We start from the raw sequence: 144,179 nt of genomic DNA on the forward strand, positions 1-144,179 counted from the left end.
ATAACTTTGGTGCCGGTTGATGAATCTTTGCGAAATTTCAAAACGAATGGCCAGCTCCGTTCCGCTCCTTTCCTGAAAGTTTTGGGGTGATTCGTCAAGCAGGGGCCAAGAAAAAAGGGGGTCCCAAAAAGTGTTTCCCCATGCAATTTCCCATAAGACCTTTAGCCACAGCTACAGCCCGAACTGCTGAAAGGAACTACGCCAAATTTGGCAGAGATGTAGTCCTTAGTTCAGACTCGTGCCTTTTTCTTAAATGTTGTAAATCTGTCCAGTAGTTCCTGAGAAAAATTACAGTTCAAAGCATTTATGTATATCTTTGGACGCGGTGGATCCACTGACTGTGAGCGCACCATGGCCACACCATAAGGACACCCTTCTGATCACGCGCTGAATGCTAATTGGCTGTCAAAAGGTTGTCAACATTCGAAACCAGGAACTGTTGGCAGCCATTTTGTGCCTCTGTAGAAGCTAGGCTGAAGAAGTTAGTGGAACAAGTGTGCGGAACGTAGAATGGGGGCAGGGTAGAAATATCCTGATCCTCTAGATCTGTTTAGGGGACCCCAGGGCTCAAATTATATATATTTTTTTTTAAACCCGGCAGGTGTTTCCCAACAGGGCTTCTTTTATAATTAACCCCCGGGGTGGCAAATCCCAGGGGCAAATAAAAAAAAAATGTATGGGGGGCCCAGAGGGGCCCCCTAGCCCCGGGGACCGCCCCCCCTGCTCTCTCTTTCAAAAAACAAACCAAGTTTGCCTGGGGGGGCGGAAGCCGCGAGACTCCCCATCCTCTCATAGCAAACAGCAGTGTACCAGGGGTGGGCACTTCAGGACACTGCCTGAGTCGGACCTGGGGGGTTACGGTCACCAGGGCCCTCAAGGGCTCCAGGTGGGGGACCACGCAGCCTCTTTTCCACAATACAGAAAGCCCCGGGGTGCTGGTCCCCGGGTCTTGGGGGGGTCATTAAGGCCCCCCACCTCTAATTTTGCAGGGGGGGCCTTGGAGCCCCACCCCAACCATTTATTTTATAGCCCAGAGGGGAGGCTCTCACTCTTGCATAGCAAACAGCAATGGTGAAAAAAATGGGAAAAGAACGTAGTAGAGGGGAGGGTAGGAACACTATTAACTTTGTACAGTGGTCACAAGGCGGTGGACAGGGATTGTGAAGGTAAAAATTGTTTTTATATGTTTTAGGGGCCATTTATATAATTGCAGTGGAGTGTACAAATCACGGCGGAAAAATGACAGTGTCTTGCAGAGTTTTTTTTATCAAGTTTGCGGGTGGGATACTTCCCAGGAGCAGTATTTACTTATAATGCGGTGTTTACTTTTCTGATGGGGAGGTGTGGATGTGCAGCAAAAAGTTCAGTCTAGGTTTGAAACAGTTTTTATTTAGCAAATTCAAATAAACTTTCTTCAGAAACTGACGCTGTATATATGAAAGGGGTGACAAATAAAAATGGAATTTCATAAAATATCAGTTAAGCGTGGCCATTCTCTCCTTTTTTCTGCTATAGTTTGTAAAAGTGTTGCCCCATATTCTTGATAATGTAAGAGGGCATCAGTTACTTTTAGATACAGTAGAATAGAAGTGCTACAACAAACACTCCTGCACTATATTGTCTGAGGTCAGGAGAACAAGTAAAAACGGTTAAATACAAGTGACTTCATATTACATAGAACTGTATGCATTATTATTTTTCAAATTTGTATTTTGTATAATTCAGGAAAGTTTTTTTGTAGTGCTTAGATGTCGTACACTGTTTCGCTAACAAATCACATACTCAATAATATATAGGATAGTACTATTATAATATGCAGTACTGGTCCTATATATTCTTTAGGGAGAAGGTGAATAGAAAACGTAACTGAGAAGAATACAAATTAGATGTAGGGGTTATCAAATATTTAAAGTAACAAAGTATGTATGAACGCTATATTTTTTATTCTGCAATTTTGTAAAATATGCTCACTGAAAAAAATATCTGATCAAGTACGTTCTAATGTTTCGTAAGCTGTATTACAGATGGCGCTGAAAAATCTCCTATTCCTCTTCTGTAACAATAGAACAATCTGTTACAATATAACGAATGATACCATTGTTACAGTAAAAAGAAAAGGAAAATAAAGTTATCTATTTAACAGAAGATCCTTAACAAAATACTTTCGAACGGTAATTATTTTCTGAGCTTCTTTTCTCCAGGAGGTCGAAAAGTTTGATCTTCGTGGCGACGGGTCATAAACTTCTCTGAGATCTTGATTGTGAAAATTATATTATATATATATTCACATTATATGATCAAAAGGGGGGAACAGACTAAAAACCAGAAGCTGGTGACGTTGCTCAAATATCTTTACTCTTTGTGTCGACGGGTCGTGAACTCCACTGAGATCCGCATAACTGTTAATATTATAATATACATATTAACAGTATATGACCTCTAGGGGAAAACACACTAACAACTGGAAGTTGGTGATGTTGATTGCAAATGTTTAGGGTTTGCGCCGACGGTTCACCAACACCTCTGAAGCGAAGTACAGTGTCAACATTATAATATAGAAAGTCACAATATATAAGCTGAAAGGAGCCAAAAAAGGAGCAATGTTTGTTGTAATCTATCTGTTTCTGAAAACAAGCTGCTGACGTTACAGAGAAAAAGGGAAAAACATGCAATAACACTTTTTTCTAGATATAAATGTTTAAATATTGACAAATATCGACAAATTATAACTATCTACTATGCCATAATGAAACAACTTACAACCATGGAATATGTTTTGTTGACGCAAAACAAGAATCTGATGCTAGAAAAGGGAACCTGCATCACCGATTGGCGATGCAGAAATAACTTGCGAAAACGAAACTACTCGCACAATAGGTGTGGTTTATATAGTTTTTGGTTGTTTAGCAGTCTATGGAAGGAAGAACCGGCTCCACCTATGTAGATGTTACGTTTTACAGTTTACACTTGCTCACGTTTTAACTATTTTACTTGTGCACGTGTTGGGAAAAGTTACAAACTGTGAAGCTGTAAAGGTTTCGATTTCCATAGTAACACATATAAGGTCCTTATTATCTACATACGTTGGAGAGTTTAAAAAGTGTTATTCCGTAAACTGTGTCCTTTGCATTCTCGTGAATAAAAACATCTAAATAGAAGACATGAAAAAATATTGTTTACAATAAAAGAAAAAAAACTTGTTAATATTTGTTATCACTATGCTGTTAAATTAAAAAAATGCCACCATTTGTAAAGCGTAAAGCTACCCCCATAAAAGTGTGCCATCGCTTAGGGCGTTGGGAAGATTAAGCAAGGTGTTACCTACAGTGAGATAGTGGTGGGCTAAGATGCTGATGGACTTTGGAATCGAACTGTGAACGCTGTTGTTCGAAGTCAGGTATTATAGGTGCTTCGTCATACTTTTACCACACTTACATGTTAATTACTGCTAATTAAGTTGAAAACATTCTTAAATTATAAGTAGGGCTCCTTGTTTTATGTTTTTACTGATTTTTACAGATAAATACAGACAGAAAAGTATTTTTTTTCCTCTCTGTATTTATTTTAATGTGTGGATAAATACGGAAAGTGGGTTATTTTTTGAGCAAATGTAGATGCTGTCAATGATGATTACTAGGCCAATAGGTCTGTGGTTCTAAAAGTAAAAGGGTAAAAACAATAAAAGACTTTTAGTAAAGAGCCTTAAAGAGCAATATATATGCTCGTATAAGAAAACTTGCACATTTTAATATGAAGGTTGTGTATAGTTTATCATCTAAGAGTGTTTACATGAGTGAAAACGGTCAGTCTTTCAGCCAGGAGTGCATATTATCAGTAAAATAAATGTTGGAATATACTAATTTCAGATTCATTTTTTTACAAAACCCTAAATATATATGGGTAAATACAGATACAATTATTTAAAAGAAATATAGATAAATTCAGATGGAAATGTTCAAAAAAATAAATACCATAAAACCAGGAGATATAATTATCAGTTATAAAACAATACTGCTATGTTTGTTTTTACTATAAAAAGTATACACATGTTTTTAAAATTTACTTAAAAAACACTATAGGTTTAAGGGATATTGTAGTTAGATATTGACATTTAAAAAACCTTTCAAATTCACTGAAAAAACCTTAGGTTTCAGGCAGGTTATAGTTAGAAATTATCATTTGAAAAACCTTAGAAATTCACTGAAAATGACATAGGTTTCAGGGGTGTTATAGTTAGCTCAACATTTCACTCATACAAAACCATTGAAATTCCTCCGTTATAGTTAGTTGTACTAACTGTAACTCTCGTACCCTCAATCCACTGATGATGATGTCATATATTACATCATTCATGACATGGTCATTGACATCATTAATGACATCACTGATGACATATCAAATGACATCACTGATGACATCATCCACGTGACAATCAGATACACCTCATCATACACTAGTATAACCTTTCATCTCTCACTGAAAAACTACAGAGTATCATATTTGAATCCATTGACACACCAATACATGTATCTAAAAACCTACTCAGTGATTTCTAGATCTACACACACATCTAATCAATTACCTTTAGATTCACTCATACATGCTGTCAATAATCAATAGAACACTATCAAAAATACTTATACACCTATATTGATATTGCACCCTAGCACATATACTATTCACTTATGCATTCATTCTACTAACTTTTGGAAATAATGTATCATATTTACATTTACTCAGCTACATACTTATACTAATAGCACTTCATTTATTCATATAGATAGTAACTGATACTTAGGGGCCCATTACATTGTCGGGCGGATTGCCTCCGCCAGGCTGGCGGTAGCCACCAACGGCCTGGCGGAGGCAATCCGCCCGACATCTACACTAGTTTTACCCCCGCCATATTAGTATGGCGGGGGGACCTCGGCGGACGGAAAGACCGTCTGCCGCTTTTCCGCCCCGGTCGCCTTGCGGCCGGGGCGGAAAAGGAATAATATGGTGGCGGTGTCTATCAGACACCGCCAGCCATATTATGATGTGCATTTTTCAATGCCTTTCCGTGGCGGCATGCAGAGAATACCTGCGGGGGCTCATTGCGGGCCCCCAGGGACTCCGGGGGTTGGGGGGTGCACATGGGGGGAACCTATGGTACCCCCCAGCAGTTCCAAGCACAGCATGGCAGGCACCGCGCGGTGCCTGCCATGCTGTGCATAGAAGTGCACAGCATGCTTTCCTGCCATTGTGGCGGGCGGTGCTGAGTGCACCGCCCGCCACAATAGTAGGAATGCGGGATGCGCCCGCCACTGTGGCGGGTGAATCCTAATGCTGGTGATGGGACCCCCGCCCTTACGGCGGCCGGTCCGTATTACCACAAGGATGGCGGGCGGGCAAAGTCCGCCCGCCATCCTAATGACCCCCTTAGTGTGTTATGAAATCACTATTACAATTATACAGTTATCTATACAGTCACTCATGCAATTAATGAGTTTTATGTATTGTTATTTATATACAACGACTGTCATATATACTGCCTTTTATTTTTTCTACAGTGTTGGACATGTACCATTGGGACATATATTTGTTCATCACCACACCCATGAAGATATTTTCTCACCCAAACAATTATTATAACATGTAGTCTTAACGCCATATACCTACTGAATTACCTATTAACATATCTTTGGGCAGTCACAGATACCCCACCGAACCACACACAGATTCACTCTCCCATACAAATAATCAGTTAACTAACCAATAACTAATATAGACTTTCACATAGCTAGTAACTAACTGGTGCAGCAGTTTACACAACAACTGACAAAATAATACAGATATTCACACAGTTTAGTCACTATCCAATATATTTAGTGAGACACTATAAATTAGTCAAGTAAACAGTCAATCGTACTGCTACTAAATCAACTCTCAAGATAGGAATATATTCACTGATTCTTAAATGCAGATTGCTATTTATATAATAATACATATTTAAATATCAAACCAAACCCCATTCACTGGATGATGTCATCAGTGATGTCATCAGTGATGTCATTTGATATGTAATCAGTGATGTCATCAGTGAGGTCACTGACCATGTCATGAATGATGTAACATGTGACATCATCACCATTGGTTTGCGGGCACGAGAGTTACAGTTAGTACAACTACTTATAACGGAGGAATATATATATGTTTATTATTAATATTCATATTAAGAATTTTATATTTGTTTTAAATAAATAGGATTATTTAAATATTTACTGTGTTTGAAGTGAAATACATCCTTTACTGTTGCTTAGACTGACGTGGAAATAGTACATTTAACACTTCCAAAGTCCAACACTTTCCCTATTGTTGCACAAACGGGAGTGGGAATAGTAAATCTTACTCCTACGAAGTCCAACAATTTCCTGACTGTTGCACAGACTAGAGAGGGAATAGTAAATCGTACCTCTCTGAAGTCCAACGCTTACCCTACTGTTGCACAGAGGGGACTGGGCATAGTAAATTTAACCCCTCCGAAGTCCAACTCTTTCCCTACTGTTGCACAGACTAAAGAGAGAATAGTAGAAAGTACCCCTCCAAAATCCAAAAATGTTCCTTCTTTTGCACAGACTGGGGATTTATATATTGAAATATTTAAGATTTACTATTTTAAACCATATAAATTATAAAACGATTATATTTTTGCATATTTTTTCAACAATATTAGTGTGAAACGATAGGTTGTTTAAAATATATTTGAGTACTTACCATTATATGTATAGGGAGATGATATTTTTGTAAACCATATTTTTGACACAATATTTTTGTTACACAATAGTGTTGTTATCAATATTGTATCAGTGATCCCCCCAAAAAATTCTTAAACTAATTTTACAACTCTTTCCACATTGTATGTTTACTGTACAGTGCAGCACACAGGCAAAGTCAGAAAAGAAAGGAGAAATAAAAAGAATTTCTCCTTGATAGCACCTATTTAAATGGGCATTACTTTTTGCAAAAACCCTGTCTATATTTATTAGTAGATAGGGTTTTGCATCAAAAATCATGGGTGGTTGCATGGGAACGCCCATGCACAACCCATGGAACGCCCCCTTTACACTAAGAGATGCAAAGCCGTGCTGACGAGCTCGGGACCCCGCACCTGCGTGCCTTTGTGTGGTACTATACCTGGTGATATTTGGCAGCACGCAGCAACCCCAGAAGATGGCCTAATCCCTGATGAAGAGGGGTAAATACCCTGAAACACCTGTACAGGGATGGCGAAGCCTTGAAGATACTCGAGAATTCGAAAGAAGATGCATCGCAGAAAACTGTACTACAATTACCATGGTCCTTAGGGGCGACCCCGCTGGTGTATAAGCAGTGTGCGACCCCATTTTCCTAATGCACAGCTTTGCGTTGCTATCAACTGAATTGCCAGAGCAAAACATGTTTTATGATGAAAAATAAATTGGGAAAAAAAGATTTTGCCTTATTTTTGTGACACAAACACGGCACAAAATCTTAGTAAATATGCCTCTCGATGAGGAGGAAGTATAGCTGGGGCACAGGTGATCTTTTATGTTCTTTATGAGGTTTTCTATTGACACAAATCTCTAATTAATTGATTAAGTCTATTGAGGTTCTGGCCATTTTATCTTTTTATGCATTGAAGAACAAAATATTTCAAACACTTTGATAAAAAAGTGGATGGGCTTCAGATAGGGATTGTTCAAAACCATATTCTCACCATAAAGGTTCTGACCAATAAAACTATTCAATTATTAATGAATATTATATGAATGCCCTCCTGATCCAATACACCACTTTTTCTTTATCCCAAGATAAGGCCATTTTCTTTTCTGTTCTTTTCAGTATAAAGCAGTCTTTGAAAAAAACATTAGCATACTTTGGCTGCCAATTCAGACCTACAAGCTTTAGAAATGCTTTTTGCCCATACCGATCAGTACCAGCGAAAGTGCCCATCAACAATGCTGTAGCAAAAACCTATAAAATATTATTTACCCTACCATGTAATGCCTCACAAGCACAAATAAGGATGGAATTTGGTATGAACAATCAACTATATGCCCGCCAAGGCCAAATATTAAAAGTTTGGAATCGAGTAAAAAATGATCAGGACAATCAATTGTCTATAGCTTTGTGGAGAGAGGTTAAAAACAACCAGAAACTGCAAGCGTGGAAATATCTAAACAACGCAAAAGAAGAATTTGGAATATCAGCAATCTGGGAAAACACTATAACGCAGGAAAGCTTTAAAAAAACAATCAATAAGCTGGTAACTCACCTATCGCTGCTTAAAGACAAAGCTTTGTTAGCAAAACGTAAGCATTCATGGCCAATCATAAATGGCTACAAAAAAAACAAGTACAAGCCTACCTCCATACGGCTTGGTCAGCCCAAAGTAAGCGAACATTTATAGGAGCACGCTTTGGTGTATGGCCAGGTTTGTGTCATCTCCCACCCTGGAAACTAAATGAGGGCAATATGTTATGCAGTCTTTGCAAGGGGGGAAAAGAAGACATTGTGCACTTGGTATGTTTGTGCCCTGCATTAGCCTCAGAAAGGAGACTAATCCTCAGGAGGTTGCTCAATGCCCGAAATATAAGAAGTTGTAGACAAGCAATAATGGCCGGTATAAATCCGAATGACCTACGAATGAATGTTGCTTTTGTAAACATTCTAAATGTGATTGCTAAAGGTCATAAGGAAAATTTCATTTAGTTTTATAATTTTTATTTCTTTTTTTTTTAAATAATTTTTAAGGACATTTACTATTTGTATGATGTATAAATGTGTATTGATGCTGATACTTTTTCTAAGGTCACACTTTTGTAAGATTTTAATTAATCGAACAAATAAAATAAACTTGTACACTCAAACTTGTACCAGCGAAAGGAAAGAAAAAGGTATTTTGCCAATGCTGTTCAACATCATCAAAGAAGGGAAAAAAAACAGTAATGCAAGCTTGTGCATATATTATCACACATTCAGGTTTATGACTCACGACGAGTTCATCTTTTTTTTTTTTTACCATTCCAAGGTGATAGATGTCAACCTTGGCCCAGCGAATTAAAAAAAGAAATGTGTGCACAAGAGCATTCTGAAATAGTAGCAGAATGGTATAAAATTACACATGCCGGACTCTCCAACAATGTTAAACAAGCATTTCAATGCAATAGGTCTCGCATTTACGCACATTTGAGCTATTGGTATTATAAATGACAATGCCTTTTATTTATGTTTTGGTTTTTATAACATAAATAAAAGGCATTGTCATTAACAACGCCAATTGCTTAAACGCGTCTAAATGCGAGACCTATTGCATTGCAAATGCTTGTTTAGTATGAGTGAGTGAGTGCCACCCTGTGGTGTGATCACATAATTGTTGGTATTGAAAAATAAGTGCAGGCACTGGCACAAATTAAGAACTGAACCAGCAATTGAGCTTGCTAGAGCCAAGACTCAAAGGGAAAGAAAAACAGTAAACTTGGAAAATAAATTCATAAAGCATGTTTCATATGTAAGAAAAGGGGACGCTCAGGGGCACATTAGATTTGGATTACACCACTGCGCCTTTTTAAAAATGAAGCAGGAAGGAATCTAACCCTTCTCATGTAGGGACCACAGGCAAAAGAAGTGTTTGACTTAGGCTGGAAGAACCTACTGTGGCCTCACCTGTGGGAAGGTGCCACAGCGTATAAAGCAATTCTTATGGAAATATTCAATACAATGCTTACATCCCAGATATGTCTCTCCCTTTCTGCGCTGCATAGTTGACAGCTATCTTTAGATGTATGGATCTTTCACTGGAGCTTTGATGTTTTACAGTGAGCGACCTTGCACCTGGAAGCCCTTTTTCTGGCTACTCCTGGCATGAACAGTTTATTAGAGCTCTCAAGCGCCTAGATGCCATTCTTTCTTGAAACACGATTTATCAGGGTAACTTTTGAAGGGACAGTAGGTGTGTTACTGCTCAAACCTGATGGAAAGGTATTTACTGGTGCATCTAAATAGTCACTTCCAATAGTAGTGAAACGTCACTCTTACCCTGCAACATGGTGCAGTTCTGTTGGTGATACATAACTTTCATTGTTAGCTTCATTTTATTACATATGTAGGGCTCCTTCTCCAATGTTTTGTACATTGACTAATACAATGCAAAAAACTGTGGAGCAATAGCATTGACGTTTAAGAAGGAAAGAAAGAAGAGAGATTGGTCTTTTAGGAGGGAACAGAGTGATTAAAGAGGCAGAGGCCTTATGCTTTCATGAGGAGAAGTAAAGCATAAGCTTTAGTGTGCCATTTAGTGCTGGCACCAAGTCACAGGAAAAAGACATGAAAATGATTTTACGTCGGTCATTGGGGAGGGCCCCAGCTCAAAAATGCTAATTTGCATTGAGCGCTGAAATTACTCCCACCGTTCTTGCTTGGGTGCATGGGAGGCGGTTCATCACTCAGCATTTATAAATCCCGCGGCTCGCCCATAAAAAGGTATCCTCCAGCAAGGCAGCAATGAACCCTGTTCACTGGACAGCAGAGTGAGGCCGGGTGAACGCTGGCATGGGCGCCCTGGGATCCAGCTTCAGGGAAGAATGGCAGGAAGACACTTCTCACCTCCGGGTCTGCTCCGTACCTTGCGCCTGGTCACGATAAGACCACAGCTTCCTGCCAGCTCCACGGCGGGGAATGGAAAGGGGGGGCTGCTCGGCCCCCTCACACGTATGGCGGGGCGCCGGCCTCCCCTTCCCCTTCCCCTGCATCCTCGGAGGTGGGGTGTGCACCTTCGCCGCGTCTTGATGATGCGGCAGGCGCGCCCCACCACCGATTGGTGCCGGCTCCCGCGTTTGACCCGGAAGCAACCTGACTGCTTTCGGGTCAAAGGGGGGGAACCCGGGGGGCGGACCAGTGGGAACTGGTCTGCCCCCATGCCTGCCAGTTGCTTAAAAGGCCGGGAGAGCGCGGGAGGCGCCCTCTTGCCCCCGCGCTCTACCGGCCCGCTCCGTGCCCCTCCAACAAGGGCCTGAATAATTTTTGTATTTATCTTTCAGATCGTGTTTTTTGACATGTTCGACCGGGAGACAATCGCGAAGCATTCGGCCTGCATTAGGTGACGCGCAAAGCGAGGAGCGAAGTCGTGCCCAACAGAGGCGGGAAATGCAGCTTTTGAACACAGGGCGCTGGCAGCGTGCAGCTGCATTTGAGTAAGGCAAGGGAGTGGGCGTAGCGGGGGTATAGCGGCAGGACATTACATGCCGTTTTTTGGGGGGGTTTTCGTGTCAACGAAATAGCTCAGTGCGAAAAGGCCGGGAGAGCGACTGAAGCGCTAAAGGTCCCTGGGGTCGTTCCTGTGTTGCGGCAGAGGCCTTTAAGGTGAAAGGAGCTAAGGGTGCAGGCCAAATATTGTTTTTTTTTGTAGTAACAAGGCTTGTGCACAACAGCTGGGGCAATAGTGAAAGGAGCGTCCAACCATTTTAATCTATTTTCTTATTTGATTGCTTGTCTGTCCATGCGAAACAGGGTCGGGCCTGGTTAGTATGTGGATGGGAGATCGCATGGGATTTTGAAAACACTTGTTTGGGGGACTGTCTTTAAAAGTACTGGAGCATACGCCTGTGCAATTGTTAATATAGGAGCAGGGTGAGGTTTGGGTAATTTGAATACTGAGCTGGCCCTGTACCTTGTGGTGAGAGACAAAGGTAGGGTTTTCAGTAACTAGGTCCATTTTCTTGCAAAAGAGGCAGTACTGTGTTCTAGCTTTCCTTTCATCGAAGACCATCATACGGGGCCATTGCGGACGGAGCTGACGGAGAAGGTCGCGGTGGACGGCGCTATCCGAGCACACGGGCAGGCCTGTATTTCACTGCTTCTGTCAGGCTGCCGGGCTAGAGTGCGCTCGCCCAAACACCCAGGCTAGCTGGTGTGTTGCGGTCACAGTTGCGTGGTGCTCACGGCCAGCCTGTGTGCCTCCAATGTTGTACAGGTACAAGGTCACATCCTGCTCATTGGTAGGGCATTGAGTTAGGATGTTCCCTGTCGCAAAGGAAAGGAGAATGTCTAGGGGCGTGGCGCGAAGCGTTCCCGCATGGAACTTATGCTGCAGGGCATGATGCGCAGGATGTCAGCCATGGACAGGAGACTGGGGAAAGTGGACCAGTTAGGCAAGAATGTAGCGGAGCTCAGTCAGAGGTTAGAAGATCAGGCAGGGCCTTCGGGGGAGACTCAAGTGAGTTATAGTGCCCCCGCAACCCAGGTGGGAACTGGAGGCTTTTCCAAAGCGGAGCAGGGCCAAGAGGGGTAATGGTCGGTTCCCCAGACCACGTGTTGTAGGGGGGTCACCTAGGATGGTCCCAGACAGAATGCCCACACCACCAGTAGCACCCATACCTACCCCATCTACCCCGATAAGTTTACCGGTGTCATCGGCTCCTGCCACACCACCGCAAGCCCCAATCATAACGCCCTTGGTGGTCCCACCGGTAATTCCAATGGCACCGGTGGTGAACCCGGCAACTACCCCGGTGCCCGACATGGGATCACCCACCCCAGTTAGTGCTCCCCCGGGGGTTGGGCAGTGCCCCCTGAGCTGGCAGCACAGATAGCGGCAGTACTCCCATGGCTGGGCATTGGGGGGTTGTTACCTTCCTCGGAAGATCCCTTCGCAGAGGCACAGAAAATGGTAGCAAAGATCTTGTTGGCCAGGGTTGGTGGCGGGGAGCCAAGCGCTCCTATTTCTCCTCAAGCAACAGGTTCAGGCAGCGACGCAGGAACGGACAAGAGTATTGAGCCAACGCGAGTTGCTGAAAGTGGTAAGGGGGTGGCATTGCCGCTACTAGGGGCAGGTACAATACCCTCCAGGAGAGAATACCTGGCTCAGCATGTTACACAAAGATTGAAAGAGTTGATTTGGACCGGCAAATATGTTAATATATATATGTAAATATGCTAGTTGATAACAGGGAAATGGAGTATGCTAGGACGCAGAAGAATTGGATGTTCCCTAGCGAATGGCGGGCCCAATTGGCAAAATTCAGGGTGGATGAAACATTGGTTAATTGGATAAGAGCCTTTTCTGTGCTTATGGCAATCACAGCCGAGCGTTCCCCAAATGTGCTTCCTGACATGGCATGTTACCAGAGTAGAATTACAACTTTCAGTGATCAGTATGGAGGGGATAAGTGGAAAGAATATGACATGGCATTTAGGAAAGCAAAAGAGTTTGACAAATCATTATCCTGGGACAGGGTTGACTCGATTTCATGGTATGGCCAATTTACAGGGGGGCAAACAGTGAGTGGGGGCCCAAGCGGCTACAAGGGTTACCCCGCCAAACCTCAGCAGCCCTTTTGGCCAGCGCAGGGGGGTGACGCGGCCGGTAAGGCCAAAGACAGTGGGGATCGAAAAGGGGTGTGTTGGGATTTTAACAAAGGTACATGCACCAGGGCAGCGGGTACTTGTAAGTTCAAGAACGCATGTTACATATGTGGCCTCTCTTCCCACCCAGAAACAACATGCCACTCAAAAGGTAACGCTTACGGAAACAGGGGAAGAAGGAAACAGGACTAGGAGGGAGGCCGGCGGGTCACTCACTCACACATTGACGTTATGGCTATGATTCCTTGGCTGAACAGGTACCCAGACCATGCCTCTGCAATGATGCTGCAGGAAGGTTTCTCACAAGGCTTCAGGATTCTAGTGTTAGGGTATACTGGAACATCAGAATGTAGGAACCAATTGTAAGTTAGGCACAACCCAGTAGTATTGGCAACAAAAATTGAAAAAGAACTGCGCCTGGGTAGAATAGCAGGTCCCTTTAATAACATTCCAGTACCCAATTTTGTCTGCTCACTCCTCGGGGTGGTCCCAAAGAAAGAAAAGGGTGAGTACAGACCATCGACGAAGAAATTTGTAGCGTTAAGTATGCGTCCTTTGACCAGGCAGTGGAGATGTTGAGGACTTTTGGGCCAGGGGCCCTGATGGCTAAATCAGATATTGAATCTGCTTTTCGGCTGCTGCCAGTGCATCCCCTAGATCAGGATCTGTTAGGTTTTTCTTTTCAAGGCAAATTCTATATGGACATGTGTATGCCCATGGGTTGCTCGGTTTCATGTGCCTACTTTGAAACATTCAGTTCCTTTTTGGAATGGGTTTTTAGACAATCAACGGGACACCGTCATGTCATGCACTACTTGGATGACTTTCTTTTTCTGGGCACGGCAGGCTTGCAGGAGTGTGCGTGGGCATTGCAGGAATTTAGCGTGCTCATGCGGGCTTTTGGGGTCCCACTAGCGCCTGGGAAAACGGTCGGGCCAGGAACATCCTTGGAATTTCTAGGCATAGAATTAGACTCAGAAGAAGGTTGTTTCAGGTTACCCAAGGAAAAAATCAGGGAATTCAGAGCAGCCCTACAACAATGTTTAGAAAAAGAGAAAGTGACGCTGCAGCAGCTACAACAGACTGTGGGTCAGCTGAATTTTGCACTAAGAGTAATACCCATGGCACGCCCTTTCTCCCGCTCAATCTCGCAGGCCATGACGGGCTTGCGGAAAAAACATCATCACACGAGACTGTCGGAAGAGGTTCGCCAGGACATGCGTATAAGGATGGCATTCCTGGAGGATTTCAATGGCAGGGTAGTGTGGTGCGGTCCCCCCACTACGTCGGCCGAGTTAGGTCTATGGACCGATTCTGCAGGCAGTGTAGGGTTTGGCACCATACTTGGGAACAAGTGGGTGGCACAGGAGTGGCCGGCTTGGTGGGAAGAAAGCGGATTGACAGCGAACATCGGTTTTCTGGAGCTATTTCCAATATGGGTTTCCTTAACAGTCTGGCCAGAATTTCTGTGTAATCAATCTGTGATCTTCTGGTCTGATAACATGACCGTAGTGGAATGTATCAATCAGCAGGCGGCACGTTGTAAATTCATACTCCGCCTCCTGAAAGAGATTGTGCTCAGGTGCATGAAATTGAATGTACAGTTTAGGGCCAAACACGTTCCAAGGGTTTTGAATAAAGCAGCTGGCGCACTCTCTTGCTTTAAGATGCAGGTATTCAGGGAACATCTACCAGCGGCAGAGGCAACACCGGCACACTTCCCAACCACTCTCTGGCAAATTTGTGTCCCCAGCTACAGAACCTCGTGGCAGCTAGCCTAGCCCCCAGGACCAGGACGGCTTACAAAGGGGCGTTTATGTCTTATTGCTCCTTTTTGGGTCAGGACTGGGCGGAGAAGTGGGATCAGGAGGGGTGCTTTACCCAGTACATGGACACATTGCATAATGAAGGGCGCTCAGCAGCCACAGCTAGCAGACACAAGGCGGGCATTTCTTACTTTGTGCAGCTAAAAGGGGCAAAGGATCCCACAAATAGTTTCATAGTGCGGAAGGCTCTGAGGGGGTGGCGGCGCCTGCAAACAACTACCACTGATTCCAGACAACCAATTGGTTTAGAGCGGCTTGCGGCATTATTGAATACCTTGTCTGACACTTGTAGCTCCTCATGGGAGGTACTATTATTCAGAGACGCCTTTTCGTTAGCCTTCTATGGGGCATTACGGGTAAGCGAACTGGTGGCTAGCAGCAAGCTGGACATACTAGGGGGTCTCCGGCGCAAACACACAAAGATAGTGGAGGATACGCTGTTGATTACCATACTTAAATCAAAAACAGACCAGGAGGCTCGGGCGATAGTTTGGTACTTCACCGGGCTTGGACCAATCCTTGCTGCCCTGTGTTACATGTTAAGTCCTTTCTCGTGCAATGAGTAGGCGTAACAGAGAAGACACTGTTAATGCATGTGGATGGTACCCCATTGACAAGGTTCCAGTTCGAAAGAGTTTTGGCAATGGCAATTAGCAATGCTGTTGAATCCGAAGGATTTTGAGACGCATTCTTTCAGAATAGGGGCGGCAACTGAAGCAACGGCGAGAGAGTTGCATGCCAGCAGTGTAAAGATGATTGGGAGATGGTCTTTTGACTGTTATAAACGTTATGTGCGGCTGCACATGTTGTAAGGTAACAAATAAGTTACGCTGACACCTGTCGTGTTGTTTGTTTATATTTCAGTTTCTCGGGCCTGTCACGCAGGACGCAAACTATCAACGGAACATCATCAGCAAGCATCCTCATCACGACAGACTCAAGAACACAGAATGAGACACAAGTAGTGTGGGTGGTTGGTCACTCGTAATTTAAGCACGCTAAACCTGTTTTCTTTTCAGGCGACTTTTGACAGAGGGCGGAACAGGGAAGTTTTAAGGTTTCCTTTCATGGTAGGGGGGGCTTTGCCTCAGCCAGTTTAGGGTGTTCTTTACAGAATTGCTGGACAGACACACCCCACCGCCCTCAGTGATTATTTTACACGTGGGGGGCAACGATTTGATTAAATTGGGCAGGAGGGTGCTAATGGAAGAGATAATTTCAGTATCGGGTTGGCTAGCAAAAATACGCCCAGGCTGCACCATAGTGTGGTCTCAGTTGAATCCTAGGCTGCAATGGAGGGGGGGATCTGTCAAGGCATTGAATCACTCGGTAAAGAGGATCAACAACAAAATAGAGAAGTTATTTTGATCGCCTCAATTGCAGAATATTCCACATGGGTGCATCTGGGGGGAACATTTTTACCTACAGGATGGGGTTCACCTGACTAGAGAGGGCAACGAATTACTGACAAAGAATATTTTGGCATGGCTGGGAGGTTTATCTAGGTAGGCATGACCTTTCAGAGTAGAAGGTTTGGGAGGGGGCCAGATAGTCGGTCAACTATGCTGGCCTGTGGTGGTAAGGTCATGATCAGTGAGCAGTCAATTTAAGGTCCTTAAGGGGCGTCACCATTCTTGAATGGGGTCGCCAGGGGAGGGGCAAATGGTCTCTCCTAGAACTCCAGGGGCCTGATATCCGGTTGGTTGGATGGGTGCGGGGGAGAGAGTCACAATTTCTTTGGACTGGTTAGCCACCCCGCACGTACACTATGACATCACTAAATGGCGCAGAGTGAAAGGGCCCCCCTTTTGATTAATGGAGTTCATGGAGCGTACGGGGTAACCGGGAGGGGGGGAAGTACCCTCCCGGTAAACGGGCCCTCTACGCATACACACTCATACGTGAGGGCGTAGCTAGGTAATAAGGATCTGACACCGGTTAGCGACCTTGCCGTAGGCCCAAAATGTTAGGTATGCAAAATTCATGCGTAGGATGTTAGATTCGGTTAGGAAACACACTGTATTAGACATTTGTTAAGGTTAGTCCTTTGATACCTGTCTACATTGTAAATCTAATGTCAGAATTTTGCATAATAAGGAATGTGTAAATATCGTTTTTAATTTCAACAATTTTTAATTTGTTTTCATGTTTTAATAAATACAGCCGGGGGTCGTGAGACCCCCTGCCTTCCAAAGAAAATTCCTCTCATGTCTAAGTGTTTTAAGGATTGATGATGTTGGTGTGCAAGACAGGGATGTGGTGGTCCGTAGTCCCAGACCATATGGAAAGGGGGGCGCTCGGCCCCATCGCACGTATGGTGGGGCGCCAGCCTCCCCTTCCCCTGCATCCTCGGTGGTGGGGCGTGTCCCTTTTCCGCGTCTTGATGACGCGGCAGGTGCGCCCTACCACCGATTGGTGCCGGCTCCTGCGTTTGACCCGGAAGCAACCTGATTACTTCCGGGTCAAAGGGGGGGAGCCCGGGGGGCGGACCAGTGGGAACTGGTCTTCCCCATGCCTGCCAGTTGCTTAAAAGGCCTGCAGAGCGCGGGAGGCGCCCTCTTGCCCCCGCGCTCTCCAGGCCCGCTCCGTGCCCCTCCAACAAGGGGCTGAATAATTTTCCCACCCACCATCCCCTGGAGCAGAAGCTAGGTTGTGTGTTGGTCAGTCTTACCGCTGTAAGTGTAATTTTCACTGTAAATATGGTTGGTGTTAATTTCTTCCTTAGTCCTTTTTCCCGTTTACAGGCTGTGTTATTGAACGCAAGCAATCTTGTGTATAGTATAGTGTGGTGTGCTGGTTTTCTTAGGCCTTTTTTCCTGTTCACAGGTCCCATAATTGTCGTATTTATTGTAGTTCTTGGTCAGGTGGTAAGGTCATGATCGGTGAGCAGTCAATTTAAGGTCCTTAAGGGGCGTCACCATTCTTGAATGGGGTCGCCAGGGGGAGGGGCCAATGGTCTCTCCTAGAACTCCAGGGGCCGGATATCCGCTTGGTTGGATGGGTGCGGGGGAGGGAGTTATGCTTTCTTTGGGCTGGTAAGCCACCTCGCACGTACACTATGACGTCACTAAACGGCGCAGAGTGAAAGGGCCCTGCTTTTGATTAATGGAGTTCATGGAGCGTACGGGGTAACCGGGAGGAGGGGGAAGTACCCTCCCGATAAACGGGCCTTCTGCGCATGCGCACTCATACGTGAGGGCGTAGCTAGGTAATAAGGATCTGACACTGGTTAGCGACCTTGCCGTAGGCCCAAAATGTTAGGTATGCAAAATTCATAAGTAGGATGTTGGATTCGGTTAAGAAACACTCTGTATTAGACATTTGTTAAGGTTAGCCCTTTTATATCTGTCTACATGGTAAATCTAATGTCAGAATTTTGCATAATAATGAATGTGTAAATATTGTTTTTTATTTCAACAATTTTTAATTTGTTTTCATATTTTAATAAATACGGCCGGGGGGTCGTGAGACCCCCTGCCTTCCGAAGAAAACTCCTCTCATGTCTAAGTGTTTTAAGGATTGATGATGTTGGTGCGCAAGACAGGGAGGGGGTGATCGGTAGTCCCAGACCATAGAGCTGCGCTAGATATAAAAGTTTCTCTCACTGTTTGTCTCCTTTGAATCCTTTAGGCCCACAAAGCTCTTTTGTGATCAGGGTCCCCTCACGCCGTGCCTCAGAAGCTGATAAAAGTGCGTCCGGAACACGCATGGTGTCTGAGGCTGTCTTTATAAGACTTTTTAAAGTAAACACTGGATGAACACTGAAATAACAAGCTGTCGCCAGTGCGCCAGTGCCAGATGCTTGTTTACATTGCACTTTCACTTCAATTAAAAAACAATCAGCCTGATTCATGAAGCTAAATTGCACTCGCAAAGGGCAAGATTCTCAGAATCTTGCCTTTTGCGAGTGCAATTTTGGCATTTGGGATTCACAATCCCAAATGCAAAATTCGCTAATTAAGAATTAGCAAATATGCGATGAGTAGCATTTAAGGAATCTCTATTAGAGATTCCTTAAATGCTATTCATGACACTTTTAAAAATTGCGAATTAGCAATTTTGGGCCGCTATTTACCGAGAGGTCAGACCTCTCGGTAAATAGCAAAAACATAGAAAAATGCTTTTAAAAGCATTTTTCTAAGTTGCATGTTGCACACACACATGTCCTTTGGACATGTGTGTGCGCAACACCTGTTCAAATGTGCATTTAAGGGGTGCTACAGGGTGTCCTTTGGACACCCCTGGCACCCTTAAATTCGCTATCTGATTTGCGAGTAGCAAATTGCTACTCGCAAATAAGGGATACTCCCCATTCATTCCTATGGGCCTTTTGGCCCATAGGAATGAATGGGGAGTTATTCCTTTTTTTGCGAGTAGCAAATTGCTACTCGCAAATAGAGAACATGTAGGAATCGCTATTGATTTAGCAATTCCTACATGAATGCCGTTTTGCGTGTCCTCAATAGCGAGTCGCTATGATTCGCTATTAGGGCCACGCAAAATGGCCCGTACATGAATCAGGCTGAATGTGCCTACACTGACTAATGAAGGAGAGAGGGTAATGCCGCAAGTAAACGATCCAGTCTGGATGGGCGGTCCCAAAAGGAGACAGAGCGGTAACTATGTGGGACCAAGAAGCCTCATTTTCAATCGGAAGCAAGGTTTTGCCATAGACGATGACACCAGCCAAAAATAGGGGTGGGGCTTCCACTTCACTTCTAAAACATACCCTATTACAATATGCCTCGTGGAGCAATCAGCGCATGCATGCTGCAACTCAGTGAAACCTAAAAAATATTTTTTACTTAATGATTAAGAACTGGGAGTGGTGGAGGAGGAGTGGATGGAAGAAATGAGTTGCGGAGCAACTAGGAGTAAAGGGATGGGATGAGAGTGGAGCAGCTTGAGGTCAGAAGTAATAAAATAGTGGGATTAAGGATGCAGTGGACAGGTTGGAGAGGGAGATGAGCTGGCAACATGGAGCCCACATGGGGAGTGGGTATTTGAAGAGGGAAGCAGCACATGAAGGTGAGTGCACAAAATCACATACACTTCTATGATTGCCTGAATATTATTAGTGGAAGGATAAACATCCTTCCATCATAAGGAGTGCAAAGAAGCTGTGCTCCAGGAGGGGGATAGGCACAAGGAGAGGAACTAAAGCCATTGAATAATTGACTAGAAAACGAACTAATGGCAATCAGTGGGCTGGACCAAATCCGACTGTAAGTATTGGAATTTTCCACTATATGTTTTAGCTAAAAGTTGTCCGATTTTGTGACCTAAAAGTATAAAATTTAAGTATTAGAGTGAGGATTAAAACATGTGTTTCAACAGCAGCCTTTCATTCTATCTATGGAACATTGGGAAATATTATCAACAAGAGTGAAATGTATTTTTTTCATACCAAAGGCTCCTTCAGATGTTTTGCTATTAATTCGTTTTTGTTTGTAATATCACTTAAGTACAAATAAGAGATGGAAGGAGGAATTAACTTCTGCTGTCCACTTAATTTTTCTTTCAGGATTTAGTGATCTGTTGATGGTAGTATCAAACTTCTGCCTCCTATTCCTTGCAACAAAGTTGTGTGGCACTCTTGAGCACCTAAATGAAGGTGGTTCTTGCTGGTGGCCTAAGGCAGCATGGGATTGGGATCTGTGCAATACTCCAACCTTCTCAGCTCTACACAGACTCCCACTCAAGTGATAAAGAAATGGACATGGTGAATAATGGTGCCAGTGAGGTTTGACTCTCCTTGCCTATCATATTGAAGCTCCAAGACTTCCAGCTTAACTGGACTAGGACAATTTTTCCCCAAATTCTGTGTCTCTGGTTTCTTTCGTGCTTTTCCCAAATGCCTCCTCCATTATGACAAAATGCTTTATGACTTGATAATCATTTTGCTATTTGTGTATAATTCTATATAAACCTGTTCTCCACCCTCACAATAGGTAGTGTGGATGATGTATGGACCAGCAAAAAGTTTTACAAAATTCTTTGACTCAGGCGTATTAAAATGATTACAACTCGTATAGCGCGTGAGGAAGTTTTACTAGCTAAGGCAAACTAGACTTTACAAATAATTAAGGATTGTGGCAGGGTTATCTGAACTTAAATTTCAAAACAATAGTATTAGCAACTTCATAAACCCTCCAAGAAGCCATATGTACCTTAAACAATTACCCCAGGGTCAGAAATGTATTTCTTATGGGTCACTAATATGCATGTATGGAACCTTTGAATACATTTCAAGACCGTTTTAGCAGTAAGAATGTTGAGTTATCTGAGAGGCAGATTCCATGATATTAACGCATCACAATGTCCTTCTGAATTACAATCCAACCAGACAAGCATACACACATTTACCATTGTTGGACTTGGCCCTTTTTGCAGGGTCATCCCTAAACTTTTTGCCTTCCTCCTTTATTTTCTAAGATCTGTTTTTGTTGGTTTTAAGACTCTGGGCACTTTACCACTGCTGATCAGTGCTAAAGTGGATAAGCTCTCCCTAAATTGGTGTATGGATTAGTGATTTCATGATTGGCTGATTTGGTTTACGTGTCAGACTCTAGTACAGTGCACTGAGTGTGCCCAGGGCTTGTAAACCAAATGCTGCTGGCGGGCTTGAAGGACTGGTTATGGCACCCACAGAAGCAGCTGTAAGAGGGTGTCTAAGGCTTGCCATTGCAGAGCCTGGGTGGAGGCTGGTACTGCCATGCTGACTGAGCAAGTGCACCCACTTGCCAGTCCTTAAACATTCCCTTTTCTTCATATCAGACACCCCTATGGTAGGCCCAAGGGCAGGGTGCATTGTAAGTATAAGGTAGGACAGGCCCTGATGTGTGTTGCATGTACTAATAGTGAATTACAAAACTTTTCATTTTTCACTAATAAAAGGCTACCTATTCTCCATAGGCCAGAATAGGCAGTTAGATTATTACATTTTATAATCCTAACTGACTCAGGGAACTAGGTAGAAACTCGAGTTTAGTATGCCTGAACTCAGAATGATAAAATACATCTTTTAGTGAAGTTGGTTTTCACATTCTGTGTTTGAAAATAAATACCACTTTTAGAAAGTAGGTATTTTCTTGTCTAACTATCCAAGCCTGCCTCTGCTAGGTTGTGTATTCCTTGTCTGGAGTTTGAATGACAGGGCTGGGGGATTCCAGGAGACAGGGTGAGTCAGCCCAGTAGTGAATATAAAGATTTGCATCTAGTTGGGAGAGAGGAGTTGCACCTGGGACCTGAATAGGGCTGTGCCTTCCCTCCACAATTCTGGCTCCACCTCCTGTGGTGCGTCTGATGTCTCTGCCCTGCACTGTGAAAGGATAGAAGGAGTTATGTAAACAGAGTGCTCCAGGACTGAGCAGAACTGGTTTGGACTAGGCAAAGGCCTCTCTGCCTTCAGAGACCAAAGAGAAACTGTGTATAAAAGAGGGGACCCAGAACCCAGAACTTTAGATCACATTTGGACAAGAAGAAGAAACCTTTGCTGAGGAGTGGAACCAGAGAGACTGAGGAGAAACTACCCCTAACCTGAAGTGCTGCTTGACAGATTGACCTACAGTGGTTGCCTGACTGCCAAAGAAAGGAGAAAGGAACTTTATGTGCTTTATTCAACTTGTAAAGGATCTCCAATGGCTTGGGAGAAGAGCTTGCCTCCTGCTGAAGTCTCCGGGACAACAGACTTCAACCATCAGCTCCCCAAGAGTTCTTTGGAAGTGCCTGCAGCTGTTTTGGGCCTTCTGAGGGACTGTGTGTCGCAAGGAGCTGGAAGCTCGACTCATGAAGAAGAAGCGTGTCGCCGTCGCAGCCACTGCCGTCGCATCACTGAACAAGGATGTCATCGCTGTAGCTGTCGCATTGCACAGCATCACAGGAAACGTCTTGCAACATCGAAGAAGCATGTCGCCATCGCAGCCACTGCCGTCGCATCACTGAGCAAGGGTGTCGCCGCTGTAGCTGGCGCATTGCACTGCAGAAGTGCCTCGCATCCACTGAGAAGCGTGCGGCCGTCGCAGCCGCTGTCATTGCATCACTGAACAAGGGTGTCGCTGCTGCAGTTGTCGCATCGAGCGGAAGCGTCTCACATCATCAGAGAAGAGTGTCACCGCCAAAGCCGCTTTCGTCGGATCGCTGAACAAGGGTGTCGCCGTGCAGCTGTCGCATCGAGTCGAGACATCTTACAACCTCGGAGGAGCGTGTCGCATCAAGAAGAAGACTCCATCTTTATTTCTTTACACCGGATCTTCAACGCATGACCATCCTTGCGTTTAAGGAACTACCGCATCACCATCCCTGCAACATTTTTGTTGTAGAAGCGTTACGCATCTTAAGGTACATTGACTCAAAGTGTTGCATTTTAAGATCTAAAGAAAACTAAGCTAATTCTACCATTTTAAGTACAGTATTGTGGATTTTTGTCGTTTGTGGTATTGTGTTAAATCTATATAAAAGAATACTTATTTTTAATATAAAACTTTGTGGTGTCCATCTGTAGTGTTGTCACTGGATTACTGTATGTGTTCACAAATTATTTACACACTGCCTCTGAGATAAGCCTGTCTGCTTGTGGCAAGCTACCAAGAGGGTGAGCAGGGGTTATTTTAGGAGTGTACCACCCTTACCCAGACTAGATGCAAGGGTTCCTATTTGTCACAGGTACCTACCTATGCCAACTAGAAACCCCCACATCTAACAACTGTATTCAGCACTTAAGTCATGGGCAGAGGCGTAACAAAAAGTAAGCCCCATGAGACACTAGTATTTCACACATATTCATAGGTTTTGGACTGAATGGAGGCATCTAAATTGTGAGTTACCCCCTGCAGGGCTGCATGTGCCTGCTTTATGCATCTGATCATATGGCGAAGTTTGATTATGATTAGTAAATGTATTAGGAGATATTGTTTTATTTAATAAATTCAATGTATGAGTGATTATATATGGCTCATACTTTTATTATTGTTTGTATTTCTATTGTCTTGTTTCCCTCCTACCTCAAATAAATTACTTTGATTAATAGACTGGGTTACACATTAGACATTTTGAGCACTCATGCTTAAATTAACAAACTGCACTTTTGCACAAACCTTTTTAATGGTCTTTCATGCTCAAATCAATTGCTCCTATCTCTGGTTTATCCTACCCACTTCACTTGGAAGGGCACAACAGAAAGAGAAGCTAAGGTAGGCAAACTAATGGATGTTTGTGCTGATGGCACTCGTAGTGCTGGTGCCAAACACTGCAGTCAAGATTCATGCTAAGATACCCCAGACTACATTTTGAATGCCCCCCACTCCTTGCTCTGAATTCCTGATTGTATCTGACACTCTGCTACAAATAGTTCTCCTAATACACACTTGCATAATATTGCTGACATCTAATTATTTTTCCCAACTCTTTTTTTATAGGAATTCTTCACATTCATTAGACAGATCGTGTCATCCATGGCACCTCTCAACCTCCCAACTTCCGCCCCCCCTCAACATAAGCATAATAGGAACATCAATCATCTAATCAGGTTTGTATATAGTAAGTGGAATAGGCTGTCCAGGCACCCCTAAAATTACTATGTTTTTGAATGCAGCCTATTGATGTGTAGACATGTTCCTCGACCTTGGTGCAATACTCTATACCATTAGTCCAAGCCATCACTGGAGGTTCCTGCTCAGCCCTTCAGTATCGGGATATATCCCTTTTGGGGAGGACGAGGCAGTGGCCTCCTGGAGTCTAACGCTTCTCCTGCCCCCTCCATCCATCAGTTCTAGTAGAATTGTTACGGGCTCTGGTATTACTGGCTTCTCCACCACCAAGGACAATATATTGCATATCTAATGCCAGTATCTTTGTACCATGGAGCATACCCAAAGGATGTGAAAGAAAGTCTCACTGCCCCCTGCATCTCAGACAGTGTGGATCCAGGCCAGCCTTCAATCTACTCAGTAGTGATGGGCTATAGTACATACATTGTAGATAGTTGAGTTGAATCAGTCTCAGTTTCATATTCCAGACCATAGAGGTGTTTCTCTAGTCAGCACGCAATGCCAATTAATTCACCAAAACACACAATGCCGGCAGATTATGGATGCCTCAGTCACTGGCAGAAGATGGGGACATTTAGATGATCCATCTAAAGGACTCAACACATTATGTTGCTCAAGGGCACAAATCTCAACAGCTATTGCAGGGTCTGCATGGGCCACAAATAGCCAGTGATTAATCAGGATGATGTGGTGCACCAAGTGGTACAATTGCATATCAGCATGCCCAGTACCTCATCATAAGGGCCTAGCATGCATTTACAAAATACGATCCGTGGTGTGCACCCTTTCCATAGAAATTTCAATATTGCTGTTTGCAAGGTCTAGAAGAATGTGGTTGATAGGGAATATGGGTAAATGTGGAGTATGTATAGCAAATGGGGGAGGGAGATAGTTTTGAACAGGGCTCCTCTACCCTCCACGTCTAGAGGCAGGAGTTCCCATGTGTCCGTGTCTCACTTTAGTCGGGCCACCAGGGGTACGATAATCATATCCCACACATTCTGTGTGGAGTGGGTTAGATACATGCCAAGATATTTAAAATACTGATCTGCCCATTGTAGAGTAGTGATCAGGCATATGCCATTCTGCACTCCATTTAATGGTATGTGTGTGGCTTTTTCTGCAGTACCAACAAAGTTGTGTGGAACATACTTAACACAAGTTGTCAACTGTAAAATGCACACAGAGTCACTCTTCAGTACAAATATTTATAATGTGTTCAATACCGCTACACACTTATGATGCATAAAAGGACTTGCGTTTTGTTATTATACCCATTAGCTGGGCACAGACTGTACAAAATTAGGTAGAAAAGTAATATGTTAGTTACACGCCACTATGTAAACTATAAAACAAACTAGTACACTCATTGGATGATGTCATCAGTGATGTCATCAATGATTTATTCAGTGATTTTAGAAAGGATGTCAGAACATGTCATGAGTAATGAAATATGTAAGTTTATATGAGGTGCATAGCGGGCGTAAGTTATTGTTTGCTCCACAAACTATAAAAATGGTTAATTATTGTGTTTTTTAGTTCAAAATGTTAATGTTCCCCTTGACATATTCACCTAACTATAAAGTCACCTCTACCTTTGTTTTTTCAGTGAATATATCTGTCTCTATCTATATCTATCTATCTATATCTATTGCTGTATCTATCTATATCTATATCTACATCTATATCGACATCTATCTATCTTGCTATCTATCTATCTATCTATCTATCAATCTATCTATCTATCTATCTATCTATCTATCTATCTATATATATATATATATATATATATATATATATATATATATATATGTCACGTGTCCTTGCTCGTGTGTCAGCCGAGGATTGATGGCGTGGCGTGGTGGCAGGAATACAAGTGCGGAAATATATATATATATATATATATATATATATATGTCACTTAAAACAACAAAAGCTACAGGGACCTTATAGTTATGACATAAAATTTAAAAAAAGGGATGTTATAGTTAGTCTCACATTTCAATGGTACAAAACCAGTGAAATTCAGTAATTATAGTTCCCTTAGATAACTTTAACTAAACCCCCTGCAATGCAATGCTTATGACCATACATATTATATCACTTGTGACATGGTCAGTGACATCACTGATTACATCTCCAATTACATCACTGATGACATCTTCCAGTGAGTGTAAGTATTTTGTAGGAGTTTACGATTGTTAAACATATATACTAACCTACTACAAAAGTTAAATTACTATGCTGGGTGCACAACTACTGAGTGATACTCAGTCAAACATATATTAATTGACTGGAGGTGTGACAGTATGTATCTTTGTGTGTTTGGGTGTGTGAGTGGAGGTATTCGTGAGTGAGTGGATGTGCCAGTGGTTGTATGGGTGAGTGAGTGGCAGTGTGAGTGGCTCATGGGTGGGTAAGTGGGTGTGTAGTGACTATGTGTGAGTGAATTGATGTCTGAATGGCTGTATGAGTGAGTGACTGGGTGTGTAAGTGGTGTATGGGTGAGTGAGTGGCTGTTTGAGTGGGTGTTTGGTTAAGTGAGTTGGTGTGTCAGTGGCTGTATTGGTGAGTGAGTGTCTGTGTGAATGGCTGTATGGGTGAGTAAGTGTACTGTGAGTTTTTGTATGGATATGTGAATGGGTATGCCAGTGGTTGTGTGGGTGTGTGAGTGCTTGTATGGGTGAGTGAATGGCTGTGATGAGAGGCTGTATGGGTGAGTGAGCGGGTATGCGAGTGACTGTGTAGGTAAATAAGGAGGTGAGGGAGTAGCTGTATGAGTTAGTGTGCTGATATGTAACTGGCTGTATTAGTGAGTGATTGGTTATATGACTGGCGATACAAGGGAGTTAGTGGGTTTGTGTGTACCTCTATGGAGGAGTGGCAGGTATGTGAGTACTGGTATGGGTCTGTAAATGGGTATGTAAATGGTTGTGTGGCTGTTTGAGTGGGCGTACAAAAAATTGAATGGGGGTGTGAGTGGTTTTGTGGATGATGTAATCAGTGATGTCACTGACCATGTCATGAGTGATGTAATATGTGAGGTCATAAGCAGTGCATTTGCTCAAGTAACTATAACTGCTGAATTTCACTGGTTTTGTACGAGTGAAACATGAGCGTAACTATAGCATTCCTGTAATCTTTTGACCAGCTCCTAGCAATCGCACTGTTAGGGTCTTACTGGAGGTGACAAGAGGGGTTCTTTGCCCACAGTGACACTCAGCATTCAAGAGGGCTTCATCCCCTAACTAGTAGCACCCCAGGAGGCACATGTTCAGAGTAGTGGAGAAAGGGTGCGGTGTTTCCAACCAGCTCACAGGTAATAGGACTGGTTCTTGGCCCCCAACGACCCTCAGCATCAAAGGGGACTTCATTCACCAACCAGTAGTGTGGTAGTGTGTCTGGAGGCATGTTTGCAGAGTGGTGGAAAAAATGGGCATGGTCTCAGAAGACCTCCCAGCACTACCACTGTGTGCAACTTACTGGAGGTAACAGAAGAGCTTGTGGCCTCCAAGGACCCTCACTGCCAAGGGGGCCTCATCCCTCAAACAGTAGTGCACAAGGAGGCTTGTTTGTAGAGTGGTGGAGAAAGAGAGCGTGTCCTCCGATGATCTCTCAGCAATTCCACTGTTTGGGACTTACTGGAGGTAACGGGAAGGAGGGCTTGTGGCCCCCTAGGACGCTCAACATCCAAAGGGACTTCATCCTCCAACTAGTAGTGTACTAGGAGGTGCTCTTGCAGAGTGATGGCGAAAGGGGGTGGGACCTCCAGTGACTCAATGGGCCGTTCAAAAAAAGATTTATTTTTAGGGAAAGGCGCTTGCATTGCCTCCCTTCACCAGGCCGATTTCAGCCCTGGGGAACCACATCCAGGCCTTTCAGCAACGGAGGAGAGGGGTCACGCAGCCCCCATTCATGGTTTGATTTCAGCCTCAGGAATCCCATCCTCGGGGCCGGCCTCTATTGTGAGTGTCCTGGTCCCACCCAGGGTACCACTCTGTTGGGAACCGCAGGGGGAACCACAAGACCCCAACATTCCCTGCTGGCTCCCAGTCTCCTGTGGGAGCCGGCATTGCTTTCACAGAGAGGGAGCTGCTGAACATGCAGCTCCCTCTCTGTGAACCCAATTTTGCTCTGTTTGCTGCAAGCATTTTTAATGCTCTCACTTGCTGGAAATGGAGTGTTTGTCATGACTAGGCAGGAGCAGCAAAGCTCCCTCCAAACAATAGCAAACAGCTATGTCCCAGGGGTGGGCACACCCTGAGTGTGGCGGTGCTCAGGGCCATGTATGGCTTCTTGTAGGGCCTGCACTCGGGGCTGTGACAGTCCCCATTGTTGTGAATGGCTGAGGCCACCCTCCAATGTAAAAAAATATATTTTGACCAGGGGTTCCCTGGGGCTTGCAATTACAAAATATACAAACCCGGGGAAGTGGTGGTCCCTGTGGCATGGGGGCTCTGCGAGGGCCCCCACATTTTTTTAGAGGAGCTCTGAAGAGATGGTGGTCCCAGGGTCTGCAGGGAAGGCTGTACGGGTCTCCCCCGCACAAATCTCTTAAATAGCCCTGTGGAGGAGGTTTTTCCTGGGGCTGCAGTGGGCCCATGCATCCCGCTGCATATTTTATAATCGACATCAGGGAGGTGTTGGTCCCCGGTGTTATATAGCCCTGTAAGGGGGGCCCCATGCACCCCTTCCTTTATTTTAACATGCCCCCCAGGATTTGGCCCACCCCCGGGCTTCCTGCGAAAGAAGTGCAACTCTTTTTAAAAAAAAAAAATTGCTGCAGACCCACCTGCAAATTTTCAACAAAAGTGACTACAAAAAAATGCTTTCAATCTCCGGATGGGCCCCTGTGGGATCCCCCACTACACCTCCAACTAGCCCACTGGGTACCTCCAGAAAGCATCACAGAGCTGCATTGCAGAGAGGTGTAAAAAGGGGCGTGGCCTCTGAACACCTCTCCCTGGGGGCTAGTTGGCCCCCAGGGACCCTCAAGATTGAAGAGGAATTAATTCCTCAACTTAAAATGCACCACAGGGCGCGTTTGCACAATGGTGAAGGAAGGGGGCGGGTTCTGAGGTAACATGTCTGCAAATACGCCCTGTGGTGCATTTTAAGTTGGGGAATTAATTCCTCTTTAATCCCGAGGTCCCCTGAGGGCCAACTAGCCCATCAGGTACCTCCAGTATGCGCCAGGGAGCTGCGTTGCAGAGAGGTGTTCAGAGGCCACACCCCTTTTTACAACACTGTGCAACGCAGTTCGGTGGCACTTACTGGAGGTACCTGGTGGGCTAATTAGCCCTAGCAGGTGCCTAGCATAGCAAACTACAGAGTCCCGGGGGTGGGCACCCTGGGACACTGCAAGAGCCAGCCCTGGGGGGTGGCAGTCCCCAGGGGTGTGCAGTCATAATATCGAGTCTTTTATTTCGACTGGACAGAATATCGAGTAAAAAATATAGAATGGACATAATATCGACTAGACATAATATAGACAACAAAAATATCGACTAGAGAAAATTAATATCGAATAGAATGGACATAATATCGAATCAAAAATATAGAATGGACATAATAACGACTAGACATAATATAGCCAACAAAAATATGGAATTTAAGGTAAGTTAATAATAATTTTTATTTTTTGTGTAATATAAGTCTGTAGCGGGTTGTGGGTTTATAGGGGAATAGGGTGGTAAGTAATTTAATTCTAATTAATTAAATATGTTAATTTATTTATTGATATTTATTTAGAATTAATTAATTAATTATTAATTGGTAATTAATTAAAATATAATTGGTAATTAATTATAATTGATTAATTGATACATATTTTAATTTTAGTAATTTATTTTCTGTAGCGGGTTGTGGGTTTATAGGGGAATAGGGTGGGAAGTAATTTAATCATAATTAATTAAATGTTTTAAATTATTTATTGATATTTATTTATAAATAATTGTTAATTATGTATTAATTGGTAATTAATTAACATATAATTGGTAATTAATTATAATTGATTAATTGATAAATATGTTAATTTTATTAAATTATTTTCTGTAGCGGGTTGTGGGTTTATAGGGGAATAGGGTGGGAAGTAATTTAATTATAATTAATTAAATATGTTAATTTATTTATTCTTAATTATTTGGAATACATTGTTAATTAAATAATAATTGGTAATTAATAAAAATATGATTGGTAAATAATTTTAATTGATTAATTGATAAATATGTTAATTTCATTCATTTATTTTCTGTAGCGGGTTGTGGGTTTATAGGGGAATAGGGTGGGAAATAATTTAATTCTCATTAATTAAATATGTCATTTAAATTATTGGTATTTATTTTCAATTAATTGTTAATTAATTTTTAATAGGTAATTAATTAAAATATAATTGGTAATTAAAATGTATTTATTAATTTTTAAATTGTAAATTAATTTATTGTTAATAGGTAATTAATTAGTATGAGTAGGCAATTTTTATAATTAAATAATTTTATTTTGTATTTATAAATAAATATTTAATATTTTTTATACACAAGTAAAATATTTTATTTATTTGTAATTGGTATTACTATTTATGTTATTTATATCTATTTGTGAAGTATTTACTTTCCCTATTATTGCACTCTCTGAAGTTGGAATAGTAATTTTAACCCCTACGCTATACAACACTTTCCCTACTGTTGCACCCACTGGAGTGGGTATGCAAAGTTTACAACGCAACTGTTACTATGCACTACCATTACAACGAAACTTTACAACGCAAATTTGTTTACAACGCATACATTTACAAAGCATGTTTTTACAACGCAGATACCTTTACAATGCATACCATTACAATGTAAGTATTGCTAAGTATATAATTATTTTTAAAATGTTGTATGTTTGGGTTTTTGGGTAAAGGGGTATTTTTAGGGTTCAGGGTCAGTTTTCAGTTTTTGGGGTAAAGGGGTATTTTTAGGGTTCAGGGTCAGTTTTCAGTTTTTGGGTAAAGGGGTATTTTTAGGGTTCAGGGTCAGTTTTCAGTTTTTGGGTAAAGGGGTATTTTTAGGGTTCAGGGTCAGTTTAGGGTTTTTGGGGTACAGGGGTACTTTGTAAAAATAAAGTAAAATTACATTTAAATTAAATTAATAAAATAAAATAAAATTAAATTAAATTATATTATAATATTTTAAATTAATTTATATTAAAAAAAATATTATATACTTACCAATACTTACGTTGTGATGGTATGCGTTGTAAAGGTATATGCGTTGTAAAATCTTGCGTTGTAAATGTATGAGTTGTAAAAGTTTTTGTGTTGTAAAAGTTTTGATGTAATGGTAGGTGTTGTAAAAGTATGCGTTGTAACGTCATACATCCCTGGAGTGGGAATAGTAATTTTAACCCCAACGCTATCCAGCGCTTTCCCTAGTGTTGCACCCACTGGAGTGGGAATAGTAAATTTTACCTCTACGCTATCCAACACTTTTGCTAATGTTGAACTCACTATAGTTGTTACAATCAATTTTAACCATTTTCTATGCTATGCTAAAAATGTTATATATGTTTATTTAATAATATGTTTTTTACCTACTGGCGGTCGCCAGTAGGTATATATAGTTAGGATTTTTTCTCTATGGGATTTTTGAAAATTCTATGTCTAATAACTTTGGCGTTTGTGGACGGAATTGGCTGAAATTCTGAGAAGCCCCTGAAAATTTGGGGGGGTTCGTCAAGGGGGGCCGAGAAAAAAGGGGGGTCCCAAAATGCGTTTTTCCCATGTTAATTTCCTTAGGGCGGTTGGCCTCACTTTTAGCCCGAACGGCTGAATGGATTTGCACGAAAATTGGCAAAATTGTAGGGACTGTTAGCCCGATGTGCCTTTGCTAGGTCTCAATATATGTGCTCCAGTGGATTTTGAGAAATTAACGTTCAAAAAAATATATAGATCTTTAAGCGCGCTCCGGGCAGCGCCCCGGTTCGCGTACCTGACGCGTAACGGAACTTCGCGAAGCGAAGCTGATTGGCTCTCCGGTGTATGTCATCATTCTAAACAGTCCGGAGCGGCCGCCATCTTGTCTCTCGGTAGGATCGAGAGACAAGAGGAGGCCAAAACAAAGGGGGAAATGACCATAAGGGGGCATAGTAGATCCTCCCTGACCCCCTAGGTTTGATGTGGAGGCTTTAAAAGGGCCCCACGGGGCAAAAAAATAAATAATTTTTTTTGTTTTTTTTGCGTGGGGAGCGCCCGGTACGTGCACCGGGAAGCGGTCTGGGGAGTGTACTATAAGGAAAAAAGAATGATAGACTATGATATTTTGAAATATTGTATGTTTATTGATTGTTCTTTTTTTATTTTTTTTTATTTAAGTAGCAGTATTTATGATTATTAAATATAAATTTATTTTTGGGATTGTGCACAGTATACTATAAGTCTGACTTTACATTATAATAATCAATTTGGTACTAGTTTATGAATTACATGTAAAAATGATTAAAGACTCAAACAATTTTTTAATATTAAATATAATTTTATTTTTCTGATTCTTTTTCAAAATTTAATAGAACGTCTAACATTTGACTGTCTGATATGTCTTCTTTTTGACTGAACATAACTTCCCACATTTGACCGTCCTCATATTGAAGTAAGAAATCCACAGATTCTACACATTGTAGAAGTTCATGGTCTCGTGATTCATCCATGAATTCCAAGTCAATGGGTTCAATGATTTCCTCATTGTTCATGTCTAGGACAATTTCAAAGGAAACGTTCTGTTCTCCTTCCATTTTTGTGCTGAAATTTGCATAAAAAATAAATATATCAGTAGAGATAGGGCACTGTTGGGTTTAAGTTCAGACAGGTACTTTTGAGGCGTGAAGTAGTACTATTAAAAAGTGCCTGTGAAAAAGCCTAAGTTAATTCATAATTATACCACAGAAACCTAAATCAATCCATAATTATAATAAACAAGCCTTTCTCAATGTCTAACTCTTACAGAGGGATAGTATATACCTATCTGAAAATGTTTTCAAATTTATAAAATAACATCTTACCTTTTAAAAACAAGTTTAAGTTGTGAGTGAAAATGATCTTGCAATGTAGTTCAGGAAGTAGTAGTCAAAATGGCTGTGTTTCTCTCTCTTTCTTTATATATATTCAGGTACATAACCAATCAAATGTCAGGTAAAAAAAGTAGAAAATGAAAGTAACATTTTAATTGGTTGTCAATTCCAACACTTCAGATGTGTTTTGTGAAGTAATTTACCTCAGGGTATTTAGAGAGGTCTACAGGCTAAATGGTTAAATGGAATTCCAATCAAATTTGTGAAAATGGTAGGGATTGGTATGTAGTATGAGCTAATCTATATTTGGTGAGTGTCTCCAGTCGTTTTTCTGTAAATTACTTTCCCACCTTTTTTAATTGAGCGCTTCCCAGTGCGCTCCCCGGTACGCGAACCGGCAGCGTTACGGGAGTCCTCCATTTTGTGTTTCCGTAGAATTGAGATACAAGATGGAGGGCAAATAATGTTCAGAATGGGTAGAAGGGGGCACGGTAGACGTATCCTGACCCCCTAGGTTTTCTGAGGGTGGCTGAGGAGGCCCATATGTGCGAAAAAACCCCATTTTTTTTCAAATTTTCGCGCGGTTAGCGTCCGGTGCGCGTACCGGGTAGCGCTCCGGAAAGCGTAAATTGTGAAAATTAGTTTAAAAAGTTACATTTAAAATTTGTTTATGGTGATCATAGTTAGGGTAGCTCTGAGAAGAGCTTTTGGGTCTGTGGTAGATTTAGGTACTTATAAGTAGGTACCAATACATAGTCTTAAATTCAGGATGAAAACTCTGTTCCCCTCATCTGAGAAGTGAACTCCATCTCCTCTGTAGATATCTTGCATGTAGTAACGCAAGTTATTGTTGTACATGGAGCCCATTCCATGGTCTCTCATGTAAGATGAAACAGACTTATTTACATGCTTCCTCGATTTCTCAATTTGTGGACAAAATTGGTTCGACCACCTCCATTTCTGTCTTTGGCATATATTTGAATATACCAAGGCAGTTTGAGGAAAAAGTGCCATCAATTGGTCAAAGGTGTCCTTTAAAAGCATTTCCAGACCTACCCCAGTCAAAGTGCCCAAGTCATTTCCTCCACAGTGCACAATTAACAGGTCAGGTTTTGGCAAATGCAAAAAGGTTTTCACCAATGGTATCAATTGGTGACATCTTAATCCTCTGTGGCCAATCCACTTGATTTCCACATTTTGTAAATTGAGGTTAGGTAAATTTCTGTTATCGGCATACCTTTGAGCCCAGTAGATGTAACTATGTCCAACAATCCAGACAGAAAACATGGTGAGAGAAGGTTCTGCTGCAGTCAGATGAAGTGTGGCAATGAAATGGCAGTTGAAAAAATAAGAGTTTATAATGAAAAAACTGTGGAGTTTCTGTGTTAATGAAGCAGTAGCAGTGATTGGTGGATTTTGATTGCTGAAAACAGAAAGTTAGGGTGCAAGGATGAGTTCTTTGAAAGATGTAATTTGAATGGTCAAGAAAAAATTATTTTATGAAAGATTGCACTGGATATGCAGGTGTACTGAAAGTTCAGAGTTCAATTGAAACATTGTTGTGTGAACTTGCAAACATCAGAGGTCTTTCAGGAGGTGGTTGCTATGGAAAAAAAGGCAGAAAGGGCAGAGGGGGAAGGGTGTTGATTTGAAAAAAGTGAGGGAAGAGTTTTGATTGGGTGACATGAGAGATATGTGTGACGAATTACAGCATTTCTGTGCCATTGTTGGTTGCAGCCTCTGGAGTGCATACCTTTTGCTCTGCTAAAGACAAATTGGTGCGTGTCTGAGACTGTTTTGAAACTCATAAAGTATTTGCTAAGGTGAGAAAAGATTCATTTAATTTATATAGAGAATAGTATGCTTTAGGGAGAAAATTATGAAGAAAGTTGTGTATTTAAAATGTTGCTTTGTGTCAAGTGTTTTACAAATAGATTTTGTTTCTTTGAGTTACATAGCCATGTTAAAAGTGACGCAAAAATGGTGCAAGGGTCTTAAAAAAATGCTTTCATGTGTCTTAGGGCATTTTAACTCACTTCCCCATGAATGTGGTTGAATAATTGCTTTACATGATGTGTTTAAAAACGTTTTTTGAAATCAATTAGGTTTCTTGATATGTACTGCTAGAGTTTCATAGGTTGCTTGGGGCATATTTACAAGGCTTTTGAATTCCTTTGATGTAATTTTTCCCATTTTAATTTAAGACATTTCCTTGTGGTGCAAGGTCCTTGTAAATACGCCCCCATGTGTGCTTGGCAAATTTAGATTTTGATTCTTTGAGTTACATAGCCATGTTAAAAGTAACGCAAAAATGGTGCAAGGGCCTTAAAAAACGCTTTCATGTGTCTTAGGGCATTTTAAGTCACTTCCCGATGAATGTAGGTATATAATTGGTTTACATGATGTGTTTAAAAACGTTTTTTGAAATCAATTAGATTTCTTGATATGTACTGCTAGGGTTTCATAGGTTACTTGGGGTATATTTAAAAGGCATTTGAGTCCCTTTGATGTTATTTTTCCCATTTTAATTAAAGACATTTCCCCGTGGTGGAAGGTCCTTGTAAATACGCCCCCATGTGTGCTTGGCAAATTTAGATTTTCATTCATTGAGTTACATAGCCATGTTAAAAGTGACGCAAAAATGGTGCAAGGGCCTTAAAAAACGCTTTCATGTGTCTTAGAGCATTTTAAGTCACTTCCCCATGAATGTAGGTATATCATTGCTTTACATCATTTGTTTAAAAACGTTTTTGAAATCAATTAGGTTTCTTGATATGTACTGCTAGAGTTTCATAGGTTGCTTGGGGCATATTTACAAGGCCTTTGAGTCCCTTTGATGTTATTTTTCCCATTTTAATTTAAGACATTTCCCCGTGGTGCAAGGTCCTTGTAAATACGCCCCCATCTGTGCTTGGCAAATTTAGATTTTGATTCTTTGAGTTACATAGCCATGTTCCATACAGTGCTCACTTTCTGCGTAGTCTTTGATATGCTAGACTCCATCTGCACAATGAGATATCTAAGCAAAGGAAACACAGGTGATGTGATTGTGAAATGAGCAAAAGAAATTCCACATTTTTCAATTACATCACCTGTGTTTCCTAACTTTACGAATCACATTGTGCAGATGAGGTTTAGGCCTGTCCACGGACACAGAAGAGGTCTGGCCTTTGTTCAAGAGTGAAGTGGACATGACTCACTTCATTGGTAGGCCTGCACATGTATTATCTCCTCTGTACTCTTCAACAAGCCTAAATTTCATCTGCAACCCTGAGTAGGCCTCACCTCAAACAAATCTCTGGATAGGCCACACCTTATCGTCATCCTGAATTAATCATTTAAAATGTTAGGGACAGATTTATGATAGCCGGGTGCCTCTTTTGCGCCGCTGTGCGTCACTTTTGTGATGCAGTGGTGGTGCAAAAGATTTGCTATGTTGCGACATATTTACAACTTGATGCATCTAGGCAGATGTGTCATGCTGTAAAGTCCTGTGCCATATGAAACCAATGCAGCAGTGATGCAAAAGATGCACCATGTTACAAGACAGGCCTCACTTCATCTCCAACAAGATACTGTCAGTTTAAAATGTAAACATTTAGGACTGTGTAGGGGGCATGGAGAAGCTGAATCTTCTGTAAATGTCAAAATTGTTGTATACAGTGCTCAACCTCTGTGTACTCTTTGATATGCTAGACTCCATCTGCACTATGAGATGCCTAAGCAAAGGAAACACAGGTGATGTGATTGTGAAATGAGGAAAAGAAATTCCACATTTTTCAATTGTATCACCTGTGTTTCCTAACTTTACGAATGACATTGTGCAGATGAGGTTTAGGCCTGTTCACAGACACAGAAGAGGTCTGGCCTTTGTTCAAGAGTGAAGTGGACATGACTCACTTCATTGGTAGGCCTGCACATGTATTATCTCCTCTGTACTCTTCAACAAGCCTAAATTTCATCTGCAACCCTGAGTAGGCCTCACCTCAAACAAACCTCTGGATAGTCCACACCTTATCGTCATCCTGAATCAATCATTTAAAATGTTAGGGACAGATTTATGATAGCCGTGTGCCTCTTTTGCGCCGCTGTGCGTCACTTTTGTGACGCAGCGGCAGTGCAAAAGATTTGCTATGTTGCGACATATTTACAACTTGATGCATCTAGGCAGATGTGTCATGCTGTAAAGTCCTGTGCCACATGAAACCGATGCAGCAGTGATGCAAACGATGCACCATGTTGCAAGACAGGCCTCACTTCATCTCCAACAAGATACCGTCAGTTTAAACTGTAAACATTTAGGACTGTGTAGGGGGCATGGAGAAGCTGAATCTTCTGTAAATGTCAAAATTGTTGTATACAGTGCTCAACTTCTGTGTACTCTTTGATATGCTAGACTCCATCTGCACAATGAGATACCTAAGCAAAGGAAACACAGGTGGTGTGATTGTGAAATGAGGAAAAGAAATTCCAAATTTGTCAATTACATCACCTGTGTTTCCTAACTTTACGAATCACATTGTGCAGATGAGGTTTAGGCCTGTCCACGGACACAGAAGAGGTCTGGCCTTTGTTCAAGAGTGAAGTGGACATGACTCACTTCATTGGTAGGCCTGCACATGTATTATCTCCTCTGTACTCTTCAACAAGCCTAAATTTCATCTGCAACCCTGAGTAGGCCTCACCTCAAACAAATCTCTGGATAGGCCACACCTTATCGTCATCCTGAATTAATCATTTAAAATGTTAGGGACAGATTTATGATAGCCGGGTGCCTCTTTTGCGCCGCTGTGCGTCACTTTTGTGATGCAGTGGTGGTGCAAAAGATTTGCTATGTTGCGACATATTTACAACTTGATGCATCTAGGCAGATGTGTCATGCTGTAAAGTCCTGTGCCATATGAAACCAATGCAGCAGTGATGCAAAAGATGCACCATGTTACAAGACAGGCCTCACTTCATCTCCAACAAGATACTGTCAGTTTAAAATGTAAACATTTAGGACTGTGTAGGGGGCATGGAGAAGCTGAATCTTCTGTAAATGTCAAAATTGTTGTATACAGTGCTCAACCTCTGTGTACTCTTTGATATGCTAGACTCCATCTGCACTATGAGATACCTAAGCAAAGGAAACACAGGTGATGTGATTGTGAAATGAGGAAAAGAAATTCCACATTTTTCAATTTTATCACCTGTGTTTCCTAACTTTACGAATGACATTGTGCAGATGAGGTTTAGGCCTGTCCACAGACACAGAAGAGGTCTGGCCTTTGTTCAAGAGTGAAGTGGACATGACTCACTTCATTGGTAGGCCTGCACATGTATTATCTCCTCTGTACTCTTCAACAAGCCTAAATTTCATCTGCAACCCTGAGTAGGCCTCACCTCAAACAAACCTCTGGATAGTCCACACCTTATCGTCATCCTGAATCAATCATTTAAAATGTTAGGGACAGATTTATGATAGCCGTGTGCCTCTTTTGCGCCGCTGTGCGTCACTTTTGTGACGCAGCGGCAGTGCAAAAGATTTGCTATGTTGCGACATATTTACAACTTGATGCATCTAGGCAGATGTGTCATGCTGTAAAGTCCTGTGCCACATGAAACCAATGCAGCAGTGATGCAAAAGATGCACCATGTTGCAAGACAGGCCTCACTTCATCTCCAACAAGATACCATCCGTTTAAACTGTAAACATTTAGGACTGTGTAGGGGGCATGGAGAAGCTGAATCTTCTGTAAATGTCAAAATTGTTGTATACAGTGCTCAACTTCTGTGTACTCTTTGATATGCTAGACTCCATCTGCACAATGAGATACCTAAGCAAAGGAAACACAGGTGATGTGATTGTGAAATGAGGAAAAGAAATTCCACATTTTTCAATTACATCACCTGTGTTTCCTAACTTTACGAATCACATTGTGCAGATGAGGTTTAGGCCTGTTCACGGACACAGAAGAGGTCTGACCTTTGTTCAAGAGTGCAGTGGACATGAATCACTTCATTGGTAGGCCTGCACATGTATTATCTCCTCTGTATTCTTCAACAAGCCTAAATTTCATCTGCAACCCTGAGTAGGCCTCACCTCAAACAAACCTCTGGATAGGCCACACCTTATCGTCATCCTGAATCAATCATTTAAAATGTTAGGGACAGATTTATGATAGCCATGTGCCTCTTTTGCGCCGCTGTGCGTCACTTTTGTGACGCAGCGGCGGCGAAAAAGATGCGCTATGTTGAAACATATTTACAACTTGATGCATCTAGGCAGATGTGTCACGGTGTAAAGTCCTGTGCCACATGAAACCTGCGTCAGGTTTCATATAGGCGTTTTGTTGCAGGGTGGGCATTCATTTGCATGAAAGCCCTGTAAAACTAACACAGTGAAATTGAGAAGATTTCACTGAGTCAGCTTTATGGCATTGCTGAATCAAATCCTTACGCCTGTTTGAAACAGGCATAAGGAGTGATGCACCATGCAATGTGTTGCTTGCCCCTGTGCATTGCAGTAGACATGTCGCGCTTACGACGTGATTCCTGCAATGTGCCGCTTTTGCGGCACAGATGCGTGACGCATCTGTGCTGTTTTTGCTCAATGGTGCTCCACATTGTAAATGCGGCATATCATGGGTGGCAGAGCAGCAGCGCACGTTAACTGGTGCATCCCTGGGGATGCGCCAGTTAACATAAATCTGCCCCTTTACATTTAAGTATGAGCAGGTGACACAGAGTTGGTGAGGCTTATCCAAGGTTAAGAAGAAATGAGTCCTGTTCACTGAAAAATTGGACATAGGCCTCACCTCCGCAGCATCGCTGGACATGGTTAAATAATATCTGCAAAATGTTACTCTTGTTAAAAAAATTTACAATTATAGTCTCTGAGATTTGTCTATTACTCTGCAACATCTCATTGTTGTTCTCTTTCTTTAAAGATAACGACAACATCAAGTATGAGTGATAATGAGCAATCTGTTGATCTCGATATTATCATTGAAATTGTGATTGAAACATCAGTGGAAGTAGATCCCTTGGATGATTTAAATCCTGAGGATGATGAAGAACATGATGAGGATGCCGATTTGTCAGAATTGTATGACATAGGGTGGGAAGCTGACCTGCTTGAGCCTATGGAACTATAAACATTTATTTTTAAAAGTTACTGGAAATGAAAAGTAAACATGTAAACCGTTTCATTTAAAATTAAACACAACTTCAAAAACAGGTTGTGTGTAGTGTCTTTAATAAAATAGTCAAATATGCTCATAAAATTAGTTCAGATTCACATATAAAACAGCACAGGTCAAATGTAGAAGCATTCCATTTCTTTGCTACTATTTGTTACTACTAAATTTGCCAATGCACTAAAAATTATTGTATGTAAAAATGACAAGTAGTGTGTTAAATTTTTGACGACTGTTATTGATTTACTGTTTGCTAATAGTGGTTAATAACATTTTTAATTATATTTTACCACAGATTCAACTGCAGATCATTTCAAAAGTACATAATGCCATCTAAACAACGAAACCGAAAAGCTACAAAACGTCAAAGACAGCAGCTTACTAAATTCTTGCAGCAGTCCTCTACAATAAAAACTCATCAAGTCACCAAGAAAGCTCCGGGTAAGACAACGAAATCATTCATAAGAAACATTTGTAGAAAAAAAAGTAGTACTACAGAAAATGTTTTAGTCCAGAATAAGAGAACCAATTTAAATGGAAAGGAAAGGCCAATCAAAAATGTTACTGCTAGAGCAGGAGATAACTCTGTGCATGGTAGTAGAAGGAAAAATCATTTTAGGGACATTCGTAGACGAATGTTCCGCAACAGGATAATTGGCAATTTGTTAAAAAATATTAAGAAAGGTCAACAGAAAGTGGTTTTTTATAGGAGAAAAAAAAAAGTTGAGAAAATTATTGATCAGGCATTTGAAATTAAGCGAAAGTTATTTATTTTGATAATCAATAGAATTAGGAAGCTAAACAAGGCAATTTATGATTTCAAAAGAAATAGTAGATGGAAGAGAACAGTTAATCATAGTAATTTTTGTGAAGTTTTTTCAGGAGAATGGATGCATAGTTCAAGTTGTGAGGCATTTTTTAATGAGGAGAGTTATTTCCAGGATAATGATTTGGTGCATGCAGTTGACACCAGTGGTCGAGCTTATGAGGTGAAAGATGGTTGTCCAGTTGAAAAAGAAAAACTTGTGACAACAGAGGCAGAAGAGGTGTTAGGTAATGAGGTTTTAGGAAGACGTCCTAAGGGACCAGTGTATATCTGGAAGTGTAGTAGTATTTGCAGTGTGCGACAGGATTCCATCAATTTGCTTTGTGATTTTGTACGGACATTTAATAAGAAAAGTTTAAAACAGAAAATGAAGTTGTTGCAAGAATTAGATCCTTGCAGAGTGAGAGAAGTGAAAGGTTTGCATGGTCATTCACTGGCTTGTCTTTCCAGGAGAGTATGCCAGAGTGCTTTTCATCATTTCAGGATGCTAGCAGTGCATCATAATAAAGTGATGAAATTAGTTAGAATGTTGTATTATGCTAAGAGTCCAGCAATTATGCTTAAACAATTATGCACTGCTCTTTTGCATGGTTCTGAAATAGAGGTGAAGAATATTTGTGAAGAAATTGAGTTTTGTTACTTTGCAAGTAAAGAGGAGAATGTTGAAATTGACCCAGAAGAAGAGGGTAATGTGGAAGATAGTGTACAGGTTTCCTGTACAGATAATTTTCAGAAGGAAATTGCCACGTTTCAGGTGAAATCAAGTGAGAGGCCTAATTTCACTTGCGTGTGTTGTCGACGCACTTATTATAAGAATCAGACTAAGTTAGTGGATTTATATGCGAAAAGTGAAAGGGAAAATAATAGTGAATGGAAGGATTTTGCAACATACTTGATGGTAGAAAATTGTTTTGATTTGGGATTGGATCAACGTGTGTGTACTTATTGTTGTAACAAATTAAATCAAAACCGGATGCCTGCTAGAGCGGTTCATAATAATGTGGAATTGGTTGAGATTCCTTCTGAATTGAAGGATTTAAATACTTATGAATCTATTTTGATTCAAAGTATCCATCCCTTTCAGGCTATTGTAAGAATGGAGCCAAAGACAGGGAAATTGCCTCCATCAGATTTACAGAGAGGATTAAAGGGAAGAGTTGTTTATTTGCCTCTAGATTTGAAGAAAAACATTAATACAATTGGAGTAGAAAAGTGGAAGAGGAACCTCTGGTTATCTTAGTTAATGGGGTTCCGACAAAGAGTAAGAAAATATGGCAAGATTTAGTGGATGTTAGGAAAGTCAAAAAGGCAACATTGTATTTAAAAAAAACAATAAGTACTACAAGAATGTATATGTTGCAGAAGAGGAAGTAAGTGAAGAAGAGGATAGCGATTTGTGTGCTGGTCAAATTGAGAAAGTAGAACCCTCTAAAAATGAAGAAATATATGAACATTATAGTGTTCATCCTTTGCATTCCAAGGAAGTCATGGGGAATGCTATTGAGTTGTTTCAAATGAAACAAGCCAAAGGGAGTCCCATTAGTGTTTGGGAGGAAAGTTTGGAAGCTCGGTGTTTCCCACAGCTATTTCCAACAGGTCAAGGAGGAAGATATGATGAGCGACCTCATCAAATTCCTGATTCTGAATACCGGACTTTACGATTGTATGCAGAAGATCCTAGGTTTCGTCAATGCATTCCCTATTTGTTTAATCTCCTGTTTGAAAGCGATCTGTCTGGACTGTCATATGCAGTGAACCACATCTTGAAAAGTGGTGTACAGATGCAAAACATCTCGGCAAGTGACTTTATGGATAAAGTCAATGTGCAAGACGGTATTTTGGATTCTCACCTGATTAATCTCATGGCGTGTCAGCGTGGTACTAATGAGTACTGGTACCGTCGTCATGGTGATTTAAAATGTATGCTGAGGAACTTAGGAACTCCCACATGGTTCCTCACTCTCAGCTGTGTCGAGTATGGCTGGGAAGACTTACTTGAATTTCTACGAGAGGCAAATGGAAACATTGAAAATATCGAATTCAAGACACCCGGAGAACTGTGCTCTTTGGATCCAGTGAATGTATGCAGGTACTTCAATCATAGATTTGAAGCTATGATGTCTTTCATCATGAACAAGAAAAATCCACCTCTTGGAGAGGTGTTGGATTTCTTCTGGAGAAAGGAGTACCAAGCAAGAGGTGCTCCTCATATACATATGCTGCTGTGGATCAAGGATGCACCTAAATTTGGAACAGATCCAGAAGACTTAGTGATGAGTTTCATAGAACAGTATTCTACATGTGCTGTTCCAAACGCAAAGGAAGACAAAAGCCTAAGAGAACAAGTTTTACGCTTCCAAAGCCATCATTGTGGAAAGTACTGTCGTCGTAAATTCAGAAACAAGGACAAGTTCTACACCAAATGTCGTTTCGCCTTTCCACGACCGGTGATTTCTAAAGGAAGAGTGAACAGTTTGATGTCTTCGCTGCGACATAATGTGATGAAGAAATCACCTAAAAACACATACAATTTGAAAAGGAACGAAGAGTCCAAGTACATCAACGACTACAACCCAGTGATTTTGTCCATGTGGAATGCTAACATGGATATACAGTTTGTGGCTGATAACTGTATGGCTGTGGCTCGGTATGTGACATCTTACATCACCAAAAAAGAAAAGACAGAATTGAAGGATATGTGGGAGGACATTTCCCATGAAAAGAGCCTCAGTAAGAAGTTGTACAGTTTCAGTCTGAAGATGTTGTCACATCGAGAAATCGGAGCTTACGAATGTTCTGACCGGTTGTCTTCAGCAAGTCTCTATGCCAAATCCAGGAGTATCGTTTGGGCGAGTCTTGGTCTTGCTGCAACGCATAATCGAGTTCTGAAACCTGTGCGGGAAATTGAGTATTTGGCGGAAAAGGAGCCAAACAGTACCGATATTTTGAAGACCAACATGTTGGATACATATTATCCAAATAGAAGCAGTCACCTCGAGAATATTTGTCTGTATGAGGTTCTACAAAATTACATATTCTAGAGGAACATCAAAGAAGATATTGATAAAGGAGTGTATGCTGTAATTGGAAGTGAGGGATGTCTGGTCAAGCAAAGAAAATGCCACTTGGTAAACCATCGAAAATTGAGTGGCGAATCTCCTGAAAGAAAAGAGTTTTTCTATTTAGCACTTTTGCAACTTTTCAAGCCTTGGCGTGCAGAAGAGGAACTGCTTGGAGATTTCCTCTGTTACGAAGACTCTTTCAATGCCGCCAAGGAGACCATAGAATGTCCTGTTTTTCCCAAATATCTAGAAATGTTGAATGCGGAAATCGAGCAGGAAGCAACGATTGCAGCCGAGATTGCCAGAGACAGTTCTCAGGACAGTCAGAGTTCTGTTTCATTGAGTCAGGATCCACTAGGAGGACCAGTTATCGAAAATGAAGCTGCTACTGCCATGATTGAAGTGGAAAGAGCCATGGCACATGCTCAGGAGGATGCGGTTAACTTAGAAGACTTGGAAAGACAACTCAACGTTGAGCAGAGGAAAATATATGACGAAGTTACCAACCAAATTGATCATGGATTAAGTCATGAGAAGAAAGAGTGCTCATGTACGTCGTTGAAGCCTGTCCGACTGTACGTGAGTGGAGAAGCGGGAACTGGAAAAAGTTTCCTCATTAAAGCAATTTCATGTTATTTGCAGAAAAGGACTGAGTCATCGCTGTCTTGTGTTGTCACCGCTCCAACTGGACTGGCAGCACATAACATTAAAGGTATTACTTTGCATCGTCTACTGATGCTGCCAGTGGAGCATGATAACAAATTACAATACCACAAGTTATCTGGAGATGCTTGTTGTGAAGTTTCAAGAGTCTTGAGGAAAATGAAACTTCTTATCATTGACGAAGTAAGCATGGTTTCCAATGTCATGCTTGCCTTTGTGCATTTGAGAATGCAAGAAGTTCTCAAAACAGAGTATGATGTGTTATTTGGTGGCAAACACATCATTGTTTTCGGTGATCTTCTGCAGCTGACACCAGTGAAAGGACAACCTGTGTTCAAAATGCTCACGCATGAAGATACCAGGAAGTGCCTAGGGAGTATTGGCAACGTCAATATATGGTTAAACTTCAATTATGCTGAACTGCGTGAAAATATGCGTCAAGCGAAGGATGAAGATTCTAAGAATATTCTACAAGATGTTAGAATCGGAAAAGTGACCAAGCATGGAAAAGAAGCTTTACATGCACGATTACTGTCAAATTTGTATCCAGAAGAAGACGTTGTGCCTGAGAATATTTTTCAGAAAATTACTGAGAAGAAATCTGGAATATGTTTGATGCCAACTCTTGCAGAATGTGCCATCTTCAACAACAAAATGTTGCATTTAGAAAACCAAGAGATTGTGAAGCTGGAAGCTATTGACAGAGTAGAGCATATGGGAGCAACAATTATTTTGTCTGAGAATTTGAAATCAAAATTGGATTCATTAGAGAAAACTATATCTAAAACTGATGGTTTTGAAAAGACTCTGAATGTGTGCTTAAATTGCCGTATAATTTTAAGAAGGAATTTACATGTTGAAAGAGGTCTGGTAAATGGATCAATGGGTAATGTTGTTGATTTTGAGAAATACAGAAATAGAGATGGAATTGAATTTTTAAAAATTAAATTTGATGGCATTGAGGAAGTACAGCTAATTGGTCGTTGCTCTGCTAGGTTTTTGCTTGTAAAAGACTTATATGTTCGCCGTAAGCAGTTTCCTGTTTGCTTGGCATATGCGGTGACAATCCATAAATCGCAAGGTTTAAGTGTAGACAGTGCATTGGTGAATATTGGCAGTTCTGTGTTCAAGGAGGGTATGGCATATGTGGCATTGTCACGAGTCAGAACTTTATCGGGATTGTACTTGATTGAGTGTGATGTCACAAACATTTGTGCGGATCTAGATTGTGTTAAGGAATACAATAGGTTAAGAAGAGAGTATGCGCCACATTTGCCTCAATATCCTTTGTTTGAGAAACGTGTGGTAGGCCGGAAACGAAGAAATGTGACCAATAGTAGAGAGGTTGTAGCAAAAAGACGAAAAGTCGATGAACCAGAAATTATAAGCAGAAAGAAAAAGGATTTTGTTGAAGATGTTGTTGGTTTTCAATTTGAAAACAGTTCTGGTGTCAACTGCTATGCTAATGTAGTGGTTAATGTTTTGTTTTCTCTAGAAAAATTTTAAAGAAGAGATTGTGGTCAATTCGGATCAAAGATTTTGCAGTTTGTTGAATTCTGTGTTAGAGAAATGTAGCACTGATAGAACAAAAATAGAAAGTGTGTCTGAAATTCGAAATCTGTTAGACAAATGTTCAGGTCAAACACAATTCTCTCAAAATATTCAGCAAGATTGTCAGGAGTTTTTAATGTATATGCTTGATGTATTGCAAGATGAAGGTGTAGATGTAGATCACCTGTTTGGGCTTTCTTATCAATGGCATCATGACTGCGAGAACTGTAGGGTATCAAGTACTACTAGTGTAGACTCAGAAAAATTTATATATTTAACTTTGCCAGACAGTAAATCAGTGTCCTTTAATAAGCTAGTAAAAGCAGCTGATCACAACATGGAGTGTAGCCAATGTAAGTCTGAAATGTTGTCCACATTATTTATACGAACATATGGCCAGTATGTCATTTTAATGTTCCAACGATGTAGGCCTGATGGAACAAAATTGACAACTTTAATTAAAAATTTTGTGGCTTCGCAGTTGTCAATATCAGGAAGGACTTTTGGAACTGCAGCAATTATATATCATGACGGTCCTTCAACAACATCAGGACATTACACAGCTTATTTGAAGTCTAGAAACGGCTGGTCATTCTGCAATGATTCTGTTTTAACTTTAAAAAAAAAAATTGCCTTTTGACCTTAAAAATTCTTACCTGGTGTGTTTACAACCAAAATTTTAGGGAAAGAATCTCGGGATTTGATCTGACGAATTTCAAGAGGTTCTAATTGCTCCTACACTATTTGGCCTTGAGGATAAGTGTAGTACAGAGTCAAAAGTTATTTTTCAGTTTTAACTATTTCCTGAAAAAAAAGAAGTTTTTTTTACAGAAAGTGGTGGGTACGGATTAGTTAAAGGACAACAGAGTATTTCCCAAAGCAAACGGTGTTCTTACCATAACACTTGACGTCATGGAAAAATAACTGCACTTTGAATGAGTTCAGAAAAACTGTTTCTTTTAATAAGCTAATTCAAGCAGCCAATCAAAACATGGAGTAGAGGTAATGTAAGTCTGCAATGCTGTCGACATATTTTGAACAAACTTTTGGTTATAATGTCATTTAAAAATTCCAACTATATAAACCTGATGAAAATAAGTTTTCAACTTTAATTACAAATGTTATGGCTACACAGTCGTTGATTTTAGGAAGAACATTTCTAACTGCAGCTATTATATGACATGATGGTCCTTTGACAACATCCACTTATTACACATCTTATTAAAAATATTCTTACTTTCTGTTTTCAGAAGAAAGAATTTAGGGTAGGTAACTGGCCTATAATGATTCTAGGGGTTGATATAATTTTATCTACTGTTTTAAATTGCTTTGTGATTAAAAGTGATGTAGAGAATTAAATAATTGTAGTAGTCATAGAGGTAGTGTAAGTCTGCTTCATAGTAAGCAGTATCAGTGTCATAGGAAATGTAGAACATGAGTGAGAAAGAAGGGTAAGATATTACTAGTACAGGATTGTGAAAGTGATCTTGAACGTTTTCTTTCTGAAAGTTGCGGAAATACAAAATGACGGGATTTGCTTAGAAGAATTCCAAGAGTTATAAATGGCTCTTACACGATTTGGCCATGTGGAAAAGTGTGGTAGAGAGCGAGAAGTCATTTATTGTATGTAACATATTTGTCAAAACGATGGAGCTTTTCTTTCAGAAAGTGGCGGGCTGAAAATAATAACAGCACAACAGAGTGTAAGCTGTTTATAGGATATCCTTCGACGTCATGGAAAGTAAGTTAATTTTTACGAGTTCTGATTTTTGATTGGTTATGTTATATGGGGTTTTCAAACACAATCATTTTGATTGTGTTTTTTTTCCCCGCTGTTATATGATGAATACCTTCAAGTCACTGTTTTTAGTGAAATTTGATAAATTCTGAGAACAGCAAAAATAAACCATTTAACATGTATAATTAATTCTGTACTTTTTGTATTTATGATATACATTTAGAACTGTGTAGTAGGCATGGAGAAGCTGAGGCTTCTGTAAGTGTCAAAGTTGTTGCATACAGTGCTCACATTCTACGTAGTCTTTCATATGATAGACTACATCTGCACAATGAGATACCTAAGCAAAGGAAACACAGCTGATGTGATTGTGGAATGAGCAAAATAAATTGCACGTTTTTCAATTACATTACCTGTGTTTCCTAACATTACACATCACATTGTGTAGATGAGGATTAGGCCTGTTCCAGGAGACAGAGGAGGTCTGACATTTGTTCAAGAGTGCAGTGGACATGACTCACTTCGTTGGTAGGCCTGCACATGTATTATCTCCTCTGTACTCTTCAACAAGCCTAAATTTCATCTGCAACCCTGAGTAGGACTCACCTGAAACAAATCTGTGGATAGGCCACACCTTATCAGCATCTAGAAACAATCATTTAAAATGTTAAGGGCAGATTTATGATGGCCGTGCGCCTGTTTTGCGCCGCTGTTCCGTCACTTTTGTGACGCAGCAGCAGTGTAAAAGATGCACCATGTTGCAAGATAGGCCTCAGTTCATCTCCAGCAAGATACCGTCAGTTTAAAATGTATATAATTAGGACTGTGTAGGGGGCATGCATAAGCTGAGGCTTCAGTAAGTGTCAAAGTTGTTGCATGCAGTGCTGCACTTCTGCGTACTCTTTCATATGCTGGACTACATCTGCACAATGAGATACCTAAGGAAAGGAAACACAAGTGATGTGATTGTGAAATGAGCAAAAGAAATTGCACGTTTTTCAATTACATCACCTGTGTTTCCTAACATTACGAATCACATTGTGCAGCTCAAGTTTAGGCCTGTCCAGGGAAACAGAGGAGGTCTGGCCTTTGTTCAAGAGTGAAGTGGACATGACTCACTTCATTGGTAGGCATGGACATGTATTATCTCCTCTGTACTCTTCAACAACTCTAAATTTCATCTGCAACCCTGAGTAGGCCTCACCTCAAACAAACCTCTGGATAGGACACACCTTATTGGCATCCTGAAACAATCATTTAAAATGTTAGGGACAGTTTTATGATGGCTGTGCACCTCTTTTGCGCTGCCGTTGCGTCACTTTTGTGAGACAGCAGCAGTGCAAAAGATGCACCATGTGGCAATATAGGCCTCACTTCATCTGCATCAAGATACTGTTAGTTTAAAATGTATATTTTTAGGACTGTGTAGGGGGCATGGAGAAGCAGAGGCTTCTGTAAGTGTCAAAGTTGTTGAAAAACTGTTTGTCCTTCAATCTTTTCCCTTGTCTTTTCTAATTTTTAAATACATGTTTTAATATTTTTCAAATGTTTGTTCTCTCTTTCACAGATTGAAAGTATAAAAATAACAAGTGACTAAGTTAACGACAATTATAAGGTAAATGTTTTGTACTCTTTTTGCTACATTTCTATCACATTTAACTTCTATTAGTTCCACTGCTTCATTTCTTTAACCCTCACTTTCCTGCCTTTGCTACTTCCCTCATTCCTTTCTCTATTACTTACTTACTCTACTCCTTCCACTCTTTTTCTCAGTCCCTCTCTTCTCATAGTTCCTCACTCTTGTTCACTCACTCCGTCTCTATTACTCTCACTGTCTCTGACTGATCACTCTTTCACTACTTGTTCATTATGCTTTCTTTCTGTAGTTCAAGCACACTAAGGGGCATATTATCAACACAGGCAATAAAATTATCGCTGCTTTTATCGGCAGAAAACTGCCGCAAAAGTGGCTTTAGCGGCAGTTTTCTGCCGCAAAAGCGGCTTTAGCGGCAGATTTCTGCCGATAAAAGCAGCGAAACTTTTATCGCCTATGTTGATAATATGCCCCTATGTTATTTACATTTCTTTGCTGTTTCAATCATTCCTTTTCTGTCACTTCTTCTTTTCTGCTTTCTGTTTTTTCTCTCTGTTATTCCTCATGTTTTAACCTTAGTCACTATCATACATCTTGTTTTATTCCTATTTACTTTTGCTCACTGTTTTCTAAACACTTTCCCTCAGGATTGCTCTTTTATTCCGGTTCTATCCCTACCTCTCATTCCACATCCTTTACTATTTTTCTTATTTTGCTCTCCTTCTCTTGTTTTTTATTGCGCTAACGGGGCGCTCTCCAGTGCGCTCACCGGGAAGCGCACCAATGAGAAAAATGAAGTCAAGAGTGCTTAAAATGTTAGTAATTTTTTTAAAATGGGAGGCAGTTCTGAAAAGAACTTTTTTTTAATGTCTTTGTTGTTTTATATATTTTTTTAATTTTCTGATTTTTTTTGTTTTTTTTTGTATTTTTTGAACAATTTTATGTTTTTTTTGTTTTTTGGGGGGGGAAACAACGAAAAACAGCCATTATAAAGGGCTCAACAAAAAACAAGAAACAAAAAACTGGGAATTAACAGTGGCTCGAGAGGAGAAAAAATAAAAAATAAAAACTACTGCTTTCTTCTCTTGCTGCAGTTGTGGTTGTCGATGGAAGCATTAATAAGGTGAATGCTTAGTTCCCCGTAGCAGAGGGTCTTTCCGCAAAAAATGCAGACCATTTTTATTACACCAAATTTATCTTGTATATTTGGTACTGTTTCGCGCCCTTCTGGTGCTGCAAATGAAGATTCACCTGATGAGGTGCTGGCCTGATGGTCTCTTTTTTTCTGAGCCAGATCCCGTACCTCAGCTTGTGCCAGATTGTTAGGGTGCCACCTCTGCATGTGGCGGATCATAGTGTCGTTCCCAAATGAATATTTTTTATTTGGGTTGCCCCTGGACATGACCTCTTTGCAAATTAAGCATGTCACCTTCGGGGCATTCACTTTTTTTTGCCCAGCAGGAATGGAAAAATACTGCCATATATAATGAACTTTGACATGGCTTTGTCTTGGTTCTTCAGGCAAGTATGTTATGGTTTGTTGGTCCTCATCATCTTCTTCCTCCTCTTCTTCAACTCCTGGAAAGATCTGTGGTGGTGGACCTTTCTTTCTGGGTGGTGGTGGTGGTGGTGCACTAGCTGCAGCTACTACTGAAGCCATGTCTCACAGATAGCTCTTGCTTTCTCAAAGAAAAAAGTAAGAATGAGGAAAAGAGGAGGGGGCTTTCATCATTTGTAGAAAAAAAAAGTTGAGAACCAATGAAAAGTGTTATTTTCAGGTCACATGTCCCGACGCGCTTACGCTACGCGCCCCGACGCGCTTACGTTTCGCGCTCCGGGTCGTGCCACGGAGCGCTTCCGGGTACGTTTACGGAGCGCGCCGAAGAAACGCATCACGCTGTTACGCGATGCGTCACGTTTACGCGGCACATCATGCGACTACGCGAAACGTCATCATGTTGTTTTCGTTTGCGGGAACAGCACTCACGGAACGCTCCCCGGTACGTTCACCGGTACGTGCCCCGGGAGCGTACCGGGGCACATAATAAAAAAAATATATATTTACACATTTTAAAATTTCTAATAAAAATTATTACTTTCATACATATAGATATTTGCTATTAAAAACCCTATGAAATTCACTGAAAAAACCATAGGTTATAGACCATATATAGTTAGGAATTAGCATTTACAAAACCTTGAAAATTCACTGAAAAAACCATAGGTTATAGACCATATATAGTTAGGAATTAGCATTTACAAAACCATTGAAATTCACTGAAAAAACCATAGGTTATAGACCATATATAGTTAGGAATTAGCATTTACAAAACCATTGAAATTCACTGAAAAAACCATAGGTTATAGACCATATATAGTTAGGAATTAGCATTTACAAAACCTTATTTTACTCACACAAAACCATTGAAATTCCATATATAGTTAGTTGCACTAACTATATATTGCGCACCCGCAATCCACTGCTGATCATGTCACATATTACATCATTCATGACATGGTCAGTGACATCACTGATGACATCACTGATGACATCTCAAATGACATCACTGATGACATCACTGATGACATCTCAAATGACATCACTGATGACATCACTGATGACATCTCAATTGACATTACTTATCACATCACTGATGACATCATTCATGTGATAATACGATGAACCTCTTCAGACTCTAATATAACCTTAGATAAACTCAGTGTAAACAGACACTCACAGACTGTCACTCATCCATGGAGTTACTCACACACCTACTCAGTCATGCAAAGAATCAATCACACCTCCATTTTCTCAACTATACAGTTATACACACCTTACTTATTCAAACATATACTAACACATATTTACTCTTTTATACAATCCCTGATACAAGTTCACAATGATCCATACAGCCACTCACACATTCACTAGCTCTTATGCACAGTTATTTATATATGTCAACTCTCACATGTACTGTGTTTTACATATGTACTTACTTTGACATGTAGCACTGAGATATCCATTCACTCACCAATACACTCATGCACACAGTCAACCGCCCATACAGCTGTTTCCACATGCACTTTTGAACCCATACATCTAGTGAATCAACTGCTCACACATCTATGCACAGAGCCATACACCTCCCAGCCACCCACACACACACTCAGGCTCCCATACAAATACTTGGGCAACCAATCAATAACCCATATAGTTACTCATATAGCTACTGATCAACACATGCAGCAGTTTACAGAACAACAGACATAATGATGCACAAATTAAGACACTTTAGTCACTTACCCATGCACTCAGTGAGACACATTTAATCACTCACTCATACAGTCAGTCATGCACATACTAAATCCTTCATCCAGACACTTATACATCCACTCATTCTTCAATATGTAAGACATATTTTAACTTTACAGAAATACACAGTCACTGGATGTTGTCATCAGTGATGTCATTTGAGATGTCATCCGTGATGTCATCAGTGATGTCATTTGAGATGTCATCAGTGATGTCACTGACCATGTCATGAATGATGTAATATGTGACATGATCAGCAGTGGATTGCGGGTGCGCGATATATAGTTAGTGCAACTAACTATATATGGAATTTCAATGGTTTTGTGTGAGTAAAATAAGGTTTTGTAAATGCTAATTCCTAACTATATATGGTCTATAACCTATGGTTTTTTCAGTGAATTTCAATGGTTTTGTAAATGCTAATTCCTAACTATATATGGTTTTTTCAGTGAATATATATATATATATATATATATATATATATATATATATATATATATATATATATTCACTGAAAAAACCATAGGTTATAGACCATATATAGTTAGGAATTAGCATTTAAAAAACCTTATTTTACTCACACAAAACCATTGAAATTCCATATATAGTTAGTTGTACTAACTATTTATCGCGCACCCGCAATCCACTGCTGATCATGTCACATATTACATCATTCATGACATGGTCAGTGACATCACTGATGACATCACTGATGACATCTCAAATGACATCACTGATGACATCACTGATGACATCTCAAATGACATCACTGATGACATCACTGATGACATCTCAAATGACATCACTGATGACAACATCCAGTGACTGTGTATTTCTGTAAAGTTAAAATATGTCTTACATATTGAAGAATGAGTGGATGTAGAAGTGTCTGGATGAAGGATTTAGTAGGTGCATGACTGACTGTATGAGTGAGTGGTTAAATGTGTCTCACTGAGTGCATGGGTTAGTTACTGAACTGTGTTAATTTGTGCATCATTATGTTTGTTGTACTGTAAACTGCTGCATGTGTTGATCAGTAGCTATATGAGTAAGTATATGGGTTATTGATTGGTTGCTCAAGTATTTGTATGGGAGACTGAGTGTGTGTGTGGGTGGCTGGGAGGTGTATGACTCTGTGCATAGATGTGTGAGCAGTTGATTCACTAGATGTATGGGTTCAAAAGTGCACGTGGAAACAGCTGTATGGGTGGTTGACTGTGTGCATCAGTATATTGGTGAGTGAATGGATATCTCAGTGCTACATGTCAAAGTAAGTACATATGTAAAACACAGTACATGTGAGAGTTGGCATATATAAATAACTATGCATAAGAGCCAGTGAATGTGTGAGTGGCTGTATGGATGATTGTGAACTTGTATCAGGGATTGTAAAAGAGAGTAAATATGTGTTAGTATATGTTTGAATAAGTAAGGTGTGTATAACTGTATAGTTGAGGAAATGGAGGTGTGATTGATTCTTTGCATGACTGACTAGGTGTGTAAGTAACTCCATGGATGAGTGACAGTCTGTGACTGTCTGTTTACACTGAGTGTATCTAAGGTTATATTAGAGTCTGAAGAGGTTCATCGTATTATCACATGAATGATGTCATCAGTGATGTGATCAGTAATGTCAAATGAGATGTCATCAGTGATGTCATTTGAGATGTCATCAGTGATGTCATTTGAGATGTCATCAGTGATGTCATCAGTGATGTCATTTGAGATGTCATCAGTGATGTCATCAGTGATGTCACTGACCATGTCATGAATGATGTAATATGTGACATGATCAGCAGTGGATTGCGGGTGCGCGATATATAGTTAGTACAACTAACTATATATGGAATTTCAATGGTTTTGTGTGAGTAAAATAAGGTTTTTTAAATGCTAATTCCTAACTATATATGGTCTATAACCTATGGTTTTTTCAGTGAATTTTCAAGGTTTTGTAAATGCTAATTCCTAACTATATATGGTCTATAACCTATGGTTTTTTCAGTGAATTTCATTGGTTTTTTAAAAGCTAATATCTGTAGCTGTAAAATGTATTCTTCTTTAAATCCAAAAATATATTTTATATGTTTATTAATAATTTTTTTTTTTTAATATTTTTTTTTCTTCGCTCTCGGTTCGCGAACCGGGAAGCTTCCCGTTAGCTCATCTTGAAGCCGCGACCCAGTCCGCGAACCGGTAAACGTTCCGTTTGCGCAACTGCCGCGTTAGAAATCAACATTGTGACGCGTGGCGGAAGCGCGACGTATCACGTTGTCGCGTAATGCGTCTTATGACGCGCCGCGTTAGCGCACCCGGAAGTGCTCCGGTACGCGAACTGAGACGCGAAGCGCAGCTCCCCGGAAGCGATCCGCGGCGCGTCGCGAAAGCGCGACGTATCGCGTTGCCGCGTAATACATCTTATGACGCGCCGCGTTAGCGCACCCGGAAGTGCTCCGGTGCGCGAACCGAGGCGCGAAGCGCAGCGACCCGGAAGCGATCCGGGGCGCGTTCCGCAGCGCGTAACATAAGCGTGAGAGGTCATGTGACTTGTTAATTAAACTTTTCATTGGTTCATTTCACTTTTGGTTTCATAATGATGTAAGGCTAGGTCAGGTGACCTAAAAATAACACTTTTCATTGGTTTAGAACTATTGTTTTTCCCAAATGATGAAAACCCCTCCTTCTTTCCTCACTCTGACTTTCATCTTTGTGAGAGGAAGACCTTTTTTCATAGTTGAGCAATGGCTTCAGTAGTTGCTTCAGCTGGTGCACCCCCACCACCACCTCCACCTCCTCATGGGAAGAGAGGACCACCTCCCCAGTTTATCAGCCAGACAGAGGAGGAAGAAGATGAACTAGAGGAAGAGGAGACCGAAGGACCACAGTTCTTACAGGAGGTGCCCCGGGTTTCCCGTCGGAAAGCCAGCTTTATTTGGCAGTTTTTTTCAATCCCTCGAGGGCAAAAAAAAGTAAATGCTAGGTATGTCACCTGCCTGATTTGCAAAGAACAGTTATCCAGAGGCACTGATAAAAAATATAGCTACGGAAACTATACAATGCATCGTCACATGAACAGGTGGCATCCATTGAACTACAGCCGGGCGGAGATACGTGACATGGAAGATAACCCAACAACAACTCCTGTGGCCAGGTCAACATCACTAATATCGTTGACAGCAGCAGAGGCACGGGAAACCGTGCCAAACATCCAGGAGAATTTTGCGCATATGAAATATACTTGTCTGTACTGCGGTGCATTGATATCATGTGGTAACATGAGCATTAATTCAATCAACCTAGCTTATAACAATCACAATTGCCCTAACCGCCCCAGACAGTAATTTTTTTTGTTGCTCCTGTTGAGCCCTTTTCAATGCCTGTTTTTTGTTGTTTCCCCTCCATCAAAAACAAAAAAAAACATAAAACTGTTCAAAAAATACAAAAAAAACAAAAAATGTTAAAAAAAAATATATATATATAAAACAACAAAAACAAAAGAAAAAGTTCTTTTCAGAACTACCTCCCCTTTCAAAAAAAATTGCTAGAATGTTTAGCACTCTGGCAAGCTCTATTTCTTTTAGTTCGCTTCCCGGTTCGCGAACCGGGAGCGAACCAAAAAAATTTTTTTTTTTTAAAAAAAAGAAGAGTAAGTATAAGGGAAGTAAACAGAGAGTAATGTTAAAAGAAAGACAGCTATAGGGAGTAAACCAGAGATACTGTTTAATAGATCTATTTACCGAAGAAAAGATTTAAGAGGGTATAATTGTGAAAAACAAAATAGATAAGGAAGTGAAAGAAAAAAAAGAGAGTAGAACAATAACAAAGAAGAGTTTCTTGGACAATGTGAGTGAATGTTCAAAATCAGAGTAAAACATGTGGAATAACAGAGAGAAAAAACAGAAAACAAAAAAGAAAAAATAACAGAAAAAGATTAATTGAAACAGCAAAGAAATGTAAATAACATAGAGCCATATCATCAACATAGGCAATAAAAGTTTTGCAGCTTTTATCGGCAGAAATGTGTCGCTAAAGCCGCTTTTGCGGCGGAAAACTGCCGCTAAAACAACTTTTGCAACACTTTTCTGCCAATAAAAACAGCAATAATTTTATTGGCTGTGTTGATAATATGCCCCTTAGTGTGCTTCAACTACACAGAAGAAGCATACTGAACAAGTAGTGAAAGAGTGATCAGTCAAAGACACTAAGAGTAATAGAGACGGAGTGAGTGAACAAGAGTGAGGAACTATGAGAAGAGAGGGACTGAGAAAAGGAGTGGAAGGAGTAGAGTAAGTAGGTAATAGAGAAAGGAATGAGGGAAGTAGCAAAGGCAGGAAACTGAGGGTTAAAGAAATGAAGCTGTCAAACTACTAGTAGGTGAATGTGATAGAAATGTAACGAAAAGAGTACAAAACATTTACCTTATAATTGTCATTAACTTACTCACTTTTTGTTTTTATACTTTCAATCTGTGAAAGAGAGAACAAACATTTGAAAAATATTAAAACATGTATTTAAAAATTAGAAAAGACAAGGGAAAAGATTGAAGGACAAACAGTTTTTCAACAACTTTGACACTTACAGAAGCTTCTGCTTCTCCAGGCCCCGTACACAGTCCTAAAGATATACATTTTAAACTAACAGTATCTTGATGCAGATGAAGTGAGGCCTATCTTAAAAAATGATGCATCTTTTGCACTGCTGTTGTTTCACAAAAGTGTCGCAAGACACTAACATTTTAAATGTTTGTTTCAGGATGCCAATAAGATGTGTCCTATCCAGAGGTTTGTTTGAGGTGAGGCCTACTCAGGGTTCCAAATGAAATTTCGAGTTGTTGAAGAATACAGAGGAGATAATACATGTGAAGGCCTACCAATGAAGTAAGTCATGTCCACTTCACTCTTGAACAAAGGCCAGACCTCTTCTGTGTCCGTGGACAGACCTAAACTTCATCTGCACAATGTCATTCGTAAACTTAGGAAACACAGGTGATGTAATTGAAAAATGTGGAGTTTCTTTTCCTCATTTCACAATCACATCACCTGTGTTGCCTAGGCTAAGGTATCTGATAGTGCAGATGTAGTGCAGCATATTAAACAGTACCCAGAAGTGCACCACTGCATGCAACAACTTTGACACTTACAAAAGCTTCAGCTTCTGCATGCCCCCTACACAGTGCTAATTATATACATTTTAAACTGATGGTATCTTGCTGGAGATGAACTGAAACCTATCTTGCAACATGGTGCATCTTTTACACAAAAGTGACCCACAATGCAGCAAAAGAGGCGCACGGCCACCATAAATCTGACCCTAACATTTTAAATGATTGTTTCAAGATGCCAATAAGGTGTAACCTATGCACAGATTTGTTTCAGGTAAGTCCTACTCAGGGTTGCAGATGGAATTTAGGTTTGTTGAAGAATACAGAGGAGATAATACATGTGGAGGCCTACCAACGAAGTGAGTCATGTCCACTGCACTCTTGAACAAATGTCAGACCTCCTCTGTCTCCAGGAACAGGCCTAAACCTCACCTACACAATGTGATGTGTAATGTTAGGAAACACAGGTAATATAATTGAAAAACGTGCAATTTATTTTGCTCATTCCACAATCATATCACCTGTGTTTCCTTTGCTTAGGTATCTCATTGTGGAAATGTAGTCTATCATATGAAAGACTACGTAGAATATGAGCACTGTATGCAACAACTTTGACACTTACAGAAGCCTCACCTTCTCCATGTCTCCTACACAGTTCTACATGTACATCATAAATGCAAACAGTACAGAATTAATTATACATGTTAAATGGTTTATTTTTGCTGTTCTCAGAATGTATAAAATTTCACTAAAAACAGTGACTTGAAGGTATTCATCATATAACAGCGGGGAAAAAAAAACACAATCAAAATGATTGTGTTTAAAAAACCCATACAACATAACAAATCAGAATTCAGAACTCCTTAAAGTTAACTTACTTTCCATGACGTCGAAGGATGTCCTATGAACAGCTTACACTCTGTTGTGCTGTTATTACTTTCAGCCCGCCACTTTCTGAAAGAAAACCTCCATCGTTTTGAAAAACATGTTACATACAATAAATGACTTCTCGCTCTCTACCACACGTTTCCACAAGGCCAAATCGTGTCAGAGCCATTTATAACTCTTGGAATTCTTGTAAGCCAATCCCGTCATGTTGTATTTCCGCAACTTTCACAATTAAAATGTTGAAGATCATTTTCACAATCCTGGACTAGTAATATCTTCCCCTTCTTGCTCAGTCATGTTCTACATTTCCTATGACACTGATACTGCTTACTATGAAGCAGACTTACACTACCTCTATGACTACTACAATTATTTAATTCTCTACATCACTTTTAATCACAAAGCAATGTAAAACAGTAGACAGCATTGCAGACTTACTTTCCCTCTACTCTATGTTTTGATTGGCTGCTTCAATTAGCTTATAAAAAGAAACAGTTTTTCTGAACTCATTCAAAGTGCACTTATTTCTCCATGACGTCCAGTCTTATGGTTAGAAGTTATGTCTCTGAACTACACTTATCCTCAAGGCCAAATTGTGTAGGAGCCATTAGAACTTCTTGAAATTCCTCAGAGCACATCCCGAGATTCTTTCCCTAAAATTTTGGTTTTAAAAACACCAGGTAAGAGTTTTTAAGGTCATACGGCAATTTTTTTTTGAAAATTAAAACAGAATCATTGCAGAATGACCAGCCATTTCTAGACTTTAAATAAGCTGTGTAATGTCCTGATGTTATTGAAGGACTGTCATGATATATAATTGCTGCAGTTACAAAAGTCCTTCCTGATATTGACAACTGTGAAGCCACAACATTTTTAATTAAAGTTGTCAATTTTGTTCCATCAGGCCTACATCGTTGGAACATTAAAATGACATACTGGCCATATGTTCGTATAAATAATGTGGACATCATTTCAGATTTACATTGGCTACACTCCATGTTGTGATCAGCTGCTTTTACTTGCTTATTAAAGGAGACTGATTTACTGTCTGGCAAAGTTAAATATATAAATCTTTCTGAGTCTACACTAGTAGTACTTGATACCCTACAGTTCTCGCAGTCATGCTGCCATTGATAAGAAAGCCCAAACAGCTGATCTACATCTACACCTTCAGCATGCAATACATCAAGCATATACATTAAAAACTCCTGACAATCTTGCTGAATATTTTGAGAGAATTGTGTTTGGCCTGAACATCTGTCTAACAGATTTCGAATTTCAGACACACTTTCTATGTTTGTTCTATCAGTGCTACATTTTTCTAAGACAGAATTTAACAAACTGCAAAATCTTTGATCAGAATTGACCACAATCTCTTCTTTTACATTTTCTAGAGAAAACAAAACATTAACCACTACATTAGCATAGCAGTTGACACCAGAACTGTTTTCAAATTGAAAACCAACAACATCTTCAACAGAATCCTTTTTGTTTCTGCTTACAATTTCAGGTTCATCGACTTTTCGTCTTTTTGCTACAACCTCCCCAGTATTGGTCACATTTCTTCATTTCCGGCCTACCACACGTTTCTCAAACAAAGGATATTGAGGCAAATGTGGCGCATACTCTCTTCTTAACCTATTGTATTCCTTAACACAATCAAGATCCGCACAAATGTTTGTGACATCACACTCAATCAAGTACAATCCCGATAAAGTTCTAACTCGTGACAATGCCACATATGCCATACCCTCCTTGAACACAGAACTGCCAATATTCACCAATGCACTGTCTACACTTAAACCTTGCGATTTATGGATTGTCACCGCATATGCCAAGCAAACAGGAAACTGCTTACGGCGAACATATAAGTCTTTTACAAGCAAAAATCTAGCAGAACAACGACCAATTAGCTGTACTTCCTCAATGCCATCAAATTTAATTTTTAAAAATTCAATTCCATCTCTATTTCTGTATTTTACAAAATCAACAACATTACCCATTGATCCATTTACCAGACCTCTTTCAACATGTAAATTCCTTCTCAAAATTATACGGCAGTTCAAGCACACATTCAGAGTCTTTTCAAAACCTGCAGTTTTGGATATACTCTTCTCTAATGAATCCAATTTTGTTTTCAGATTCTCAGACAAAATAATTGTTGATCCCATATGCTCTACTCTGTCAATAGCTTCCAGTTTCACAATCTCTTGCTTTTCTAAATGCAACATTTTGTTGTTGAATTTGGCACATTCTGCAAGAATTGGCATCAAACATATTCCAGATTTCTTCTCAGTAATTTTCTGAAAAATATTCTCAGGCACAACATCTTGTTCTGGATATAAATTTGACAGTAATCGTGCATGTAAAGCTTCTTTCCCATGCTCGGTCACTTTTCCAATTCTAACATCTTGTAGAATAGTCTTGTAAACTTCATCCTTCGCCTGACGCATATTTTCATGCAGTTCAGCATAATTGAAGTTTAGCCATATATTGACGTTGCCAATGCTGCCTAGGCACTTCCTGGTATCTTCATGCGTGAGCATTTTGAACACAGGTTGCCCTTTCACTGGTGTCAGCTGCAGAAGATCTCCGAAAACAATGATGTGTTTGCCACCAAATAACACATCATACTCTGTTTTGAGAACTTCTTGCATTCTCAAATGCACAAAGGCAAGCATGACATTGGAAACCATGCTTACTTCGTCAATGATAAGAAGTTTCATTTTCCTCAAGATTCTTGAAACTTCACAACAAGCATCTCCAGATAGCTTGTGATATTGTAATTTGTTGTCATGCTCCACTGGCAGCATCAGTAAACGATGTAAAGTAATCCCTTTAATGTTATGTGCTGCCAGTCCAGTTGGAGCGGTGACAACACAAGACAGCGATGACTCTGTCCTTTCCTGCAAATAACATGAAATTGCTTTAATAAGGAAACTTTTTCCAGTTCCCGCTTCTCCACTCACGTACAGTCGGACAGGCTTCAACGACGTACATGAGCACTCTTTCTTGTCATGACTTAATCCATGATCAATTTGCATGGTAACTTCGTCATATATTTTCCTCTGCTCAACGTTGAGTTGTCTATCCAACTCTTCTAAGTTAACCGCATCCTCCTGAGCATGTGCCATGACTCTTTCCACTTCATTCATAGCAGTGGCAGCTTCATTTTCGATAACAGGTCCTCCTAGTGGATCCTGACTCAATGAAGCAGAACTCTGACTGTCCTGAGAACTGTCTCTGGCAATCTCGGCTGCAATCGTTGCTTCCTGCTCAATTTCCGCATTCAACATTTCTACATATTTGGGAAAAGCAGGACATTCTATGGTCTCCTTGGCAGCATTGAAAGAGTCTTCATAACAGAGGAAATCTCCAAGCAGTTCCTCTTCTGCACGCCAAGGCTTGAAAAGTTGCAAAAGTGCTAAATAGAAAAACTCCTTTTTTTCAGGAGATTCGCCACTCAATTTTCGATGGTTTACCAAGTGGCATTTTCTTTGCTTGACCAGACATCCCTCACTTCCTATTACAGCATACACTCCTTTCTCAGTATCTTCTTTGATGTTCCTCTTGAATATGTAATTTTGAAGAACCTCATACAGACAAACATTCTCGAGGTGACTGCTTCGATTTGGATAATATGTATCCAACATGTTTGTCTTCAAAATGTCGGTACTGTTTGGCTCCTTTTCCGCCAAATACTCAATTTCCCGCACACGTTTGAGAACTCGATTACGCGTTGCAGCAAGACCAAGACTCGCCCAAACGATACTCCTGGACTTGGCATAGAGACTTGCTGAAGACAACCGGTCAGAACATTCGTAAGCTCCGATTTCTCGATGCGACAACATCTTCAGACTGAAACTGTACAACTTCTTGCTGAGGCTCTTTTCATGGGAAATGTCTTCCCACATATCCTTCAATTCTGTCTTCTCTTTTTTGGTGATGTAAGATGTCACATACCGAGCCACAGCCATACAGTTATCAGCCACAAACTGTATATCCATGTTAGCATTCCACATGGACAAAATCACCGGGTTGTAGTCGTTGATGTACTTAGACTCTTCGTTCCTCTTCAAATTGTATGTGTTTTTAGGTGATTTCTTCATCACATTATGTCGCAGCGAAGACATCAAACTGTTCACTCTTCCTTTAGAAATCACCGGTCGTGGAAATCCGAAACGACATTTGGTGTAGAACTTGTCCTTGTTTCGGAATTTACGACGACAGTACTTTCCACATCGATGGCTTTGGAAACGTAGAACTTTTTCTCTTAGGCTTTTCTTCTCCTTTGCGTTTGGAACAGCACACATAGAATACTGTTGTATGAAACTCCTCACTGAGTCTTCTGGATCCGTTCCAAATTTAGGTGCATCCTTGATCCACAGCAACATATGTATATGAGGAGCACCTCTTGCTTGGTACTCCTTTCTCCAGAAGAAATCCAACACCTCTCCAAGAGGTGGATTCTTCTTATTCATGATGAAAGACATCATAGCTTCAAATCTATGATTGAAGTACCTACATACATTGACTGGATCCAAAGAGCACAGTTCTCCGGGTGTCTTGAATTCGATGTTTTCTATGTTAGCATTTGCCTCTCGTAGAAATTCAAGTAAGTCTTCCCAGCCATACTCGGCACAGCTCAGAGTGAGGAACCATGTGGGAGTTCCTAAGTTCCTCAGCATACATTTTAAATCACCATGACGACGGTACCAGTACTCATTAGTACCACGCTGACACGCCATGAGATTAATCAGGTGAGAATCCAAAATACTGTCTTGGACATTGACTTTATCCATAAAGTCACTTGCCGAGATGTTTTGCATGTGTATACCACTTTTCAAGATGTGGTTCACTGCATATGACAGTCCAGACAGATCGCTTTCAAACAGGAGATGAAACAAATAGGGAATGCATTGTCGAAACCTAGCATCTCCTGCATAGAATCGCAAAGTCCGGTATTCGGAAGCAGGAATTTGATGAGGTCGCTCATCATATCTTCCTCCCTGACCTGTTGGAAAAAGCTGTGGGAAACACTGAGCTTCCAAACTTTCCTCCCAAACACTAATGGGACTCCCTTTGGCTTGTTTCATTTGAAACAACTCAATAGCATTCCCCATGACTTCCTTGGAATGCAAAGGATGAACACTATAATGTTCATATATTTCTTCACTAGTAGAGGGTTCTACTTTCTCAATTTGACCAGCACACAAATCGCTATCCTCTTCCTCACTTACTTCCTCTTCTGCAACATATACATTCTTATAGTATTTATTATTTTTTTTCAAATACAATGTTGCCTTTTTAACTTTCCTAACATCCACTAAATCTTGCCATATTTTCCTATTCTTTGTCGGAACCCCATTACCTAAGATAACCAGAGGTTCCTCTTCCACTTTTTCTACTCCAATTGTGTTAATGTTTTTCTTCAAATCTAGAGGCAAATAAACAACTCTTCCCTTTAATCCTCTCTGTAAATCTGATGGAGGCAATTTCCCTGTCTTTGGCTCCATTCTTACAATAGCCTGAAAGGGATGGATACTTTGAATCAAAATAGATTCATAAGTATTTAAATCCTTCAATTCAGAAGGAATCTCAACCAATTCCAGATTATTATGAACTGCTCTAGCAGGCATCTGGTTTTGATTTAATTTGTTACAACAATAAGTACACACACTGTGGAAAATTAGTATGGTTTGGTAAACATTATCTGCGCCATCTCGCCTTTTTCCCCGGATGCCACACTTTTTGTCGTGTGCACCCGCCATTTTAGGTGCCTCGATCAGAACCACCCTCTGCACGCCACTGGCCCCCAGCATAGCCCTTCGCCCTCGCAAAGCCCGCACGCTGACAACCCCCACACTCGCATGCCTTGGGTCATAAACCCCCCTTCAACGCAGCTCTGCCTCAGAACCCCATCCTGTTCCCAGCGCGACACCTCCCTTCATTCCTTTTCATGGTCCCAGGCCCTTTGATACCAACCCCCCCTCCTTTTTCCTGTGTGCCCGTTTGTCTTCCTCTTTCCCAGGCCGACACCTAGCTCTGCCGATACTGTTTATTGCCCCTCCCCGTACAGTAGAAAGCTTCCCTCATCAAAGGACCCGAGTTGATCAAAGCCCCCACCCCATGAGATCCGATCAAACCCCCACATTCCGTGAATCGGCGGAATGTCCAGCTGCGCGATAATCATCACCTGTTGTGACCGGGGTGGGGACTTCAACTGTAAATGTGTGTGGGAACGGGCCTGCAGGGGAGATTCAGAGGATGTCCTTCCATACTTCAAAGCATTACAAGACTGTGTTACCTGCAATAAAATTCATTTAACTGTGTATAAGAGGCCAGGCCTCAGAGATGCGGTTAGAGCACCTCGTGACGATACTGGCTGTCTGAACTGATGTGTTCTCCTCCGGAGAGAATAAACCTTGTTTCCTGCCTTCCAGTCACCAGCGCCTGCCTCTTCATTGATTAATATTTTGTGGGTTAAAGAGGCGATACCGCCGGGCAAATATTGATTGTCCATAGACCTTAGTTTTAACAATTGGCGTCCCAAGCGTGGGGCCCATCAGTGACTCGTGGATCCAGTGGGAGAGGTCCTGACGACAGAGTGAACGACTGCAACGATAGGGAGAGCTCTTGCCCAATAGACCCTCGTCTGGCAGCCGATCATCCGAACTTCACTGGCTCCGAACAGACCTCTCTCGAGTGATCTACGGTCCTGACTGGGAACCATCAGGAGTGCCGCGAGGAATACGAGGAAAGGAGGACGATCGGGCGCTGGATTCGGAAGATAAGAAACTGTCCATACGGTCCGGGTAAGGTCGTGTAGACACGACGAATTGCGAAATGGTTGTTTAATTGTTCAGAAAATACTAGTATTACTCTTTGTTGACCTATTTGGAGATTCACTGTCTGCAAACGGAGAAACAGTAGGCTCTTTCTCTTTGCAAACAGTGAAGGATAAGTAACGCAGCCAGCGTGCCTATCTTTCTCCCCCACTGATTGATTATTTATTCACGAATTGTTTTCGGGAGATCCCCTCTCCCACACTGATTAACTGTTTTTTGACCCCGAGCTACTGTTCGCGGATTGTTTTCTGGAGATTCTCTGTCTACAAACAGGAAAGAACAGGTTCCCCTTTGCAGATAGTGAAAGGGTAGAGGACGCAGACTTTTGCGGATCTACTTATTCTCCCCACTGGTCGTTTATTTATTGTTTTGATATTGGTTCATGAGGTATTCACTGCCTGCAAACAACGTAGAATAGAAATATTCTGTCTAGTCTTTGCACGCAGTGATAAGATAGGCAGTGCTGACTTTTTGTCCTCTTCGCAAGCCGTCATGTCTGTCTTCTCCCCACTGGTTGATAGTTGGTTCAGCCCGGACCGTTTATTAGAGGTGGATCATCTAGCTCCGCTGGAAGGCACCCCTAATAAAGACATGTTCATAAACTATGGATTAGTTACCATAGCCTATAGTAAACTGTGGCACAGGTATACCAAAGAAAATCAAGAGAAACAGTGGCCACTGATAGGATCCTTCGATCTTGATAAAATAGAAACGTTAGAAATAGCCCTTCGTAATAATAAGACAACGCCTATTATGCTCGACAGTCTCGGTATGTGGCGCAAAGAAGCAATGCAACGAAAGAAAAGAGACGAGGACAGAGTAGGAAAAGGAATATATCGACAGGACAACCCCAGGACACAACGACCCGAAAGTAATCCCCCGACACTGCGCACAGGGCGACCAGACTTAGGACAAAACCAATGTGCTTTTTGTAAATATGCCGGGCACTGGAAAGCCCAATGTCCGACTCTACTGAACGAGAGTAGGAGCAGAGGGCCGACAGGAATAACAGGCCGGCAGAAAGGGAAAAGGCGCGAGACAAAGATGAATCAGACTGACATGGACAGGCCAGATAGAACCACCACGTTCGATTATGCCCGATGGCACAGATTTCGCCAGGCCGATTTCAGCGACATGTTCGAGTCCTCATAGATCAAACAACGCTAAGACGGGAAACCCAGTCTAGCTCTAAATTAACAGGCGACGAACCCCGTACTACCACTACTGTTCCCCAACAAAAAAAAGAAAGAAAGCCACCCTTTTCGGAGAACCTATAGAAGCAATACACAGAGTAGTCTCGGACAGATTAGTATACATTCCATTAATGAACTCAAACTTCGAGTGCAATGGGACTGATTACTTTCGGCTGCCCCCCCCACTCTGTAAAAAGAAAGGAGCAATTACAGGCATGCATAGACAACCCCCCATTACCCAGACATGCCTGTCCAAACAAAATACCTACCCCCACTCCGGAAGTTCCCGAAATGCCGCAGGTCACCGGTCACGCCCATCCAGAAGGTGAACCACACAGCACGTGTGGGGCGGGGCCTGCTGACAACTGTCGATCGAATCGCCAGTGGGATGTCCAAGAGGCACCACGGGCCCGGCACGAAATGGCTGTCCCATCCTCTTCTTCTCGGAGGTCGGGCTGGGAGGGAGAGGCGACGCGGACGAGCCTCTCCCACCTCCACAGGTAGGAGGCTTCCCAGCCCCAGTCCGGCCATCACAAATACCTCCGCGAAAATTAGTCCAGGTCGGGCTGGGAGGGAGAGGCGACGCGGACGAGCCTCTCCCACCTCCACAGGTAGGAGGCTTCCCAGCCCCAGTCCGGCCATCACAAATACCTCTGCAGAAATTTTTCCAGGTTGGGCTGGGAGGGAGAGGCGACGCGGACGAGCCTCTCCCACCTCCACGGATAGGAGGCTTCCCAGCCCCCGGCCCGGCGCCGAAATCCTCCAGCCGGGCGGCGCCAATACTAGCGCAGCACTGAACATGCAACGGCGCCAATACTTGCGCAGCACCGAACATGCAACGGTGCCCATACTTGCGCAGCACCGAACACACAACGGCTGCGCCAATACTTGCACAGCACTGAACATGCAACGGCTGCGCCAATACTTGCACAGCACCGAACATGCACCGCAGGTGGCCATACTTCCGCAGCACTGGACATGGGACTTGAGGAACACGGGATGTGGAGTGGCCATCATGCATGCCCATGAATGAGAGCAGTGTGGGGTGCACCGGGAGAGGGAGACGGCGCGAACGAGTCTCCCTCGCCCCCCTAGGTGGGGGCGCCACAGCTGCACCCTAGCCGAATGTCCTGCTCCTACAACACAGAGTTCCTTTTCTTTCACTCCAAAAGGTCTCCTCCACTCTTGCAGACTCGACGAAGGGCGGCTGCTGCAGGGCCTCAAAATGGCGTCTGGGCCCCCTGGAAGGCGGGTCTAGGCCGCTAGAGTAACTTTGACCAGCAATGTAACTCGGACGCTTGTCCACCGGGGCACGAGCCCCCACCTCCGACAGCATCCCCACAGCCTTGAAGATTCTACAAAAGTCCCAGGAGCCCTCGGCCCCTGCCGGCTCCCGGCGAGGAACGACTGCCTTGGTCGCTAACGAAAATAACCACGACATAGCCACCCCTTCTGTTAGCACGAGTTTTTGAACTGCCGAAGAGGACTCTGGTCCAACCGCCGGTTATGGGAAACATTTTGTCTCTGATGCTACTTCCGGACTAGCCCGGCCCCGCCCAAAATGGCGCCGGAATCAATGAGAACTTGCGAACGCCTCGTGGTGTTTTTAGCTAAAAAAACTCGATGTTCTGAAATATGTATATGATCCTTTGTACACTTGACGAAAAAGAGGGAGGGTTCACTCGACGAACATGTAAAAGGGCCCCGTGAAAAATGTTTTTTTCAAATGTACAATTTATTATGATGTTTATTGTAGCCGATACATAACCTCGCTTACGACACACGCACACGGTATACATATAGGAAATTTGATTGCAACTAGTCCAACTGTACTGCCAACTATGAAATGAATGCCCCTTGATCCCTCAACTAATCGATAGACGTTTTAGTCCCCTGCAAATGAATGAATAAACCTTTTTAATATTCTTAATATTCCCAATACTGCAAAATAGCCCCCCTACTGTACGCACTTTAGCCATTGCCGTGCCCGACCAAATACGATTGCACTGTCATATCTGCATGCTGAACGATTGTGCAAATAAAGGTTTTCCGAACTATGAAATGGGTATTGCATACTTTTTGAAAAATGTGGGGTCAGCGGGAGAGTTTTTCTGTGCACCCTGCTTTGTTCTCTTTTTAAGGTTATTAGAAGATGGTTGCTCAGCTCCAGAGGGAGGATCGAATCTAAGACACGATACTCTGCCTCCAAGTATGCGACTGGCTCTGGAACTAACGCATGGAGAAGGACCTCGACTTCTGAGGACGGGTAACGTGAAGCGGTGTAAATGATAGAACGTTATGAAGGTACGACACTCAAAGGTACTAGGGAACAGAGTTGGCCGAAGAGCTGGTATGCCTTAGACCATCACAGCATTGGAAAAGATTTAAGGGCCCGATAGCTAGATACATCTACCAACTAGATACCCCGCACTAAGAGCCCCTGATTTTTTAACGTTTCTCTACACGCGACCTATAAGGACACACTGCCCCCTTTCCCCCCCCCCTGGCTTCAGAAACCAAGACCCCAGGGATTCTATCCCGAGGAGACAAGACGAGTATGAGGTAAGTAAAGAACTTTCGTGCCCATGCATTTGAAATGCGCGAATGTTGTCCCCCTCCCTTCCCCTCTTTTCCTCCCCCTACAGGTTACACTGGAGATCACGACCGAGGTATGGTGAAGATCTGAAGCCCCGCCATGTCTGATACACGAAGCGGACTAACGTTGCCAGATGGCACCTAAGCACACCCACAAACTGCTCTTGCAACGAAAGAGCTAATAAGTTGTATAATATGATAAAACACGGTCACCCCTAATCCGTGTTGCGTGAATGGGCACGTGTCACGTATGTCTGAATCTATGAGAAAATGTTTTTGGGCGACTGAGACGCTGACTTGACTGATCGGAGAACCGAGAGTGCGAGAAGTGCGATACAATGGTGTCTTTTACTCAAAGCATGTCCCCTCTACCCTGCCTAATGCTCGTGCGTCCCAAACTGCATGTTTTCGAAATTCTAACATGGACCCGTAATGTCTTATGTAAGGGTGGGCGTCCGAATCGGCTACGCCCACGGAGTAGGCGTAGTGTTGCCTTCTACGCATTTTGCGTAGACAGCGTAGCCGGCAACACTACGCCCACTCCGTGAGCGTAGCCGAGTCGGCCGCCACCCGCCTCCCTCCCGCCCTCCACTAGATACTTTATTTAAGCATTTGCACGGATAAAAACAACTTAAAAGCACTTACCTTGTCCGGGGCTCGTCCGGGTCTTCATCTTTGAATAGCGTCCTTTGCCTGGATACCAATTCGCATGCGCGGGCGGCCGCGCATGCGCATTTCTCGGGAGAAATGCACATGCTCGGTCGCCCGCGCATGCGCATTGGTATCCAGGCAAAGGACGCTATTCAAAGATGAAGACCCGGACGAGCCCCGGACAAGGTAAGTGCTTTTAAGTAGTTTTAATCCGTGTAAATGCTTAAATAAAGTATGTAGGGGAGAGCGGGAGGGAGGTGCGTAGTGGGGCTATGCGGAGTGCGGGAGTGGGCGTAGCTTCTCGCCCTCTCCGCGTAGCTCCGCGGAGCCCCACTACGCCCCACTACGCCCAGGGTTAGTCTTATGTTGTGTAATGCGCTGAATAGCCTATCTTAATACACGGCCACCCCCCATGTCGCACGTGTACTATTTAGCCTATTGTTGCACATCTCTCTCTCTCTCTCTCTCTCTCTCTCTCCCCTCCACACTCTCACTCTTCCGAACGACTAGCACCAAAATTGGCAAACCGCCACCCCTAGTGCACCCCCCAATTGGCTCCAAATACCGCAAGTATTTGCACAAAATTTGTCTTAAATATAATCACCCTGATGCCGTGTCACTACCTCTCCTTTCTGCTAAATATTGATGAAACCTAGAATTGGCCAAACGGGAAAGGACAGGTAAGACGACTAAGGTTCCCTAATCTGGCCCGTAATAAGGGAACTACATGTCAGTGGCTTCTATAAAAAAAATTGCCTCAGGATAATGCGACCTTCCCCATCCCGAATTGTCGCAATCCCCGAACAGTAAAAAGTGGTCGAAACATCCCCGTCTTCCCAGAACCCCCCCAGTTTTGTATCAGCTGCCCCGGACGAGAGTTTTAAAAATGTCCCTCACCCCCTGTTGTAAGAAATAAGAGGCGACTTACAACTAACACGGGCCAGCTGTTGTTCCTAGAAATGATCTGTTGGTGAGCAAGCTACGGAGTTTTAGAATTCGAGAAATGTCACTGAACGCTTACCAACTGAACTGTGGCCTTCTGCTAAATAACGCCCTTATGACACAAAGCAAGATGATAGTCCCTAACCACAGTTTGCTATGTCCCTAGTTGTTTCCATAAGACCCCGGTTTTTAATAAAGTAATAAGGTTGTAAGAGGCTATGTAGGAACTAGACTGATGTTTGCGAAGTTAAAGATTAGGCCGAAATGAAGAAATCGTTGCAATTAACCCTGTTGAAAGTAAAATGTTTAGCTGAAAGGTAGGATGCATTTATAGAATGGAAAATTGTTTAGCCTATGTTCGTCCCTCAGAAAGATACCCATCAGACCATGGTGATAGCACTTTGCACTTTTTTTCGAAAAATATAAAGCCCTGGAGAACGGTATAGCTTTGTAAGGCTCGTACTAGGAAGGTGGGTCTCTGTCAGAAGAACTGACGTAACTGTAATACACAAAATACGATGAATAGGCACCAGATTTCGTACCACGACAATGAATGTAACGCCAACAAGCACCAAAGAAATAGTTACGAAGGAAAGTTATAGGAAATCCAACAAGCCCATCATCAATTATTTATATGATGGTTGTGAACCCCAATGTAACGGATGTTTCTTATTTGCTTGGAGCTGGGAGAGAAATAGACTTATGTGGTTACCTTCCTCTGCCAATTCTCTAAAGACTGTCTTTTCAAACTCATTTAAGGGTACCGCTGTCGGAGGAAAGAGAGACCGGATGTGGGAGCACGTGGCCTGACTACAGATCGGGGAACATCTGCGACATTGGCCAAGGCGAGACCGCGACAGAAAGGAGTTGCAGGACGAGGCACTGTTTCCGACAAAATGAGAGGAAAGGGCTGACCTGATGCCCCTGCTCAATGTTCAACGTGTGCCGAAAAGTCCCCGCTCTCTGAATTCGGTCATGAGCCCGCCTACCTGAAATTTTCCGCCCCCCTGGTCTGTTCCCGATTTGGCCCTGCTCCATCCCCCCTTTTTCTCCGACCTACCCTATGGACTACTTACACACACTCTTCTTCCACCTGAACTTTTTATGACAATCGACTCAAAAGGACACAGGGCGAAAAGGACCTTTTTGACCAGGAAAGCGAGGAAAAGGTCATGCCCTGCAACGCGGAGCTCAGAAGAGAGCTGGACTCATCGCTCCACCGTGCCAACAGAAGACGACAAAGAATGCTGAGAACTCACTAATAACGGTCCATGACAATAGGACCTCCCCTTCGAACAATGGCACCTCTGATTATTGTTTTTACTACGTCTCATTTCTCTCCCAGCCACCATTGTATTGATTATGCTCCAACTAAAAATGAACAGAACTTACATATGTAATAACCTATCAGTTCACATTCCGAATGACTACAAGTATCTATGAAATGTACTCAATGCTCACACTACAGAATCGTTTTGCCCGATATTGCATTACTATGACCCTCCTGCATACGAGTTTATCGATGGACCCGCCTCCTAAGACGAAAAGATTTTAAATGTAATGTTTATAGCTCCTTCACCTAGGTTCCTATCTCTTTACTTATGACCACCACAGTAGACATGGATAGGAAATAGGCCGGCAAGATGTCTTGGATATGTTAAAGGGAGGACTGTGGAAAATTAGTATGGTTTGGTAAACATTATCTGCGCCATCTCGCCTTTTTCCCCGGATGCCACACTTTTTGTCGTGTGCACCCGCCATTTTAGGTGCCTCGATCAGAACCACCCTCTGCACGCCACTGGCCCCCAGCATAGCCCTTCGCCCTCGCAAAGCCCGCACGCTGACAACCCCCACACTCGCATGCCTTGGGTCATAAACCCCCCTTCAACGCAGCTCTGCCTCAGAACCCCATCCTGTTCCCAGCGCGACACCTCCCTTCATTCCTTTTCATGGTCCCAGGCCCTTTGATACCAACCCCCCCCTTTTTCCTGTGTGCCCGTTTGTCTTCCTCTTTCCCAGGCCGACACCTAGCTCTGCCGATACTGTTTATTGCCCCTCCCCGTACAGTAGAAAGCTTCCCTCATCAAAGGACCCCCGAGTTGATCAAAGCCCCCACCCCATGAGATCCGATCAAACCCCCACATTCCGTGAATCGGCGGAATGTCCAGCTGCGCGATAATCATCACCTGTTGTGACCGGGGTGGGGACTTCAACTGTAAATGTGTGTGGGAACGGGCCTGCAGGGGAGATTCAGAGGATGTCCTTCCATACTTCAAAGCATTACAAGACTGTGTTATCTGCAATAAAATTCATTTAACTGTGTATAAGAGGCCAGGCCTCAGAGATGCGGTTAGAGCACCTCGTGACGATACTGGCTGTCTGAACTGATGTGTTCTCCTCCGGAGAGAATAAACCTTGTTTCCTGCCTTCCAGTCTCCAGCGCCTGCCTCTTCATTGATTAATATTTTGTGGGTTAAAGAGGCGATACCGCCGGGCAAATATTGATTGTCCATAGACCTTAGTTTTTACAACACGTTGATCCAATCCCAAATCAAAACAATTTTCTACCATCAAGTATGTTGTGAAATCCTTCCATTCACTATTATTTTCCCTTTCACTTTTTGCATATAAATCCACTAACTTAGTCTGATTCTTATAATAAGTGCGTCGACAACACACACAAGTGAAATTTGGCCTCTCACTTGATTTGACCTGAAACGTCGCAATTTCCCTCTGGAAATTATCTGTACTGGAAACCTGTACACTATCTTCCACATTACCCGCTTCTTCTTGGTCAATTTCAACATTCTCCTCTTTACTTCCAAAGTAACAAAACTCAATTTCTTCACATATATTCTTCACATCTATTTCAGAACCATGCAAAAGAGCAGCGCATAATTGTTTAAGCATAATTGCTGGACTCTTAGCATAATACAACATTCTAACTAATTTCCTCACTTTATTATGATGCACTGCTAGCATCCTGAAATGATGAAAAACACTCTGGCATACTCTCCTGGAAAGACAAGCCAGTGAATGACCATGCAAACCTGTCACTTCTCTCACTCTGCAAGGATCTAATTCTTGCAACAACTTCATTTTCTGCTTCAAACTTTTCTTATTAAATGACCGTACAAAATCACAAAGCAAATTGATGGAATCCTGTCGCACACTGCAAATACTACTACACTTCCAGGTGTACACAGGACCCTTAGGATGTCTTCCTAAAACCTCATTACCTAACACCTCTTCTGCCTCTGTTGTCACAAGTTTTTCTTTTTCAACTGGACAACCATCTTTCACTTCATAAGCTCGACCACTGGTGTCAACTGCATGCACCAAATCATTATCCTGGAAATAACTCTCCTCATTAAAAAATGCCTCACAGCTTGAACTATGCATCCATTCTCCAGAAAAAACTTCACAAAAATTACTACGATTAACTATTCTCTTCCATCTACTATTTCTTTTGAAATCATAAATTGCCTTGTTTAGCTTCCTAATTCTATTGATTATCAAAATAAATAACTTACGTTTAATTTCAAATGCCTGATCAATAACTTTCTCAACTTTTTTTTTTCTCTTATAAAAAACCACTTTCTGTTGACCTTTCTTAATATTTTTTAACAAATTGCCAATTATCCTGTTGCGGAACATTCGTTTACGAATGTCCCTAAACTGTTGTTTCCTTCTACTATCATGCACAGAGTTATCTCTTGCTCTAGCAGTAACATTTTTCATTGGCCTTTCCTTTCCGTTTGAATTGCTTCTCTTTTTCTGGACTGAAACATTTTCTGTAGTAATATTTTTTTTACTACAGATATTTCTTATGAATGTTTTTGTACTCTTACCCGGTGCTTTCTTGGTGACTTGACAAATCTTTTTGTTAGAGGACTGCTGCTTTTTTTCATTGACCTGCTGTCTTTGACGTTTTGCAGCCTTTCTCAGTCTTTCTTTGGTTGGCATGGTGAAATCTTGAAATGATCTGCAGTTGAATCTGTGGTAAAATATATAAAAAAATGTTATTAACCACTATTACCCAACAGTAAATCAATAACAGTAATCAAAAACTTAAAACACTACTTGACATTTTTACATAGAAGATTTTTTAGTGCTTGGCAAATTTAGAATACAGAAATAGCAGAAAAGAAATGGAATTTATATTCATTTTACCTGTGCTATTTTATATGTGAATCTGATCTAATTTTATGAGCATATTTTAATATTTTATTGAAGACACTACACATAACCTGTTTTTGAAGGTGTCTTTATTTTTAAATTAAACGGTTTACATTTTTACTTTTTATTTATTATACATTTTTAAAATAAAGGTTTATAGTTCCATAGGCTCAAGCACGTCAGCTTCCCATCCTATGTCATATAATTCTGACAAATCTGCATCCTCATCACGTTCTTCTTCATCCTCAGGATTTAAATCATCCAAGGGATCAACATCCACTGATGTTTCAATTACGAGTTCAATGATGAGGTCGAAATCAACTGATTGCTGATTGTCGCTCATGTTGATCTTGTCTTTATCTTTAAAGAAAGATAACAACAATGAGATGTTGCAGAGTAAGAGACAAATCTCAGAGATTATAATAGTAAAATTGTTTAACAAGAGTAACATTTTGCAGCTATTATTTAGCCATGTCCAGCGATGCTGAGCAGGTGAAGCCTATGTCTAATTTTTCACTGAACAGGACTCATCTCTTCTTAACCTTGGATAAGCCTCACCGACTCTGTGTCCCCTGCACATACTTAAATGTAAAGGGGCAGATTTATGTTAACTGGCACATCCCCAGGCATGCACCAGTTAACGTGCACCGCTGCTCTGCCACCCATGGTGTGCCGCATTTACAATCAGGTAGGAGAAAGCTGCGTCAAAACCCTGCGCCTGCTTGAAGCAGGCATAGGTCTTGACGCAACATTGTGGAGATGGGGCACCCCTGAGCCTTGCTGGAGCTGCATCGCACTTGCGATACAACTCCAGCAATGCGCCACCTTTACGGCACAGATGCGTCACGCATCTGTGCCATTTTTGCCCCATGCTGCGCCGCATTGTAAATGCAGCACACCATGGGTGGCGGAACAGCGGCGCAGGATGACTGGCACATCCCTGGTGATGCGCCAGTCATCATAAATCTATCCCTAAGCTTCTTATCTTGTTAGAGATAAACTGCCATATGTATCATCAAAATATTTTGCATTTCCTAAATAGCGAATTTTAAGGAATAAATAGCGATTCTTTACCATTCCTAATTTGCGATGAGCAAATTGCTAATTGCAAATTACCCATTCATTTCCATGGGCCAGGAGGCCCATAGGAATGAAGGTGCAATTTGCGATTAGCAATTAGCTCATCGCAAATTAGGAATTTTTCCAAAGGTGCAGGGGTGTCTCAAGAACACCCTGCTGCACCCCTGAAAAAGAAATTTGGGGGCATATGGCGCACATACATGCCCTAAGGGGGTTAATACCACCTTTTGTTTTTGGGAAAAAAAGCTTTATGAAAAGAATTCGAAATTACCACCAACTAGAAGTTGGTGGTAATTTGCAAATCCTTAATGCCATTTTTTGCATATTTTTGTTTGATACATTGCATTTAAGGAATCGCAAAATTTGCAAATCCTTAAGTGCAATCGCAAAATTAGGAATAGCAAATTTTGCTATTCCTTACTTTGCATCAAACTTGTTTGATACATACCACTTGTCTAATTCGCATTCGCAAAGGCCGAAATTCGCAGAATTTTGGCCTTTGCGAATGCTAATTAGCTTGATACATATGGCCCCAAGTGAGGCCTGTCTTGCAACATGGTGCATCTTTTGCATCACTGCTGCATCGGTTTCATGTGGCACGTTTTTTTTACACCATGACACATCTGCCTAAATGCATCAATTTGTAATTTTGTCGCCTCATAGCAAATCTTTTGCACCGCCGCTGCATCAGAAAAGTGACGCACAGTGGCGCAAAAGAGGCATACACCTATCATAAATCTGTCCCTAGCATTTTAAATGATTAATTCAGGATGACGATAAGGTGTGGCCTATCCAGAGGTTTGTTTAAGGTGAGGCCTACTCAGGATTGCAGATGAAAGTTACGCTTGATGAAGAATACAGAGGAGATAATACATGTAAAGGCCTACCAATGAAGTAAGTGATGTCCACTTCATTGCGCCAGTCATCATAAATGTATCCCTAAGCTTCTTATCTTGTTAGAGATGAACCGCCATATGTATCATCAAACTATTTTGCATTTCCTAAATAGCAAATTTTAAGGAATAAATAGCGATTCTTTACCATTCCTAATTTGCGATGAGCAAATTGCTAATTGCAAATTACCCATTCATTTCCATGGGCCAGGAGGCCCATAGGAATGAAGGTGCAATTTGCGATTAGCAATTAGCTCATCGCAAATTAGGAATTTTTCCAAGGGTGCAGGGGTGTCTCAAGAACACCCTGCTGCACCCCTGAAAAAGAAATTTGGGGGCATATGGCGCACATACATGCCCTAAGGGCATGTATGGGCGTCATATGGCACCTTTTGTTTTTTGGAAAAAAAGCTTTTTGAAAAGAATTCGCAAATTACCACCAACTAGAAGTTGGTGGTAATTTGCAAATCCTTAATGGCATTTTTTGCATATTTTTCGTTTGATACATTGCATTTAAGGAATCGCAAAATTTGCAAATCCTTCAGTGCAATCGCAAAATAAGGAATAGCAAATTTTGCTATTCCTTATTTTGCATCAAACTTGTTTGATACATACCATTTGTCTAAATAGCATTTGCAAAGGCCGAAATTCACAGAATTTCGGCCTTTGCAAATGCTAATTAGCTTGATACATATGGCCCCAAGTGAGGCCTGTCTTGCAACATGGTGCATCTTTTGCATCACTGCTGCATCAGTTTCATGTGGCACGGTGTTTTTTACACCATGACACATCTGCCTAAATGCATCAATTTGTAATTTTGTCGCCTCATAGCAAATCTTTTGCACCGCCGCTGCATCACAAAAGTGACGCACAGTGGCGCAAAAGAGGCATACACCTATCATAAATCTGTCCCTAGCATTTTAAATGATTAATTCAGGATGACGATAAGGTGTGGCCTATCCAGAGGTTTGTTTAAGGTGAGGCCTACTCAGGATTGCAGATGAAAGTTACGCTTGATGAAGAATACAGAGGAGATAATACATGTAAAAGTCTACCAATGAAGTAAGTGATGTCCACTTCATTGCGCCAGTCATCATAAATGTATCCTTAAGCTTCTTATCTTGTTAGAGATGAACCGCCATATGTATCATCATACTATTTTGCATTTCCTAAATAGTGAATTTTAAGGAATAAATAGCAATTCTTTACCATTCCTAATTTGCGATGAGCAAATTGCTAATTGCAAATTACCCATTCATTTCCATGGGCCAGGAGTCCCATAGGAATGAAGGTGCAATTTGCGATTAGCAATTAGCTCATCGCAAATTAGGAATTTTTCCAAAGGTGCAGGGGTGTCTCAAGAACACCCTGCTGCACCCCTGAAAAAGAAATTTGCGGGCATATGGCGCACATAAATTTTAACAACATTCCTTTACCTCAAAAACGATTTTCAAGTCATAATTTGAAAACACTGCCCACGGGGAAATGACTTAAAATGTCCTTAAGACATATGAAAGTGTTTTTTTAAAGCCTTTGCAACTTTTTTGGGTCACTTTTAACATGGCTATGTAACTCAAACAGTCAAAATCTAAATTTACCATACACAGGTGGGACCATATTTACAAGGAATGTGCTCCACGGGGAAAGGTCTTTTAATGTAATATGGGAAAAATGACATCAGAGACACTGAAATGCCTTATAAAGAAGCATACACCATTATGTCCTTGTCATAAATTTAAAAACCATTCATTTTCCCCAAAAACGATTTTCAAATCATAATTTGAAAACACTGCACATGGGGAAATGACTTAAAATGTCCTTAAGACACATGAAAGCGTTTTTTGATTGCCTTTCCAGCATGTTTGGGTCCCTTTTAACATGGCTATGTAACACAAACATTCAAAATCTAAATTTGCCATGCACAGGTGGGAGCATATTTACAAGGAATTTGCTCCACAGGGAAAGGTCTTACATTAAAATGGGAAAAATAACATCAGAGACACTCAATTGCCTTATAAAGAAGCATGCACCATTATGTCCTTGTCATAAATATTAAAACCATTCCTTTTCCCCAAAAACGATTTTCAAATCATAATTTGAAAACACTGCACATGGGGAAATGACTTAAAATGTCCTTAAGACACATAAAAGCGTTTTTTGATTGCCTTTGCAGCATGTTTGTGTCACTTTTAACATGGCTATGTAACGCAAACATTCAAAATCTAAATTTGCCATGCACAGGTGGGAGCATATTTACAAGCAATTTGCTCCACAGGGAAAGGTCTTACATTAAAATGGGAAAAATAACATCAGAGACACTCAATTGCCTTATAAAGAAGCATACACCATTATGTCCTTGTCATAAATATTATAACCATTCATTTTCCTCAAAAACGATTTTCAAGTCATAATTTGAAAACACTCCACAGCTCCTATGCACAAAAAAACCCTGTCAGTACTAATACTTCACATTTTCTCCAATTACAATTTCTCAAAGAAACAAAATCTATTTGTAAAACACTTGAGACAAAGCAACATTTGAAAAACACAACTTTCTTCATAATTTTCTTCTTAAAGTACACTATTCTCTATCTAAATTAAAGAAATCTTTTCTCACCTTAGCAAATACTTTGAGTTTCAAAACAGTCTCAGAAACACACCAATTTGTCTTCAGCAGAGCAAAAGGTATGCACTCCAGAGTCTGCAGCTATCAAAAGCACAGAAATGCTGTAATTCTTCACACATATCTCTCATGTCACCCAATCAAAACTCTTCCCTCACTTTTTTTCAAATCAAAACCCTTCCCCCTTCTGCCCTTTCTGCCTTTTTTGCATAGCAACCACCTCTTGGAAGACCTCTGGTGTTTGCAAGTTCACACAACAATGTTGCAATTGAACTCTGAACTCTCAGTGCACCTCATATCCAGTGCATTCTTTCATTTAATGATTTTTTCTTGACCACTCAAAATACATCTTTCAAAGAACTCATCCATGCACCCTAACTTTCTGTTTTCAGCAATCAAAATCCACCAATAACTGTTATTGCTTCATTAACACAGAAACTCCACAGTTTTTTTCATTTTAAACTCTTATTTTTTCAACTGCCATTTCATTGCCACACTTCATCTGACTGCAGGAGAACCTTCTCTCACCATGTTTTCTGTCTGGATTGTTGGACATAGTTACATCTATTGGGCTCAGAGGTATGCTGTGAACAGGAATTTACCTAACCTCAATTTACAAGATGTGGAAATTAAGTGGTTTGGCCACAGAGGATTAAAATGTCACCAATTGATACCATTGGTGAAAACCTTTATGCATTTGCCAAAACCTGACCTGTTAATTGTGCACTGTGGAGGTAATGATTTGGGCACTTTGACTGGGGTAGGTCTGGAAATGCTTTTAAAGGACACCTTTGAGCAATTAATGGCACTTTTTCCTCAGACTGCCTTGGTATATTCAAATATATGCCAAAGACAGAAATGGAGGTGGTCAAACCAATTTTGCCCACAAATTGAGAAGTCGAGGAAGCATGTAAACAAATCTGTTTCAGCTTACATGAGAGACCATGGAATGGGCTCCGTGTACAACAATAACTTGCGTTACTACATGCAAGATATCTACAGAGGAGATGGAGTTCACTTCTCAGATGAGGGCAACAGAATTTTCATTCTGAATTTAAGACTGTGCATTGGTACCTACTTATAAGTACCTAAATGTACCTTAAACCCAAAAGCTCTTCTCAGAGCTACCCTACATCTGATTACTCACAATTATTATTTTACTCTAACTTTTTTCACTAATTTTCAACAAAGTACGCTCCCTGGGGCACTACCCGGTACGCAAACCGGGAGCTAACCTCGCAAAATTTAAAAAAAAATGTTTTTTTTTCGCACATATGGGCCTCCTCAGCCATCCTCAGAAAACCTAGGGGGTCAAGATAAGTCTACCGTGCCCCCTTCTACCCATTCTGAACATTATTTGCCCTCCATCTTGTATCTTAATTCGACCGAAACACAAAATGGTGGACTCCCGTAACGCTTCAGGTTCGCGTACCGGGGCGCTCGCCAGTTCGCGTACCGGGTCGCTCCCTGGGAAGCGCACCATCAAAAAAGGTGGGAAAGTAGTTTACAGAAAAGCGACTGGAGACAATTTCACCAAATATAGATTAGCTCATACTACATACCAATCCCTACAATTTTCACAAATTTGATTGAAATTCCATTTAACCATTTAGCCTGTAGACCTCTCTAAATACCCTGAGGTAAATTACTTCACAAAACACATCTGAAGTGTTGGAATTGACAACCAATTAAAATGTTACTTTCATTTTCTACTTTTTTTACCTGACATTTGATTGGTTATGTACCTGAATATATATAAAGGAAGAGAGAGAAACACAGCCATTTTGACTACTACTTCCTGAACTACATTGCAAGATAATTTTCACTCACAACTTAAACTTGTTTTTAGAAGGTGAGATATTATTTTATAAATTTGAAAACATTTTCAGATAGTTATATACTATCCCTCTGTAAGAGTTAGACATTGAGAAAGGCTTCTTTATTATAATTATGGATTGGTTTAGGTTTCTGTGGTATAATTATGAATTTACTTAGGCTTCTTCACAGGCACTTTTTAATAGTACTACTTTACGCCTGAAACCATACAGTGCCCATAGATTACTTCTCTGTTATAAACTCACAAGTACGTGTCTGAACTTAAACCCAACAGTGCCCTATCTCTACTGATATATTTATTTTTTATGCAAATTACAGCAAGAAAATGGAAGGAGAGCAGAATATTTCCTTCGAAATTGTTCTGGAGAACAACACAGAAAAAGATATTGAGGACAATGATGACTCAGATTTCATGGATGAATCACGGGACCATGAATTAGTTCAATGTGTAGAATCTGTGGATCATTTACTTCATTATGATGACGGTCAAATGTGGGAAGTTATGTTCACTCAACAAGAGGACATATCTGACAGTCAAATGTTAGACATTCTATTAAATTTTGAAAAACAATCCGAAAAATAAAATTATATGTAATATTAAAAAATTATTTGAGTCTTTAATCATTTTTATATGTAATTCATAAACTAGTGAAATGTTAGAAATGTTATTAAATTTTGAAACACAATTACAATAATAAATAATTGCTTAAAAAATAAAAAAATTAAAAAATAATCAACAAAACCAACAATCAATTAACATACAGTATTTGAAAAGTCTATCATTCTTTTTTCCTTATAGTACGCTGCTCAGAACGCTTCCCGGTTCGCGTACCGGGCGCTACCCACGCAAAAAAACAAAAAATTATTATTTTTTTTTTTTTGCCCCGCGGGGCCCTTTTAAAGCCTCCACATCAAACCTAGGGGGTCAGGGAGGATCTACTATGCCCCCTTATGGTCATTTCCCCCTTTGTTTTGGCCTCCTCTTGTCTCTCAATCCTACCGAGAGACAAGATGGCGGCCGCTCCGGACTGTTTAGTATGTTGACAGACACCGGAGAGCCAATCAGCTTCGCTACGCGAAGTTCCGTTACGCGTCAAGTCCGCGAACCGGAGCGCTGCCTGGAGCGCGCTTACAGATATATATCTGTTTTTTTTAACGTTAATTTCTCAAAATCCACTGAAGCACATATATTGAGACCTAGCAAAGGCACATCGGGCTACCAGTCCCTACAATTTTGCCAAGTTTCGTGGAAATCCATTCAGCCGTTCGGGCTAAAAGTGAGGCCAACCGCCCTATGGAAAACTCAATGTTAAAAACACGTTTTGGGACCCCCCTTTTTTCTCGGCCCCCCCTTGCCGAACCCCCCCCAAATTTTCAAGGGCTGCTTAGAAACAAAATGTGCCATTTTCCTGAAAATTTCAGCCAATTCCGCCCACAAACGCCAAAGTTATTAGACATAGAATTTTCAAAAATCCCATAGAGAAAAAATCCTAACTATATATACCTACTGGCGACCGCCAGTAGGTAATATATATATATATATATATATATATATATATATATATATATATATATATATATATATATATATATATATACATATATACATATATATATATATATATATATATATATATATATATATATATATATATATTACCTACTGGCGGTCGCCAGTAGGTAGGTATAGTTAGGACCTAGTTTCCATAGGAAATCCTCAACATTCTATTTGGATTAACTTTGGCCCTGGTGGATGAATCTTTGCGAATTTCTCAAAGATGATGGCTCGGTCCGCTGCGCTCCTTCCCTGAAAGTTTGGGGGGGATTGGTGAAGTGGGGGCTGAGATAAAAGGGGGGTCCCAAAACGTGTTTTCTCCATGTTATTTTCCATAGGACGTTTAGACACGGCTACAGGTCGAACGGCTGAATGGATTTATAAGAAATTTGGCAAAACTGTAGAGTCCGGCTCGCAGATTACGCTTTTTTTGGAATGGTGTAAATCCGTTCAGTAGTTGCTGAGAAAAATAAAGTTAAAATCAATTATATATCTATACGCGCACACGGGTGCGCGCACTCAAGCGGCTGCGCGCGAGCGGAATTTTTTTTGCTGCGTGACGTCTGTTAACGTTTGATTCGAAGGAAATCAGGAAGTGTTGACCGCCATTTTGTCACTGCGAGTAAATATATTGTCATTTCAAAGCGTTGGAACATGGAAAGGGGAGCAGGTAGAGATTGTTTTGCTGCGTAGGTTCTCTCAGGGTGTGCAGTAAGGCCCTTAAACACGAAAATATATATATATATTTTTTTTTTAAGTTGCGGGGTGCGCGCAGTCGTGCGCGCACACCTATTTACAAGAGTGTGAAAATGGAGATAAATCAGAAGTTTGAGTGCTTTGTTATAAGGTGGCTCTGAAAAGAGCCCTTGTGGGGGGGGGGGGGGGGGCAGCGTTCAAAGCACATGAGCGTGCATAAAAATGAAAATATTTTTATCTACCACGTACTTGACTTATCTCTCTGAGATGCATTTCCTTGTGTCTTGGCAATGGTAGTCTGTTCATTACATAGGTCGCTCGAGGGCGGTAGTACAGACCGCGCGTAGGAAAGGGTCAAAAGCCAGGGGTATAGGAGTATGTAACAAGTGAGCCATTTAATTGAAAAAACTAAACGTGACAAACGGTTGCAGGATCAGTGAAGGTTGATTTTATAATTGAAAGTATATAGGGTTGTCCGTATTCCTAGTCAGTACCCTTCTCCGCCCGCCATGTGCACAAAGTCCGCATACATCCCCCATAACGTCAAGGCTAAGTAAATAGAACGTCATAAGGAGTTGCAAGTCGCTCCCATACTGGCGCCATTTTGGTCGAGGCCAGGCAGGTCCAGAGTATAGTTCAATGTCTCCAATAAGTAGCGGCAGGACCAGAATCCCTTTCGGCAGTTCTGGCTTCGTTATTACGAGCACTAGAAAACAAGACATTCTGGCCAATACCATCCTTGAAGCAGCCCTTTATTCTACAAGATGGTGTCTTTCAAAAGCCAGGGGTATAGGAGTATGTAACAAGCGAGCCATTTAATTGAAAAAAATAAACGTGACAAACGGTTGCAGGATCAGTGAAGGTTGTTTTTTTAATTTAAAGTATAACAGGATCAGTTACAATAAAATCGTCAATACGCATACCATGGGTGAGTATCATGGGTAACATTACTTTGAAGCTTTATTAATACAATAATCAATAATGAAAAATCGACATCAATAGGGTTGTCCGTATTCCTAGTCAGTACCCTTCTCCGCCCGCCATGTGCACAAAGTCCGCATACATCCCCCATAACGTCAAGGCTAAGTAACTAGAACGTCATAAGGAGTTGCAAGTCGCTCCCATACTGGCGCCATTTTGGTCGAGGCCAGGCAGGTCCAGAGTATAGTTCAATGTCTCGTTGGCGCTGTGGTTGCGGCCGGAGGTCCCGCCTAGTCAACGCCTCGGCCTCTCCATGTCGTAGGCCGCAAGAGTGGTCGGAACTCAGCTGGCCAAGCGAGACTTGGGGACGGGGCAGGAGCCAAGCGCCCCCTCCCAGTCCGCGCCACCACATCGACCCTTCGGGGCCTCCATCAAGCGGTTCTGTGAGGCACCGCAGGCAGCGGTTCTTCAGATCACGACAGAGTCTCATGCTCGATTTTTGTCTGCATAGCTTCAGCAGCAACACTTGAGTCAGCTTTGTGTGAAGCCGCCATCTTGATGCAATCAATACCGTCCCTCTGCACACATTCAGGAACCATGCCGCAGTGCGAGGGCACCGCAGGACGTGTCTTCAGGTCAAACGGATTGTGGGACAAGGTCCAGAAGACAAGAGTCACCAAAGGCTAAAAGTCCCGCCGGACCCCGGGAGCCGGCCGCCTATGTCAGGGGCGATCTCAGATGGTGTCTTCCATTCAGAAAATATTGTTGGCAGCATTTTGAAAGGAAAGAAAAACGGCCGTTCTCCTAGTGAGTCTCACATTGTTATATTTATGAAGAAAAAGCCTGAAGAATGTACAAACTGAAAACCAGTTTTTGTCTGCATAGCATCAGCAGCAACACTTAAGTCAGCTTTGTGTGAAGCCACCATCTTGATCCAATCAATACCGTCCCTCTGCACACATTCAGGGACCAGGCCGCATTGCGAGGGCACCGCAGGACGTGTGTTCAGGTCAAAAAGAGTCACCAAAAGGCTAAAAGTTCCGCCGGACCCCGGGAGCCGGCCGCTTATGTTCTGTGAGGCATCGCAGGCAGCGGTTCTTCAGATCACAACAGAGTCTCATGCTCGATCGATTGAGCTGGCCGAATCAGGCAACATGAAGGTGGGGAGGGGGGGGCACCTCTTGCTCAACCACCACCTGAGGAGGTGTGGTTTAGTTCTAAACCAATGAAAAGTGTTACTTTTAGGTCACAAGACCTAGCCTTACATCATTAGGAAACCAAAAGTGAAATGAACCAATGAAAAGTTTTATTAACAAGTCACATGACCTGTTATGCTTACGTTACGCGCTTCGTGCCGCGCCCCGGATTGCTTGCGGGAAGCTGGGCTTCGCGCCTCGCTTCACGCACCGGATGCGCTAACGCGGCGCGTCATATGATGCATTACGCGACAACGCGATACTACAGTGTTTCTGGATGTTTCAGACTGAAGCTGGCATCAGCATGAGAGCACCCCGTGGCTACGTCGTGGCCATTCCGCGAGCAATCATGGCAGTCGCTCCCCACCGGAAGTCTGCCATGACTCTTGTAGTATCTTCAAGGCTGAGGGGACGCTTTTGGGAATGGGGCCCATGCCCTAGCAGTCAAGCGTCCGAGTTCCAGGGTTGTCCAGAGCCATCCTTGCAGGCCAGGCCCAAGTCCGTGGAGCCGACCGCCATTTCGTGAGCTCCGTGGCAGCCGCCTGTCGCTGTACCGCAAGAGTGGGTGCAATTCAGCCGGATGGCGGGTGAGACGATGTAATAGCAAGAGCAGGCGTAATTGAGCTGGCCGAGCGAGGCAATGTGCCGCAGGAGCGGGCGCAACTCAGCTTGTCGAGTGAAGTGCTGGGGTGCAGCTGAGAAACCTCCACCTGGGGAGGTGGGGGAGGCTCGTTCGCGCCACCTCTCCCTTCCAGTGCACCCCACGCCGTCTCCTGGCGCAGGTATATGTGATGGTCGGACCAGGGCACCGCAGGACGTGTCTTCAGGTCAAACGGATTGTGGGACAAGGTCCAGAATGGAAGAGTCACCAAAAGGCTAAAAGTTCCGCCGGACCCCGGGAGCCGGCTGCCTATGTCGAGTGAAGCGCTGGGGTGCAGCAGAGAAACCTCCACCTGGGGAGGTGGGGGAGGCTCGTTCGCGCCGCCTCTCCCTTCCAGTGCACCCCACGCCGTCTCCTGGCGCAAGAGCGGGCACAATTCAGCTGGCCAAGTGAAGCGCTGGGGTGCAGCTGAGAAACCTCCACCTGGGGAGGTGGGGGAGGCTCGTTCGCGCCACCTCTCCCTTCCAGTGCACCACACGCCGTCTCCTGGCGCAGGTATATGTGATGGTCGGACCAGGGCACCGCAGGACGTGTCTTCAGGTCAAACGGATTGTGGGACAAGGTCCAGAATGGAAGAGTCACCAAAAGGCTAAAAGTTCCGCCGGACCCCGGGAGCCGGCCGCCCATGTCGAGTGAAGCGCTGGGGTGCAGCTGAGAAACCTCCACCTGGGGAGGTGGGGGAGGCTCATTCGCGCCGCCTCTCCCTTCCAGTGCACCCCACGCCGTCTCCTGGCGCAAGAGCGGGCACAATTCAGCTGGCCAAGTGAAGCGCTGGGGTGCAGTTGAGAAACCTCCACCTGGGGAGGTGGGGGAGGCTCGTTCGTGCCGCCTCTCCCTTCCAGTGCACCCCACGTCGTCTCCTGGCGCAGGTATATGTGATGGTTGGACCAGGGCACCGCAGGACGTGTCTTCAGGTCAAACGGATTGTGGGACAAGGTCCAGAATGGAAGAGTCACCAAAAGGCTAAAAGTTCCGCCTGACCCCGGGAACCGGCCGCTTATGTCGGGGGGATCTCAGGCCACACCAGGGCAACAAGACTTGGGGAGGGGGAAGGAGCCAAGCATCCCCTCCGAGTCCGTGCCACCACATCGCCCCTTGGGGGTCTCTGTCAAGCGGCTCAGGGGGCACCGGAGGCAGCGGTTCTTCATATCAGTGGTCTCACCGGCAAGGCTCCTTCCGTCACCAGCGAACGTTGGCGCTGTGGTTGTGGCCGGAAAACCGCCTAGTCAACGCCCCGGCCTCTCCATTTCGTAGGCCGCAGAGTAGTTGGGGAGAAATACCGGGAGAGGCGGCATGCATTTGGATCGATGTTGCAGCAGGCTGCCATGTAAATAGTTATTTAATAAAACGTTTTACCCTGTTACTTTGCTGGTGTGTTGTATTTATTTATAATATTTGCATAGGGTTTGTCGTTATTTTGGGCGGGGTGGGCGGCGGCGCCGAGCTATGTTGCAGCCATCATGGCGTTGAGCTCGGTTTCTCTCACTAGTTTCATATTTCTCATGAGGGGTTGTTCCTAATGTTTCTATTTTAGCGAGGTCAAAAAGAGATCCTATCATTGGCCTACTGATTTTGCTCGATTCCTTTTGTTTTCTCTAACGATTTTTAAGTTAAAGTTTGCTAGCACGATACAGCGGCTAGTCGGCATTTTATATATATGTCTTTTTTATTAGGGGTGTCCTCCGGTGGAGTCGGATGATCTACCTCTAATAAACGGTAAGTGTTCCTCTGAAGGAATGCGTCTTGAAAGTGGCTGACTGTAATGTATGATATTTCACTCAGTGACTTTCAGGCCCATGCTGTTTCAAAACTGTGCATGTGCTTGAAGCAGGTGTAGGTATTGACGCAGCATAGAAACTACTAAGAACCAATTGGAAGTGTTGTTTTCAAGTCACATGACTTCACATGCGCGTCTCAGGACGTGTACGCGGTGATAGTATCTGGTCACGTACGCCATTTGGAAGTAGCAGTCTAATTCAGCGAAGTTTCAAAACGTGAAAAGGAGTAAATCGAAACATCCGGATTTAATATATCTTCTGAGCTCGAATCAAGCATACAATTGTTAAAGTATAAAACCTTTTATATATTTTTTTAAAATACCAAGGTGTGTACATTCGGTCACACACGAAAGTTTAAAAAGACATTCGGCTCCATTTAATGAAAATTTTCATAATATTAAAAAAGAAGCCTAGGTTTAGTCTCTTTGACGTATTATAAGTTCTTTGAAGGGTCTATGAAGAAATTCAATAAGTTCAGATTGCACAGTTTTCACGAAATATATAGGCGGGTGCGCGCAGTCGGTCGCGCACGAAAGCCTGGAAATGCGCTATTCATTTCATTGAGAACTGTTGCCGAGAGTGCGCACACCGGGTCGTGCACGAAAGTTTAGAAAGGCTATTTTTATTTACAGACAAATTTTAATGCGTTGAAAAAAAGGCAAGGTACAGACTTTCTAATTCTGTATCGCTTTACAAGGAGTCTCTATGCAACTTGAACAGTGAAGAAAACGGCTTGTTTCCGAAAAAAATATTGCCAGAACTTTATTGACAAAAGTATAGGTTGTATACACAAGATATTTCTGAATTAGCATTTTAAAAACCAATGAAATTCACTGAAAAAACCATAGGTTTTACACACGTTATTGTTAGGAAGTAGCATTTACAAAACCTATGAAATTCACTGAAAAAACCATAGGTTTTACACACGTTATAGTTAGGAAGTAGCATTTACAAAACCTATTAAATTCACTGAAAAAACCATAGGTTTGACACCAGTTATAGTTAGCTGGAAATTTTACTGATATAAACCAATGAAATTCCACGTTATAGTTAGTTGGACTCACTATAACTTGCGCGTGTAATGCACTGCTGATGACGTCACATATTACATCACTCATGACATCACTGATGACACCATCCTTGTGACACAGTGACAGACCTCCTTTCACTGTAATCTAACCCTTGAAACGCATATTCAAAAATAGAAACTAAAATGTTCAAAAAAATGTAGATACCCATACCAGTTACAACAACCAATTCAATAATTCCACCATCTATATACACATGCACTAATTCACCAACAGTTCTATATAGTCACTCATACATATATTCACTAATCATATGTAGTGATACACCTACACATCCTGTTACACACCGACAGTCATCCAAAAGTTATTCACACACATACTCACACATGCAAATAAACTATTGAACATCCATTTATTTGCATAAACAGCTATACACACACTACCACTTTACTTCTAAGGAAACTTACACATACTTACTCTCTTAAAAAATCACTTATAGAAACACATACTAATTTAAACAGGAACTCTTACAATCCCTCACTCTCACATATACTCATTTATATACATCAATATTCACATATACTACATTAAAACATATGTAGTTACTGATAAAGACACTAATAAGACAGTCATTCACTCACTAACACAGACATATGCACACTAATCCACCCATTTAGTCCTGCACATATGCTGTCTTCAAAACACATTCAAACAGAGACTCAGTCATTCTTGCATCTATGTAGTAAGTAATACTCCCACCAAACCATGCAAACACTCATACTGATACTAAGAAAAACATCTAATAACCTATATACATACACATGTACCTACTCATCAACCCATGGAGCCACTTATACACAAAGTGAAACACTAATACATATATTTAAATATTTAAGCATTACTCAGTAATATATGTATTCACTAAGATATTCAATAATATATACATATATAACACATATTTATTTTTCAGAAAGACACACATTCACTGGATGGTGTCATCAGTGATGTCATGAGTGATGTAATATGTGACGTCATCAGCAGTGCATTACACGCGCAAGTTATAGTGAGTCCAACTAACTATAACGTGGAATTTCATTGGTTTTATATCAGTAAAATTTCCAGCTAACTATAACTGGTGTCAAACCTATGGTTTTTTCAGTGAATTTCATAGGTTTTGTAAATGCTACTTCCTAACTATAACGTGTGTAAAACCTATGGTTTTTTCAGTGAATTTCATAGGTTTTGTAAATGCTACTTCCTAACTATAACGTGTGTAAAACCTATGGTTTTTTCAGTGAATATATATATGTATTATTTTTGGTGATATAATTTTTTTAATTATAGAAATTATTTATTAAAATTAAAATTTTAAAATAATTATTTCTAAGTTTATATTAAATATATTTATTACTGTATTAGTTTTAACTTAATTTTAAGACATTTAAAAAAATCGATATTTTGACAGTCTATATTTTTGTAAGTCGATATTTTGGAGTCGATATTTTGGTACTTACCTGTTTGTAGATAGGGAGTCGATATTTTGTCACTCGATATTTTTCACTCGATATTTGTGTATCTCGATATTTGTGACGTCGATATTATGTCAGTGATCCGTCCCCGGGGCCCTTGAGGGCTCCAGGAGGGGGGCTGCACAGCCCCCTTCCCACCTGTTTCAAAGCCCCAGAGAGGTGGTGGTCACCCGGGCATGTGGAGGGATTGAGCCCCCCACACAGGGTATTTTATAAAAAAAGCCCCAGGGGTGGTGGTGCCCGGGGCTGCGGGGGGGGCCGTGAGCCCCCGCCATTCTTTCATAAAAGCCCTGGGGCTGCGGGGGGCCTGCGAGCCCCCCGCAACAAATGTACAGAAGCCCCAGGGGATGCCAGTCTCTAGGGCTGGGGGGCATTAGAGCCCCCCCACATAATTTCTAGAAGGCCCGGGGGTGGCGGTCCTTGGGGCAGGGAGGGCCTGACAGCACCCCACCTAATTTTAATGAGCCCCGGGGGATGGCGGTCTGAAAGCCCCCCATACAATTGAAAGAAGCCCCATGGGTGGCAGACCCCGAGGCTGAGGGGGCTGAGAGCCCCCCGCACATAATTAAATAAAGCCCCAGGGGTGGTGGCCCGTGGAGCTTGGGCCCCCCTGGGGCCAATTACGAGAGAAGTGCGAGAGCCCGCGCTTCATTTTATTTTTTTATCGGCAGCATCCACGCATCATGCGTGGATTTAGCCGATTTTTATTTGTTTGATTTGGGCCTTGCGGGTCCTTGTGGAACCCCCAGAACAGGCCTGGGGATTCAGGATTTTTCTACCCTGCCCCCTTTTCACGTTTTGTGCTTTTTTTATTTAGGTTTCCTGTGCCTCGGTCCTCTGGCGCGGTTTAAGTTCGGGAATTAATTCCTTGTCCATCCTGAGTGTCGCTAGGGGCCAACTAGCCCAACAGGTATCTCAAGTATGCACCAGGGAGCTGTGTTGCAGACAGGTGTTTGGAGGTTACGCCCCTTTTTACACCTCTCTGCAACACAGCTCTGTGGCGTTTATTGGAGGTACCTAGTGGGCTAGTTTGACCCTAGGGACCCTTAGGATTGAAGGGGACTTAATCTCTCAACGTAGAACGGCCACAGGGCGCGATTACACAGTGGTGACGGGAGGGGACGGGGCCTGAGGTGGAGTAGGAAAGTGGCTCTATATATAGTGGACCAAAGTCAAATCAGCCGAACTACGAATTCCGATTTACTCACCTATTATCAAGAGAGACTTCAGTGCTGCATCTTTGAGCCCAGTACTGATCCTGAAAAGTAATTCTAACCGTACTTACCAGTAACTTGAATTTCCTTCCATAGGCTAACATTGACTGGTTTCATTTGAAAATTCTTCTAAGTGCGGAGTTTTGGAACTTTAAAATATTCACCTAAAATGAGCCGAACTACGAATTCCGATTTACTCACCTGTTATCAGGAGAGAACCCAGGGCTGCATCTTTTAGCCCAGCACTGACCCCGAAAAGTAATTCTAACCGTACTTACCAGTAACTTGTATTTCCTTCCTTAGGAATCCATTGTCTGGTTTTCACCAGAAAAGTTTCTGTTGATTTTCACAAACTACAAATATACTTTGAAAATCGCCTGTATGACTTAAACACATTCCTTCAACTGTTTACAGGAGATGCTCTAGTGCAGGATCCAGTATCCACCACTGAGTAACTAAAAGTAACAATAACACTACTTACCTGCTAAGTGAATTTCCTCCCATAGGATAACATTGGTGATTCTATGTGAAAAAGTTTCTGTCAACTTTTAAAATACAATAATATTCCTTAAAAATCACTACTGTAACCAAAATGCTTTTACTCAACTGTTTACAGGAGATATTCCAGGACTGAATCTAGGATCTAGTCCTGTGGTTAGAAAAGTAATCCATAAATTAACAAATTGCATTTAACTAGAAATTCACATTGAGCTAAATGTTACATTGTGTTTGAAATTGTTTTGCCCATTGCAACAACTGTAACTATTGTTCTTAAAAGTCTATTGCCTATTTGCAAAGTATTTAAACTAAAGTAATTCATTCTGAGAAAGTATATTCAGTAATGTAATGTATAATGTAATTATAATGTAATTTAAAAAATAAAATATCAAAAAGTAAATAGTTTAAAAAAAATGTAGTAAATCAATATCAAAAAAAATATATAACAATTAATACATTTACAAATTGTCATTTACAAAACCTTTGAAATTTACTGAAAAAACCATAGGTTTCAGACATGTTCTCGTTAGGAATTATCATTTAAAAAAACCTTAGAAATTAGCTGGACATTTCACTCGTACAAAACCATTGAAATTCCTCTGTTATAGTTAGTTGTACTAACTATAACTTGCGCGCCCGCAATTCACTGCTGATGATGTAACATATTACATCATTCATGACATGGTCAGTGACATCACTGATTACATCACTGATGACATCTTAAATGGCATCACTTATGACATCACTGATGACATCATCCACTTGACAATATGATACATCTCATCATACATTAGTATAACCTTTCAACACTCATTATAAAATACGGAGTACCATATTTGAAACCATTGACACACCAATACAAGTTTCTAAAAACCCACTCAGTGATTCCAACATCTACACACACATCTAAACACTTACCTATAAATTCACTCATACATGCTAACAAAGATCAATATAACACTGTTAAATATACTTATACACCTACATTGACATTACACACTAGCACAAATCATATTCACTTATGCAGTCATCCTACTCACTTATGCAAACAATTGATCATACTTACATTTACTAAGCTACACACTTATACAAACACCACTTTATTTATTCATATAGATAGTAACTCATACTTAGTGTGTTATAAAAGCACTATTACAAGAATACAGTTTTCGATACAGTCACTCATACAATCACTGAGTCTTATGTATACTTATTTATATACAATAACTGTCACATACACTGACTTTTATATTTCTACTTTGTTGGACATGTATCATTGAGGAATATATTTACTCATCACCACACCCATAAAGAGATTCACTCATCCAAACAATTGTTTAAACATACAGTCTTAACCTCATATACCTACTAAATCAACTATTTACACATCTTTGGACAGTCACACACCTCTCACTCAACCACATACACATTCACTATCTCATACAAATACTCACTTAACTAATTAATAACTAATGTAGACTATCACTTAGCTAATAACCAACTCATGTAGTAGTTTACACAACAAGAGATAGAGTGATAAAGATATTCACATAGTTTAATCACTATCCCATATATTAGGGAAATACTTTAAATTAGTCACTTACACAGTCAATCACAGTGTATATATATATATATATATATATGTTACTTCTGTTTCTCCTTCCCACGATTCCCGCAGATGAAGACACGGCACAGCAACAGGTTGGTTTTCACAAATTTATTTACACACCTTGTGCAAAATAAAGTGCTTCAAAAACGGACGGTCTATGCGTTTCGGCTCCTTGCCTTCAACTGGACCATAGAGTCCTCGAGTCTAGACCTCTTTTTAAATTAGTGTTATGTGTAAGTACCCTCTTCCCTTTCCATGGTCATCTAGACCAGCAACCCTACACAGTATTTTTTGGCCAGCATATACTTGTAGCCATTTTGCATTCCCAAATTGCCGTAAAGTACGCATATTCAGTCAAACCTTTACAAACCACCATTATGATATTTACAATCCTAAACTTTTCTAATCATAGTGCCCTTTTCCCCTTGTAAAGTTCAAACATATAGTAATCAATTAATTATGTATTCATTTTTATATTCTTTTTACCTTCTGCATTTTACTATTTGCAGTAAAGTACTATTCACATTTTCAGGGTTTACTAATTTCCAAACATATTGTCATGTATTTATAACCATACTACAGTCCCACAAATATATGTACAATTTTTCAAATCATAACCGATGCAAAAAATCATGTACTTACAAGTATGTACATATTTCGTTGGTTCTAATTTCTATGGTAATTTCATGTTGGGGTTCGCGGGTTAACTATTCATGATATCTGTAAAGTACCTTGTATCAATTAAGATACCCGTCCCAATAGTCCCTTGACTTCTATGTTTATCTCTCTTTCCCTACCCTTGTTATATCCTATACAGGGCTCCAATAGGGTTAGATAGTATTGTGGTTTGGGTTCTGGTTTATATGCTGTATCCAATATTCTCCTCAATTTTTTACATAATTCAACATCTTTATGATGTACATTAATTACATTTCTCTGTTGTGAACAGATCTTAGTTTCATATTTACACAGTCTCAAATTTTATCTACAGATGTACATGTAGTTCGGCATCCAGGTTGTGCCCAAACGGCACCTCTGTTCCCATACTCAATATCATTCTTGATTCAAGTCTTCTCAGTTGTGCAGTTTGATCTCCACCCCTTTCTGAGATTTTGCTTAACTTGATACCTGAATAGTTTAGTAGAGTGGGATTGCTCTGGTGCTGTTTGGCAAAGTGTGTGGCCATCGGGTAGCACGGGTCCTTGTTCTTAATTGCCCTTAAATGCTGGAGTATTCTTAATTTCAACTTATTTATTGTGCTCCCGATGTAAAATTTGTCACATGGACATTGTAGTCTATAAACCACACACTTCGATTCACATGTAATGTGATCCTTAATTTTTTCTGTTTTGCCGTTTTGCAACTTGTAATCTTTGATGTTCACTCCATGCTCACAGGCTTTGCACTTATAACATCTCCAGAACCCTGGTGTGTTTAACCAAGTTCGTTTGCTCCCTTCCTTTTGTTCCTTTCGTTCCAGATGACTTTGTGTCAAGATGTCTCTTAAGGATGAAGTCTTTCGATATGTAATTCTAGGATGCACTGTTAAGGTTTTCTTCAGAGTTTCATCCAGTAATAAGACTTGCCAATGTTTTTGTAGTGCCCTTTTCATGTCGGTACTCTGATTGTCAAAATCCATGATTAATCTAGTTACTCCACTCTCATGATTGATTTCAGGATCCATGATGTTTTCTGGCCTTTTATTCCTCAGAATCAGTAGATCAGTTCTATTTTTCATGTACATTCTGTTTTTCGCGGAGGATATTATTTATTTATTTAATGCCATTTATAAAGCGCGTGCAATTACCCTTAGGCGTCTCGGCGCTGAAATTGCATTAAAGTCTCACCCCAGACAGGAAAAGCGGAAAAGTGAATTACTGATTAAAAAGCCATGTCTTCAGTTTTTTTCTAAACTGAAGAAGAGTAGAACTAGTTCTTATATAGATGGGTAGGGTGTTCCAAAGTCTGGGGGCCGCGATTAAAAAGCGGCGATCACCCCAGGAAACTGTACGGCTACGTTGAACCACTAGCTGGTTAAAAGATGTGGATCTGAGCATTCTCGCAGGATTGTACGGAATCAGTTGTTTTTTAAAGAATCGAGGTCCTAAATCCTGAAGTGATTTAAAAACAGTGCACAGAGATTTAAATTTGACCCTATTGTGAATGGACAGCCAGTGGTATTTTTTAAGCGTGTCCGAGATGGGTGCAAATCTGGGTTTTTTTGCAAGTACGCGGGCAGCAGCATTTTGAACGGTCTGTAATTTTTTGATGACTCTGTTCTGGGCATTAAGCAACAGACCGTTACAGTAATCTAATGAAGACAACACTAGCGAGGAGACTAGTGTTTTTGCTGCTGATTCAGGTAGGTAGGGTATGATTTTCCTTACAATACGTAACTTAAAGTGAGCATTAGCAGCCACTTTATTCGCATGGGCCATGAAGTTGAGCTGGTTGTCAAAGGTGACACCTAAGTTTCTACTATTACCTCTTCAGGATATCCCCTTTCCAGGAACCGAAGGCTCATTTTATTTAACTCCGCCACCAGATCTTCCTGTTCAGAGCAGTTTCTTTTAGCTCACAGCATTTGGCCATAGGGAATGCTCCATTTCAGTTTTACAGGATGTCCACTATTCGCGTGAAGAATGCTGTTACACGCAGTTGGTTTCCTGTGGATCTTAGAGCACAATTTGTTGTCTTTCACAAATATTTCCACATCAAGGAAAATTAAGTTCTCAGAGCTGATTGTTGAGGTGAAGTGTAGATTATAATCATTCTCCTCTAGGGATCCAATGAAGGTTTTAAGTGAGTTCTCATTTCCTTCTTATATGATGAACAGGTCATCTATGAAACGACACCAAAGTTTTATTCTGGGTCCCTCTTCGTTTTCTTTGTCTTTCTTCACCACCTCGCTTTCCCACGCCCCCATCAGGAGGTTTGCATAAGTGGGCACAAATGATGTCCCCATTGCGGTCCCTTGCTTTTGGAGATACATTTCCCCCAAAAACAGGAAAGCATTGTGTGTCAGGCAGTAGTGAAGCATATCTAGAAGCATTGCTGTGTGTTCTAGCAAGTTGACGGAGCGTGCTTCTAAGGCCTTCTTCACGGTCTTTACACCATCCTCGTGGCGAATTGAGGTGTACAAAGAGGCAACATCTATGGTTGCCATTAAGTATGTTGGTTTCTATTCACTTGCAGAGATTTTTTGTAAGAAATCCATTGTATCCCTCAGAAAGGCTGTCACGTAGCTCATTAGGAAAATGTCTATAAATCTTGATGTAGATTCCAATAATGATCCTATTGAGCTCACAATTGGTCTTCCTGGTGGGCATTGGAGGGATTTGTGCACCTTTGGTAAAAAGTATATCGTTGCAACAATTGGATTTTCAGTTTTTAGATAGCAATATTCATCGAAATCAAGTAGGCCTCTCTCTTTCCAGCACAACAGCATGGAGTGATATTCCTTGGTCCATTCCTCCATGGGGCTTTTTGTCAGTTTCTCATAATGTTCTTGGTTCTTTAGTTGCCTATTCGCTTCCTCGATGTAACTGGAAACATCCTGTACAACGAGGTTGCCACCTTTATCAGATGATTTGATAATTATTGTTGCATCATTTTTCAATTCGGACATGGCTTTGAAGGTAAGTAAGTAAAGTCTTTATTCGGCTTCAATTTTCCATGAAAAACCATAAAAGCATTTATACATTTTATTTGCATGCGATTTAACAATACTAAAAAACATATTCAGTTCATTTAAAATTTGTGGCGGTGTTACTTAATCAAGCCAATTTAATAGTTGTTATTTTGAAGATTAAGCCTTGATTTAAAAATACATTTTAAAAAAGTACTGACAACTTTACATACGTATTCTGAGTTTAAAAATTGTAGCCACAGCATAGCGGGACGACATTTTCTAAGGCCTAAAGTACTCAACAGGGGGGTTAGCCAGAGCCTGCGGTGAGCGCAATAATATTTACAGAACAACACAGTGTGGATTGTTGACTGTTCGGATAGTTCATCACACGGACAAGGCATTAAACTCTCTTCCCAGCTATTTCTATTTGGGAATGCTACAACTCTGTGGAAAATATTCAGCCTGAATCTCGCTAACAGAAATCGTTCAAATTGTGAGTCAACATAGGTTAAGTATGGTTCCATTTCCAGAGTCGTCATGACCGCTAGAGAGTGCTGTACAGCTGGTTTCTTAATCTCCACAGTGATACGTGATTCTTCAAAGTAACTCAACGCCTTTGCCTTGAGCTCTTTCTTAGGAATACTAGCAATAGATTCCGGGTTGTGATAATGCTCGGCCATTCCTAGATCAGTGAGAAGATTTTTAACATATGTTAACCACTCTATTTTATCTGCGCGATCTAGGGTCATACAATCCGCAACGATATCTTTGGTAAGGGTATTCTTTGTTGATACCCATATTCTGCGCCAAAGAAGTACGGGTTCAATTTTGGCCAAGTCCTCGATATGTGGTAGTCCCAATTCTGCGTGGGAGGCAAAAGTGGATACACTTTTAGGGACTGACAGTAAAAATCTTATAAAAGTATTCTCCGCTACTTGGAGAGCTTTGTGTGTTTGTGGCCCCATAAACCCGCCCCATAAAGTGCGATTGAATGGCACTTAGCTCTATAGATTTGGAGTAGTTCAACCGGGGTTTTTTTCCCTAGTTTCTGGGCAAATTTCATAAGAGCAGCGATGGAGCGCATAAGTTGGTGCTTGCGCGCTTCTATGGCCGCTCTCCAGTTGAGCTTCTCATCTATCATAATTCCTAAATAGGGATATTGGGAAGTAGATTCTATTTTTTCATTATTTAGGAAGATGATTTTTCCGTTTTTCCTAACCCGTCCTGCTACCATGACATAGGTTTTCTTTATGTTTATAAGAAGGTCTAGGTCGCTCATAAATTTAGCATATCTATTCAAGGACTTTTGTAGCTCACGTGGGGTGCGTGCTAGGATCACCGCGTCGTCTGCATACAAGAGCGCGGGCACCAGACGATCTTTTACACGGGGCAAGTCCAATCCCCCCTCAGCATCTCTACCTCGAGGCCATTGGTATAGAGGGAAAAGAGGAAGGGGGCAAGGACACATCCCTACCTGACGCCGCGCTCTAAAGGAAAAGATTCTGACAATTCACCCCGTACTCCAAAACGCACCCTCGCGGAGGCGTTGGAGTAAAGTTCTCTAAGAAAGGTCACGAGACCTTCGTCCATTCCCATGTTGGTCAAAACTGACCACAGTTTTGCATGACTGACGCAGTCAAAAGCGGCAGAGAGGTCGACATATACCATGTACAACCTCTCGCGCTTTGCCGAGACGTACTTTCCCATCAGTAAGGCCAGGTTCAGGGCTTGTTCCGTTGTACCGTGGCCCTCTCGGAAACCATACTGGATGTCCGAGAGGGTCCCCGTATCGTCCGCCCACTCCTGTAAACGCTGGAGAACCACTCTGCCCAGTACTTTCCCCAGTGAGTCCAGGAGGGAGATTGGGTGATAACAAGTCACCTCCTCTCTATTTCCCTTTTTAAAGATGGGTACCAGTATTGATTGGGTCCAGGATGTGAGTAATCCGCACACCATTGCTGCGTCGAACACCCTTTTTATTATCGGGGCCCAGGGATCTAATCTAAATTTTAAAAAATCAACTGGTACCCCATCTGGGCCTGGGGCTTTTCCACTCTTACTGGCATTCACTGCGTTTATTACCTCGCATAGTTTGACTGCCTTTGGAATTGAGAATGAATTATCCTGATTTATGCTGTTATTTTTTCCTCTAGGAGGTACTACTGGTGATTTGCCAAAGATCTTTGCGAAGTGATTTATCCAGGTTTGTCCCTCAATAGCTACTTCTAGACTTGGCTGATCTTTTAAATCCGTCAGGAAAGGTGCTTTAACCACTTTCCAAAATAGTTCGCTATTTTTGTTTAGTGAGCTTTCATGCAGCTGGTCCCATAATGCCTTTTTTAGTACTTCTTTTCTCGCTTTACACGTCAACTTATACACTGTTCTCAGGTTCCTGACCTCCTCTTTATCTCTTATTGTTTGTGTTAATGCTCTCTTTAGCTTTTTATGGGCTGCTGAGCAATCATGATTAAACCATCCTTTTCTTTTTTCCATGGTCCCTTTCTGCTTCACGGTGAGGTGTTCATTTATTTTACCTAGGATCATCTTAAAGTGGGATAGGACTTCCTCATCAGATACCTCCATATCTAAGCACTTCAGTATTTCTGTTTGTGCTGCAATTACAACCTTCTTTGTCAGTTCGTTTGGATCGATCTTCCCCCACCCAAGAGTATAGCCATTTGTTTTTGTAAGCTGCATATTATTCTGGGAGAGGGTTGACATTAAGGTTTGGGCTGATAGCTGGGATTGGTCCAGAATTAAATCAAACGTTAAAGCTGAGTGATCGCTTAGTGTGTTAATTTTCACTCTGAAATTCAGGGTCCTATTTACAAGGGTCGCTGTGATGAGGATGTAATCAATTGTGGTTTCACTTCCCCTTCCGAGATCGGTAGGGTCCAGCTTCCCAAGTAGAGGATTTATTTGGTTTAATATTGTTAAGTCCAGACTGGACAAGGTTTCGTTTAAGAAGTCTCCCACCACTGAATGACTAAAGTGGGTTATTTGTTCTTCCATTTCATGCCCCATACCACAGATAATGCTATTTGGGTTTTCGCAGGGGTGGTGGTTAAAATCACCTCCCCAGACGATACTCGGTGGTTCTGACCCTTGTATTAATTTCATATCACTACTTAATTTCTTGCGTAAAGCCCCCAATGTTTTTATTCTCTCGTTTTCCACTAGATTGTCATAAATGTTAACGAGAAGAATAGTTCTCTTTGTCTTGAATACCAATCTCAAGATCTGATAATGAGATTCTAGGCTAATTGGAGTAACTGCCAAGCCAGGTATGGTATTCGATATGTAAGTTATCAGCCCACCTTTAGCTCTCCCATGGGTTCCTGCAATTCCTGCTGAGAAGTAAGTTTTTTACCCTATCAGGTGCATTTCTTTTGTGAGCCAAGTCTCCTGTAGAGCTAGGACTTGAGGTTCATTGGCAAAGTCTAAAACACTTCCATCCAGAATTTTTTCTCTGAGACCTGCACAATTCCAAAACATAAATTGAATTTGTTCTCCTCTCATAGTGGAGAGATGACTTCCATTTATCCTATTTACCTTGTTTGGCATAAGTGCATCCACCTCCCTGTTCTGCTCCTCATGAACTAGAGTAGATGTGATGCTAATGTTATTCCCCCTGGTTGAATTTTCCCGCTCCCTCTCAGATGGTTGATTAAATTGAGTTAACTGGCTATATTCTTCAGTGCTACCATTTTCAGCCATAATGTCTGGGATAATGTCACCAGCTAGAGTACCTTCTTTTGTCAAGGGACAATCTTGGGTCGAGGGAAGATTGCTATTAAGTCAATCTACTCCTTCTAAACCACACAGTGTTGAGAAGGGATTGAATGTTGGAATATTAAACTCTGGAAATGGTGTTTGATAGTTGTTACTCAAATTACCCCAGTATGTCTGAGAGTGGAGTGGTTGCGGAAGTTGATTAGAGAAATGATTCTGAATAGGTTGGTAGCCTACTTCTCTCCACTCTGGACGATATCTTCTTGTTTGGAAATGTCTGGGATTATTTATCAGTTCTCGTGGATAAAAGTAGCTAACATAGTGTGTGGAGATATTATCTCCGCCTATAACCTCATACCAGTCTCCTAGGGTCCTTACCGCCCTATGGTCCTTAAAATTAATGATTATCACGTCTCCCCTTTTGTCTTTTGGTCTTGAGCCCACCCACACGGCTCGCCTTCCTGACAGAATTTCTCCATTTACATGTGCAGGAAGGGGTCTGTTCTGCTTCAACCAATAAATGGTTTTATTTTTTAGTGCGTGATAGTTCTCTCTGGCCCCTTCTGCTAGCTCCGGCACTCCTGTCAGGACAATTGTATATGGAGCTGATTCCGGAGGTAAATCGACTGTCCTGCGTCTTGGTCTTTTTAAGTATTGTGTTGACTGCTCGCCCAACTCTCTGCTAGGAATATTATTCGTGGGCGGATTGGAGTTTATTGTTGGTAAGGGAGGATTTGATTGTGTAGATTTCTTTGTCACAGGGAGGGCTAGACCTGAAGACTGGGATAATGGGTTGGTAATTTTACTATGTGGCGCCAGGGCTGGATTAGCCGTAGGAGGATGTAAGAGAGAGGTATCAGTGATCGCCGAGGGAGGTCCCAAATTACATTGGGGGGTTTGTGGGATAGGGTGTGAAGTGGAAAGGGGTTTGGGGTCAGAAGGTCTATCTCGAGTAGTAACCGATGGTTTCATACTACTCAATGTGGCTTCTAAAATGGTGAGCCTAATCTCCACTTTCTTTATGCTCTCGCTAATAGGCAAGAGCAAAGATCTGAGCAGGAATTCCAAGTTTCCTAAAGGAGCGACAGGGGGTAATACAGGGGGTAATACATTAGATGGATTAATCATGGGGGGATTAATCATGGGGGCTTCCTCAAGGTCGATAGTGTTGACGCCTCTATCGGGGGAAGAATTACACACATCCACCATCGATCTGCCAAGATTTGGGGCTGGCTTAAGGCCTTTCCCAAAATCAGAATGGGAGATTTTTGTTTTACCATGCCCTCCCCTCGTCTTCCTTCTTCGCTTGTTGGGGGGGGGGGCATGCAGCTTCGCAACAGCAGCTATTTTCGACTTACCTTTCCCAACTTTAGATGCTTTAGACGGTGGGATAGGTTGGGAAGTTAGATCAATGGCCGCTCTACTGGGGCTGGTGGGATCGGTAACCCTAGGGGCATGCTCAATGGGTGGACAAGGGGGAGTAGTACAATTCCTCAACAGAAACGGGACGCCCTCCTGGGATAGTGGCCCCTCACTGATACTGAGAGACTCACCCTCTTGGGAGATAGAGATTTCAGTCAAGGGCCTATTTTTCAGGATCTCAATAGAGTGATGTCGCTCGGCCCTACGCTCTGCCAGAGAGGAGTCTTTGTCCCCATCCCCACCACCCGGAGTTCGTGAGAAGTAAATGTCCAGTGTCCTGTTTTTGACTCCCCCCACCTTTGCAGTGGACCCATCCAACGCTGGTGAGGGCATGTCAAGTATATGATACCATGAACAGGGACAAAAGACAGGGTCAAACAAGTACACCAACAGCAAGTGCAAAAAGGGTGGGCCCAGCCCAGACTCCTCAGGCCTCTGAGGGCCACAGAGGGCCCGCCCTTTGCCCGGGCTTAGCCCCGGGCGCTCCCGCGCAGCGTATCACGCTAGATCTTATAGACGTCCGGAGCAAGTTGGGCGGGGCGGGGCGGTCAGGGAGAGCGGGCCAGCTGACTCGGCCTTAGACAGACCGGGACTCCTGGGAAAGCGAGTCCCGATCAACGCTCGCTGCCCTGTCTCACACCCTGCGGGGGCCAAACCTTCAGGAGCACACTCCAAACGAAGCGGGACCCGCAAAGCGGGTACCGCGAGGCGTGGGCTCAAGTCCTTGTAAATAGCAGCCAGAAAGAAAAACTCAGTAAGGGTCCCAAGTTGCAGCAGGAAGAAGCGTCCTTTTAAACAGGTTGGGCGGGGCGGGTGGTCAGGGAGAGCGGGCCAGCTGACTCGGCCTTAGACAGACCGGGACTCCTGGGAAAGCAAGTCCCGGTCAACGCTCGCAGCCCTGTCTCACACCCTGCGGGGGCCAAACCTTCAGGAGCAAACTCCAAACGAAGCGGGACCCGCGAAGCGGGACCCGCGAGGCGGGTACCGCGAGGCGTGGGCTCAAGTCCTTGTAAATAGCAGCCAGAAAGAAAAACTCAGTAAGGGTTTGTACTCTTCTGATGAGAGATTTAGTTTTTTCTTCATTGCCCTGGCCGATTTATCAGCGATCTTTGTGATTTCTTCAACCATAAGTTCTTGAAACAAATCCACTTTGTTGCCCGGTGGGAGTTGCGGGCAAAATCTTGAGTTTCTTTTTAAACCGCTATTGCCTCCAAAATTCGTCGGTATCCCCAGAGTATCACAGAACTCAATTTCTATTTGTGGAGGTATCATGTTGTCTTCCTGACTTGTTGAGGGGCTCTCCTTTATCGATGCGAGAGTTATCATGGCTGGTAGGTCTTTTTGTGTGACAGTGGATGTTGCTTTATTCATCTTGGGGGCATGTGACTTTCTGGAGTCCTTTTCAGCAAAGTATTTTTTCAGTTTTACTTTGCGGCAAAATTTGTATAAATCAATGCGTGCATTTGGTACATTCATGGTTTTTGTAGGACAATAGGAGAGACCTCTATTTAAAAGTCTTAGCTGTATATCCGTCAATTCTTTACTTGATAAATTTATCACTATATTGTTAGATATTGATGTCTTCTTCCTCATAGCTACTTTTGCTTTCCTTTGCCTCTTTTTGGTTTGACTTCTTTTTCCACCCCTTCTGGTTTTCGGTTTGTTGGGGGTTTCTTTGGTGGTCGTTGTTCCCTTCCCCATGCATTGGACCTGCCTCTTCCTCTCTGTCGCGTCACCATGTGTACTAGCTGAATTTCCCCCCGAAAATCCAATGGTGTATTGGTAGATTCTCCTTCAATAGAGCTCACTTTAGAGCAATCAACCTCCTCCGTTGGTTCAGTGACTGTATCCATGTTCTTGTCCATTGCCACATGGCTTCTCAGGGTGTCATACTTACGAGCGAATGTATAAATTCGCCCGTTCATATAATCCAATCTGTCTCTGGTGAATTTGTTGGCCTTTCGTTTCTCCACTTCCATTTCATGTTTTGCCACCTTTTTTTCCATGTTCTCAATGATTTCTTTATTTTCTTCCAAAGTGGGGATGTCTGCGAGTACAGATTCTAATGCCGTTATTGTACTAGTGATTTTCTCAAGTTTCCGTTCGGCATGGATGGTCAAGGTTCTCATTAGCTTGAAGGAGCATTCATTTGTATCCGTTTGCCATAGTTTGATTAAATCAGTATCCAAGTCATTTAGGGTTGGCATTATAAGGATCCTCAATCCTCGTGGAATTCTCTTATATTCAATGTATTTTTCTAGTGTTGTTTTTTCCCCACCACGACATCACACTGGCTCGAACAGCATACTGGTCAGCTTCGCTCTCTTCAAGCTAATCGCCATCTGGTGGCCACCCCTCCGGGGCTGACTCAGCTTGCAGGCATGCTGATTCTTGTAGTATGCTCGATTCATCCAGTGGGATTTTGTTGATTAATTTGTGGGGTGGCCCAATGCCACAGATCACTGCACCACCTCATTCATTGTTGCCACTGTGCTTCCTGTACGATTGCGGGTGGTCACTGCTACCGCAGATTGCTGCGTAGAGGGCCTGGTTTGCCCTTGATGATAGGGCTTTACTCGGGACAGGAAGCTGACAAAATATGAAAAGGAACATGATCAATGCGAACCAATAGGAAGGTCGTATTGTCGCAGGGATTCCGTTCATCTACAGAACTGTGCATAGAGACTTGGAACCTCAGTGAATTAGGGTGTGCCAAAACTCAGCTTAGTACCCAAAATACCCTACCAGACTAGCTACAGTGTCTCATTGGTCATTACAAACTCCCAATGCTTAGACAAACCAGAACATGGACTTAGAATACCTCAGGTAACGTGGAACACATGAACACTCTTTCGTTATACAATCATTTCAATCCAGAACTAGGAGTAAATGAGGACGCTTGCACATTTGAAATGTTTATTTACTAATGCAGTGTTCTCAAACGCAGTATCTTAGCTAATACAAGCAAACATATTATAAGAAGCAAAGTAATCAGCATAGTTACTAGTCCATAGAATACAAAAGGTGAAAGCATGTTAAAAATCTAAAATGAATAGGGTTAAACAACACCTAACTCTCACCCTCCCTAGCTAGTATTTTATATTATATCTAAGAAGGTCTCTTTGGGTTTTAGCAGGGCGGGCCCATACCTCGGATCGTAGTGGTAAGGGATCACATCATCTTCCACCAGCTCTCTGCATGCAAAGCACCATCAAGTGTGTGAGTATGCTCTGTGCAAAGCAATATAAAACGCGCCTAAAGCCAGAATTTTGCCGCAGCTGCATGTATGTTATGTCTAGGAAGGTGCGAAGATCAGACCTCACAACTAAGCATGGGCGGATTTTGCGGATTGGCAATCCGCGAACTTGCGTATTTACGGATTCGCAATCCGCGAAGATCCGCGAACTCTAGCGGACTTGCGGATTTTTCCGTTTTTTGTGTTGGCGCGTGTTCGCGCCGATTTTGGGACAAGTTCGCAATTGCGAACTTACTTTTCGGCTTGCAACGGCCGCGACTATGTTGTTTCTACGTCTGGTTTATCATCACAGGTTCACAGCACCCTCTGTTTCACCACTGCCACCCTCTGGGACACCCATGCCACCCTCTAGTACATCCTCACAGGCACCTATTAGGTTTATTTATTACTGTAGATTATGGTGGTTGAAAAAAGCTAGCACACCTGCCCTTCTTCAACTGCCATCAATTAATTTGTGTTTCATTAATGTGTCAGTAATTTTGAAAGTTCCAGTCTGGCTGGCACCTGCTTCCTTCCTTATCTGTAATTTGCTATTTGTTGCAGTGATTTTTTTTTTTTACAGGACCTTTATGGTGCTATTCTATGAGCCTGCTGTTTGGGTCATAGCAGGGTCATAGAATTGTTGCAAACTCTGGAGGGGCCCATCAGGAAGCACTACCTTGAATGTTACTAATGTTAAGTTTGAACTTTTGCACCTGCTCATTGCTTTCATTTTAGCTAAAATCGTTTTTTTTGCAATTTCGCGCGTTATTTGGGGCGCGAATCCGTGCGAGATCGATTTCGGAAGCCGCGAATACGTGCGAATACAAAATTGTTTTTGTTGCGACGTGTATGTTCGCGTGATCTTGCGCGTGTTCGCGAGGCGCTTCTAGCTATTCGTTTGCCAAGTTACCCTATCGGTCGTACACGGGCGCGGCCATCTTGTTGGCGTGACGTAATTCCGTTTCCGCCCGCTATGTGTAATCTCGCAAAGTGTGCTGCTCGCGAGTACAAGTTCGCGCGTACTCGCAAGGAAAATCTCGCGCGAACTTACCCACGCGGTCGTGAACGGGCGCGGCCATCTTGTTTCTCATTCATTGCTATGGTTCTGGGCATGCTTTCTCTATCCTCTCTCAATCTCTGCCATCCTTTGCTTGTTTGAAGTTTTTTTGATCTAATTTTACTTATTATCTAACCCTCTATTTTTCTAGCTCTATATTTTTGTGTTTTCTGCAGCTTTTAGTTACTTTTAAACTACTTTTTTAAACTCTTTTATTTTCTTCTTCACTATTCTATTTCTTCTTTATCATTTAAGTTTATTTCTGCCCAGACCATGGTAAAGGGAGCCGGGAAGCACCCTGAGAAGGGGAAGGGTCCCGCACCCCGTGCCCGGCTCCCGTGCGGGCGTTTAAGGGGGGAGCAAGTGGTCCCGAGGGAGATCTTTAGCGCGGAGGAAGTGGCGGCACTGATCTTCCATGTCCAGCGCCGCCTCCCCAAGACGATCCTGGGAGGCGGCAAGATCGCGACCGGCTATGGCATCCGGGAGCGCCGCCAGCGGTGGGAGAAGGTGTGCCGGGCCATGTACAAGATCTCTGGGGTCCGGCGCACGTATAACCAGGCCACCCACCGCTGGACCGATGTCATGGACCGGGAGCGGGACTTGCTGGACGCGCTCGGCGTAGAGGTCCCCGGGCTTGGTGAGTAGTAGTAGTAGTACATTTACTACTCTGTTTTATCCGGCTCTGTTATTTGCAAATCTTTGTTCTTTACCAAGAGCAATAATGCTGCCGATTACATTGAGGTAAATTATATTTCAAAATCTTCTATGCATTTCATTTTCAGGTGCACTGCTCTCCTTCTCAGTAGCCTTGCTTGCTACTATGCTTCTTTGTTTTGTATGTTGTGTTCAGAAGCATTTCATTGGCCTGAGAAATTATGTATCAGTGTACTGTAAAGAAAAGAACTGCGTAATGCTAGACAGTAAGGGTCATATTTTCAATTACCGGCGCATCCCTGCAAAGTAGCAGGGATGCGGCAGTAATTGTGTGCCATGCCACCACCACCCATTGGCCCAAAACGTCACAGAAGCCTTACGCATCTGTGCCGTAAAGGCAGCGCATTGCTGGAGTTGCGTGCCAACGATGGCGCAGCTCCAGCAATGCTCTGGGGTACCCTATCTCCCCAATGCTGCATCAAGCCGTACGTCGGCTTCAAGCGCGCAGGGTTTGAGTCATGCATCATTGTCATAAAAATGACTGATTGACATCTTGTAGATTTCCCTCAGCCACTTTTAGGATTCGTTCCTGCGCAGGTACGCCCTCCCTTGCGCCGGAACGCCCCCTGATGGCGCAGGGCTTTACAACGTGATGCATCGCCCATATGCCCATATGTGTTTTTTTTTTAATATATACGCCGCACCAACACCATGGCGAGTCTTTTGTTCTGCCGCTGCGTCAGAAAAGGCACGCAACAATGGAGGAAAATCAGCCGCAACTTCCGCAAGGGACTTATAAATCAGCCCCAACAGACTGAAGTCCAGTGTCCTTCCTTTAGACAGTCACATGGCTATCAGAAGAAATAGTGGCGGTGGTGGCGGGTGGATTGATAGTTTGAGTATTCACTGATCTGCAAGCAGGATGGACTTTGTCTGTCACGTGTTGTGCACTACTGCCTGCAGTGCCAGGCCTAGGCAAACCTCTTTAGTAGTCTGTTTATTGAGTTACATAGGAACTTTCTAAGTCAACGTTCCGCAAATCAGGCAATACGAATAACGTAGTATACCACATGAGATAGATCCCGTGGAATAGTTGTCTATCTATTTGCTATTTTTCCAAAATATGTTGTTATTGTTCTTTTGAAATGTTTGATTTGGTTGAAAAATCTCATCCATGTTTTATGGTTTTTCTTTCTTTCATGTTGTACATCAGCTCCCCCCAAGGGCAAGAGGACACAGGAGGAGGGTGCTGAGGATGCAGGCCAGGATCGGGCAGGCGAGGGCTCCTTTGCTGGCCCCAGTAAGTTTACATTTTACTAAACAGTACCTATTTTTTCCTAGCGTTCCTCATTCGATTTTTTCTAAATCGTCTTTGATCTTCTTGTAGACTGAATATAAATTCTTATCCTGCCTCGAATATGATGACTCCCTGTGGTATTACTAGACTATTTTTATTAGTCTGTCTGTGTAGCTAACTAAGATTGGACATTTGGCAATTCCATTGGACTCCCATTATATTCAGCAATACCTCTATGCACTGTCTCCTTACTGACTAGATAGTGTGGCAGAGTCATTCAGCTCCCGAAGTCACCGATTATAGATCCCCAATGATCTCTAGATTATCGTACGCAGGACAAGAGAGTAGTACGGAGTCACAGCACAGTCAAGAAGTGTCAGAGGCACTCATGCTTGCAAAAATTCCAAAACCTTTAGCTCATCCACTCTAGTCTAGAGGAACAAAAACCACAGAGTCTATTTAAGTGTAAAAGCTTTATTAAAAGTAAACACATTTATTGAAATCTACTTTGTCATAAAACTATTTAACTGTAAACGGAAAAGTGGTTAGTGCTGACGATTAATTGGACACATTTCTTGTGGTCGAGCCGAACTCTCACCTACTTTGAACTTGATCCTGGTCGTGTTCTTAGGACTCAGGAGTCAAGCTTCTGTCTGTTAGGAGAAAAAGTGGTGCGTGTTAAAAATCAAAAGCAAGCATTCATCAGTTGTGCATAAAAGTGCAGCAAGACAACAGCCTTCCCTGGAAAATGGGACATTTTTACTATGGAGTAGACAGTCACAAATTATTACATTGTATTCTGTTTTTTTAACATTTCTCCTAGACCAAATATTATATAGTAGTGAGTGGTGTATTCTAACTTTCTTAAATGTACTTTGTAGGTGTAACATCTGGTGACGGGGCCAGCGCGGAGGTGGCTGATGTGTTGGACTTGGACTCGGAGGCCTCTGGGGAGGATGCGGCGGTAGAAGAGCTGGTGGCCGTTCCTGTGGGGGATCAAACGGTGGTGGCGGAAACAGGTAAGCTATATATTCCTTACTTATTGAGATTGAAGACTGCATAGTGTGCTTTCTGCACGGGTGTATTACAATTACAAATCAACCAGGTAGTAGCCTCCTCGAAATGTACTTCGACTTAGCTGTGAAGTTTTTGGTGAGAAGAATCCCAATAAGTTCTTAGACGAACGTGATGGATGGGATGAACGAAAAGCGAAAGAAGGGTGTAAGTAAGTGGGACGCGAACTTGTATGATGGCTGGCAAAGAAGAACGATATGTGTTTGCTTGGACCCAGAGGTGGCTGGGAAGGAAAGAATATGGTATGGTGCATGGCTGGGTCAATGATGAAGCAAGGATGGGTGGAAGGACAGCAGCCTGGGTGGGTGAAACAGAAACTGTATGTGTGCGTATACTTTGAATGAATGGATGCCTGGAGCATGGTATTCTCTGACTCTTACATAGCAAATGTGTATCTAGAGAGAGTAGATGGTCGCCAGGTGAAGTAAGTGTTACCTTGAAGAGCATGTACCACCGCACCCGCACGTCCGTCCCAGTGCAGGGAAGGCAAGGAAAAGAAATTGTAAATGTGTCCAATACTTCCATGAATAGTAGCAGTACTTTGTATTGCGTTTGCATTCACAGCATATATCTGGTTATTACGGTGGACACTCCGTACCTCTCTTAATAACTTTAGTTTACTTGTAGTACGTCATTCATGTGTGGGTGTATCACTGTGTTCACTCAATATTAAGCAAAGCACCTAAAGTCATCTCATCTGTCATTAAATACGTCCCATGTGAAGTGATAGATAATCAAATTAGTTAGCTTCTTCAGTTTCCTTTTCTAGTACTCATTTGCACTGTAGGGTGAAAGGTAAATTAATTAAGCAGTAGCCCTTGTAACAGAGTATTCTCAGTGCCACCCGTAATAGAAAAGTAATAGCTTCACCACCTGCATGTACTGGACCGGTACAGTAACGCAAGTCTGTCTCCATCATCATGGTGTGCAACTTTTTTTCTCGGGTGCAACTTCACTGTGCTGTGTCCATGTCATTCTGCCGGCTTGCATAAGATAACGTACCCATTTCCCTAAACAAGAGAGAAGAAGAAGAATAAGACTGGTGTACTGTCATAGTCGACTGTAATGGAAGTCCATAGTGGTCGTAGAATTAGTTCATTAAACTACCACTACTGTTAGAGCAAGGATGCAGAAGTGGGAGGGTTACATAGATACTGTCCTCAATAGTTATGTACTGTGCTTTCAATTTGCTACTTGTACTCTGTGACCCAACTTTCGGCTCAATCACTTTGTGTTATTAATAAGGAGCATTGGTTACAGACTATGTCTTTCTTTCTTCATATAGTTGCTCCTTCTTCCAAATCAACAACAAGGAGGGAGCAGGCTAGATTGGCCCGGCAACGGAGGCTGGAGGCCACAGTCGCCGAGTATCGGCGGCTGGTGGCCCTGGAGGAGGAGGAGGACACGCAGTCGAGCGGGGCAACATCTTCGACTGCATCCTCCTCCGTGACTAAACCAGCGGGACCGAGCCGGGCTAAGAAAGCCGACCGCCACCGCCAAGCACCGGAAACACCAGCTGCCCCCCACAGGAGCTGCAAGGAACGCCAACACCGCCTCCGAGTCCGCATGTCCAACCTGGAGCAGGAGGTCCTGAGGTATAAGACCTTGGTTAAGGGCCTCCGCTCCGAGCTTGCCACCCTCCGCAAGGAGTATGATGCCCATGCCGCATCATGCACCAGCACCAGCACCCTCCAGTAGTGGAGTGTCCCTTGCCCTTTTTTTATAGACTTTTGGGGGGTGGGATTTGGGAGTTGGGATCGTTTTGGGACGTTTCAGAGACAATCGTTGGGGTTAGGGTGGGTGAGGGAGATTATTTTGTTAGGGATAAATAAATATATTTTTCAACTACTTTATCTGACCATACCTGTTTTTTACTGCTTTTCAGTCTGGTGGGTGGGGGGCGGGGGTGTAACAGTAACTTTGTTTTCCTGAACAGTCGTAGGACTTTAGTAGTACAACCGTCAAACTCTTGTCTACTCCGAAATAATACTCCATTATACTACCTCCCACCAAACGCTTATCTTACCTGTAATTTGTGTTAGAAATTAGGGCTAGGCCCAGGGCTGGCTCCAGGTGAAATGGGGATTAACGTTGTCATTCCTGGGCGGGTGACATTTCCTCATTGCGGTGTTACTAGTGGTGTGACACAGTGGCAGTTGCATGCCTATGGAAAAAAAGAAAACGAAACCTTGTTTGTACTCCTTACTGTAGCATTACAACGGTTACGGTACGATCGAGAAAATAGCAGGTGACAGTACACTAGAACAGTGCCATAATGTAGCCTAACAAATGGTAAAGTATTGCAAGTATAACTAGTACTTGCGTTGAATTTATTTGACATTGGCTACTACTACTAGAAGATATAGTACTGAAGCTGAGTAAGTCTAGAAGATATCCTCGTATTCCTTCACCAGCCTGTTGCTGCTATCACCTTATCCTCCCCAGCAAGTGTGTGGAATTATTGATGTCATTTTAGTCAGACATCAAGCAAAACAACACAGCCCGGGGGAAGAGGGTTAGGGTTTGTAAAATGGATGGGAATGGGGGTTTCTTTTTGGGTAGGTTTTGTTGAGAGAAGAAAAAAAAAGCAGAGCATGGACAAACAATAATTGAAGATACAGAGTTTACAGACAATCTTTGGTTACAAAGTAAAGGTAAGCACATGCAGTCACACTCATAGAATAAAAGACAACAATGGATACTGTATCTGTATTGCGTATGTTGTTGGAGTTGTCCTGTTGAAATTGGTAAGTAAGTTGCATGCAGCAAACAATTCCTCTTATTGGCGGCACTCCTCCATTCCAGCTGACGCTTCGTCCATCAATGTGGTGGTGACCACTGACAGAAGAGACACCCTGTCCACTGCCTGCCTGGCGGATGTTGACTGAAACCCGGCCTGTAATTATTGAACGGAAAACAGGAAGTGCTATTACAATACCACTGATAAATAAATAAAAGGTATGTACGCTGTGTGGTTCAAAAAGTCACACTTTGATGATGCCTAGCAGAAAAATGGTTACAAAACGTACTTTGAAAGTAACAGTAGACCCAAATACAGACCGTGGATTGTATTCAAACCACTTGCCTGCAAGCAAAAGTATCCATAGCCAGCATCGCTCCAACAGTGCTCTACAACAACAGAACCGCGTTGCAATAGAACCCCCCTAAACACATGCAATCCTGCTGCTAGGGCTAACCCTAACGAACCCTAACTTACAAAGTGCCAAAACTGGTGTTTCCTTATGGATTTTGTCCAACTAACTTCTAGCCGGTATTAGACCTTCCCAGGAATGCCCCAGGCAAGACCCGCCAACCCACCCGCAAAAAAACACCCGACACAACACCACCAAACAGCGAAAAAGCTAAATCTCATACTTACAATGTCTCTCGGCCTTCGGTCCAAACGCGGCGCTGTGCAGCTAGGTCGTCATCATCATCAATCATCATAACTCCTGTTTTCCACCACGGATTTCCTGAAAAGCAAATGCAATCAAGATTAGACTGTCGCAGCAGTGCTTCGACAGAGACCCCGGCCGCAACCCACCCACGAACAGCAGGAAGCCCCCCAAAATGCTACATTGAGCAAGATGTCTGAAGAAATGGCAAAAAAAAGGCTGTTCCTTATGGATTTTGTCCAAAACACTTGTATCCGGTATTAGACCTTCCCAGGAAAGCCCCAGGCAAGACCCGCCGGCGCCAACCCACCCGCAAAAAAACACGCGACACAACACCACCAAACAGCGAAAAAGCTAAATCTCATACTTACAATGTCTCTCGGCCTTCGGTCCAAACGCGGCGCTGTGCAGCTAGGTCGTCATCATCATCAATCATCATAACTCCTGTTTTCCACCACGGATTTCCTGAAAAGCAAATGCAATCAAGATTAGACTGTCGCAGCAGTGCTTCGACAGAGACCCCGGCCGCAACCCACCCACGAACAGCAGGAAGCCCCCCAAAATGCTACATTGAGCAAGATGTCTGAAGAAATGGCAAAAAAAAGGCTGTTCCTTATGGATTTTGTCCAAAACACTTGTATCCGGTATTAGACCTTCCCAGGAATGCCCCAGGCAAGACCCGCCGGCGCCAACCCACCCGCAAAAAAACACCCGACAACACCCCCAAACAGCGAAAAAGCTAAATCTCATACTTACAATATCTCTCGGCCTTCGGTCCAAAGTAACGCGCTGTGCAGCTAGGTCATCATCAATCATCATAACTCCTGTTTTCCACCACGGATTTCCTGAAAAGCAAATGCAATCAAGATTAGACTGTCGCAGCAGTGCTTCGACAGACACCAAAAATTACACACAAACCCCCGGAACCCCGCCAAAGAGCACCTCAAAGGCAAGCAAGTCAGCAAAAACGGCAAGAAATTTTCACCTCATATTTGGTCCAAAACACTTTTGTCCATTATTAGAGCTTCACAGCAATGGGCCCAAAACCGTCAACTCACCCGCAAAGAAGTACAACACCCCCACAAGTGCTGAGTCTTTCTTCATTGTGCGTAATCCAGCACTCTGCTTGGAGGGAAATCGCAGTCTGGAGGAGGAGGATAGAGGAGCATGTTCTTCAGAACTTGTGAACCTGAGGAATGTAGACTGCGGCACCTTCAAATCAATAAGCAAACAAGTGAAGACAGTACTGATGATGGTCTTCTTTTTGGGATTAGGTGATTAAAGTTTGAATTAAATTAACTGTGCAAAACAAAGAAAGAGAGACACAAAGCACACAGGAATAAAAGTGAATAAGGACGAAAAAGAAAGTTCTTGATTGATTGTCTCATTTTCAGGGCTCGGTGTCAGGGAATAAGAACAAGATTTCGTCATCATACTCTGCGAATTCAGGCTGGATGAGGTCAGTGGCACCAAACAGAGAAAAAATCCCCTCATCTACGTTGCTGTCCTCATCGTCTTCATGTGGCGTGCTTTCTCGCACTTTGTAATCTGGTGGTATGAGGTGCTGATTCATCTTGATCATTGTCAGCCGCTCCACATTTTTGGGCGATAGGCGGCTCCGTTTGGCAGTTACAATGCCACCAGCAGCACTGAAAACACGTTCAGAAGACACACTTGCGAGTGGGCAAGACAAATAGTTTATAGCCAGGTTGTAGAGCTGTGGCCACAATTGTTTTTTGCCATGCCAATACTGCAATGGCTCCTCATTAAGAAAGACCACTGTTGAGTCATTCAGATAGTCCTGCACCATCGACTCAAGGTCATCAACTGTTCCTCCACTTTGCTTACTTTTTGCTGTGCCTGTGACATTTTTTAGAGAACCATACCCCATCAAACTTAGCCAATCCTCCTCCCCAGCCACTGTTAGTGTTGTCATTGTGTGTGGTGCAGATGATCCAGTTGCCGGTGTCTTTAACGGCTGAGAGGTCACTTGTGCCCCAGCCACAGGTGCAGAAGTGGATTCTTGTGACTGCGGATGGCCTGCTGATGCTGATGCTGATGTACTGGCTTCTCCTTCAATAACCTGCCGTTCTTTTTCAAACCTCTTGGCTGACCAGGCTAACCAATGTTTGTACTTTTGAACATCTGCATCACCGAAAGGAAAGAATGCGTTGTCTGCCAGCGCCTTTTTGTAGCGTGGATCCAGAATAGTAGCACAAATGTAATGCTGATCTGAGTTGATGTTTTTAAGACGTTCATCACCACGTAGGCGATGTAATAATTTCTCAGACAAAATGAAATGGTTTTTTTTTTTTTCATATTTTTCAAACTCAGAAGAAACCGCCATCAGTTGGTGCTCCAGTATGCACAACAATGGGATAGCTTTTCCCAAATTACAGTCCTCCTGGCTGACTGCACGCGTGAAGAACTCAAAAGGACGAAGCATGTCTGTCAGGCTTTTAACTATGGCCCATTGCGCCTTACTCATCCGCAGGTCCTCCTTCTGAGATGTAGCCTCTGTCAAGAAATAGTGATCGAGTACCGTATACTGCTCATGCAGACGCTCAAGCATGTAGAAGGTTGAGTTCCAACGTGTTGCCACCTCCTGGATGAGTGCTTTCACTGGCATTCCACGTTGAAGTAGCAGTCTCCGCAGATGCTTCCGGGCCTTAAAAGAATGGCTGAAATGGTTGCACATTTTGCGGCAGGTGGCCATTACCTCGAACGCTGGACTCTCTTTATCACTCAAGAATTTTTGAACTACCAGGTTGATACAGTGCGCCAAACACGGCACTCTAACATGGTGACCCTGTGACATGGCCTTAACTACATTGGCGCCATTATCCGTGGAAACATAACCAATCTTGCGTTTTAGGGGGGATAGCATTGACAACACCTTTTTGTCAAACTCTTCCAAAAGGTTTTCTGCTGTGTGACTTTTCTCCAAGGCAAACATGGCTAGTGTTGCATGTTTCCGAGCAGCTTTGAAAACTTGGTCCGGGTCAACACCTGCGTTTAGCTTTGCTATAACACCTGAAAAAGAGACCCAGTGTGCAGTGATGCACATGTAATCATCGCCTGGGCCACTGGTCCACATGTCTGTTGTCAGATGTATTGTGTGAACAGCACTCTTCTGCAAAGCTGCCCCAATCGCCTGCAGCACATCTTCATGTAGTGCTGGAACCGCAACTCTGGCAAAATAGAACCGGCTCGGAACCTTCCATTTAGGGCAGAGCGTTGCAACTAATTCAAGAAAACCTACCGCTTCTACAAAAGAAAAAGGTAGAAGGTCCACAGCTAGCATTTTAGCCAGCTTAGTGTTATACAGACGCGTCAGTGGGTGGTTGCGTTCATATGGCACGTCTGAAGTAAGCATTGTTCTAATGTTGCCCTGGACCAAGCATTTACGGGCTGATAATGACTTCGTTGACCCAATTTTGCTCGCTGGTGAACTTTTGTGCGTTGGTGTCTCACTCGCTCCAACACTCTTAGTGTGCCTCACATTGGGTGTGCTGCTGACAGGGGTACTGGGTGTAAGGGAAGTGTTTGACACGTCTTCTTCCTGCTCGTCATCATCAGATGAAACATCAACGTTTCCTTGAATTTGGCCTTTCTTGATCGCATCTAGGTGCGCAAACCATTTGACAGTGTGCTGTCTCCTAAGATGACCTCTCTGGCCTCCGGTACCATAGTTGGTACCTGGCTTACCACGACTAACTGCTTGCTTACAAATGGTACAAATGGCAAACTTTGGATTTTTTGGACAAACAGTAAAGAAGTCCCAAACGGGGGACTTGAAGTGTCTGTGGGACATGGAGGAGGCGGCGATACTGGTGGTGGTGGTCATGAAGCTAATGCCAGATGAAGTGGAGGATCTGGATTGCCCAACTTTTGTACGTTTTGCACTTTCACCGCCACTAATTAAGGTCGAGGTTGACGGAGGTCTCTTCTTGCCAGAAAGAAATATGGAAGCGGGACGAGTTGGTGTACTACTTAACTCCAATGATTGTGGTGTTTCCACTGCCTCCTCATCGACAACATCATCATCATCATCACGCTCAGCAGCTCTTCGGGCTAGGGTCAAAATGTCTGTTTGAGGCATGCCCGCTGGGGCTGCAGTGACCTTTATGATGACTGGGTCGTCGTTGGCAGAGTCTTCATCAGCAGCAGTATCCGCCACTTCTTGTTGAGCCTCATCACACTCCATAAGTCTGAGACTTTGGACGAGCTTCCTTTTACGCTTAAGTACCTTTGTTGGATCATGGTGTGCCTCACTCTCAGACGGCTGTGGTGCTGGTTCCCAAGTTTGATCCGTATCATCAGAAGGAGGTGTGCTTGAAGAGGATGTAGACACCACCCTTGATCTCTTCCTTGCTAGGGTTGTGGAAGACAATGAAGGATCATCAGGAGGAGTGGCTTCCTCAAATGATACCTCGCCTTGATTGTCGATTTCCTGATGTGCCCCTACTTCGGGAGGAACAACTATTGTGGGCACTTGTTGTGACCCTCCATGCACCTCTGCATGCGCATCTCCTTGCGCTGCCTCTCCTTCCACATGTACTTGGGCTTGTACTTGCACATGTGATTGTTGTTGCCGCTGTGGTTGTTCAACACTCGTCAGATGAGCTACAACAACCTGTGTTGATTGAGGGACATTGCTGCTGCTTTCTTGCGATGAGCCAACATCACTGGTCGATGGTGATTGAAGAAGTATACTGGCTGCCTCTGCAGCACTCAAGGGCTTGGACTTAAGTTGGCGTGGTGGTGGTGGTGGCACTGAGCCCAATGGAGCGGGGGTGCTGCTGCCAGCTTGGTCCCCAGCAGATCCCGCTGCAGCTGCTGCAGGCATACTTTTTTTTTTACTCACAAAAAAAGGGGCGGGCGGCACACCAGTGTCCTTGGTAACTTGCTTCTTCTGCTCCTTACTGGCACCTTTCTTGCTAGAGGAGCTACGGGTTACTTTTTTTGGGGCCATCTTCTTCAGAGCAGGTCAGCAGGCAGCAGTTGCACGAGTTGCAGAGGGTTCTGTGTCCAGATGTGACGTCGCGTGACGTTATGCTGCACACACCGCTGCAGGACTTCTTCCTGGCACTGGTGGTTCTATTGAGTCTTCTTGTGCACCTAAAAGCAATGGAAGACAGAGGAACATCAGTTCAGTTATACACCCCAAAAAATCGACAAAACACAGAAAAATGAGCACAATCCCATGCCATCCATGATGTTTACATTGAAGACACCCCACAGAAAGACTAGGGACATGCAAGTATGCAACACTCACTACCCCTGGGCATAAGGGATGAAAAGTAGGCAAAATAAGTGCAGGCCTCAGACACTGCCTCTCCTCAAAATGGCCCCCTTACACCCCAAGCACATGTTGCTGCCTGTACCAGCCAGCACTCAAGATGGCCACCACCACCACCCACATGGCCAGTCCACATCAACAGTACACCCCCAAAAAACAGAAAAACAGCCAGAAATCACCACAATCCAATGCCATCCATGATGTTTACATCAAAAAGAGTGAGACAACACCACAGGCACACTCAGTCCATGCACCACCACCACCCCTGGGCAAGCAAAAGGCCACACCAGCAGCCCCCCAAAAACGACAAAAAACAATAAAATAAGCACAATCCCAGCCCATCCATGGCCTCAATTATGTTTAAATTCAAGAAGACACCCCACAGAAAGACTAGGCCCATGCAACACTCACCACCCCTGGGCAAAGGGCCACACCAGCAGGCCCAAAAAAACGACAAAAAACAATAAAATCTGCACAATCCCAGCCCATCCATGGCCTCAATGGTGTTTAAATTCAAGAAGACACCCCTCAGAAACACTAGGCCCATGCAACACTCACTACCCCTGGGCATAAGGGATGAAAAGTAGGCAAAATAAGTGCAGGCCTCAGACACTGCCTCTCCTCAAAATGGCCCCCTTACACCCCAAGCACATGTTGCTGCCTGTACCAGCCAGCACTCAAGATGGCCACCACCACCACCCACATGGCCAGTCCACATCAACAGTACACCCCCAAAAAACAGAAAAACAGCCAGAAATCACCACAATCCAATGCCATCCATGATGTTTACATCAAAAAGAGTGAGACAACACCACAGGCACACTCAGTCCATGCACCACCACCACCCCTGGGCAAGCAAAAGGCCACACCAGCAGCCCCCCAAAAACGACAAAAAACAATAAAATAAGCACAATCCCAGCCCATCCATGGCCTCAATTATGTTTAAATTCAAGAAGACACCCCACAGAAAGACTAGGCCCATGCAACACTCACCACCCCTGGGCAAAGGGCCACACCAGCAGGCCCAAAAAAACGACAAAAAACAATAAAATCTGCACAATCCCAGCCCATCCATGGCCTCAATGGTGTTTAAATTCAAGAAGACACCCCACAGAAAGACTAGGCCCATGCAACACTCACCACCCCTGGGCAAAGGGCCACACCAGCAGGCCCAAAAAAACGACAAAAAACAATAAAATCTGCACAATCCCAGCCCATCCATGGCCTCAATGGTGTTTAAATTCAAGAAGACACCCCTCAGAAACACTAGGCACATGCAACACTCACTACCCCTGGGCATAAGGGATGAAAAGTAGGCAAAATAAGTGCAGGCCTCAGACACTGCCTCTCCTCAAAATGGCCCCCTTACACCCCAAGCACATGTTGCTGCCTGTACCAGCCAGCACTCAAGATGGCCACCACCACCACCCACATGGCCAGTCCACATCAACAGTACACCCCCAAAAAACAGAAAAACAGCCAGAAATCACCACAATCCAATGCCATCCATGATGTTTACATCAAAGAGAGTGAGACAACACCACAGGCACACTCAGTCCATGCACCACCACCACCCCTGGGCAAGCAAAAGGCCACACCAGCAGCCCCCCAAAAACGACAAAAAACAATAAAATAAGCACAATCCCAGCCCATCCATGGCCTCAATTATGTTTAAATTCAAGAAGACACCCCACAGAAACACTAGGCCCATGCAACACTCACTACCCCTGGGCATAAGGGATGAAAAGTAGGCAAAATAAGTGCAGGCCTCAGACACTGCCTCTCCTCAAAATGGCCCCCTTACACCCCAAGCACATGTTGCCTGTACCAGCCAGCACTCAAGATGGCCACCACCACCACCCACATGGCCAGTCCACATCAACAGTACACCCCCAAAAAACAGAAAAACAGCCAGAAATCACCACAATCCAATGCCATCCATGATGTTTACATCAAAGAGAGTGAGACAACACCACAGGCACACTCAGTCCATGCACCACCACCACCCCTGGGCAAGCAAAAGGCCACACCAGCAGCCCCCCAAAAACGACAAAAAACAATAAAATAAGCACAATCCCAGCCCATCCATGGCCTCAATTATGTTTAAATTCAAGAAGACACCCCACAGAAACACTAGGCCCATGCAACACTCACTACCCCTGGGCATAAGGAATGAAAAGTAGGCAAAATAAGTGCAGGCCTCAGACACTGCCTCTCCTCAAAATGGCCCCCTTACACCCCAAGCACATGTTGCCTGTACCAGCCAGCACTCAAGATGGCCACCACCACCACCCACATGGCCAGACCACATCAACAGTACACCCCCAAAAAACAGAAAAACAGCCAGAAATCACCACAATCCAATGCCATCCATGATGTTTACATCAAAGAGAGTGAGACAACACCACAGGCACACTCAGTCCATGCACCACCACCACCCCTGGGCAAGCAAAAGGCCACACCAGCAGCCCCCCAAAAACGACAAAAAACAATAAAATAAGCACAATCCCAGCCCATCCATGGCCTCAATTATGTTTAAATTCAAGAAGACACCCCACAGAAAGACTAGGCCCATGCAACACTCACCACCCCTGGGCAAAGGGCCACACCAGCAGGCCCAAAAAAACGACAAAAAACAATAAAATCTGCACAATCCCAGCCCATCCATGGCCTCAATGGTGTTTAAATTCAACAAAACAGTTGTATCATGCACCCATAACCAACCCTGGTCCTACTGGATACTGTGGCTACCCACAATATAATTTATTTAATTTTCTGAAAAAGTTCCAAAATTGTACTTGCAGCAACTGTAATGCCCCAAACAAACTTACTTGTGAAAGTTGATTTCTAATCCAAAAGTGATCCAAAGACAGTCAAAAAGGCCTCAAATCCAAATATCCAGCAGCACCCACAAAAAGTAATCCTTCCAGCTCCAGATCCAAATGAAAGTGACCAGGAGATGGACAAAGCACTGGGAGGAGCCTGCTGGACAGGAACAGGAAGTTGGAGACTGTGGGGCACTTCCTTCCTCCCCCCCCCCCCAAAATGGACTCCTTGCAAAAAAAAAGGCCATGCAAATGTCAACCTGAGGAGTGATTCTGATAAAAATCATAATTTTCTGAAGGTTTATCCTGTTTGCTGGTGATTTTCTTGTGCGAAATTGCAAAATCTCTATTTCGCAAGTGCGAGATTGTTCCTTTCCGCCGCAACTACATGTTCGCAATTGCGAACTCTCGCGAGGTGTGCTGTGCAAGGTGGCAAGCCGCGAGTACGTATTCGCGGGCGACAAACTCCCGCGGGAACACGCAGCAAGATCTAAAATGGCGCGTCACTCGCAAAGAAAAACAACTCGGCAAACGCTAAAATGACGGAAAGTGAACGCCGTGCACCACGCCGCGCGCCGCAACCAAGCAAAAAATCCGCCGCGAGCGGATTCACGGATTTTCGACAAATTCGCGAGCGTTCGCGGATTGCGGATTTGCCGAAAATCCGAAAAATCCGCGAGCGGAGCGGATTTTACGCCCATGCTTACTCACAACAACCACTGTGTCGAGTTATCCTTGAAGGTTTCAGCACTCACTGTACAGACACAGCTCACTAAGCAAAGCTGATATCAGAGAAACAACATATTATTCTGGTGTGAATCAAAACACTCTACTAGGCTCAAAGTTAAAATAACAGTTATGAGTCGTGTGCCAAAGCAGCAGAAACGTAAAATGGCGTTTAAACTTCTAATAGCTCATGCTAACTTAACACAGCATATAGGCAAAGCATATCTATATGACAGTATAATTACATTTGCTACAACTGTTTTACCAAAGTGTATGTTCCAATTGTACTGCTCATCTGGGGCATATTATTTGAGTGATTAACTATTTAGACCATAATGTATCATAATGTTTTCCAATTGGATCTCTCAATGAAGGGGGAAGCCATTTGTATAAACACACATCAGTTGCCAAGAAGTGTGTTTATTGATGATAGTATTGTCAAAATAAGGGATCTCTATGTATGTATTTTTTTTTTGTCTTTAATGTCTATTTAGGAAACAATGTGGCTTTCCTGAATAAGGCGTCTTTCACGCCGAAACGCGCGTAGAGAAAAACAAGATCTTTTCACCATCTCAGCCACACTTTCACACTAACAAGATTATCATTGATTGTCTTTTGTTGTGTAATACAGAAATATTGTTTTTTTTTTCAGTTGTTGTAATTATTGTTTTTGTATAATTGGTCATAATTTCAAAGTGTCTGTTATGATGTATTATGGTTGTTTAGTGATTTATGTCAATGTCAGAATTTTTACATTTTATATTTGAAATTATATCAATAAAATGGAAGTTTTAATTTAAATGTGTTGTACACTGAGTCTAAATACTCACTAATGTTTTTGCATGTAGGGTTTGATATGTAATTGTTGCCCTTCTGTTGCCTTGGATTGTTACTGTTCATATTTATTGATGATGGTACTCATGATAAAGGTCTGGAGACCGAAACGTGTAGTGGAGGCATACATTGTTTCACATTCCAGTATAATTAAATCAAGCTTGGAGCCTGCAGTCGAGTGCGTCTTGATTCCTTTGGTGGGCATTGGAGGATTTTTATATTACCTAATGGTGGTTGCCAGTCGGTAGTTATAGTTAGGTCTGCTTTTCCATGCACAAAACGTTTTTCAGTTTGCTAATAACTTTGGCCCTGACCAATCTTCCCAAAGCTATACCAAAGAAAAGTCCCTCCACCTCAGCTCCTCCGTGGAAAGTTTTTGGGTGATTCGTCAAGCAGAGGCCAAGAAAAAGTGGGGGTCTCAAAATACAAACTTCGCACACTTTTCATAGACTTATTTAGGATGGGCTACAGCAAAAATCACTCAATAGAATTAAAGAAAATTTGGCAGGAAGACAGATCTTTGTCCACAAAATGTGCTTTTTGTGATTTAGTATAAATCCGTTCAGTAGATTTTAAGACATATGGGGCCAGATGTAGGTAGCCCTAGTAGTTAGTAGTTAGTAACGGCCGAAAATCGGTAATTTCGCCCATTACCGACCGGTATCCATGAAATGAGATGTAGGAGCATATTATTTACCGATTCGGAAAACATGAGTCGGTATAATTCCGACTCGGTAAATATGAGTCGGTATAATTCCGACTCGGTAAATATGAGTCGGTATTTTTACCGAGGCGGAATATACCAAATTCATATTTACCGATTTCCTATTTTCCGAATTGGTAAATAAGAAACGGTAAACAATGGCCATGGAGATGTAGGAAAGCCCAAAAATACCGAATTCACGGAAATTCGGTATTTATGAGTCGGTATTTACCATGGATTGAATGCAGGTGGTAACCAGGTGAAGGCCATAAAAAGAGTCCCAAAATGCACCTGTAGAACCATAATGGCGGCTTTCTACGTCATTGCAAGGCGGCAAAGACTACAGGCAGCAGAAGAGAGAGAATGGCAAAGGGAGGAACAAGTGTACAGGCAGAGGATAACACTGTTCCAACTGACAGAGCCTGAAATACTCCAGAGGTACAGGCTACATCCCCAAACCATCCAGGACTTGATCAGGGACCTACACCCACTCCTGGAGCACCCAACATCCAGGGCCCACGCCATCCCACCCCAAGTGCAGGTGCTGTGTAGCTTACACCTGCTTGCCTCCGGGAGCTACCAGAGTGTGATAGCTGCAGTGGGTGGTGTGTCCCAGAGCTGACTGTCCCGCTTCTTCAGGAGGTTCCTTGATGCCATGATGCAGAGGATGGAGCATTACATTTCATTCCCTGATACACCAGCGAAACTTGCAAAAACCAAGACTGATTTCTATCAACTGGCACACTTCCCTCACGTGATAGGCTGCATTGATGGCACCCACGTACCACTCTGTCCACCTGCAGCCACAAAACACCTATACAGAAACAGCAAGTCAACGCACTCCATCAACGTACAGGTCATATGCAACGCTGGGAACATCATCACAGACATCGTTGCGAAGTTCCCTGGAAGTACCCATGATTCATACATATTCCAGAATAGTGGAATATACACACGCCTACTTGCCGGAGAATTTGGAAACGGATACCTGCTAGGTAAATGACATTGACACACCATGACACTCACAGCTGATCAATGTATCATGTACATGCAATTAATGTCATTCTTTCTCCCCCCTAGGCGACAGTGCATATGCCCTGCGGTCCTTTGTGCTCACCCCCTACCTCAACCCATCCACCAGGAGTGAAAGGCGGTACAATGTGGCTCACAGATCTACACGCAACGTTGTGGAGCGCACATTGGGACGCCTAAAGAGCAGGTTTTGCTGCCTCCACAAGAGTGGAGGGGCACGCCAGTACACCCCAATCCTGTGCTGCAAAATCATTGCGACCTGTGCAATGTTACACAATCTCGCCACCAAGGAAGGCACAGAGGTGGAGATCACACATCATGAGGACATTGATGATGACACAGAACTGGCAGAACCTCATGGTACAGTAGCAGCAGCAGCTACAGATGGGAGACTGAGACGGGCAGAGGTCACACAGCAATATTTCTGAGTGAGTAATGAGACACAGACAGGCAAAGTTCATGACGTACGTAGTTTAATTTTCACTACGCAAGTGCAATTATAGCACACATTGGTTACACGATATATAAATGTCCATGACTGTGTTGTCATGGTTAACACCACCGTGACCTGTTCCTTGGGTGGAGGGCATATGCAATGTTTACGGCCACGGACCACAGGGTGGGACTGCTGTGGCTGTGTGTCAATGTTCTCGGTGTGGCCTGTTTCAGTTGCATGAAGCCTGCCGCACCTACGTACTTCTTGTACAGGAGTGCTTGCGCCAATCCTGCTGGTGGACTCCTCACTTTCCCCCACACATGTGTCGCCTCAAGTGGCAGTCTGTTGTGCGAGCATAAGCTCCATTGCAGAGGTCACTCTGGCCATTGATAAATTGGTGCTGCACTGCACAATGGCATCCTGCATCACCACTGACCGTCTGCACAGCACGGTGGTTGCAGTAGCAAATCTGTTCAGGGCTTTTGTCTGCTGCCGCACATCGACACGAGCCTTGCGTCTCTCCAAATGGTCCCTGTCCAACTTGTCGCACAGGACAGTCATGCACTGTGTGATGTCGGAAATGCCGGATGCCAATGACTGCATGCTCTCTGATATGTCTCCAACGCCCTTGCCTATTTCATCAAGCTTGTTGTTGGTTGTGCGTGCCTGCCTCTGAACCCCCATCATTGCTCTCGCCTGCAGGCGCTGTACTTTGACCATGGTGGCCTCCAGTCAGCAGAAGACCTCCTGATCATGACGCACATCATCTGCCTCCCGTGGCATTCGTCTTCGGACACTGGCCCGCACCGCTCTGGGAGTGGGCAGCTGCTCAGCGTTGGCTGAATCCTGTGGGTTGATAGCCATGTCACCCTCATCCTCCTCCTCCTCAGATGTTTCCAGTATGCGGAGAGGGGGCACATCAAGGCGCCTTGACCTTTCCAGCACTGGGGATGGACTTGTGGGGGTGGGGGATTGTGCAGCCGCTCCTGGCTCCTGACTCCCAAATAACAGAGGGGACTGTGGCTGTGGTGGTGTTGGCTCCTCAGGTGACTTGGCTGCCTGCTCTTTGTCCTTCCCTCCGTGTAATGTGCTGGGTCCAGCTTCTTCCCTCCTCTTCTCCCTATCCTTTGCTGTGCTGCGCATTGACTCTCCTGTGGACAGAAATGGGCATTGTGTCTGTGGAGTGGTTCACCTGTGTCTCCTGATTAAACACCCTACTATAGCACATTTGCCTGTCTCTCATTTGCCTATGCTAGTAGTCTGTTGCTTCCCTTGCTGCATGGCATGCTGACTGCTTTTAGGTATCTACCAATGAATACATTTCCCATGATGCATTGCAGGACATTGGTAAAACCTGTTCTGGAGTATGATTTAGGCACACAGAGTATGTGAGGGGAATAGGTAAATGGGTTAATGTACTTGCATCTTACCTTGTTTCTTTGCAGCTCTTGCAGAGCTGTCAGCGTCCCCGATGCCGTGGATGGATTCAGGCTCAAGGGTGGATTCCACCAGCTCCTCTATGTCGGTGAGTCGTGGGGCTCGGTTACTTCCTCCCCCTGTTGCAGCACATTCCTTGCTGTGGGCAGCTAGTTTCTTCTTGTTGATGATGCGGAGATCATACCACCGTTTTTTCAAATCGTCAATTTCACGGTGGGTGACACCAATGGCATTTACCTTGCCTTGTATGTCAATCGAGGTGGTGCGCTTGATGGACTCAGCTACATGCAGTGATTGTTTCCCAAAGATCTTGCTGTAATGTCTGACGACCTCTGCAACAAGCACCTGCAGTTCTTCAGGGCTGAACTTCATCTTCCTTTTGCGCTCAGCAGCATCCCTCTGTGCATCCTGACTCTCCATGGTGCTGTACAGGTTAGCTCAGGGAAGCCTGCTCCTCCGTCTGTCCTCCTGCTCTCCTGACTGTTGGTTTCTGCACCTGCATGGGCGTGGCCAGTCCCAGGTACTGGGGAGGGGTGCTTGATTCTGATTGGTTGATTTCCCAGTACCTTTGGGATTGGGTGTGGTTGGAGTTCCTAATTGGTTCACAGGCTCACATGTTTGTCAGTTTCAAATTTCCGACTCGGTATTTACCGAATCGGTATTTACCGAATCGGTAACTACCGATTCGGTAATACCCATTCATTCCCATGGGCCATGGGCCCGTTGGAATGTATGGGTTTTACTGATTCGGATTTTACCGATTCGGTAAATACCGATTTCAGATACCGAGTGATTCCGATTATCTACATCTCATTTTCCGATTCTGAAATACCGATTCGGTATGACTCGGTATTTTAGAATCGGTAAATTACATTTACCTACATCTGGCCCTAAGTGTAAAAATGTTTTATATTTGGACAGTTGGGATCATGAGAGTCTCTGAGACTCTCATAGTAGAGCCAATTTCAAAATAGAGCATCCTTATTGGCCCAGGGAGCCTTTTTCCCTTGGGCCATCTCGCCCCTTCAGGAGTCAAACTCCCATGGGAGTGAGTGCTCTGATTTGCTGTCAGCAACAAGAGAAAAGTTTTGCTGCGAGCCATGACAGGACTCAGGAACTTAGTCCCCTGCCCTGAAATAAAAACAAAAATAATATAGAGTGGCAGGGTAGTAATACCCTGCACCTCTTGGCCCCCATGGTCCAAAAATCTGGCGTTTTTTCCACAATCCCATGGGATTCCTAAGGGATCACAGCAAAAACTAAAAAAGGCAGCTGACATTTTTTTAGCTATGTGGAGAGGGGTTGTGAGTAGGGCCCCCTCCCCTGGCCTATTTTGGGCCCTATGGACTATATCCTGTATTCCGCTCTGAAGACCCTCTCCCCTGGGCCTAATGCATTGTTTAAGGGGAATGGGAGCCACGTCGCTCCTCTTCCTAGCCGATTTTGGCCCCGGGAATCCCATTCTTTGGGGCCCAATTTAATTGTTCTGGGGAGGGGGTGCAGGCCCCGTCCCCTAGATGTACTTGGCCCCGAGGAGCCCATCCCAAATGCCCAATGTATTTTTAAGGGAAGGGGACTGCACAGTGCCCCTCCCGAGCCTTTAGAAGGACCTAGGGACCTCATCCCAAAGAGCCATCATTTAAATATAAAGGGAGGGGGCAGTGGAGACCCATTTCCCAGGGACCTAATGTATTTTTTAAGAGGAGTGGGGCCACGTGGCCCTCGTCCCTGAACTTTTTATTGGCACCAGGATCCCCATCTTTCAGTGCCTGCTCACATACTATGTCTCAGAGAGCCCACCCCCTTGACACTGCAGTTTCCATGCCCGCACTGGTGCTTGGTGGAATTCTTTCCCACCAGGCTCCAGAAATGCCAACGCAAATTTGATTTGGTGTCTCTTAGCACCATTTTCTATTGGGTGGTCATGAGCAGTCAGACAGCTACTTTTAAGTAGATTTGCTCTTGCGTACCGCATGGTGCTGTGTGTGAAGATTTTTTTGCATGGTTTTCAAAACTGGCACTGAAATCAATAGTGGGCATTACGACATGCGTATTTTCCACCCATTGGTGGAACACCACAGAATCTCACAGAGTTTTTGTGTAATTCTGCGAAATTCAGCAGAGTGAAGCTCTGCGGGTTCCTCCAACCCCTCCAGACAACCAACTGATTGAGCACATTGATGCATTAGCGTTCTTGGTCACTAGTGGCTCCTGGAGGGAGTGCTGCAGGGCAGATACGCCAAACGAGAGATGCGGCGCGCAATGTAATTCGTTTTATTTATTTAGTTAGTTAATTACTGAACTCCGTTCGACCTTAATCCGGAGTTTACTACCCACCGCCCGCAGCACTCTCCCCAGGAGCCACTACTGTTCTTGGTCCAATCCATCATAGCCATAAACCTGTGATTATTTCACCCCATTCTACATCTTGATCCTCCCCATCCTTGCCCTAGGCTCCTTATTATACCTGACAACAGCTAATCTACAAAAAAATAACATTGGTCTTCCACATCAAGTCTGACTATTGCAAAAGAATGATATTATAATTTAGAGTGGACTGGCAAAACACAGCGGCATCAATCAAAATGCTGACAACCAATCCCCTATTGTCACTTCTGCTCCTCCCTGTGCAACAATTTCAAATTTCTTGCATGTTCCCCTTTTAGAGCTTCTGCTTTGTTTCAAACTTTAAATGAAGACTCACACACAGGGCATTTCTTTTCATTTACAACCATCTTTGACATTCAAATCTGTTTCTTCTGTCCCATCCATTGCTTTTATTGACCTCTGTGCTTTCTTTTTACACCTCAGTACCACCCAGACATTTCTCTTTACCATCTTGTTTCTGCAATCTCGAATGCTCAGTTAAGCATGCCGACTATGATTTCCCTCCTGTGAAAACCTCCGTCATCACTTTCTACAAAGAGCACCTCTTCACACTTCCACTCACTCTGTCATGCCCTTCCTCTTGTCCCATGTCCATGACATCTGCAATCAATTTCCCTTTCTCCAAGCCCCCAGTCTCACATTCTGGTGTGTCCTGTACCTCTTACCCATATCTACCTCTTGTCCGCCCCACCAAATTTCAACCCCACTCACATCCACCATCACTCTACCCAGCAAGCTCATCTAGTCCTTATGGGCTTCATCACAACCTCATTCCTCTAGATTCTTTCCAACCCCCTTCTCTTTTCTGATCAGTCATCATCTAGGTGTCTTGGGCAATTCTTCTAATTCAACCCTCCCATTACTTCCTTCCTTGCCCTTCTTTAGCCCCGTCTGAAAAAGTACACTACCACATTGTTTTCCAGCTTGTTCAGCCATAGCTCCCTCCCCGGCCTCATTATTCATCTCTTACCCCCCCTTAATCAACCATTCACTCCCTTTAACTTGTGAAGATATTATCCTTCTCACAGACTCTCCTGCTCTGCTTTGGATCAACGACCCTTATTCCCCCCACTCCCCCAAGTTATCAGAGCCTTTGCATCTTCCTCCTTTTGGAGCACCTACAATGCCTCTTGTCACTGCGCTGCAGGCAGTGTACCATTAGCTACATGATGCGCCATCTCCTGAGCCCTGCTATTTCTGATTTTGCCAGCCCGCTGACCACCTCATCTCTTAATGCCTGGCTACTCCTTGCGCATGACAGAGACTGCCCAGACTTCTTCACCACCAAAGGGTTCCTCCCTCTGTCCTTCTCCTATTATTCTTCTCGTGCAGCCAGTCTCTCTGTATCGTACTCAACTGCTATACAGGTGGGCATATTTCCACTTCCCACCAGCCCCTTTTACCAAAGCTTGTTTGCCCTTTTCGTTCCCCCTTGGTGATCCCCTCCTGGTAATCCTGCTTACTACTTGCAGCTGAGGACAACGTGGTGTGCATACAAGCACTAAGCACAGCTACTGCCACTCACCTCAGATTGCCATATTGATCTGCCGACCAGCACCCTGAAACCTGTCTTCTTCCACCATATTGCTCTAAATTCAGTGATCTACCCCACAGCGGCCTCTTATGGCCTCCATGCATTTCACTGCATTCGCCTGTTCGCCCCTATTTCAACAAACATCACTATTCACCGAGCTGTTTCTAATTGCAAGTTGTCCCCAAAAAATGGAGAAAGAGGAAGCCTTCTGCACAATGGTTCTAAAGAACTTCAGAAACCCAACCCACCTGAGTACACCGGATGTACGTTGTTACAACGCAGGTTGTAACAACGCATACCTTTACCACGCGGCCGCTACAACGCAAGTCGTTACCACGACTTGCGTTGGAGGGCGCAGATTTAGGATTTTTATAATTTTATATTCCAACACCAGTCCCCGTAACAGTAGGGAAGGTGTTGGAATATAAATGTATAAAATTCCTTATCCCACAGCGCCCTCCAGCGCAAGTCGTGGTAACGACTTGCGTTGTAACGGCCGCGTGGTAAAGGTACCGCGTGGTAAAAACTTTGTGGTAAAGGTTGTTTACCGAGTACACCACATCTTTGGATTATCACGCTTACCCAAAATATTAGGGGAAGAAAAGGTCAAGCCTAAGTTCCCTTGCACTCTAATTACCACCTCTGTAGGTCAGTGCTTGAAGATATTGCCCTAACAGAGACATAACAGCTACTAAAAAAGTGATCATTTCGATTCAGTGGTAATATTCTTATAATTGAAACCCAGCTTTAAGGTTGGTGCCCCAACAATGGTTCAGAGTCAAATTACTATTGCCCCACAAGATAAGCACTGTATATAAAAAAAATCCTGACAAAAGTCCTTTACTTACAGTTACTGTGTGCAACAATTTTCGCATTTCTACTTACCTTGTTTAGCCAAGCCCTAGTGCCAGGGCTCTTTGTTTGCAGGTAGAGGGAGCTGGAAGTAAATTCCTTCCCTCAGTCCGTGCCACTGTCGGCCATGTTTCACTACTCTGTGGTAGCCAGTGGGACAGGGAAGTTTTTTTTAATTATTTTATTTTCCCATGCCTTGGTAGCATTATTTTAATTCTTTCTCGAACCTCTAACTTACCCCCCAAAAATATGAACCATAGACTAGCTGACGTCGCCCAGTAGTGCTCACATTTTAGCGGATGTTTTCGTCCCCAGAGTGCCTCTTAATGCAGCACATCACGCCGTGTCGTCGGAAAGCTATTGAAAATCTATAAAGTTTGCAGTTTCAGTGTTTGTGCATTATCTGCTCCTTTAATGCAATTGCTGATTTGCCCATGGGCCCATCAGTAGCTACAAAGCCTCAGCTCAATTTTCAAGAAACTTGGTTCGATATGCATCTCTTATGCATACTGAGTGCTCTGTTTGTCCTCTGCACGAGAGGAGCGGAGGCTGCAGCATAATAAACAGCGAAATATGACCTTGTCATGTTTTCTGAACTGTTTCTTTAATAACCTTCGTCAGACAGAGAGGGATCCTGGCTGTCTCTCTAGTAATTAAGTAACAGAACTCGGTATAGGGCCAGTTCCTGGAAGACCCTCATCAATCAGTTTCTCAGAAAATATCAGAGATGTGACAGCTTATGACAAAGTCACGTGTGAGTAGATGTTGCCAGATCTTTGCGTGCATTAACCAGCAAACCCTGTACTGACACAGGGATTGATTTGTGCTATGAAGTTAGAGAGGTTAAAACTGGGCTATCTATACCTTTGATAAAAGAGGATTATTCCTTTTCTTGTACTGCCCCTCTCTACATCCTCATTAAACAGAAACATTGCCTATGTTTCAACGACGGGACTGAAATGATAGCTAAACAGCATGGAATGCACGCACATCTCTATGTCTTACTATCGGAAATGAAACGATTGGAGATCACGCAGGAAGCATGTGGGTTCTAGCCAGTCTATTTCAACAAGCATTGGTCTTGCCTGTGAGAGCTATCGGCTTCGCCAGTGTTTTGTAGGCCTGTACAGCAGTGCGGCTAAAACAAATGTAAAAATAGCACTATGACGTGGCTAGTACTAATGCATAAAAGATACCATTAGAGCTAGCAGTGTCATGGTCCTTTTGTTTATTTTTAGCCGTGTGCTTCTATGGCAAATATGGAGGGAGGGTGGCAAAGAAGGACATGGTGTGGAGAGAGGACAGTGAAGAGGGGATAGGGGAGCACCAAGACAACAAGGGTGGCGATAAGGGCTTTGGTAAGAACACAGACAACAGAAGGTAGATGGGAGGGTTTAGCACCAGCACAAGGACAATAGTGGGTGCTAGGAGGGTGGGTGCGTGGGACTGGCAGCAAGCACACCGACAACAGAGGTGAGCGGAGGGGATGGGACAACGCAGGGTGGGCTAGGGTCAAGCGCAAAGGGCAACGGAGGTGGGCATTGGGGTTGCAGACACGCACACAGATAACGGAGGGTAGCTGGGGGCAAGACCATAGAAAATGGAGGGTGAGTAGGAGGGCTTATATCAAGCACATGGACAACAGTGGGTGGGCGGGAAGGGATTGTGCAAGCACACAGACATTGGAGGGTTGGAGGGAAGGGCCCGGCTTAAGCACACAGACAACAGATGGTAGTGAGGAGGGGCTGGGGAAAGCAAACGGATGAGCACACTGACAGCAGGTGGTGAGTGGGTAGGCTAGTGGAAGCACAAGGACAGGAGAGGGTTCAATGGGGGCTGGGACAAGCACAGTGACAACAGATGGTGTACATGAGGGACTGGGGAAGGAATTCTAAGGGAATAGAATTATAAGAGGGACATAGCTAAAAAAACACACACATTCTACACATTCTCATTGAGTGCTTAAAAATAAAAGAAAAAAGTAGCCCATGAAAAAGGGAGCAGTGGAAGGACACAGTAATGCACATGTGCTCCATGGGTGGAATAAACACACAAAGAGGACGGATGCCTACAGAAGCCGATGAATAACAATCATGGAAATGAGAGTTTCAATGAAGACAAACAATGGTAAGCAATATGTGGCCACTAAGCTCCTAGTAAGGTAACACAGTTCTTGCAAGAGACATCGCATACAGTGTCTTATTCGAGACCGAAAAACAAGGGACAGTATCACCTAACTTCGCCAGGTCTGACATCCAATAGAAGCAAAACAAAACTTGGTAGGAAGCCCAACCAGCACAATTCCAATCAAGATAAGCAGAAAATAAGCCTAGCCCAGGTCCATTTTAAAATGGGAAACTAATATTTAAAGAAGAATGTGGTTGTATAAAAGCTATAAAACAAAAAACAACACTTGTTAAAAAGGATTAGATGTGATCCAGCAGATAGAACTGCCGTTTATGCCACTGAGGACTTAGGTTGGAATTCTGACCTTGCCTAAACAACCTGTGATTCAGGTAAATGCCTAAAAATGTGCAATGCCTGGTACTCATTTAAAGCACTCTATATCTTTGGGCCAAGTTCACGCTATATAAAAGTTTTTTTTAAAACGTGCAAAAGTAGACACAAGCACTGACTATACTTTTGTAAATATAACTTTGAGGAAGACAGACAAAAAAGCTAAAAGTTCTACAGCCTGATATTTTCCATATATTTCCATGCTTGTTTGGCTCATTCACTTATAATTTTTGAAATATTAGTACAAATAAAAGGATCTTTGCAGCAGCACCCAACAGTGCAATGTATTCAGAAACTGCCATACAGCTACGCCATACAGCTACCTTATGAGCATATTTTCAGGCACATATGGGCTTAGGGACTGGAACTGCGACAGATGTATTCTCTGTGCCTTTTTTGAAATACTCCTCCATAAAGAAAGGGACGATTGACACCTGAGCTTTACATTTCTCTAACCAAAATGCTGCTGTCACAAAACAGCCCACAATTCAATATAACTGAAGTCATGTAATTGATTATAAAATCAATGGAACGTTGATGTAGCAAATCTGGCTCTTCTGTGTGGCCAACCCAGAATTTTTGTTTTATTTTTCAACCTTAATTTGGTGGTATTAGACTCTGTCCTGTGACCCTACTAATAATTGCCACAGTGTGTATTCCCTGGCCATAAAATTGGTTTCACACAACTGGTCTATTAAACTGCATTGAAAGACCATCAGAGACAGTGCAGTAAATGCTCCTAAGAAATGGAAGTTAAATACTAAATGTAGGTTGCAGTGTGTATTTATGCCACCCCCATGTATGACTAAGTATTTGTCTGCCAGAAGCACCACTGAACCGCTGCTTGGCTGCAATTTAAATGCACTGCAGTGACACACAGCAGGTGAAAGTGTATTTGCTATGTAAGAAAAAATACTTTTTATATATTCATCATTCAACACTAAAGTGTGCCTTGTACGCCCAGAGGGCAGGTTAAAATAATATAAGCATAGGGAACCCTACATATTAGGGTTAGTGTGCTGTGACAGTAAAATAAAACCCCAAAACTATTTCACTGGGTATAGTTTGCTAACAGGCCTAGATCAGATTAAAGCCTTTCTTTCTTATCTCCACTGGTGAAACTGCTAGGCAAAAGGTTCAAAGTTATCTCGTACTCAATTTTCAAAATCTCATGTAATGGAGAGATCAGATTATGATATCTTAAGTGGAAAAACATTTTTTTAAAATGTACTTTGAGCTGCCTGTGCCAATAATTGGGCTAGAAATCCCTTCCAGAGGAGGAATACAAATCCTTGGCTGGGAGAGTTAATGACTTTAGCTGAGAAGAAACTAAGCTACCTCTGAGCATAGGGATAGCAGATTGACATTAAATGCTGACCACTTAGCATGGATTGAGTATCTGTGAGTGACCAGGAACAGATGGCAGAATAAAGGGCAATTTTAGACCTACCTCTTTTGACTTGCATAAGTGAGAGATGGTCCTCTTGTTCATTCCCATGACCTTCCCAATAGTCAGGCTCCAGTTTTAGGAGAAGGAAAGAACCAACGATCACCCTATTAGGTGGAAAGTGAGTTCATCTAAATAGAGGAGTGCTTGAGAAGCTGATGACAGACCTGCCTCACAGCAGATACATTCTACCATCTTGAAATGGGCTCCTGGTAATTTTACAGTAAGGCAAAGAGCAAGAGCAAAAAGATGTGGTCAACTACGAGTAATTATTTAGATTTGGATGGTAGAATTTCTCAAATCGCTGGCTTGTGCACTGGATAAATCTGGTACCTCAAACACCATCTCGGACCCTAGAAGATTACACCAGAAAAAGGAGGGCTCTCTCAAAGGCTCAATAATTCCTGCATCCTACTAGGACCAAGAACTGGATCTGCTCTGTAAGCTTCCAGTGTTTCCTCGCTTCAGGGACCCACACAGCAGAATGGCCGCTGACACCAATATGGTCCAGCTGATCACAGAGGACTGTACTCAACACAAGACCTGATTGGAGAGATGTTTATTGCCCAGAAGCCTGTCATAAGGGGGTTCGGGCCTCAGGAGTGACATGAAGGATGTTTCACATAAGTTGGAGAAAAGTGGGATTTAAAGATTTGTTTCCACCTCCAGAGAACTGGGTCAAGGTACTAAGGTTAGCCCAGAAAGCTTCACCCTTGCTGATCAAGAAAAAACATGTTTGCCCCGTTGCAGCTGTTTGCTGCACTAAACAATGATTTAGCGTGACCCCGCCTCAAGGGTATTGGCCACGTGAAGCCCTGCCCAGACACTGCTTCTAGCCCTGTCCTGCTGGAGAATTTTGGCCATCCAAATAATGACTAATGTCTAGGGGTGTGCAACATTTTCATAGTTTGCTTTTGCTTAGTTACATTAATTTTGGGTACATTGAGAAAAATGATTTTTTTTATTTTAGCTCAACATTTTAGCATGAAATATATACTCAAATTTTTTTTGATATGAGGAAGCATTTCTCAGTAAAAATATAGTTGAAAAAACCTATAAGTGGCATGAGCAACAGCTGCTAGCATTTTGCCAATTCGTGTTATTTCAGCGTGCTCACAATAACATTTCACATGGCATGTAATTGCTCAATGTTACATAATGGCATCACTTTTGGACTGCATGCTGTTTAGCAAGCATAACTTGAAAATCCTAATACTAAACAAATTACCTTAGCATAATTTACATTTCAACCAGATCTAGTAATTGGGCAACACAAAAATGATAGCGTTCTCGGTCCATCAAACCAACCGATTTAGGGTTGGAAGGACAGCCAGCTATCCATTAATGGAGCCCCAATTGGCTTTGCTGATGTAAAGCTTCCTACGCCAGCCCAAGGGAGATGGCGTCACCCGAAGAACAGCCTTACACTGCCCACGCTATATAGAATGGATGGTGTGATGTTTTTTTTCTGTCTACAGTGAGAAATAGTAAAAAAGCAAATAATAAACCTCACACCCAAGGAAAGCCTTCATGGGTGTGGGGGTCTGTAGTTTTTTTGTTTTTCAATAAAAGACTTTTGGAGTTTGTTTTTTAAAAAACAAAATGTTTGTTAAAGTTTGGTGGCCGGCCAGCAACATTGACTTCATCTGTCCACCAAACTGTTTGTACCTTTACAGGAACCAACACTGGGACAGCGGTGATGTCTAAATTTGCTGGATGGTAGTATGTCAGGGTGGCGTACATAATGTCCTCCACCACCCTGATGGGTGGAGTGCAATCTGCCAAACTCTAGATCTTGCCTTCAGTCTAAGGGTAAAACCTTAAACCGGTGCAAGGTGGCAAATCTGTCCAACATGCAAAGCGACCTCTGTGGCTATGAAACCCAGGTTTGTCCCATTCAGGTTTGTTGCCACCATAACAAAAGTGCATTAGTGGGAGTTTGAGGACAACGTATCTGACTTTGATGGACCCTCATTGGCTATAACATTGAACTTTAGCCCCCTGGACAATTTTGACTTCCATTACAGAGACTAACTGCAAAGGTGAACACTTTGTCTGCAATAACCTTCTTGGTGTTTACAATCTCCACTCCATCATAGTAAGACTCAAATCACACCCAGGCCCATGCCCAGGTCAACAGTTGTAAACAAAGATTTTTGACTGATGCCTTACTTTTTCTTTGGGTTTTTTGTCTTAAAAATATAACAATTTTATTATCTGGTTCCCCTATTTTAATGAATTTTTTTAGGCATGTTTATTGGCAGTTTTTTATGAACAAACATACATTATGTAGAATCATATTACAGTAGGATTGATTAGGTGACAAGAAGTAAACATGAGATCTATAGTCATGGTATGACAAACAATAAAGCATCGAACATAGTCACACAGATCATCTCCAGAAAGTATTAGAATTATTGTGCCAAACTCAAATAAAACAAAAGGTTGATGCTATCTTTCCCCGTAGTGTGGTTAACAAATAGGCCTAGGCAGAGCTACTGCACTCGCATAATAATGGTATGCTCCCCAAGGGCCCGCATATCCTGGGCCAGGAGGGAGGGAGTGGGAAAACATGGTTATGACTGTAACTAAAAAAGAGAACCAAACTGTCTTGGAGGTGTGTTATGTGCAGGGAATGAGTATTACCAAAGGAGGAGTGGGTAAGCGGGTTCCAGTGGGACAGAAGCTCCAGTGTTTATAAGGGGGAAGAGGGGGCAGGGACAGACAGGGGAACCACAGCAGATGTGAGGTGTATGCCTATCAGAGTGTATTTGCTCCTATCCCAGTATCTGTTTCATCAACCAGTTCGCTATCAGGCGACTAAGTCTGGTCCTTTGGTTCTGACCCCGCATTTCCCTCTGGTTGTAATCAGTTCTCCAATACCTCAGTCCATAGAGCAGCTATAGTGCGGTTCCACACACCTTGTGCATCTTCTGTGAGCTAGAACCTGTCATCTGCTTATCAAAGTTTCCAGGACTGGTTCCATTGCCGACTTCCATGCCATTGCAATTTGTCTCCCGGCTAAAACAAGAGTCAAAATCCGAGAATCTAGTGCCCACTTTTCACAGGTAGGTTTAGGGAACCCCCCGCCCCCCGAAGCAAGTCTCAATCGTGCATGGAAGAATATGGCCTAGAGTATCATGTAACCGTTCTATTACCAAGTTCCAGAACAGTTGCAACATGGGGTAGCTGCAAGTCATATGACTGAAGTCCGGGTCTGGGTGTCAATATCAGGAGCACTCATGTGGCTCACCTTCCTAATTGAGCTGAAGTCTATGGTGCATCAGGTAGGTCATGTGTATGTAATTGAATTGGATGAACTTCAGCCTTGTGTTTCTGGAGACTTTTTTGGGGTATCCCAGTATCATGACCGAAGCCTCGGCTCCATCTGGTCTTAAGTGTTGCCCAGGGTTAGTGCACCATCTTATTCAGGGCCCTATAGAACGATGTTAATAGACAGCAGTAATTGAAGAACTGTGTGGGCCATTGGTTCTTCCCAGCCCCGGGTCCAAAGACTTAAAAAAATTCAGACTTAGGCTTCGTAAGCCAGAACATATCCCAGGTATAAAGCATGTTGGGTCGATAGGTCCTCCAAGGGAATGAGGGTGCCCATATGCTCCCTAACCAACACCAGTCCAGCCTCCATCCAGTCCATCAGTTGTTGAGCTGTAAGCAGAAAATAGAATCCCCATGAGGCCAGCCGCGGCCAGTAGTGGGAGTACCAGCCGGGCGGTGACGTGGAGAGGGGGAGGGGCAGGGGTGGGGGGGAGTAATGTATGGATTACGGACTTTAAAAGGTAAGTAAACATAAAAATAAATAAAACAAATTTCGTTGCACACACTGCATCGCATTTTGAGAAATCCCCTCAAACCGTGTTGAAGGCCTTTTCAAGGTACACTGACATAAGCAGGACCCCCGGCAGGGCCTGTGCCGCAGGGTGATAATGGTACAAAAGGGGGTACCACCACCCCCTTTTGCACCACCCCCTTTTGTACTGCAGGGTGATAACGGGCATGATATAGATGTCTTAGGTTGTGGGAGGTTGTGTTAGCCGGGATAAAGCCATTTTGATTCCTCTGTCCCAGAGTCGGCATGTGTGGAAGTAAGCGGGAGTCCAGGACCTTAATAAGGACCTTAATAAGGACCTTAAAATCAATGGTAAGAATGGACAAGGTCCAAAGTAAAAATGTAGGTGCACCCCGCACTTTAATCTTAGCAAGAGGCACTACAAGTGCATTTTTTGTGAATTCAGGCAGGGTTCCCAGTCTCAACAACTCAGCAGATCTCCAATTTAGGGTCACAGGTCCCAGGAATGTAGAGTACAACTCCACAGGAAGTACATCCAGACCCCGTGTTTTACCATTTCTTTAATGGCTTCCCTAATCTCTTGTACTATCACTGGACCCCCCAGGTCATCCCTGTCCTCGCGAGGTAACATACAGAGCGCTAACCTGTCTAGGAAGACCATTTGTATTGAATTTTTTCAATGCAGAGATAAATTGTCTCGTAATAGCCCCGAAATGCATCGTTAATGGCTCCAGGATAATAAAGGCTGGCACCATCCACTGCTCAGATCTGGGTTATGGTGGAGCCTTGAGACTCAGGCCTGATAAGCCAAGCCAGGAGACTCACCAACCATCCCTCCTCCTCATAAGCCAGGCTATATTATTCCTATAGTCATGACATCTCAAAGGCTCTAGAGAGGTGTCACATTGTTCCTTCGCTTCTAAGAGCCCCTCGTGTGTCGCAGAATCTGCCCCAAAGGCATTATCTCATGCATGGAGTATGCATTCCAGCATTCGCAACTCTCCATCTAGTTCTGACCCCCGCCAATTGGCCCAAACAGTGTCTGCGGACCACCTCTTTAAATGCTTCCCACTCCACATGTCCATTTGAGGCTGCACCCCAATTAATATCAAAATACTCTGAGATGGCATTGTCTAGGGAATCTCTATAACAGGAATCCCCCAGGGTCATTGGGTTAAGCCTCCACACTGGAATCTCTGGGCGATCATCAAACGGCCAGAACTCCAGCAGGAATTGGCTCCGGTCAAAAACCGTGCGACCAAGGTAGCATATTAGCTCAATCCACTTGAGCATACAAATCTGCCACAGACAACAACTTAGTACTGGGCCACCTGTCTAACCACGCTACCAAGACATCTCAGTTACCACTTTTGTGCTGCTTTGTGGACTATAGTGTAGCTTTTGATAGGGTTGATCTTGGGAAGCTGTGGAACATACTTGGGGAATCCCCCAATAGCTGCTAAAAGCCATAATTTCCCCTATATCAGGGGACCTGGGTCCGCATTGAAATCAGTTAAACATTAGTCACCACCAAGGTACAAACTAATAACGGTTTAAAACAAGGGTGGATACTTGCCCCAATACTTTTCAATCTGTACACAGCTGACCTGGGGAAAGCGCTGGAGGGGGCAAGTCTATTGCCCCCTAGACTGGGAACACGCAGCTTCAAAGTATGCGGATGACATCGTAAATATGGACCACACGAGAACTGGCTTACAGAAGGCCCTGAAAGCTTTGCATGGATATAACCAACAGAACAAACTCCTGGTGAACCAGGAGAAGACTAGGATACTTATATTCGGGAAGTACCCTCGTGAGAAGACCACACATTGGCAACTTGGGGTCCGACAAATTAAAACAAGTATGACCAACAACTACTTGGGTTTCTGGCTATCGGAAGGGGCAAAACCTACAACCCATCTGAAACATCTGAGAAGGAAAGCGGCTGGCATATTTTTTCTTGTAAAAGCCTTAACCAGCGAATTCACAGTCCAACCACTGAACCCATTTTGAAAGTTCTTAAGGCAAAACTAGTGCCCTCTCTTAATTATAGCCATTTAGTTTTCCCTGGTGCCTTCAATAAGTTCCTCGCGAACCATCAAATTCTGTCTTCCAAAAAGGTCCTAGCTCTCCCTAGACAGGCTAGGAGAGCAAGAGTAAGGCTGGAGCTGGGTCTCACCATTCTGGACATCCCTTGCTCAGGTGATTTAATAAAATATTATATCCGGACTACGCGAGCACCAGAATTGTCATTAAAAAGACAAATTAAAACGCTCTTTGAAGAGGAGGGTTCCCCATGGCAGGTGCATTTGGCAGCAGGCATTAGATTATTGGACATTAACATCCAAAATCTGCACAACCCTGACATCCCACTAAAAGCCTGGAGGAAAACAGTGAATACTCAGGCCAAGAGAATATCTTTTGAAAGGGGCTTGGAAAGCCTGCATCACCAATTCAATCTTTCCTCGCTGGACCCCTCATACACCATGGGTAACCACAGCCCTACCTGGAACAAGCTCTGACACAATCCAAGCCAAACTGAAACTGAAAACTGAATTATAACGGTACTCAGTCGGCCATCAAGCAAGAGCGACTAAGATAACCCTTTTCCTTAAACCCAACGTACAACACCTTACTGCTAGATAGGACAATAATCCTAATAACAGTCATTTTAATTATTTTAAATCTTTTTAAACAACTTTTTCATTCTTAACTAATTGTGGGAGATTTTAAACACGTTTTTGTTTAATTGATAGAATATTGTAACAATTTTAATTAATTGAACAATAAAGATTCATACATACATACAAATCTGTCCATTTGTCCTATTTTACTGAACTTGGTGTCATTATGCTCATAAGGTTTTCTCTGTTGTTTTCAATTGGTTTGGGAATGATATGGCCTTTGCTTTGAAGTTGTTGGTACTGCTTGAAACTTAGCTTGCACTTCACTAGGGATTGCCTGCTGCTTGTGCCACAGCTACCAGAGGATATACAGAGATTCTCACTGTGTTTTGACCTAACAAGAATGGTTTTATTACGTTGGCAGGGATATTCTCCTCCCAAATTATTAACCCCATTCCTGAAAATTACATCTCCCACACCAAGGAGAGGAAAGCATTATTATAATGGATTTACATTTGGTCAATATAGAACTGCAGGACTTTAGCTGTAGACAAAATGCGGTATTATTATACAGCAATTTTCAATGTGAAAGTGTATATTCCGAGACATTTTCTTTATAGTTGGTCTGCATGTTTAAATGGCTGATGGGTTGAATATGCTGGCAAAAAAGTCATTCAGCTTATTTGCTCATACTAAATGTCTCTAAAGAAGGTTCTAACAGTGAATTCCTACCCATTCCACCACACATAAACATTACTCCCCCTTAAGACTCTAATGCCCCTTCCTTTAAAAAATGTCAAACACTAGCATTTTGTTGGAACTGGAATGTCCACTGCATAGCATACAGTGTGTCCCCTGCCCTGAGGCGCATACTGTGAGTATCTGGCTCTGGTAGTGTGTGTTTGTTTGGCCTAAACCTTTCATTGATAAAGAATAGGTCTTTGACCCACCCTGAACTTAGAGAGGAGCTTGA

This window comes from Lissotriton helveticus, chromosome 5_1 (assembly GCF_964261635.1).
Source record: "Lissotriton helveticus chromosome 5_1, aLisHel1.1, whole genome shotgun sequence".
In the NCBI taxonomy this organism is placed as follows: Eukaryota; Metazoa; Chordata; class Amphibia; order Caudata; family Salamandridae; genus Lissotriton; species Lissotriton helveticus.